This window comes from Carettochelys insculpta, chromosome 19, assembly GCF_033958435.1.
Source record: "Carettochelys insculpta isolate YL-2023 chromosome 19, ASM3395843v1, whole genome shotgun sequence".
Classification (NCBI taxonomy): domain Eukaryota; kingdom Metazoa; phylum Chordata; order Testudines; family Carettochelyidae; genus Carettochelys; species Carettochelys insculpta.
In genome coordinates this window covers 11,410,176-11,554,354 of record NC_134155.1, presented here as the reverse complement: position 1 = coordinate 11,554,354, position 144,179 = coordinate 11,410,176, and the positions used below count along the sequence as shown (strand labels likewise).

Sequence of the window (144,179 nt, the reverse complement as noted above, 5' to 3'; positions counted from 1 at the left end):
CAGGAGTGGATAAAATGAAGGACAGTAAAGAGCTAGTACCACAAAGGGGGCTGTGTAAGGTCAATTGTTTCTCTGGGCTCTTTAGTTTTTAAATACATTTATGTTAACTCATAGGGTGTCTGATTTTTAGACACATGAACCATATAGTGCTGGGCAATGCAATAGCTGATTTTACAAGACATGTAGTGTTGCACCATGTGTGAAACTTGAATGTCTCCACTTTATAGGTAGTACCAATTGATATACTTCCCTGGTACGCTGTTACGGGTGGAGTTAAATGTCCCTGTAGCTGGTGGGTGTTGTAACTGCATCTCTTCACTTAAGACAGCTGAAGCAGTTAAGTTCCTTTATGATTTAATAGCAGTTTTCATTCAAAACAAAAGCACATCCAAGGCCACTCAGGAATTTGAATTATGTGAGTGGAGGGCTTTGTGGCATATTACTTGAGTAGCAGTGTAGGGAGAGAGAAATAGACACATGGAAGCTTGAGAGAAGGGAGCACCAGACACAGACTAGGTAACATACCTCTGATGAAGTGGGTCTTTTCCCACAAAAGCTTATGCTCTAAATAAATCTTAGTACATAAGGTGCCACAGAACTCCTTGTATTTTTAGGCAAACATAGTGTGTGGCCTTCAGAGAAGCCTAGTAAAAGGACTTTTGGCTCTGGGGCAGTGTTCTGTCTAATTTTTTCCATCAATGGGTGGAATATATTTTGTTATATGCACAAAGGCATGGGCAGATGTGCGTCACCCTCAGAAAAACATGCTGCCTACTCTGGGTGGCTGTGGACACTCTGCTAATCAGCTGAGAGGCACCTGAATCTCTCTTGAGCGGCTGCCCAAGTGCTCATCTTACAGGAAACACAGGTCTGGGGCTGGCTAAAAGAGATGAGCAAGGAACCTCTTATATGTTGTTTGGTTCTTCCTGTTGCATGCCATCTATGTATGTGACACGGGGAATTAGTAACCTCTCACAACCCGCTACAGGCCGCCCGGTCAGCACGAACTGGTTAGCGAGGCCCCTCACACCAATTGTCCGAATCCTCAGGGACCTAAGCTTTCAAGGAGGGGCAGTCGGCGTAACACGCCCCGCCCTCCTGCAAGCCACCCCACCCCCTTCCGGCGAGAGAAACAGGGGTTGTGCAAATACCCTCCGCTCAAAGAATCTTAGCTCCCTGGCAGGCAGTGGCTGGGTCGGAGAACGAAGGTGAGCCAGAGGTTTAAGGTAAAATAGATGATATATTTATTAACACAGCCAACAGCAAGTGGATAAACAGCAACAAGTGTAAAACATACACATAAAACAGTTCATAATACTAGGATAAGCTCTAAACTCTAATGAACACTTCCTATAATTAGTAACTTCATGGTAACAACCTGTACAGTGAACTTTATTAATCCGGAAGGCAAAAATTTAATGGTGAGTAGGGATTTAAGGGAAGAGGTAAAGGGTTTTGTTGATATCTTTTACTGCTTCGAGCGGGGCAAGGGCGCTACTCCTTGTCCTTCAGCCTCAGGCTGGGTCACTACGCCAACCTAATTGGTAGACCTTGGGATCCTGCCTCAAGGCCCACCTACCAACCGGGAGCTTCGAGGTGGCCCCACAGCTAGTGTTCGAAGGTTGAGGGATAGGTAGGGTGCAAGGTGAACTCGGGTGATGGGAGGCAGTGCCTTCACTGTAGCATCCCACTTATACAGTAACAAATATAAATTATCGCAATAATTACCTATCTAATTACTCAACTATATTAACTGAATTAAGTTATCAACTATAAACTATTAATTAAGTGTACAACTGTATATTCTACTGATCTGGGTATTTAGGCCCGGCCGTTAAGTCAGGCCCCCAGGCACTGCCCTCCCCTTGGCCCTGAAGAGGGCACGACAAAGGGAATGACCCTTTGTCCCCCTGTAAGGGGTCCCAGTACCCAAAACCAGTGAATGTGTCCTTTTAAATAGAGTGTCGTGTGGCTCCGGGCTGCACCTCGGGCCTGGTGAATGGTTTACATGTCCTGTAGTTGAAGGTCAAATCCAGCAGGCTGTGTCTTGTCCGGTGAAGTCGTCAGTGTGGGCGGAGCAGGCACGGATGCTTGGGAGCGCTGGTGGTCAAGATGGCGGGCCCCTGGTTGCGCCACCAGGTACGCAGTACCACCACCGGAGTGGGGGCCAGTTCGCCACCTGGCGGCCTGGCCAAGAGACCCACTTGCTGCTCCACGAAGCAATGCGCTGCTAGCGTTCGGTGTGGCGTGCTTGGGTGCTGGCGCCGCTTCTGCGCCGGTGGTGCCACTCAGGCAGGGGCAGGCGCGGTGGTGATTTGTCAGCTCTGGCAAGCGCCACCAAAAAGTGGCAAGCGCCACTGTGATTTCAGCTCTGCTTCCGCCGAGTCTTCACAAAGGCTACGCCACTTCTAGGCTGGCCTAAGGGACTCGGCGGACGCTGCAGATGCAGCCACGCTTTCCCTTTATGAAGTAACGGAATCAAGTCCGTGTCCTTCAGGGCCACCAAATGGGCTGCGAGCCCTGAATTTAGAGCTCGATCTAATGAATATTCATGACATGATTAGCATACTGAAAGTTCCACGCAGGTGTTTTCAACTAGGTCCTCTATAGGCCTGAAAGTGCTGGAAGGATTCACTTTGGGCCAATCAGAAGCCTTCATTTTAAATCCACAGTCATGAGTAATTCATGAGTTCAGGTTACCAGGGAAACCAACTGACTCAGAGTGACCATTGCAGGGGCTTCTAAATAGCAGCCTATGTGACTTTAAATTTTTCATGTGCCTGCTTGATGTTTAATAGTCAAAGGCTTGTTTCCCCTAGCCAACGGGGACGATAATGCCCTGGGATAAAATCCCTGACAGTATGCAACTCAAGCATTACATGGCCTAGGACCACCTGAGACCCTAATATGATTCCATTTGCACCCAATCCCCAGATATTTTTGGCACAGCAGGTCATGCCTTGCTGCATGTGTAATATGCCTTCCTGAAAAAGTCACACCACACTACCGGGTTCCTCCTGTGTTATGAGGAATAGGACTTTGTACATTTTTTATAAGTGAACAGCAGTGCATCAAAGATATCTGACTCCATCACCAATTTTTTCTTAACTTTAACAACCTCCAGGACTCTAAAATTTTGGCTAGCTGCTCAGCTTGGAAGAAGTAACACTACTAAGGGATGGGTGGAATAGCTGAAAAAAAGGTGCAGTGATTTACCCTGAATTCCTGAGATAACTAAATAAGCATTATAACACATTTTAAATTTTAAAAATTTCTAGAGATAATCTTTCTCAAGATTTTCTTTTGAATATGCTGCCTTCTGTAGTTGTCCAGTATCTTGACCTGCACCTCAAAATAGCGACCCTTATTTATGAACCGATATCATATTAGATGGGTGAAAGCTTCACTCACTATTTTACTTTAAAGTGCTCTATATTCAAAATAGATAGAAACACTGACTTTTGCATATTTCTAACTGAATTTGTTTTAATGGGTATTTTATTAAGATCAGTGGCATTTGTTAGCTAGCTAAAGACTGAGAAATATGTTATCTGAACAAATATTTATGCTAGAGTTCCTTTCTTACAATGGAAACAAACGTGAACCCAGGTAGAAATTAGTTTTTAAAAAAATATGATTTCTTCTTTTGTTGCCTTGTTTTCACTTAGGATTCAGTAAAAGCAAAAGAGCCTACTAAATATTTAGTAGGTTCTGCTTTTGCTCAGCCCTTAACTGAAGCAGTAGCAAAGGAATTAGATTGTCCTGTCCACATGATTAAAAGGAAGATGTAACAATAACATGCTTCTTAGATGCAAAAATAAATAACAGTTCAGCGATCATCATTTACATTAAACTCTTAAACGCAAATTTTTTTCCAGGCAATCTTCAACCACTGTAAAGGGATAAATCTGTGCCTGTTTTCAACCACATATTGCACAGGCTCTTAGAATTACAGATTTGATCCAAAGCCCATTGAAGTTGCAGAGTACATAGCAGGGTTTGTAATTACTAGTTCTAGTATTACCTACTGCAGCTCCTTGAATAGAAAACATATGCGGATTAGTGAGGACTAAAGGTTCAGGCCTTCGGTATGTATTTATATACTTTGTATAGTCCTTTCCATCTCAGCATCTCAAAGGATTTTTTTTTAACACTTCACACCGTCTCAGTGATGGAACTAAGTACTGTCTTCATTTTTCAGTGAGAAAACTGAGGTGAACTGAGAAAAGGAAGTTTATTTTAAATAAACTGACTGCAGTATTGCAGTGGAAATGTTACATTGGAAATCCAAAACTCTTGCTGATTTTTCGGTCTTTTTGCCTTCTTCATTGTGAATAATATGAAAGAGTGCTGTTTGCTGAAGGCTTAAAAATGCTGCTGTGCTGGAGTACTCATCACCCTACTGTTAATAATACATTCCCAAGCGTTCCATTAGATGCACTTAACCTGCTGCAGGAAACAATGTTGATTCCTGATTCGTAGTAACCCAGCAACAGTTTCTTAGCACTGGCTCAGCTGATGTGTGTGCAAAGCAGCAGCAGTTTTCCTGGGGTGGTGGAGGCTAGGGCATTTCTGTGTTGGAAAAAAATAGATGCACCTCATGTAGCTCCAGAATCCAGGCAAGCTGAAGAGCCAGCCAAGAATGGGAGCCAGCAAAGCAGAAATATTGGCCTACATTTTTTCCTTCTCTTTTGTGTAAGGCAAGCAAGTTTCTATGGCAACTTCTGTTTTTTGTTTTCTGTTCTGTAAGGCCTACTGACTCATTTTGTGTAAGAGCTGCACACTGGAAAAAAATGTTTTCTTTCCCAGCCATGTCAAGTGGCTCCTTTTCTGTGGCCCATTGCTCTTGTCTGAGTTTGTTGGAGTGACAAAATGTCTGGTGTTTGGTGCTGGCACAATTCTTGCCGTGTACAACAAAAAACAGCTGCACACAAAAACACCCTCGTCTTCTTTGAAGAATTGCTTTACTGTCCCTTATTTTAAAATAGCACATCTGCCTTGTTAAAACATTGGAGTGCATTAGGTCAATGCACCTTGAGCTAATGCAGTGTTATGCCAAGAAGGTAGCATGTCCCTAGTGAAAAAACATGTGCAAATGGGGCAGTAGCTATCAGACCATTTATGACCTACCCATTTTATGAGACCCAAGTTGTGATGTTTCTAACAAAGGCTAAATCAAACTATGCATCTAGGATGTGTTTGATAATGGTGACTGGAACGCTGCACACAGGCTCACTTATTGCCTTCTGGGATTTGTATGCACACTGTCCTCTATTAGGTCTTGAAAATGTAACCCTGTATGCCTTAGCTATTAGCACATGTCTGTGACTTGTAGAGAAGCCAGCTGAGTCTTCCTTTAGTCCACTAGAGCATCTGCAAAGATGACGGTCTTGGGTGAAGAAGTTTAAAGTGTGAAACAATCCTTTTGGAGCATCTCTCAGATCCAGGGAGGAGTATCCAAAGCTTTTGAAATAGAGGTGATACTTTGGGATTACTCTGGAGGTAATGATAGTTTAGAACAGGGGTCAGCAATGCCCAGCACGGGTTCCAAGAGTGGCACGTGAGCCAGTTTTCATCGGCATCCAACGCAGGAGCTTAGCCCCGCCACTTCTCCCCCAGGCAGCTGGGAGCTTGCTCAAAGCCATGCTGCCTGTGGGTTAACGAAAGATCAGCTAGTGGTACCAACCACCACCTAAATGGTAAAGCTCTGCATCTTAATTTATTACTGAAGCTATTGTAAGTAGGACTATTAGTGACTTTAAAAAGTATCACCAGCACTTAGACAGTACAGAGGTCAAAAGGTCAAATTTTGGCACTCCACCTCCAAAAGTTTGTTGATCGCTGGTTCAGTATGAAGGAACTGGTATAAGACCAGGACCTTGCTCAAAGACTGCATAATCACTGCCTTAAGGGGTTTGGGGTGCTTTTTGACCTAGTGGGTAGAAGGAATCAGTACAATTTCAAAGCCTCTCATCAGGTAATGCAAGATTGATTTGTAATTATGCATACCTGTAGCTGTATACTAATTTTAATAATCCACTTGTCTTATGTTGCCTTGGAATGCTAGTTAGAACACTGATCTTGATCAATGGCTGTGTTCAAAATTATTTTCCCAAAACATGCCAGTCTTCATTTCTAAAATGGTTTAACTCCTGCTTATGTGACAAAGTCAGTCCAATTCCTGGGCCTCTGTCTTCTGCTCAGTCCATTAGGACCCCTTAAGGGCCCTGTTGCCCTTGCTGGGGTGAGGGGTGGAACCCAGCCCACACCCACTTGTGCCAGGTTCCAGCCCAGGGACCCTGTGCAGCTGCCAGTGGTAGGAGCTGACTCCCTTAGTCCTTGGCATGGCAACTCTCCTGGTACCTTCTCCAGGCTGTAGCAGCCACAGGTCTTCCCTCTTGATCTTGTAGAAGCTCCCGCTCCCTTCTGTGATCTCCAGTGTTCCAGCTGGTCTCTCCCTGATCCTGTCTCCTTTTGTGTTTGTGTCTGTGTCTGTCTGTCTCTCTCTCTGCCCCCCCTGCTGTGGAGGGTTTTAAAGGCCTCTCATTGGCCCAGTCATTGGGGCCAGCTGGCTTTAATTAGGCTGAGCCATCTCCCACCCAACTGCCTCTGATTTCCCTGCAGGCCCTTCTGCTTGGTTGGGCTTCCTTCCCCCTGGCCCTGCCACACTTAATAGTTGCAGTGTGTCCCTCCAGATATGAACTCTAGAGGCCAGATCATCAAATGGTGTGAATAAGTCTGGCACCAAAGACCTGACTGTACGATTCCAGCTTTTTATTGGAAAACCAGCATAGACACTTGGGCATGGATTTTCAAAGAAGCCTTGGGAAGGTTGGAACCCATCTGCCATTGAAATTGTACAAGTGTGTCTAACTCCCTTAGGTTCCATTGAAAATCTCAGTCTTAATGTACCAAAGAACATTGTGAAGATTAGTGCTACAGTGGATTCCTCTGGAGCATTCATCCTCCTAATCACAAACATATGGCATGCTTTAAGGGAGATAATATTGTTAGTGTTAACATTATGCTACTTAGCTTTACTAAGCAGGCATACAGTCAATTGTTAAAACAGAAGTTAGGGGAATAAAACCCAGGACTAGATTCTGCGAGTCAAGACAGTCAGTTAACTTCTCTGTAGATCAGTGGCCCCACCTGTGCAATGGGAATACATACCATTACTCTACAAAGTGCTTGGAAATCCTGGGATGAAAGGCATGGTATAAATGCAAAGTATAACTTATTTACGCAGTGATAGGATGCTCAGTATTATAAAGAATGCAGGTGCATTTGTGATCAGTTATTGCCTATTTATTACTAGTTTTTACATTGGTTGCAGTTAGGCACAGGGATTCAACTCTCAGTAAACTATATAGTTTGAGGTTAGAAGATGACGCACAGTAGCCTCCCTGCATTTGCTGTTCATGCCACTAACACTTAGAAATAATGGCTAGATGCATGGGGATTCAAGTAATCCTGGTCCTATCAGTTCAGTGAGTGGGAATATTTTAAAGGATTTATGTCAGCATTTTATGGTAAGATCCTCAATAATTATACTGTGTGAGGGTGGGGTTAAGTTGTAGCCAGCCGTCCAAACCACACTGTAATGTCCTAAACCAAACATGTTTTCTAAAATGTATATAAATGTGTGTACAGTACATGGAAAAGGCAAAGGCTCGTTCTTGTTCCACATAGTAATTTCAGTTATGTGGTTTTTGTGGGGAAACTTAATCCAAAATCACTCATAAATTGGCCTTCTGGTTGTTGCATTAAGCTGGATTATGAAGCATAAAGCATTGATTTTCAGATTTTAAAATGTTGAATAATTTATGTGCACGTTGCCTGCTAACCTAGATTGTGGCAGTTTGACTGGTGTGTTCCTTTCTGAAATAGGTCCAGATAATGACTGGTTTAGGTATTGGCAAACTTACAGTTCTTTTATATGGTTAACACCCTCATTAAAAAAGCGAACACATCTTTTCCAAGGCTGTCCTATTTTATTGTGGGTTAATTTTGTGATTTCCAATTGCACAGTCCTACTGGGAGATTTGTGGATGATTTTGAAGTGGTTAAAACCTTCTCTTACTATTAATTTCATTTTGATACAAGCATACACTGCAATCAGGAGTGTTCAGTACAAATTGAAATCCACAGAGCTGGGGAACAATTTCATTTTTATTAACCACTTTGAGGTTAATCATAAACAAAAATAAATCCTGTCAGAACTACTATGAAATGCATTTGACCTATCCAGACTTTACTATATTCATGGATAATGGTGCACGCTGATGCTTAGAAATAAAACAGCATTTTGAGCAATAATTTATTTTGATAACCTGAAGAGATTTATGTGCCTTTGACTAAGACCCACATATTGGGGGACTGGTGCTGGGAAAGGTATTCTCCTTAAGGATTTTATTTTTTTTAAACACAGTGCATTTTTATAAACCATTGGAAAAGTGGCCAGAGCGTGTTGATGATTCTCTTATGCTGGGTCAGCTTTGCTTAAGATTCATCAAAAGTGAGAGACATCTATTAAATGTCCTTTTGCTCAGTCCTCATTATAAATGAACTTGCAAGAAGCAGCAATTTTTCACCATTCCCTTTTTTCCTGGACTAGCTTCTGCTATCCCTTAGAGGTTAAAGCCTCCTCAGTGGCTGGGAAACACTGGTCTAAACAAGCCCACATGCACCTATTCAGTGACAATACAATAATCTCACTCAACTACACTAACTTCCATCCATCAAAGCGACTGACCCTATATATAGTAGGATGGGGGAGAAGAATAGGTAATTGTAATAACACAATGCCTGATGGCAATCTATTCTTTATAGTAGCCTTTACCTAAGACAGTGCATTATCCTCGCACAAAAGGCTATTGACACCATGTCAGATGGTGACATTTATAGGAGACTTATTGACAGTGATTGTCCCATGTTGTAAATAGATTGGCTGCTTATAGCTTTTGACCAGTATCTTAGCTGTTTATCACTAGCTTTATAAACACATAGGCTTAGGAATCATTCCTGCTCCCCAGTTCAGGGCATGCATTATACAGACACTTATCACAGCTCCAATGGTAAAGACTTAAATCAGGGATTCAGACTCTTTGTTGTGTAAGAAAAATACAGTATATCCTCTCCAATTTCATAGCATCGTGCTCTTTAGAGTATTACCCCCTCACTTGGAAAATTAGTTACTGCTTTCCGCCATCCCTACCTAAATCTGACTATTGGCTAGATAGTACTAAATGGAGATTTCTTCTTGGTATATCCTCCCGGAACACTTTCTGAGGTTTGATTTTTTTTTAAACTAGCTGCTATTGTTTTGTGGGCTTTTTAATTTTCACGATAGCTTGAGTCTACTGTAATGTTTGTATTTTCCCCACAAAGTCAAAGGCTATTATTATTTAAACATTTCAGCCATATTCAGAAAACCAAATTTTGATTTACAGTCTCAGAGGGAAACCATTGTTCCCCTTTGTTATAATAAACAGATTTCTGATTGGTTAGTCATTCTAGTTATAAGTGAAATCCATTTTGAGCAGTGGAAATAATGCTGCTCTACAGGAACAATGACATTACAATAGCTTGGCCTCTCTAGTGACTACCACAACACGAGTTAGCTTAATATCAATTTCGTTCCATATAGCTTAGACCTAACGCCTGCAAAAAAACTATAACCTTTTTTAATTAATGATGTGTATTTACAATATTTGGTTCTTTGAAAAGATTCTTTTATAAAGCACCTTGGAATGCTTTTCCTGCTGTGACAGGTGAGAAATTTTTTTTCTCTAGTGGCTGCGTGTGCTGTTATTACACATCAGTCCTGGTCTACAGAAACTGTAATTGTTTCAGTAAGCTCCTGAATGTTTTTGAAGTCTTAGTTGCCAAGTCTCTATCAAAGCACAAAACTCCTCTCTCATGAGAAACCATCTAGAAATATTGCTCTTCACTAAGCAAACCTGAAGACCTGAACCTGTAAGGTAAAAAGACATAGTCTGAAGTCATCAGTTTGTAGCAGAGTTTGGGTCCATCTAGTGGTGGTAGTAAAGAATATAATCATAAGTATATTTGATAAAGAAAATAAATATTTAGTGTAACTCATGCAGTCCACTAAATGCCCAAATAACAACTATATGGATGAAATGAGACAATCACTATGCCCTCAAGTGAACTTGCACAGAAAAATTGTAAAAGACAAAAAGATCATCACACCTGTGCAGGAATGCTTTTCACAGAGCTACCACTCTGTATCTGATGTCTTAGTCCAGTGTTTCTCAACCTTTTTTTTCATAAGGTAGCCCTTTTTAAAAAAGATTATAAGTACCCCCAGACTTCTCTTGCATGCCCTTATGGGTACACATACCCCCAGTTGAGAAACATGGTCCTAAGGTAATCTGAGGTCTTGAAACAAGTGCCAGTAAACCTTTCCAGATTACTGTAATCTTTTCAGGAGTTAGATTTGCTTTGCATACCATCAAGTTACACCTCGCTTAAAAACTACTTACTTACAAAAACATGCAAAAATGTCACAAAAGACTACTACTGAAACCTTGCTGACTTTCTACCATCTTATTATCAAATAATGTTGGAATGGAAATATTGTACATACATTTCAGTGTAAGGCACATGAGGCCATCGAAACAAGTAATTTCTGAATGAACTTTTAGATTGTACTGACTTTACTAGTGTTTTATGCAGCCTATTGTAAATCTAGCCAAATATCTAGATGAATTGATGTATCCCCTGGAAGACCTTGGCGTACCCCCTAGGGTACATGTACCCCTGGTTGAGAAACACTGTCTTAGTCCTCATCCTCAAAGAAAAGCTACATCTTTAAAAGATGATCCTGGGAGCTTAAGTATATAACTTGGCTAGATGCTAAAAATTGTGGACTGAACAGACACACCGGATTTATGGTTTATACAAAAATCTGCAGCTCACTAACTCCTCTCCCCAAAACTTTTTTTCTTTCCCCTGTACCCGCTGTGATTGGAGGGATAGCTCAGTGGTTTGAGCAGTAGCCTGCTAAACGCAGTGTTGTGAGCTCAGTCCTTGAGGAGGGCATTTTTGGGCCTGGGGCAAATAGATTAAAAACAAGGGGAAAAAATCTGTCAGGGATGGTGCTTGGCTCTGCCAAGAGAGTAGAGGACTGGACTCAATGATCTCCCAAGGTCCCTTCCAGCTCTATGAGATGTGTAACAGCATCTGTATGAGAGATATGGCCCCTCAGATTATGTGTTGACTACCTGCACTAAACAATCTGGTCAACCTTTTGTTTATCGGTGACACTCTGAGTGCATTTCTCAGACATGGAGAAAGAAAAGCTCTGTGTAAACTTGAAAGCTATGTTTGCACTAGGGCAATCTGTCAACAGAAGTTACCGGCCAAAGGTATCTTCTGACAAAACTTCTGTTGACAGATCGCAGCCACACACAAAAGTATATCTGTCGATTTGTTCTGTTGACAGAGAGTGGCTGGACCTGCGCAGCTGCTCTCTTGACAGAACAGCCAGCCAGAAGCACAGCAGACAGGACTCCCAGGTGATCTGGAAGCCCTGTCTGTCAACAGAGCTCCCTCTCCCCCGAGTGTCCACATGGCTTTTTTGTCAACACAGTCTGTTGAGAAAATAGTTCTGCCTGGTGGGGGAGAGGCAGAAGGCTGTTTACAAAAGTGCCATGTTCTGTCGATTTACTGTCTACAGAATGCATTTTTAGTGTGGACGCTCTGCGAGTTTTGTCAACAAAACCAGTGTCTTGTTGACAAAACTCTCTAGTGTAGACATAGCTGAAAGCTTCTCTCTGTCACCCACTGAAGTGTGTCCCCTAAAAGATATTACCTCAGCCACCTTCTCTTCATAGTAAAGAATTGCTAGTTATCTTACTTGATAAGGAAAGGAAAAAAGGGCTGGGGGCCGTGTGCATGAGAGAGAAATTTATTATAAGGGCACCAAAAGTGTTGCCCCTTTTTATTGTTGTATACTCATCTAAATGATAAATAATAAAGGGAGACATCAGAGATCATCCACACTGTACAGCAGGGACCAGTTTTCAATGTATATTTTAGGAGCAGTGCTATTTTCTTCTTTTCCCGCCCTTGTCTTGTATATCTCCACAGTGAAAGCAAATTAAGTGTCTGTGAGGACATGTCTGCACAATAATTGATCACCGTGATTGGCACAGGGCAGGCTGACCCTCTGAAATGCCAATTGAATGCCATGGTTGGTTGACTCAGACTCCTGGGACCTGGGCTGTAGGCCTGTGAAATTGCTGTTTAGATATTTGGGCTCAGCGTGGAATCTCAGCTCAGGTCCTGTGAAGGGGAGGATCCCAGAGATCAGGCTTCAGCCTACGCCCAAATGTTTATCCTACATTTATCTTTGCAGGCCAAATCCTGCAAGCCCACACAAGCTGAGCTGGGGCAACCACGGTGGTGCTGTGAGTCTTTTATTCCAGCCTAGGCTTACACTAAGGGGGAAAGAGAGCTACCAATGAACCAACAAGCAAAAAAGCTCTAAAGCTGAAATATTTTTCTCTTGCACTAAACTTTTAAATTAAATAAACATAAAAAACCACTAGATTTCTGGTATCTGAGAGTGAGGAAGAGAACAACTTCATACAGATATACAGTAATTCCTTAGAAATACTGACTAGGCAGAAGCAAGGGTAGATGACAGCCTCAGCTAGACATTTAGGCTGTGTCTACACAGCAGTGTTATTTCGGAATAAACTATTGGGTAAGAGATTTTCCCTGGGTGGGGCTGGAGACCCCTATTTCTAACTAGCTCCTATTCCCTGTCAATACAGGCCCTATTCTGAAATATCTATTTTGGAATAGGCGCAGTTCCTCATAGAATGAAGTTTGCAGAATTTAAAATAAGCCATCCACTATTTTGAAATAGCGATTTTGCTGTGTAGACGCTCACAAAGTTATTTTGGAATAGTGGCTGTTATTCACAAATAACTTCGCTGTTTAGACTCACCCTTGGAAACCCACCCATTTGGGCAGGCGTGTTTATCTGTCTTAAGTGCTTCTGTGGCCCCATTACCATGGGACAGGAGTTGGCCAGACTGTGGCCCACAAGACAGTGATTGGAGGGGGCAGCTCAGGGCTTCTGCCCTGCAGCAAGGTAGTGGGGTGAGGGGCTTCTGAGAGAAATAACTGGAGGCTGCTGAGAGTGGGGGGCAGGGGACTCCATTTAAATGTCCTCCCCCCGCTAGTGCCCGCAGCAGTGGTGGTATGGGCCAGTGCCCCCCATGTCCTTCCTCACCAATCACCCCGTTCCTGGAGCTTGGAGTGGACAGGCAGCTGCAAACACCCGGGAGCTGCAGGGAGGGGCTGCTCCTTTAGTTCTGTGAGGAGAGGCAGGAGCCAAAGCAGTGGCTGGGCCTACAGCTCTTAGCTGTTTGCTGCTGCCTCTCTCTACAGCTCCAGCAGCTGCCATCTAGGGAGAGGCCCTGGTGGCACAATGTGACTCAATGAGGCCGACAAACCCTAGAAAAAATCTGGGGAAGCACATGACCCTCTGCCTTCTGCCCAGTGGGGAAAGGGAGTCTTGGGGCTTCAGCCCGGTGTGGTGCACCTGCCAGGGACTGGGGCTGCAGCTCGTGTGGGCTTGCGGGTGCGTCCAGCTCTCAAAGATCTGAAGAGTTTTGTTTGTGGCTTGGAGGTTCATCAAGTTTGGCCACCCCACCCTAGAACCTGAGCAGCTCTTTTGAACAGCACTTTTGTGAGACAGAGCAGCCCAACGACCCCCTCTCTACAGACAGGGAATTGAAGCACAGGCAGACTAAGAGAATTGACCGAGGTCACACAGGTCATGTGGCAGAACAAGTAATTTCACTTAAGTCTCTCCTGGTCCAAGCTAGCATCCAAATCCCTGGACCATCCCTCCTCCCTAACCATGTTTTCCCCGTCTTCAGGCCTCTAGCCCAGTGGTGTCCAAAAGAAACTTAACAATCACCACAGCTGCCCCCTGAGGCAGGCACCCTACATCCCCCACCCCCCTGCAAACTGCCAGTGACTCACCAGAGCCGCGCTGCGTAAGCTGTCCACCACCCCAAGCTGCACTGCTGGTTCACCACACCATGCTGTCCAGTTTGTCACATGTGAGCCGTGTCTACACGTGCACGCTACTTCGAAGTAGCGGCACTAACTTCAAAATAGTGCCCGTCGCGGCTACACGCGTCGGGCGCTATTTCGAAGTTAACTTCGATGTTAGGCGGCGAGACGTCGAAGTCGCTAACCTCATGAGGGGATCGGAATAGCGCCCTACTTCGACGTTCAACGTCGAAGTAGGGACCGTGTAGATGATCCGCATCCCGCAACGTCGAAATTGCCGGGTCCTCCATGGCGGCCATCAGCTGGGGGGTTGAGAGATGCTCTCTCTCCAGCCCCTGCGGGGCTCTATGGTCACCGTGGGCAGCAGCCCTTAGCCCAGGGCTTCTGGCTGCTGCTGCGGCAGCTGGGGATCCATGCTGCAGGCACAGGGTCTGCAACCAGTTGTCGGCTCTGTGTATCTTGTGTTGTTTAGTGCAACTGTGTCTGGGAGGGGCCCTTTAAGGGAGCGGCTTGCTGTTGAGTCCGCCCTGTGACCCTGTCTGCAGCTGTGCCTGGCACCCTTATTTCGATGTGTGCTACTTTGGGGTGTAGACGTACCCTCACAGCGCCTATTTCGATGTGGTGCCGCGCAACGTCGAAGTTGAACATCGACGTTGCCAGCCCTGGAGGACGTGTAGACATTATTCATCGAAATAGCCTATTTCGATGTTGGCTTCACGTGTAGACGTAGCCGTGGAGAACAAGACAGCGTATTGGGCACCGCAGCTCTAGCATGTCGGTCCTTGGCATCAGTGAAGTGAACTTTGACTTTACATAGAAGGTCACCTGACTGCAGCTGTGGATAGAATGAGCTGAAAAGAGGGGCAGTGATTAGCAAGGATCTGCAGTACCTGGTATTTGCCATAGGTCTCCACAGCAAAGGTGCAATTCTATATCCTTCAGGATAGGGATGTAAAATCCCATTTAATTAGTCAACCTATTAAATATTAAGTTTAAACAATTAACTGATTAAACATGAGAGAGGTCCTGGGGCTACCACAAAGCAGAGCTGCTCAAGCTGGGCTGGATCACACCTTCCCACAGTGCTCCTGGGATGGGCTTGTTGCAGACAAGGCTGCTCTGGGCATGCCAAAGTGCCCCCCCCCCCCCGCGCCTGTGGCACAGTCTGTGGGGCTGGAACAGCACTCCTCCAGCTTCCACAGTTAACTGTAACCGGCAAGCCTCATCTGTTTAGGTGAGGCTAACGGATTAACCATTAACACCCCTAACATCTCCTTCTAGTGCTACAGGAAATAATTTATAGATTAGGAGCTCACTTATCCAAGTTTTTATCTTTTCTGTGTGGAAAAATTCCCTCTCCTATCTAATACATTTAACACCCTTGTTCAAATAAAGATAAATAGGGTTAATTAGAAACAGGTTAATTAACAATGTATTGGAGCAAATGCTAAGCTAGTCCATGAGGAACATGAGAAATATTTTCTTGCTTTATTCATGAAGGAATCCAAGAAATGTAGTAGAACTCGCATATCTGACTTTTGCACTGGGGAAACCAAACACATTAGCCATCAAATCTGTTGCTTAGTCTCTGAACTTTAGCTCACCAGAGACATGGTGTTGGCTTTGGTGTGTCAAAACTGTTCCGCCGCTTTATCAGAATGATTTTATTTGGCTCAGACTTTAACATAATTCATAGGTGATTCAAAGGAAAGTAGAGGTGAGTCGTCACCATTTTTTCTAAGATAAATGGTCTAATTTTGTGGCAGACTGCCTAATAATTTGAAAATAGATTCATTGGAAGGGGCATGCACATCACATCATCATCATCGTCAACAACCATGGGCTCAGCGCCCTTTGTTGTCCCATGCCTCCCTTGTTATTTCTTTCCATCTTTCCCTGTCCAGTGCGGACTGGCTTACTTTCTGTAGACTAGCTCCACACCAATCTACTGTATCATCTACCCATTCTCTGTGGGGTCTGCCTCTCCTAATTGAACTGTCCATTATGCTGAACACCAGGGTCTTCACTTTTTGCTTGTTGTTCATTCTGCAGCTATGCTCAAATAGCTGTAACTTCCGTTCTTTAATCTTCTGCATTCTGTTCTTTTTTGGCTGTATCTTCCTATATAATTCTTCATTGGTGACTTTCTCCATCCATCATATTCTCAGGATCTTTCTGTAACATCTCTTCTTGAATGCTAATATCCTTCTCTTCAAATTTTTCATTATCACCCTTGTCTCACATCGTACAACATGCTGCTGAATACACACATCTTCAAAATTCTCAGCTTCTTTCCTAAGCTAATCACTTTGCTTTTCCAGATCTTATCCATCGCCTTCAAACTTGCTCTTGCTTTTGCTACTCTAGTCACTATTTTTTTCTTACAGTCTAGATCGTATGTCATGCTGCTCCCCACATACATGAACTTCTCCACATCATACACATCACATATTAGCTTAATGGGAAATAAAAAAGTGAAACCGAGGAATGTGACATAAAATCCCCCTGTACAGATTCTGCTCCTGGTTGTTGAAAAGGCCTCCTTTTGAAAGACCATCATGTTTTTTCTTTTGAGAGAGAAGACATAAGAGAGTCCAATTTGGAGAAGATTTAGATTTCTTTTCATACGCGATACATGAAATTGTATGACTTCAGCTAGGTATTTTGTTACCAATAACAGACACTGGTTTTTGTTTGATTGGGAAGATGTGCACAGTACTGAATTTTAAGAGGTTGCTGATTTTTTAGCCAAGTGGTTCAGAAACTGTAGGACATGGAGAAATGCTGATCCCCAGAGGTCTCCCAGGGAACCATGGAGCTGATTGTGTCTCACTCGTGTGTATACCATTTCAGAAGCACTGCTAGGGCCAGTGCTGGTTTATTCTTGGTTTGTCATATTCTTGGGGGTGGGACAGGGCTAAGCTTGCCAACTTTCTAATCACACAAAACTTAACACCCATTCCCCTGAGGCTCTGCCCCCACTTCTTCCATCTCCTCTCCCTCTGTCACTCACTCTCCATCACCCCCACTCAGTTCCCCAAGCCAGGGCAGGGGGCAGATTGCTAGAGGGGTGTGAGGGCTCTGAGGTGGGGCCAGGGATGAGTTGTTTGGGGATTAGGAGGGAGCATCATGCTGGCGCAGGAGGCTGTGCTGTGTATGTGGGGGGCCAGTGGTTCCAACTGGGGGTGTGGGCTGTGGTGGGGGCTAGAAATTAGGAGTTTAGGTTGTGGGAGAGGGCTCTGGGATGGGGCAAGTGATTGGGGTGGGATGAAGGCACTGCCTGGGGATGCAGTCTCTGGCGTGATGCCAGAAGCGATAAGGGTTGGGAGTGCACAGGGGTCTGACCCAGCTCTGAAGATTGTTGAATGTGGTGGTTGGGATGCGGTGGGGGAGGGGTGAAGGCTACAGGAAGAAGTCTGGGTGAGGACTCTGGGCTGGGGCAGAGGGTTGGGGTGTGGGAAGTGGTTTGGGTGCAGAGTCCTGGCAGCCCTTATTGTAGCTCCCAGAAAGTGGCTACCAAGTCCCTGCACCACCTTGGCACAAGGGGGCTCTGCACACTGTCCATACACTCACAGGTGCCACCCCTGCAGCTCCCATTGACCATGGTTACCTTAGCCCCAGGTCCCTGCTTTGTGGCCAACTGACTTCTAACAGTTTGGTCAGCAGTGCTGATAGGAGCCACCAGGGTGTGCTTTCAATGGGTGTTCCAGTTGACAACCAGGTGCCTGACAACCCTGAACAAGAGCTTTGCCTCTGTGGAACTCTCTAAGGCTTCCATTGAATTCAGTGAGCTTTCGATAAGGCCTTCTGTGGAACTCATGTTCAGGCTTGGGAAGTATAGCTAGCAGGAGGAAAGGTGGCACAGCCCAGCCCAGCCCTAAAGAACAGCACCACATGTAAAGTACTGCGGAGACAATCGCTCTTTCTGAAAATAAGTCACCTTGTGGTTCAGTTACTGAACTGAACCAACATCTCTTGTGTATGTAGAACCAGGTATGATCCATTCTGTAAGAAGATTATTAATGATGCAAAGGGAATTTAGCCATGTCCAGAAACAAAATGCATAATCATGTTTCCAGTACAGAGCTGTGGCAAAAGGGCTAACGCAACCCTTGGATATAAAAGCAGGACAGTCGCGAGTAGGAGGCAGGAGATGATTTTACCTCTATAGATGGCATTGGTGAGACTCATATGGGAATTCTGAGTGTACTTCTGGTACCCACTTTTAAAAGGATGTTTAAAAATCGGAGGGGGGACAGAAAAGTCCCACAAAATTGATTTGAAGGATGGAGAAAATGTCTGACAGTGAGACTCAAAGAGCTCAATCAGTTTCCCTGGTCAGAAAGAAGATTGAAAGGTGACTCGATGGCAGAGTATGACTATCGTCATGCAGAGAAAATACCAGGTTGCAAAGGGCTCTATAATTTTGTTGAGAAAGGCAAAACAAGAACTGGTGGCTGGACAGTGAAGCCAGACATAATCAAACTAGAACCAGGCCCATGACTATAGTTAACGACTGGAATAAATTACCAAGGATAGTGGTAGAGTCTCCTTTTAGAATATCTTCAGACCAAGACTGTCTGCGTTTCTGGAAGATCTGCTTTATCCAAATACAATTTATCCTTTAATTTTTATGCTAAGTTATTGGGCTTCATGCAAGGATAACTGGGTAAAATGTGGTGGCCAGTGATCTATAGGAGCTCAGAATGTATGATTTAGTGGTACCTGCTGGCCTTAAACTCTATGAATTGACAAGGTCTTCTGACAAACTACAAAATCTGATTTAGCCTTCCCCCTGATACCTACCCCTGCGTCACACAGAAACCCCAAATCCCCTGTGCAATTAAGAGAGACACTAGGATTTGGTCTGTAGACATTACAGATAAAATCACAGCACTTCCCTCAATTGCCAGAAGGTGGTATGTTTGTCATTTACATTCTATAGTACATTTTCATTGCGGCGGGAGAGGAGGGGAGGAGGAAGGACTTCGTTGCTGCACAGAAGGCCCAGAAGTGACTTGTACATCACTTAAGTCTCAGTTAAGCCCCACAGCATTCAGTGGTGCTCAGGCCTTGAGCTGGCTCACCGCCCATCCTGTCAGACTGAATAGCCTTGTCTTGTATTGAATAAAAATCAGCAATAAATATTGAATCTCTTCCTAGGAAAAAGATCCCACAGGAATCTGGTAAGGCAGGACTAATGGTTATTTTCACCATTGTATTGTCCACATGCAGCAGCTGCATTCAAAGGCCAGAATACTAAGCTGAAGTCCAGTTCTTAAATAAGGGCAATTGGAATAGTTTCTTAGACCTAATCTACATGTCTTAACTCAAATCTTAACTCTTTAAGCCCCCAGTTTGGCAAAGAATTTAAGCACGTGCTTAACTTTAGCAGTTGAGTAATCTTCTTGACTTCAGTGGAAATATTTACCGGCCATATATCTTGCTGGGTCAATGCCTGCTAGAGGAGCAAGTTTAAAGGACAGTGGTCACCAGTGCCGTATTGTGTTAGTATGTGTGGCTGGAACATTGAAGTGGGAGTCAGAGACCCCGGGCTGTATTGTTAGAGAATCAATGTGCTCCTTTAGGACATAAAACTGCGACCTGGGAGACCTGAGGTCAGTTCCCTGCTCTGCTGCAGACTTCCTATGTAACCTGGGGTACATCATGTCTGTGTGCCTCACACCCCCATCTGGAAATAGGGACAGTAGTATACCCCACCTTGCAGGCATGTTGTGAGGCACTCCCATACTCTGTTGATAGAAGTTGTATAAAGACCTTAGATAAATGAGAACCTGAAAGTGAAACTGACTCAAAACAGGAGTGCAAACAGGTCTGATTTTGGTGTCCATACTGAAGACTGTACAAATAGCATAAGCAGTGGAACTAATGCATTTCATCAAACAGAGTGCTGTACCCAACGTCCATAGTAAGTGATTTGTTTTGTAAAATGGGGGAAAAAAGAGTTCTTCTTCGAGTGTCCCCGTGGGTGCTCCACGTTAGGTGTCGGGCTCGCCCCGGTGCCGCAGGTCGGATCTTCCAAGCAGTTTCTGCCGGACCGCGCATGCGCCGGTGCGCGCCGCTCCCTTGCGCGCTCCCGGCCACTTGCGCGACCCGGTCCCCGCCAGTTCCTCTTTAACCGCCATCGGCTGCAGATGGAATCCGCTCAGGCTACGGCCAGAGTTAGCGTATTTAACATTTTTAATTGTTTTAAAGTTTCTTCAGTCTTAGATTAAGTTAGTTGGCTGTTGTTTTCAAAAAAAAAAAACAAACAAAGAAAGGAAAGGAATTCAAAGCTTCCAATCCTAGTAACAAGCGGAGCACCTGAGGCCAGGAGCCTAGGGCCATTAGCCCTCCTGCGGCGGCAGGCTTTATCTGAGAGGGGAACAAGCACATAGAAGGTGCTAAGTACCCTATTAACAACTCAAAGACTCACCACAATGTCCTCTTCAGGATTCAAGTGTGAGTCATGCCGCGAGGCAATGCCAGCGTCTGATGGGCACAGTCAGTGCATAAGGTGCTTGGGGGAATCCCATGTCACTCAGAAATGTTCCTTCTGCGCCAAGTTAACAGCCAGAGCAAGGAAGGACAGGGAAATGCGGCTGAAAATCCTGCTGTTCGACAAGGCCCTCCAGCCAGACGTGCCGGAGTGGCCGCAGCAGGAGGGACCCTCCGGGGCCCATAAAAGGAAAGCTGCATCCCTAACTCCATCAGCGCAAAAACGGAGGAAAATCTCCCCAACCCGATCCCTGCTGGCAGCAACAGCGAGCGGGACAGGTGGAGCACACAGCCCCCAGCCGCAGCTACAGCTGATCGGCGGCGGCGCGGAGACGCACGTGGCGGAGGTTCAGCCTCCGATGATCAAACAGCCGCCCCGCACCGTGGGCAGGGCAGCAGCCAAGCAAGCGCCGGAACCAGCGGCACCACAAACAGCAGCACTGACCCCTGGGGAACCGGCGGCGCAGAGCGCACAGGCACACGGCCTGCAGGCACCGGGGGAGACTGCCCGCGTGGCACCGCTGAGGAGCGTGCCGAGTGCGGTGCAGACTACGGGGCCGAGATCCCCGACGCGTCAGGGGGCGGAGCCACCCCCACAGGGGAGGGGAAAGGCAGCACAGAAAACACAGCACCGCAGTCCCTCTCCATAGAGGGCTGCAGAGCTGCTTTCTCTGAGCCCTCCGCTCGTGCTGCGGACTCCAACGAGAAGGCAGGGGTCACCCCTAGCCTATCCGGAGCCCCCACCTCCATTTCTACAGCCAGCCTCCCCATGGCTTGGACCACCTTTGCCCTTCTTGGGCTTTGAGCCACTTGAGTACTATCACAAATCGGTCTCTCCAGCGTCCCAGGTCTCCAGAAGATCTCGCTCCCCCAGACGTAGGGGGTATGCACCAAGGGAGTGGTCCAGGTCACCATCCCAGGAGCAGTGCCTGTGTTGCCATGGTCGCCCCTATCATGCGGGGCATAGACACCATCGGCATACTACCAGGGACAGATCCCCACAGACGGTTCCGTATCCCCGAGGCAATCGCGAACGGGGACAGAGACTCAGATATCTCAGGGGGAGCTGGTTCTGGAACCCCGGGATTTTTCCTCGCAAGCTTCTAGCGAGCGGATGTACCACCGTCAACAGGACCTGGCGGGGTCCAGAGAGGCGTACCCTAGCGGTTCTTCATTGTCCTCCCCGGATGAGGCTACGGCCCCGGGGGACGTCCATCCTCCGGACGATCTCAAACAGTTCCAAGAGCTGTTTAAAAGGGTGGCCTTCACGCAAGGCATCCAGACAGCAGAGGTGCAACAGAAGCACCTTAAGCTCCTTAAAAATCTGAGACCTCCGGCCTCCTCTAAAATAGCCATACCGCTTGACGAAGCAATCTTGGAGTCCGCCACCACGATATGGCAGACCCCTGCGACTATTCCGCCTGTCCACAAGAGAGCGGACAAGAAATACTTCGTGCCAGCGAAGGGCATGGAGTTCCTATTCAGCCACCCGCAACCAAATTCTCTGGTGGTAGAATCGTCTCAACAGAGATCAAAAACGTCTCAGTTCAAAACAGGGGGAACGGACAAAGATGCCAAGAAACTAGAGCTGTTCGGCAGAAAGGTCTACTCCTCCTCCACCCTACTGTTGAGAATGGCGAATTACGCAGCGCATCTAGTGAACCACAATTTCGACAACTACTCTAGCTTAACCTCCCTCATGGACTCGCTTCCAGAGGACAAGAAGCTGGTGCTCAAGGCTATCGTGCAAGAAGGCTATGCGGCCTCGAGGACGGGAGTTCAGATCGCCGTAGTCGTAGCGGATACGGCAGCACGCTCAACAGCTATGGCAGTGGTCATGAGCAGGGAGTCCTGGCTCCAGACATCGGGTATCCCGAGGGATATGCAGGCGAAGATCGTTGATCTCCCCTTTGACACGCAGAAGCTGTTTGCTGTATCAACCACAGCGTCCCCAGTACCACAGGGGCTACAAGCAAGGGCGACATCAACAGCACCAACAGTACAGAACTCCCAGGCGACGTTCTAAACAGAGCTGTGCGTCCTCGGGGCAGGGCCAAAGGCCACAAGTTTGACACACAGATCGAGGCCTGCACTATCGCTACCATCGCGCAATGTCATCCGAAGCTACTGTTCCACCATCGCCTCCGACCATTCTACGACCAGTGGCAAAAGATCACCACAGACAAATGCATACTGGAGATCATGGCCACGGGTTACGCGATTCCCTTCCAGTCGCTCCCACCGCCACGACCTCCACCCAGACCCCACCTAAAGGACGCCTCCCACGAAGCGAGACTCAAGCAGGAGGTAAGCCATCTTATGCTTATAGGGGCAGTGGAAAGAGTGCTGGAGCAACTCCGAGGGAAGGGGTTCTACTCAAGATACTTCCTCACACAGAAAAAGACAGGAGGCTGGAGGCCCAGCCTAGATCTTCGAGGCCTCAACCGGTACTTGCGCAAGCAATGCTTTCGGATGATCGCAGTCACCTCTATACTTACGGCACTGGACGATGGAGATTGGTTCGCAGCCCTCGACTTACAAGACGCGTATTTCCACATAACTATTCACCCGGCTCACAGGCGTTTTCTCCGGGTTATGGTAGGCAAAGAACATTTTCAGTACAAGGTTCTGCCGTTCGGCCTCTCCTCGGCCCCCAGAGTCTTCACCAAGACCTTGGCAGTGGTGTCAGCCTGCCTGCACAGAGAGGGGGTGTTTATATTCCCATATCTGAAAAAAAAAAAAAAAAGACTGCCTACTGAAAGGGGCCTCGAAGGAGGAGGTACTTCGCATGATACGCGTCACAGCAGACACGTTCTCTTCGCTGGGCCTGGTCATCAATCTGGCAAAATCAAAGATAGACCCCGCACAGGACATAGAGTTCATAGGGACACGTATAAATTCCATCACAGCAAGGGTTTATCTACCAGATGCCCGCTTTCGTGCCATTGGTTCCCTCGTGCAAGTCATCACATTCAGCCCTACGGTGCCGGTTCTGACATGCTTACAGCTGCTGGGCCACATGGCAGCAGCAACGTTTGTGGTACAGAATGCCCGATTGCATAGGCGCAGCATGCAGCACTGGCTGGCGAGCGTCTACAAACCAGCAGCACACACTGTCCACGGGGTGGTGTTGCCCACGACAGAGGTGCGCAGATCCCTGCAATGGTGGGTAAACCCCAAGAACATGCTAACAGGGGTGCCCTTTCACCAACCACAAATATCTGTTTTTCTCACTACCGACGCCTCCCACATAGGGTGGGGAGCACACATGGGCGAAAAGGTGACGCAAAGACTGTGGTCCTCCACGGAACAGTCACTGCATATAAATATACTGGAGCTCAGAGCAGTGTTCAACGCCTGCAAACACTTTCGAGACCATATACAAGGTAAGTAGTTGGGATCAGTACAGACAATGCCTCCACCATGTTTTATATAAATCGACAAGGAGGAGCTCGGTCCCATGCCTTATGTGCGGAAGCAGTCCGCCTGTGGAACTGGTGCATTGCCAACAATATAACCTTGAAAGCCTCGTATTTACCAGGCGCTCACAATGTGAAGGCAGACCAGCTGAGCAGGCGCTTCACACTCACACACGAGTGGCAGATCCGTTCCGATCTGCTACGACCGATTTTTCACGCATGGGGCTTTTCCCCAGGTAGACCTGTTTGCCACTCAACACAACAAGAAGTGCCCACAATACTGCTCCAGGGCAGGACTGGGACGGGGGTCCCTGGGAGATGCATTCGCGATCTCGTGGAGGGGCCCCCTGCTCTACGCCTTTACTCCCACAGTGCTTATCCACAAAGTCTTGCAGAAAGCCAGGAGAGAGAAAGCCCAAATGATCCTAGTAGTCCCAACGTGGGATCGACAGCAATGGTTCCCCTTACTCCTGCGCATGTCGGACCGTCCACCGATGCCCCTCCCGGTGGCGCCGGATCTGCTCACGCAGCCCAGGGGTCCATAGTGCATCCACACCCCCGAGGCCTGCGACTGCTAATCCATGGCTCAGCTCCCTAGAGAGCACGCGTACGGAGGGAGTGCAACAAGTCCTAGAAAGTAGCAGGAGGACTTCCACCAGGAAGCCCTATAAGCAAAAATGGACTCGATTCACTGCATGGTGTTCTACGAAGCAATTAGCCCCCCTTGCTGCGCATATACCTATAATACTAGAGTATTTACTGGACCTCAAGAGAGGCGGACTCTCCCTATCCTCGTTGAAGGGTCCACCTTGCCGCTATATCGGCTTTCAGACATGAAGAGGAAGGGCACATGGTGTTTGCCCATCCCATGGTTACCAGGTTCCTCAAAGGGCTGGTAAACCTATACCCCCCTCGGAAACCACTTCCACCTTCGTGGGGCTTGGACCTGGTGCTTAATGCGCTAACGGGACCACCATTTGAACCCTTAGCCATGGTTTCCCTCCGTCTCCTTACGATAAAGACGACCTTCCTTCTTGCAATCACGTCAGCTCGCAGGGTGAGCGAGCTTGCGGCAGTCATGGCAACGCCACCCTGCACAGTAATTTCCAAGGAGGCGGTAACCTTACGGCTGCATCCAGCCTTTGTTCCCAAAGTTTCTTCAGAGTTTCATATTAACGAACCTATAGTTTTACCCTCGTTATCCAAAGCCTCATAACTCTAACAAAGAGGCGCACCTACACCTCCTGGACGTGAGGAGGGTGCTGGCTTTCTATACAGACAGGACTAAGTCCTTCCGGAACATGGATAGACTCCTAGTCTCTCTCGCTCCCAAATCAAAAGGAGAAGGTCTCTCTTTGCAGAGAATCTCGAAGCACATCATATCCTGCATAAAAATGTGCTACGAACTCAAAAAGACTCCTTTACTGGCCATGCCCAGGGCTCACTCCACTAGGGCGGTGGCGGCATCAACAGCCTTTTTCAAGGGCGTTGCGCTAAAAGACATTTGCAGAGCGGCGACCTGGTCATCCTATGACACCTTCGCCAAGCACTACGCCCTTCACAGGGTATTCCAAGAGGATACCCAGCTCTCGACAGCGGTCCTCTCGGGGACAAGCTGCACATGATCCGATTATCCACCTCCTATTTTGGGTTACTGCTGGGTAGTCACCTAACGTGGAGCACCCATGGGGACACTCGAAGAAGAAAGAGAAGTTACTCACCGTAGTAATGGTGGTTCTTCGAGATGTGTCCCTGTGGGTGCTCCACTACCCGCCCATCCTCCCCGCTTCGGATCTCTGTTAGTGTTTTGCAGGAGCATCCGAGGCGGTTGGTCAAGGAACTGGCGGGGACCGGATCGCGCACGTGGCCGGGAGCACGCAAGGGAGCGGCGCGCACCAGCGCATGCATGGTCCGGCAGAAACTGCTTGGAAGATCCAACCTGCGGCGCTGGGGCGAGCCCGACACCTAACGTGGAGCACCCACGGGGACACATCTCGAAGAACCACCGTTACTATGGTGAGTAACTTCTCTTTTTGTTTCGCACCTGATTTTTATCCTTGGTGGTAAAATGTGACACAACAGCAGGTCTCTCTGCCACAGTTTGGTCACAGCAGTGATTCAGAACTGTTCACACTCATCCAGGCCTGTATGTTTTGAGGATCTCATACTATAGGTACTCAGACATCAGTACAATTGGCTGGGCATCCTTCCATCAATGCTGCTTTCCAAATGAGAAAAACAAACATGCGAACAGCCTTGAAGCAAGCACACTAGACTCCTGCAGTCCATGTCGAAGTGGGAAGCAGCAGTGTCTGTAGGTGACAGTTTCCACTTGAACTCTAGCGATGTAACTGTATGCGGAGACTGGGAGACTTGGTACAATCAAACTAACTGCCTTAAATTTGAATTTGTCTCGTAGTGGAGATGTAGCCTGAGAAAAAGGAAAACTATCAAATCGTTATCCACATTAGAGTAATTCTCCCATGTTCAGACTAGCAAGGTTTAGAACATCTAAGTTATTGCTAGATGATCTTCATTATGTTGTTTAGATTTTTATGTAATACTTATCCCATTATGAGTGTATGACGCTGGACAATAAGAACTTCTCTGAAGTGCCTCATTTTATTTTCTGCTGTGATTTATTTTCCTTCCGTGTTAGTCATTAGTCCGAGGAAACACAATGAGCCCAATAACCACTGCTCACTTGTGTCTCTTTCCGCATGCAACTATCCTGATCTTAATTCCAGCTATTTAAATCCAAATATGCGCACGCAGCAGGAGTGTAGTTCTGGTTGTCCTGATTGGGCTGCTGCCCACCCACTTTGCATCCAGGCCTACCTAAATTAGGGCTGGAGTCCTCCAGTCCATGGGCCGGGACTCCTGACCCCCAACTAGGTATCTGTCAGCCTGGCCACATCGCTTTCCTGCTGGTGCTGCAGGGCTGCACATTAATGCCCCAGTCTCCTGCCCCAGTGCTAGCCCCGTGGGGGGGGGCATGTCTCATAGGGAGAGGTCTGGGCAGGGCTAGGCATGCGACCCGAAATCAGGGCAGGAGACTGGGGCACTAACGTGCAGCACTGCAGGACTAGCTGGTGCCAGGAGGAAAACGGTGCCCCAGGACTGCCTGCTGAGCACTCGGTGAGGTGGGGGAGACAGGGTCCCCCATTCCTCCTGACCCCTCTTGTCAGGACCTTGGATCTCTTCTGCGTCCTCTCCCCTGTCTGCCCCTCTCCCCAGCACATCAGATCCCTCCTGCTCCCCTTCTCCTGCACTCCCCTCTCCCCCACTGTACCTGTTCCCTCTCGCCACAGGGGTGTGCTTCATGGGGGAAGGTCTGAGTGGGGCTAGCGCTTGGGCAGGAAATGGGGGCAGCAGTGCATGGTGCCAGCAGGAGAGTGGACACCTGTCTGCAGTTGGGAGGGGTGGGTGGAGTTCAAGCCCGACCGAGGTCCTGCTCTGCCCCATGGATGCGCCCTGCAGCCTGTGTGCCCCAGTCCTGCTGAGCAGTAAGAGGAAGGTTGAGGGGGCACGTCCCCTATCCTGCTCCCTTTTCCCAGAAGCTTTCCATCTACTCCCCATGGCACTGCATCCTTCCTGCCTACCCCTCTCCCCCACGCCCAACATCCCTCTCCCCTACCCTCTGTCATTGCCCATGCACCTGAGAACTGTCCCTACCACTTTACTTGTCATAACTGCAACACTGGTACAGTACGGCCCTCACACAAACTGAAGAACACATTTTACAAAGTACAATGGGGCATTATAGTTGTGGTTTTTTGAACTTCTTTAGGGCACTTAACTACGTTCTGGCAACCAACCTTCATGCTTAATTGTGGCAGCTAAAATCATCACTCATATCATGCAAGAAATTGAGTCGGCTTATTCGTGGTGCAGCTCCACTGATTCCAAGTTTATTTCACCATTAGTGAAACTGAATATTTACAAAAGGCAACATGTACCAAACAAACCACAGAGTGGGACAAGTAGAAAAAGCAAAACCTCAACAGCCTTCACTGCCTGCAATAGAATACAGACCCTACCAGACCACATTCACTTGAAAAGGAAAGCCAGGTTTGAGATTCTGCACTCTGGATGCCACATCTGATCTTGGGAATAGATCAAAGAGAAGCAAATTTCACTTATATCAGGCCTTGCCACCCAAAAGTTCAGGATTTTATCTTGGGGGAAATAAAGAAAGAGGTGGTCCAATAAGGCCACAGGAGTGATATTTAAAGCTTTGAATACGACAAATGAAACCTTCAAGCAGGATGGCTAAAGAATAAGCAGGTCATGCAGCACATTTTTCACTGACTCTCCTGGGAGAGGGCCCTTGCATAGCTATGCATCCCACAATTATTTGCAAACCACGTGTAGTTTCCAAGAGTAGCCCAGATAAAGTGCACTAGAGTATCCACAGTACAGAGCCCACAAAAGAGTGGATCAGTGTGGTGAGAGCTGTTCCTACAAAAAAAGGCTCTAATTTTAATAAAATGTGAGTGATAAACAAAAATACATCTGAGTACCATCAAAACCTGAACTTCCACCTTCAGCTACACAGCACAGATAAAGCTCTGCTCCCTACAAGCTACACGGCATAATGGAGGAAAGAGCTTGACCTATGGTGTTCTTACAGTATACCTGCAGATTTTAAAAGCTCTCTATGAGGGTTGAAGAAATCAGCTCAAACATTGGACTCTTTTGTTCCTTTACTGTGTGTTGCAAAAGGATCAAATGATTCAGCAAAAAAAACTTTCTTTAGCTAATTCTCAAGCTGTAAATGACTACAAGTGATAAATGATGGGTTTTGGATGATTTCCCAAAATACTGTATTAGTTGGGTCCGAAAGCCTTCGATAATTGATTTTAATCAAGTGCTGAGTAAGAGCATTACTATGCCTGATATGAACAGCAGGAATTTTTACATCCAGCTGCCAGGCCCCAGTGGACTAAAGGTTTTAGAACAAACAGTTCTCCTTGGAGATTAGCATTGCAAAGAGGTTACTAGATAGTGAGAGGGAGAATTTTGCCTCCTTTTAATCAGTTAACATGACACATGCCTCAGCTATCCCAATGAACTGAAATAATTTCCTTACCAAACCATGGTTTAACACATGCTCTACTACAATTGTTTGTTTTATTTTTAATGAACATCAGATCCAATTCATTTTTTGAAAGTTTCTCTTTTTTAACCAATCTGCTAAAAACCGATAGTCTGACATTTCTACATGTAAATAATATGGCTACGTCTACACTAGCACACTACGTTGAAGTAGCCTATTTCGAAGTAAGAACATCGAAATAGTCTACTTCGACACGGATTGTCTACACGTCCTCCAGGGCTGGTGCCGTCGACGTTCAACGTCGAAGTAGCAACAGGGAACGTCGAAAGGAGCCACCCCGGAAGGAAATGCGGAGCATCCACACACACACAAGCACCCTCTTTCGAAATAAGCGGCCAAGAAAGCCCACGGATGGGGTCACAGAGCAGACTAGCCCTTCCGGGACAGCTGCAAGCCGCTCCCTTAAAGGGCCCCTCCCAGACACATCCAGCAGCAGCTGGAAGCCCTTCAAGCCACCTCCCATGGAGCAGGTGCCCTGTTAGACGCTGCACGGGCAGCTACCCAGCAGCTTCTGGAATGGGAGCCCTCCCCAGGGGCACAAGGAGACGCCCCGGACCATCGGGCCCTCCTGCCCCCTCCCCCGGTGCCCCGCTGACTCTGGAGCTACCCCTCCAGCACTGAGTGGTGGGAGCACCTGGTTATGGGGGAATGGAATGATGACCAGTGGCTGCGGAACTTCTGCATGAGCCGGCAGACCTTCACAGAGCTCTGCCAGTGGCTCACCCCCACCCTGAGGCACCAGGACACCCGCATACAGCATGCCCTCACCATTGAGAAGAGGGTCGCAATAGCTGTCTGGAAGCTGGCCACTCCAGACAGCTACCACTCCGTGGGCCAGCAGTTTGGGGTTGGCAAGGCCACAGTCAGGGCTGTTGTGATGGAGGTAAGGAGGCCTGGGTCTGAACCCACTGGGGAGGGGGGCCTGGGTGAGGGGCCTGGGGAGGGGGGCCCAGGTGAGGGGCCTGGGTGAGGGGGGCTTGGGGAGGGGGCCCAGGTGGGGGGTCACACTCTGCATACACTCACAGGCACCCATGTCCCCTCCCCACAGGTGGTGCGTGAACTCAATACCCTGCTGCTGAAGAGGGTCATGTGAGATGGGGACCTGGACATGGCCGTCGCGGGATTCACCGCCATGGGATTCCCCAGCTGCTTTGGAACCCTCGATGGGACCCACATCCCCATCTGCGCCCCAGACCACAGTGGTGCGCGCTATATCAACAGGAAGGGCTATCACTCCGTGGTCCTGCAGGCCATGGTGGACAGCCATGGCCGCTTCGAGGACGTATACATGGGCTGGCCCGGCTGTACCCATGACGCTCGCGTTTTCCGGAATTTGGGACTATGCCGCTGACTGGTGGTGGGGACCTACATCCCCCAGAGGGATACCACTTTACTCCTCTGCATCGTGGCAGATGCAGCATACCCCCTCCAGCCCTGGCTTATGCGGCCCTATACAGGCCACCTCAATGCTAGCCAGGAGCGCTACAACGCCCGACTCAACCATGCCCGCCAAGTGGTCGAGCAGGCCTTGGGGCGCCTGAAGGGCCGGTGGTGTTGCCTCCTGGCATGCCTAGACCTGGGCCTCCCAAACATCCCCCAGGTTGTGGGTGCCTGCTGCACGCTCCACAACCTGGTGAAAAGCAAGGGGGAGGCCTTCGTGCCGGGCTGGGCACTAGAGGCTGGAACAGGCTTCACCCAGCCAGCCGCTGCCCCCAGCTGCCAGGCCCACCGGGACGGGGTCCAGGTCCGGGAGGCCCTGCGGGAGTACTTCGAGCAGGGGGCCTAGTGAGCACCACCCAGGCCATCCCTGCACCCCGCCCCAGCACCCACACACCCCGCCCTCACCAAAAGCACACGGGATATGGGTTTTTTTAAAAATAAAACTGTCATTATTTAAATAACCAAAAATTTCACCTCAGTTGTGTATATAAAACAAATACAAACAGCATCATTGAAAATAACTATATGCAGGTGGGGACATCTATAACAAACTATATACAGAGGGGTCAACTATAAATAACTATATACAGGGCGGGGACAACTATATACACGGGGGAGACGTGGGCAGGCCAGACATTGGCCCATCATTCTGGGGCGGGGGTGGAAGGGCGCAACCCCTGCCGTGTTCAGGTGGCCAGTCCCCCCTCAGCCAGGGTCCCCGGCGAGGTTGGCTGGGGGCCAGGAGGACGGGGAGGTATGGCCGAGGTGGGTCCTCGGCCCAGTCATCCGCCCCAGTGGGCTCCTGCCATGCAGAGCTGGTGGGTGGGACAGCAGGCGGGGTGGCAGGGAGGGCAGCACGGAGGACATTGGGGGGGGCAGTCGGGCCACCAGCTCCTCAAATGTGTCGGCCACCCAGTTAAAGATGGCTGTAAAATCCCGCCGGGCCTCCCGGCGCCAGGCGGCCTCCCGCTCCTCCAACTGGAGTCTCCGCTCCATGATGTCCGCCTGGCGCTGGAGGACAGCAGCCACCTCTGGGTCATGCGTGGTGCGCCTCTCGCCCCAGCGGGGGTGGGCCCATCCTGATGCAGGCGGTGACCCTGGGCGTTGGTTGTCCAGGGGTCTCGGGGGGCTGTTGGGGACCACGGATGGGGTGGCTGCAGAAATAGGGAGAAAGGGGGGAGGGAGGCCGTGAGTACCCAGCCCTGACCCGTGGCCCCCCCATACCCCCAAGGGCCTCTGGTCCGCACCCCCATCCCCCATTGGTGCGTGCAGTGATCCTGTGGGTGGCCCCTTCCAGTGGTCTGCCCCTCCCACCTCCCACTGGGGTGGGGCACGGCACTGTCCAGGGGTGGAGGTTCTGATGGGCACTGGTGGCTGTGGCACCGTTCCTGGGCCATGGTCTGCCCGGGGCATGGCAGCCTGGGGTCTTCTGGGGATGTGGGGGGCCCCCGGTCAAGTGGTGCCCCCACCCCATACCCTGGGGGTCTGTGCCCTGTGGAGTACATACCTGATGGTCCACTGCCAGGGTCAGGGGAGGCCCGTCTGGCGGATGCCCAGCTGGAACTGCAGGATGGGATGTCCAGCACGAGCTCCCCCTTCTCACTGGACCACTCGGTGGCTGGGATGGAGGGTCCCGGCTCTAGCCCTGGGGGTGCAGGGCTGGCCTCCGGACCCGACCCTGGCTCCGAGGCCGGCTGCAGCTCGTTGGCCGTGGTGTCAAGGGTGGCTGTGTGGGAGGAGGTGCCCCAGGGGCCCAGGATAGCCCTGAGCTCCCAGTAGTAGGGGCAAGCGGCGGGGGCAGCCCCAGACCAGCTGGCCAAGTCCCGGGCCCGGGCGTAACCCTGCCGCAACTCCTTGACCTTACTCCTAACATGGTCAGGAGTGCGGGCAGGGTGACCCCTGGCAGCCAGGCCCTTGGCCAGCCAGGCGAACGCCTCTGTGTTCCGCCGCTTGCTCCCCATTATGTGCAGCACCTCCTCCTCACCCTAGAGCCCCAGCAGGTCACGGATCTCAGAGTCAGTCCAGGAGGGGCCCTGCTTCCTACCCCACCAGCTGGAGGCCTGGGAACCCTGGGATGGCCCGGGGCGGGAGCTCTGGGGGCGCTCGGGGGGCTGGCTTGCTGCCAAGGTCTCCCTCTGGGCTGTGCAGGGGCACCTTGTGGCATGGCTGCTGCCTGCACGGTGTCAGCTTCCTGCTACGGGCTTTCCGGATCCATGCAGCTTTAAGAACTGTTGGGCGCAGAGATCATAGGGCCCCGCAGGGGCTGGACAGCATATCTCCGCCTAACAGCTGATTGCTGCCATGGCGGACCCCGCTATTTCGAAGTAGCGGGACGCAGATTGTCTACACACACCCTATTTTGACGTTCAGCGTCGAAGTAGGGCGCTATTCCATCTTCAGATAGGAAAAGCGATTTCGACATCTCACTGCCTAATGTCAATTTCAACATTGAAATAGTTCACAGCACGTGTAGATGCAACGCCTACTATTTCAACGTTGTGCCAGCTACTTCAAAGTGGCCTGCTAGTGTAGACGCACCCTATGTGTACAGCAACTTTGACAATTTGACAGCTGTTTTAACAACTGACTGTAGAGCAATATTAGAAGTTGTGATAAACAAAAGCACAACTTGTGTATTTACAAAGAGACTAAATTATGCCTTTTGCAGTGTAACCTGGTATTATTTGTAAATTGCAACATTTGATATCAAATTAACTGTCCTTTCCTGAAAAAGGCAATATATAGGATCTTTTGGGTGCGCATTACACTGGATTAGAAATAGTACATAAAAAAGAGATGAGAGAGGGAGTTTGAGGAAGAACTTTCAGATTACTAATGTTGCATGCATAGCTCTGTTGTCACTAGGTTACGGCCCCATTGCAGCAACTCCAGGTATAACACATGATTTTGTCCTAGACTGGCAAATTCTATTCATTGCTTCTCTCAGCTAGTCAGTACTGGCAGCAGGAGTTGCACATTCTCCCTCATAATACCTTGCTAATGTGCTCCAAGTCTGGCTCTCTGGAACCCTTCACTTTCTGGTATAGCTGCTAGCAGTCACCAAATACAATTGTGTTGGATGTAATGGTACACACAAAAAACTATTTTCAAAGAACAAGTTAAGAAATGCAAGAATTAACATTCCAAGTTTAACCTTTAGTCAGCTCCATTGTGCAGTATGATCCAGTCCTGAATTAAAAGAGCACATTATTTCTTCCATAGGAGCAGTGTTCCTTCTATTTTTTTTCCATCCATGGGCAGACTAAATTTTGTTATGTGCACCAAAGCATATGCTGATGTGCACCACAATGAAAACACAGGCTCCCTGCTGCCTGTGGCTGTGGGTGCTCTGCTAATCGGCTGGGCAGCACCTGACTCTTTCCTGGATGGCCACCCAAGCATTCAGCTTATAGGGAACACTGCATAGCACCCTGGCCTTACTCAATGTGCACAATGGGCTTGTTTAGGTATGACTCAGGATTGTATAGAAGGATTCTTGTCTGTGAGATCTATGCTTCCTTTGTTGGAAATTTGGACGATGTTCAATGAACAAGGCAGGGGATTACAGAAAGAGAAAAGATGCCTCTGTAGTTGAGGCAGTTGAATGTTGGATTCTACTCCTGTCTCTGCCACAGAGTCCCAGTGTGATGCGAGGTAATTCACTGCAACAAACTTTTCACAGGTGGTGACTAATTGTGTGTTCCTCAGTCTGCGGTGCCTGACTGAGACCGTGGCCTCTGATTTGCAGAAATGTTGAAAACTCACAACTGCCGTGGAAGTCAATGGGAGCTGCACTGTAGTATGTAAAGTGCCAAGTTCCCTGAAAAATCATCCCACGGGCATCTGAATTTGGGCACCCAAAATTAATCTACACTTTTGACATAATGGCTCTTCGCAGTTTCTCATGTGGCGTTTCCTAACTTCTGCGTGTTTGACTTTGCAACCTTCATAATGTTAATGTAGTTTTGCGTGTAATTTTCTAGGTGTCGTAGAAAGTAAACTGAAAATTCCATCCTGTGCAATCATTTTGACAGCCTCATCAGGTTGAAACTCTTAGATCCATAGCACAGACAGGTGCCACTTAAGGAAGCTGGGTAGCTGGCAGTAGTAATAGTGGGTTATCATCCTTTGTATGGACTAGTCACTAGAGGAGAATGACGCACACATTTTGCCAGTAGGTTTCACAGACATTTGGTGACAACAGGGGAAAGGTGAGCTTCAGGATTCTCAGGCTCCATTCCAGGAGGGGAATGTTCTCCAGTGCTCACAGATTCTTCTGCTTCTGTTCCCACCAAGCCTGTGTTACCACCAGCTTGTGCCTGACCCAAGCCCTCTCCCGACCAGCTCCTTGTCCAGGAGTCCATCCTATATCCCACCAGCCTCCTTCTCACCCTAGTCCCAGTCTCCTTTCTCCGTCAGTCCAAGTCTTCCCAACACTCCTCTTAGCCCCAGTCCTAGGCCAGTGGTTCCCAGTCTTTTCAGTAACAGCACATTTCAGTGAGACAATTCTACAGCACGCCCAGTTTTTTCAGCAGAATAGATTGCTCTTAAATGTCACAGTTACCTCCATTTACTATGGTTACAGTCTTACTAGAGAGGTTTGCAACTAAATAGTTCATACAAGCTAAACAAGGATCAAATGCATTAATGTTTCAAATCCACCATAGAATACAGCATCTCAGACAGCGAGCACAGACACATTTTGAAAATCTGCTCAATGCCATGTGAGGGATAGTGAGTAAATGAGTAAACACTGAAAGCAGGTGTCCCTCCCTCCCAGCCCATTAGAGCTAGGACACAACATTTAAATTGCACCTCAGCTCCAACAGGCACCTGCCCTCCCTCTTTCCCCCTCCCCACAGCAGGGAGTGGAGATGGGCTTTCTGCCAGCTCATTCAGGCCAGGAAGCAGCATTTCAGTTGCCTCTTGGTGCAACTTGGTCCTGTGGGATTGGCATATCCCTTCGTGGTGGCTCTGCAAAGAGCCACCAAGTGTGTGTGTGTGTGGTGGGGGAGTCGGAGGGGCAGGCACTGATGAACTCCACGCCATCTGGGACTCAGGCAGCCTTGTTGGCATGGGGTTGCCTATCCCCTCCCCCCCAAACACACATACACACTGTGGCTCAGCAAAGAGCCACAGCAAGGGGGAATTGATTAAATTTCACAGCACACTTGGACAGTTCTCATGGCGCTCCAGTGTGCCATGGCACATGGGTTGAAAACCACTGTCCTAGTTCATCCAAATTTTTGCCCCAATCTGCTGCTTCCACCCTACCCCATTTTGATGCGTGTGCCTGTACATCTGAGCCAGATGCTTCCTCCTCTTCATTCCTTGAAGAAGTGGGTCCATCCCACAAAAGCTCATCACCTAATAAATTATTTTGTTAGTCTTCAAAGTGCTACTGGACTGCTTTTTTGTTTTGATAGTATATAGGCTAGCACGGCTGTCTCTGTTACTTCTCATTCCTTGGGTGCCAGAAGAGGGAGCATGCTGAACACAATGAAAACATTCCCCTCCTGGCCAGTTCCCTCAGTACCTCCTAGCAGCAAAAGAGAACAATTGCAAGGAAAGTCCCACTCAGCCCCTGCAGCCCTGGAACAAAACATTCTTGCAGTGGCTTTGGACAAGACACTTGATCCATCTGCATGTTGGTTTTTCTCTCTCTAAAATCACACTTACCTTAGTAATTGTGAAGACTGATTCACTAGTACTTATAGCACTCTGTAGTAGATTACAGATGGTGTGTGAGAGTCCAGAGTGGGCCAGTATATTGGTGATAAGGAAGGTAGGCCAGGTGTCGGAATTTGCTGTGATGGAGAGGAGATTCCTCCCTGTAAAAACTAAACAAGAACTTCTTGAGAGTCCCAGGACTTGGCTGCTATCATCTGGGGATGCCCCTGATGTAGATGTTTCCTTACAAGAGGATGAAACTCCCACTGTTGTCTGATGGATGATTTGGGTTATCCTGTTTTTAAGGGAAAATCTAGAGCACTGGACCTTTAGCCCTTGTCTATGCTGTGAAAAGGCATCTTGTTGGAAAACTAGCTAACTAACATGATCTTAAACACAATTTCATCCTTCACGTGGGCAAGGACAATCATGTTTAAGAATATGTTAGTTGAGGATGTCTCAGAAGGGTAGCTGTGTTAGTCTGTTTCTGCAAAAATGAGGAGTCCCCTGGGACCTTAGAGACTAAGAGATTTATTAGGGCATAGGTTTTTGTGGATAAAGCTGACTTCTTCAGATGAGTTGGAGTGGACATTGCAGAGGCAGAAATACATATAACAACAAAAGAAATGCTTGTCAAGTGTAGGACCAGTGTAAATGAATCTAATCAAGTCAGTATGGATTTGTCTCATTCACAACATTTGTTGCTGAAATGTGAATATCCAGAGAGGGGAAATTGCATTTGTAGTGTGTTAACCCTAATGTGGATTTATAATACACTAGTGTGAAGCAGGCTCACTAATGGGGGTGGGGGAACAGGGAACTATTGCCCCCGGACCCCTTTGAAATGCCAAAGCAGCGCTGCTCCAGCTGCCCGCGTCTGTAAAGGACTCAGGTGCGGGGGATGCAGCTGACGCCCTTGGCCCCACCCTTCTTCCATTGGTCCTGCCCCTTCCAGAGCGCAAAGCCATGCTCCCCCCACCAGTCTAGCCTGGGGACCAGGGCAGCAATAAGTGTCACTGGTCCGAACTGTGTGATCATAGCTCCTAGGCGTGGCCTCCAAGCCCCTTTCATTATCTCACCGCTAAAGTTGCTCAGACATTCAGTTTGAGAGGTATATGTAATAAAGTTGAGCTAGTAAGAAACTGGTCTGTATTTCTGGGCTCTGTCAGAGGGTCAGGGCTACAAAAAGTTATCCATTGAATCTACTGCTTGCTGTTAAAATGGAGGCCTGTGGTGCTAAAGCTTCTGGGCCCAAGCCTTCCTGATAGCCATGGTGTCTGTATGCCATATGGCCATTGGTTAGTACAGACTCCAGGAAGCACTTCCTGCCCAGCTGTAAAAAGTTGCATCTTCAGTACAGAGCTGGGCCTTGTCACACGTTCAGCATAATTGCATTCTCATGGCACCTATTTGTTAGTCACCGTGCAGTGGGGCGGGAGAGGTTGGCATTGGAAGTGGCAAATTGTGCTGGTGGAGAAAACAGAATGAAAGAAAATAGATGGGAGGAACTGTCTTCTCTTTTCAGATAATTCTTGCATTTCCTCTAAAGACACGTAAAATCAGCCCTGCTCCATTGAGGTCAGCAGAATTACAAAAGAGTTGATAATTACCCAGAGTTTCTCTGGTTGCCACATCATCCCTGTACATGACAGTCTTTGTCTCGCTTTTAAATATGAGATCATGTGTTGTTTTACTTTTGTGCTGCTGCAGCCTTGAAGCAACAAGGAAAGAACTGTAAATCTTGGCCCTGGGTCACTGAATCAAATCCCAACTTTCTCATCAAGCTTTACTTTTGGAAAATCATTATTTTGACCAAGCTGAACTGTATAGTGTTGCACACTGTAATGTTTCACATGCTAAACTTTCCCCTTTCTAGTCTTTCGAAGTCTGAGGTGAAGCTCTGTGTTGTGAATTCAATGGAAGTCAATCTGTTGTCTTCCCTGGGCTTTGGATTCTGCAAGAATTAAATGCTTCTGCCCAAATGCTTCCTATAAATAACAGAATGAGGAAGGATTGTGTGTGCGTAGAGCACAGCACTGGGACTGATTCCGCAGAAGGGGGCTGTGTTCCTAGCTCTGCCATAGGTTCACTGTGAGACCTTATCCAAGTCACTTAATTGCACTCTCAGATCACCCATCTATAAAATAAGGATACTCCTTAACAGACCTACCTCAAGGGGGTGCTGTGAGACTTACAACATTAACATTTGCAAAGGGCTTTCAAAACTTCAGCTGGAGGATATCAGAAAATACAAATTAGTGGAACTATTATTTGGCTCTGATAGTTGCTTATACCATAACTCTATTTTGATCATTGAGGAGTTCTCAGCACAATGAAAGGAAGACTTCTAATAGGCCATAGGCAACGTTTTGTTGGACTTATAACATTTTTGTCGTTATCAAAGGCTGATTCTGAAACTGCCTTTCTCAACAATCCATGGTACCAGTCCGTGGGCATGGTTCTGTAGGCAGTTCTGTGATTACCCAAACTCTATTTATTGCAAAGAAGCCAACTGATCAAACAGCTTATTTATAGATCAGAAATGGCTCTTACAAAAGGAAATGGATGTCACGGCTTTGGAGCATTTCCTCAAAGGTATGTAGGCAGCTAGTGGTTCCCACTGACTTCAACAGAAGGCTTTGTGCCTGTCATCCTTCCTTCAGAACTGGGCTTTCTGTTACACAGTTCAAACAGTCACGTAGGACACCAAATATGTGCAGGAGCACGTTTTTTTTTAGTTGTGATATTTATGACGTGCCCACATCCATGACCCAGTGCATAAAAGGTAGGGCAAATACACATATGATTGGACTCATTACATAACATAAAATTTAAGGGTGGGTAGTGAAGTACAGCAACGCAAAACAACCTGGGGTGCTGTGCTGGTCACTTTCCTGGCTCCCTCGAGTTACACAAAATTTGACCTAGGTGTGGTTCCGCAAGAACACAACGTCTGCGTAAGCTGGGGGTCTACTGTATTAGAGAGGCCAGGCAGGCCAGGAAATATTTTTGTTGGACCTTATGCGGGTGGAGTGTAGACAGTGCTCTTCAGGCCAGGCGGTGAGGGGGCACTTGGTTTGGCAGGATCCGGTGCTTAGGGCCTGATTTTTCAGCGGTGTTTAGCAGCACGCTTTCTGAAGACCAATGGAAGCCAGTGACTGGTGTTGTGGCAGATCAGTCCCTTATTAGTTACTCTTTTCCCTTTGGTGCGGAGACTTCTCCTGCGCCACGTGCGGTTGCAACCTCTTCCCGCCGTGCAGCGCTGAGCAACAGCAGGGAACTCCCTGCACGCAGACCCTGGGCCGAGCCAGCTCCATTTTCCTGCGTGCGCCGCACACTCCCCTGCCTTGCCTGTCAAGCAGTGTGTGCCTGGCTCACGTGTTTCCCCGGCGGGGCCCTCCCAGAAACGGTGCGCCGGCCCTTTAAGGAGCAGGCTCGTCCAGAGCAAGCCATGACTAGACAGATTATCCTGGCCGAGGTGACTGAGCTCCGCCTCCCGCGCCGCCCCCCGCAAGATCAGGCGGTTTGTGTAATCCCCGCAGCTCCGCCTCCCTCCACGTTGTTTTTCCTGGTGTATTGTGAAAGACCCGACGCTGCAGGAGTCGCTGCCCGGTCTCCTCTTTGCTGCCCACGCCCTCCGCTCCCTCCCGCGCCGACGTGCCTTTTCCCTCCTCCAGCCTCAAAATGCAGCGCAGGGACCTGCACGCAGCAGGAATGAGGAGGCTGGGCGATTGCATCAGTTTTTCCGCAGCTCGCAGCCCCCGGGGGCGGGATTCCGCCCGGCGCAGGGGCTGGGGTACAGGAGTTCGGTGGGGGGCGCTGCTCCGGCCCCAGGCATCCCGTGCGCCCTGCGTCGGTATTTGAGGCTCTCTCGTCACATGCGTCCTCCCCCGCCCGCCGCCGAGGCTAAATCTGCAGTGTCGCGTGTGAGACCAGCCTGTGTAGTCGGGTTGCCGGTCGCCGCAGGGAGCCGTCCCCAAGGGGGACCCATCTTGGCCCGGACGCCCCGCGTAATGTGCCAGGCCTGGGATAAGCGAACCAAAGCGAATACGGCCGAGCCCCTTCCCGAGCCCGCCTTGCCCAGTGTAGAGGAAAATACAACGATTTGTGATCCACTGGAATCAAACGCCCACGCGCCCGGGTAGGGTGAGCGCCCCCTTAACCCGGCGCTCTGGGCAGACCCCCCCCCAGACCACGGTGTCTGAAGCCCCCGGATTTTAGGGGCTCAGTATCGCATCAGCTTCCGAGCACCTGTGTCGGGTGCATCTGGCAGCTCTTGAGGCTGCCCCGCGCTCGGTCTGCTGGCGATGCCCTTGACTGGAGCTAGTTCCTTTTGCTCACAAATGAATGCGACGCGCCGGTTGGAGGCGGAGACCCCCGTCCCCCTACCCCGCTGCAAGCACGCAGGGCTTGGCTGCACCCTGCGGTTTCCTGACCCGTAATAAAGCATTTCACTGGTTCACGGTCTTCGTAGCTGCTGGGGTTGTTTTATTTACCCAGCCCCTCGTCCCCCTCCTTTCTTTTATGCCCCATAATTTTGCGCATCTCTGTCCCAGGAGCGTGGGAAGGAAAAACCCTTTCCCCGTGGCACGCTAGTGGAGGAGCAGCCATCAGGGTTCACGGGGGGTAACGTGCCCTCCTCCTCCTCCCGTGCGCTGTTCATGGCTGCTGGGGAAACTCCGCGGGTGCTGGCCCTTTAAAGGAGACGCCGTCGGAGGCAGACAGAGCAGGGTGCCCATGTGGAGTTGCTCCATGCCTTGTTGTTTTCCAAGCGGATTGGCTAGGGGCTGGATGACATATTTTAATCGGATGCAAAGACGCCGCGGGGGGAGGACCCGGTGGAAAACCCGGCTATAGGATCGCTCAGCCTTCTGCATCCCTCAGAAAACTAGCCTCCTTTCATCCTCTTGCAAGCAGGCCGTAGAGGTCATTTAATACAAAGTAATAGTAAATTAGGATCATGGTGCTGTCTCTGTCAAACTAATCGCAAAGCAAGACGCAGCTTTGCTCCCCAGGAATGAACTGTGTTAAAGAAACTGACCCTTTGCAACTGAAAACTAGTCTGATGGCCTTGTAAAAATAAATGCGTCAGCTTTTATTTTTCTGTTCCTAAACACCTGAAGTAGCCAGCCTTAATCCCTATTTGTACACAGTGTGTACATTCACCTCCCCTTGCCAGCAAGGAGCAATTCTGTGTTGGCAGCAGGGATGGAAATAGTGTCCTAACAAACCTTCATCATCTATGGATTTTAGTTATCTTGTCCGGAATGACACATGGAACACCATTTGTATTCAGTAATATATACAGGCATATCTGTAAGTGTGACAACATTTTCACTTCCTTGTACAATCCCATTGAAAGAGTACATTCCCATGCCATGATCCAATAACGCTTTCCCTTTCCATGGTGCTGCAAACTGAGCAACGGTCATCTTGCAAAATCAGTAATTGCAACACGGTCAGGCTTATCTATTTATTTTTATTAAAGATTTATCATTTATATCAAATTTGATGTGCAGGTAAAGGTATTTCTTATGATATGTAAGGAAAAATCAGCTGAGTTAGGAGCTCCAAGATCTCTGCCAGTTTGTGTTAAGAAAATATCAGGTGACTATTTAATTTCTGCAAGCTATTTAGGGCCTGGTTTTCAGCCACCTGAAAGTCCAGATGAAATTCAGAGGAACTGGAGTTACTGAAAATCTCTGAAAAATCAGGTCCCAATAAATAATAATAATAGCAACAGTCTAGGTCGATTACTGGAAATCTCCTGTGAGCAACAATATTGCAAGAATAGTGGGTTGGGAAAGAGAACAGAGATGAATTATCTGATTTTTCCCCCTCTATAATTATTATATAACTCATGAAATAGGCTCCAAAATCAGACCAAACAAGTCTAATTTGTGGGACAGATTCCTTTTGGGATTAAACTGTAGATAGTTTTAAGCTATCTACCACTAATAAACAAGTCTAAATTACAATAAAGTTCGATGAAGATGATTGACTGTGACAGATTGAATAAGTGAAATTTTAAATGTCTGCCTGAAATACACATTTGCAAAAATAAATCTGTCAAGAAAGGAGAAATTAAAAAAAAATCCAAAACATTTAAAAACTGACCCCAAAGAAGAGCTTTGGCAGATCTGCTCACTCTGTGGAAAGAGGATTCACTCAAAACAGCAGTAGTTAAACCCCGCCCCTGAAAAAAAAACCCATTGCATTGACGACTTCCAGTCCAGTGACCTACAGAGATCCAGGCTGGGTTTTGTCTGCAGCTGTCTGTATAGTAGCTGAGGGCAGTGTTAGTCCTTTTTTCTTGTTGTGTTTCTGTTACATACTCATCGCCATCTTGTTGCAAACCCTTTTCTTGTCTGGAAGATTCGCAGGGGATCGGGGGTGGGGGGTGGTTGGATCAGGCATTTTTACTTGGGAGAAGAAAAGGAGAAGGAAACCCCCGTTTTTCAAAAGGTCTCCAGGATTTTGGATCCTCCACTGAAAGGCAACCCAAGAGATGAGCATTGAGACGCTTTTGGAAGCGGCCAGATTTCTGGAATGGCAAGCCCAGCAACAACAGAAAACACGTGGTAAGGGGGGGACAGCATGTAAAATCGGAATTAGAGATGTTTAAAGACACAGGACACCATTTTCCAAAAGCTGGGGAAAAGATAAGTCTTCATTTTTACCGGAGTGCAGCCTCATTTTCAGGCACCCGTCGCTGCACTGGGTGTGAGGCGGGTGGAGGGTACACCTTCCTTTCAAAGCTGATTTTGTAAGAAAAAAGCGTGCTCTCCGGGACAGTGAAAATCAACTGGAGAAATGATTGCAAAGGGGCTTGGAGTTAAACCAGTCTCTCTTTAGCTTTTGGAATCAGCTTCGAACCAGGCATGCCTTTTAATTGAGGTTGGACTTGAGCAGTTAGTAGCGATGTGCTGACACATGCTTGTGGGCGATCGGAGAGCCTTGGCGTCAGGGAGATTAGTTCTCCCTCGCCTTTTTTCCTCTCCCACTTATCCTGATGTACGTACAATGCAGAGACTCTTATTCTTTGAAGGCGAGTCTGCAAAAGGCACTTTTTTCTTTTGCCGAAATGAGGAAAACGATGGCGTTAAAAACAAGAGCAGGGAAAGTCTTGGTGGTGGTGGTCAAAACAAAGCGTTTTTAACACTTATGGTGTGTGTGCGCTAGTGGGTTGTGAGGGGGCAGTTACACACCAGCGTTACCCCAGACGGCCTTCACAGAACCTGCCGGCGATTTGCCTTGCAGTTGAATTCTTACAAGGGTCATCGATGCATTTACCGTGTACATTTTTGTTGGAGGAGGGGGTGTGGGGGATCTCCTGCATTTCAGCTCTTAGGGCGGTGGCAGTACTCCAGCAGAGCTGAGTGAGGGGAGGCTGCTTTTTGCATAATTAAATGACATAGAGTGTCATATGATACACGCCACGCCGCTCCTCCTCCCTCCTTTTTTGTGGGCTCTGCCTTCCTGGGAATTTGCAGAAGGGAACCTGGGCTGTTTTCTCCGCCTTTGTCCCCCACCCAGTGGGGCGGGGAGGTCCGGGCTCTCGTGGTTCCGTCTGCGGGGGAAGGATCCGGGCCAAGGCAAAGGCTGGGCTGTGTCTTTCCTGTCTCATTTGCAATGTAGCATGTTGCTGCCTCGCCGCGTTCCAAACTAGTGAGTTCCACTGGGGGAGGATGACGTGTCACGCTCCGCCCTCTACCACGTGCGCCGCGGACACTCTTTCGGGGGCTCTGCTGGGTTGTTCCGTAGCTGCACTTTCGTTCTCACGACAGTGCGTGCTCGGTTGGGGGAGGGGATCAGAAGCGCAGGGGGGTTAAAGAACAGTTCCAACCCCTTGCACAGTGTTTACTGCCTATCTGCTGGTTCATGTTAAAAGTGCAGTGCTTTCTCAGCGCATTTCTGGAGGCAGGAAAAATCACCCCAAGGAGTTTATAGTTTAAATTGGATTACACATAGGGCAGCAAGGACTATACTTTGGTCTTTTCCCTCCAGCTCATCTCCCTCACAGGCACACGAACGTCTCCATGTGATCTTCATTTTGCTGATAATAACGTGTGCTTATGGTGTGATGATTAATTTCTTATGCTGTGTCATGCATTGTGTTACACAAAGGCAGACTTGACTCCTAAGTGCATCAATCTGATCTATCTATTCCCACTGGCTTGCAGGGAGATGCCTTCAGCGTTTTGATCAATATTAATGGCCGTTTTAAAATCATCTTCTTGTGGCTGATTTTGTGATTTTGTGTGGTATATGTGTACTCTTTGATGGGGATATTTTTGGCAAGGCGGGTGAGGAAATCTCATTCTAGCTGAGCTTTAGACATGGGCCTGCATCCTGACAATTCAGGTTAAAAATGAATTTAGGGTATTCATGATAGTGCGTGCGTGAGGATATGGGTGAGATTATATCACCTGTTTACACTAGTATAGGGTAGGGCATACCCATTTCCAATCTGTCATCCTTTCATCACTTGGTAGCATAGTTGTAGGTCCAGATGGTATTTGTCTGGTAAGAATGCCATATTTCCTATAACAATGAGTGTAACCTTTTCAAAACAAGAAGATCAAGTGTGTGTTAGGTTATCAGTGCATTAGTACAGTGAGTGGGGCTTTCAGTTAATTATATTCAAGCTAATATTGTTGAAAATACTGCAGTCAGATTTTGGGATTCCCCTTTTTATTTATTCATTTTATGTGCGGGTTGTCAAGGTGGCTGCAGCTCTAATGCAGCATTAGCTCAGTGACACTACCTGCTGCAAAAGCAAGAAGGAACCCTTCTTTGTGTGTCATTGCTGTGGGATGCAGTTGAAAATCTATTGTTTCACTGATGAGTCATGCAGGAGATAGTGGATGTGGTGAAGAAAGGCAGCTTGGAGACATGAAAGGGCAGACAGCTTTTGGGTTAACTAAGAAGGAAAAATAGTCAGTGTGGGCTAACATATCTTCTCCCCCTGAGCCAGTGCTAACGTCATTGCTGAGGCTGGGAGTCATACCTGCATCCTGCGTATATTTAAGATGATGGTTTTACAGTCTGCATATTCTACCTTGCTCGATGGTTAGTGTTAATATTCTTTTGCTCATTGGCAAATGCACTCTAGAAATAGAAGAGATTAAATACGTGAGCTGTAGTGGCAGGCTGTGCCGTTCACTGTGCAGACTGCTCCTTGAGAGGATGGTGGTCATTTTTCAGGTGCCAAAAATACATGAGACGGATCTCAGAACAAGCAGCAGTATGTTCCCAGCTGTGGCTGGCAAGGTGAGCTCAACCTGACACATCAAGTGAGGGTCACAAACACACAGGAGCAGGTAGAGGCTGCAGAGAGAGAAGGAACATCAATGACCCAGGTCAGCGAAGCTTGCGTGCAGCTTGTTAACTGCAGGGGATGTTTGTTAAAAACAGGTTTCTTGGCTGAATAGCGCTTGAGGGGAGGCTTGAGCAAGGCGATTTGGCAAATAGTACCCTATTTGAAGGCCTTCCAGGCACAAAGAGTGGCATGGAAATGGCACAAGTTGTCTTCTTGAGTCTGTAAACCCTTCAGGACAGGGAGGGCCTCTGCTTATACAGCCCTTACTGGGTCCTGATCCTGAGTAGGCTCTTCGGGTAGAAATATTTACTACTATTGCTGCAGGGGAGGTATCAACGCTGGCAGAAGGGAGAGGGCATGTGGCCAGGGAGAGTCAATGTGAAAAGATACCACATCAGGGAAATAGGCAGTAACTGTCCAGTGTGCAGCCCTAAAAGAGACCGCGAGTTGCCTGGACTTGGTATGTGGGGCAAGGAGGAAACTGCTGAATGGCTCAGAGGTGGGGGTAGTGACAAAGCTGAAGCGATGGGCAAGACAAAATATTTTGGGCAACTTTGCAATGTTGTGGGGCTGCGAGTGGACGCAGGAAGAGTACTGGCCGGTGCTGCTGGGGTTTGATCCTGTTCTAGCAGAAGCACACGGCCTTGTGGGAAAGCAAAGCTGTGGTGCTGCTGCGGAGGTCCTGCTGCCCACCCCAGACTCACGGCCCATCTCCCTCTCCCTTCGGTTGTGGGAGAGGAAAAGAACTTTCTGCCCTGGCTCCTTGTGCATCCCCCAGCTGTGAAACTGGATGGGAAGAAGCTATTGCTCTCAGAGCCCCTTCTGTCAGAGTTTCCTCTTTTTCGTTTCAGTGAGACTATCATGTGTATAACATGGAGCTGTTCACGTGACAGGCCTAGCAGAGTGGAGATCTGTGTGCTGTTTGCTGCACTGCTCTGGGGAAAGATCCAGAAAGCAGTGAGTGTTTTGCAGCATGAACTGTTGGCTCCTTCTCTAGGCCAGGGGTGAGAGAACTTTTTACATCAGGCCCCACTTTTTCTCCTGTCAGTTAGTCCCTCCGCAGCCCATCTCATGGAATCCAAAGTGGCAGAAAGTACAGACATAGACTGTAAAAACTCAATTGATACGTGTCTTGTACACATGCACAAGAGCGGTAGCGTTTCAGTATTTTTGATGAGACTGATGAGCTTGTAGCTAAGAAGCGGATTGTGCTGCAATTCTCTTCTATGAAATTTCATGCCCCCCCGAGGGGGCCCACCCCCATTTTGCACGCCCCTGCTCGAGGCTCTTGCACAATAGGTCGTTCAATGTAAAGGGGAGGAGGAATTATTTTGGGAAAGGAGAGGGGACGATTGAAGTAAGGCTGGTCCTGTTTTTCAGGATTCCTGTAAAGGTGAAGTGTGGCAGTGGAACTTTTCACATCAGTATTTGTTATCCAGGGTTTCTTACTCTTTGGGACTACATACAGTGTGGGCTATATCTGCTGATACAGAAGTTTGCACAAGTCTTGTATTGAGCCCAGAGGAGCAATGGAGAAACAATGCAGAATGTTGATGCGCTGGTGAGGATACAGTGGCTAGGACACAGTGTATGTTGTCTCAGGAAATCTACAGTTAAAAGACAGGGTGGGGACCCAGGAGACCTGAGTTTGGTACCTGGCTGTGTGACCTGTGCAATATAAGCTTGGCCAATTTACTTTACCTCTGTGTGCTTTGTGTGTGAAATGGGGCTAGCAGTGCTGATACATCTCCCAAGGGTGCTGTGAGGCTTAATTCACTAATATCTTTCAACCGCTTTGAGGTCCCTGGGCAGAGGATTACGAAGTAATATTAAAGCACTTGATCCTTCTTTGACATAAATAAATAACACCAACCCAAGACCAGAGATATCAAGGGGTTTGGGGGACAAATATTAATACAGTGTAAAGCATGTAGCTATCTTTTGGACACAAAATTACAAAGGTACCACCATCACCCCAGCAGTGAGAGGGGAAGAGGCCAGTGGACATCCTACTAGGAGAGGCCCTCAGTTCAAGCACAGTGTGCTGATGATTTCAGCCAGTCCAGAAATCTGGTTTGGCTGAGCACAGTTTGGCTGAGCACTCTAGAGTTCTTTGTATCAGGAAAGGTGTCAGCATGGCCAGTTTTCATTCCATCTAGTGCAGTGCACCCACCTGCCCTGACCTCCACCCACCTGGGCAGGCAGGATGGATTGTTCTTGGCAGCGAGCCAGGACTGAGATGATCTACTTGAAAATAGAGGAAGCTGTAAGATCCACTGAAGGGAGGGTTGGGTTATCTCTGTTGTTTGACTGGTTGGGAGATCAGGCTAGCAGCTTCTGTCACCAGATGTTTTGTTTTTGGGTTTTTTCAGCTTGACTCTGTGGATTGCAACTAGAAGAGTCTCAAACTTTGGGGATTAAAGCAAGGAAGAGCCACTGGGAAAGTTTTATTTGCTAAATAGTAATAAAAATCACATTCTTCAGCAACTCAGAGATGTAGCCATGTTAGACTGTAACTTCACAAACAACAAGCAGTCCTACGGCACCTTAAAGACTAAAAAACTAATTAGATCATGGACATTCATGGGTAAAGCCCACTTCATCAGATGGATTTAGAGTAGACAGACACACTCCATGCTATAGAAAGCCTGGATACTGTATTTCTACTCTAAATCCATCTGCTGAAGTGAGTTTTGCCCATGAAAGCTCATGACCTAAGAAATTTGTTAGTCTCTGAGATTACATTTAAACTGCAGTTGTATCTCGAAATCTAAACATAGACTGAGGTGCCACTGGACTGCTTGTTACTCTTTAGGAAGTCAGATGATCTCTGCAGAGGTGTGAAGGGGACCTCTATCCCCTGTATTCATTGAACAATCACTTACAAAAGCTCTAAAGATTGAAGGAAATGCCAGTAGAATACCAGGCTTGATTAAATGAACTCTGTAGTCTGTGCTGAGATGCCAAATACTATGTTTGTAGGACTGTCATGTCATCAGTTTCACAGCAGAAACAGCTCAAGCTCCTTAGTATCACATCTCTTTTGTTTAACTGTGTGCCTCAGAAGGCTAGTTCATCCTGATCACACATGTGGCTTCCAAATGTTTTGTAAAGCTTCACACAAGTATTTCCAAATAGTTTGTTTCCGTCGAAGTTACGCTCATGCCTTTGGTATTGGCCAGTCTGCCTTTCCTATCAGAGACGCATGGCTTTTTGTTGCTCTTCCAATCTTTCTGATGTGAATTAACAACTAAACCAGGTATGGGGTTGCTTATGTTAACTGGTAACCACTGTGTTCACATCTTTTAGTTCTGTAAGAATCCCTGTAAATCAGGTTATTTACCATGTTGGGTAATTATGTTTATAACACAGTTTGGTCTTGCCTTTGTGGATGAGATAAAATCATGCCATTAGCCACCTTAACATCCCTCAGCAAAGCCAAGCGGTTTCTAACCCAGATGGGAAACTGCTTTGTTGTAAGCTGGTGCCTCCAAATGGTAAACCCTTTGTATATATGGCTTCCTACACTGGAGTTCAAACTTGTTTAAAAATGGTTTTTATTAGAAAAGTGCTTGGGTGCTATGATATTTAAATATGCCTAAAATACATGCTAACAGGGTTTCAAGTAGCAACTTACACAGGACTTAAATGTGTTTGTTAAATGGTATACAACCACAGTATGGCATAGGTAAGGTAGGAACCTCTGGAGTGAATGCCAGTGTGTACAGGATCTAAAAGTTGCATGATGATTGAAATATGTGCCAGGTTTTCAGCCTTTGCTAAGAGATGCACCAGGGTCTGCAAAAGATGGCACAAGTGAGAAACTACCATCCCTATTCAGCGTTGGAGCACAGACTCTCTAAGACACAAGAATAAAATAAGCAGTTTCTGTTTTAGTGGAGGCAACTGTGCATGTATTTGCTCTGTAAATGGACACTTTCCAGAAGTCCCTTGTAAGTTGCGTGGACACATATTCTTCAAGTAACTGCTTCTTTACTAACACTTATTTTTTCTCTTCATCTTTGTTATAGCTGTGTTGCCCTCGGTTATCAGTTGCATGGGCTGGTTTGTTACTGTAGGTTTGCTTGAGATTACTGCATGCCTGTTTTGGGGAAACTGAAGTACAAAGAGGTGGTTGGGCTAATTTTAGAAGTGCTGAGCTCCCACATTCCCCATTGCAGCCATCCGCTGAAAACCAGGCTGTAAGCGACATTGCACGTTGCTGGTAGGCTCAGCATAGAGCTCAAAGGTCTTGGCTGATGGTCTCTCACTCTAACCACTAGCTTTATCACCTTCTTTGTCAGGAAAGTCATGCTGCATGCAACAGCTTGATTCTTTCAAGAGGTTAAACGCTGCTTCTCCAAAGAATATGGTAGGGATTTCATTTTTTAATTCCTTCAGAGGCTTCCAGTTTAGTTGCTTTGGAGCTCAACTGCAGTCAGAGAGGAGGCACGTGTCATAAGGGGCGCCTGACAGGTGGACCTAGCTTGGTTGATGTGAACGCTTTCTTGACTTTTATAAGTTTGCACAGGCCTGCTGAAACCACAGAACAAATTGACAGCAAGCTGGTAACATGGAAGGAATTGTCTCTCACATTGCCAGCCTATTCTGTTCCTTTAGTGCTTGGCTAAAATAGCTGTTGTGTTCACCTTATGTTAAAACTTTGTGATGAATGCAAATCTAATACAGTCTGTGTACAGGTGATCAGGATAGGTGGTATGATGAGAAAAAGAGTATTTCTTGCATAGCTGGTATCTAAATTTTCTCTCAATCTGCTGCTGTCTTCACAAGTCCTTTGTATGCGATATACTAAAAAGAAAGTATTCTGTATGGTTGTCTAAGGGGATGGGATTGTTTAGTGAGCTGAGCAGAAAAGAAACCAGGAACTTCTGGCTGCTTCTCCTAGTTGTGCTGTTGTCTGCTTGTGTGGCCTTGGGAAAGTCATTTAAGTTCCATGGGTAAAGCCCTGACCCCCTGTTGAAGCAAATGGCTTAATTCCCAGCTGACTTCAGTGATGCCAGCTTTTCACCCAATGGGTGCGTCTACACTAGCCGGCTACTTCAAAGTAGCTGGCACAACGTCAAAATAGCACACGTTGCATCTACACGCGCTGTGCACTATTTCGACGTTAGGTGGTAAAATGTCGAAATCGCTATTCCTATCTGAAGATGGGAATAGCGCCCTACTTAGACGTTCAACGTCGAAGTAGGGCGTGTGTCGATGATCTGCGTCCCGCTACATCGAAATAGCAGGGTCCTCCATGACAGCCATCAGCTGAGGGCTTGAGAGACGCTCTGTCCAGTTCCTGCGGGGCTCCGTGGTCTCCGCATGCAGCAGCCCTTAGCCCAGGGCTTCTGGCTGCTGCTGCTGCTGCAGCTGGGCGTCCATGCCGTGTGCACAGGGTCTGCAACCAGTTGTCGGCTCTGTGGACCTCGTGCAGTGCCGGCCAAGTGTGTTTCTGGGAGGGGACCTTAAAGGGAGCGGCTTACTGTTGGAAGGGCTAGTCCAGCCTGTGACCCCGTCCTCAGGCTTTGCTGGCCCCTTATTTCGACGGGGAGCGTTTGTGTGTGTGGACGCTTGGCATTTCCTTCTGGGCAGCTCCTTTTGACATTCCCTCTCGCTACTTCGATGTTGAATGGCGACGGCACCAGCCCTGGAGGATGTGTAGATGATAGGCGTCAAAGTAGCCTATTTCGATGTTCTTACTTTGTAGTGTGCTAGTGTAGACGTAGCCAGTGTGTTTGCTTCTTTATCTGTAAAACATAGGAAACAGTATTTGTCTACTTCACAGGGAGAGCTGTGGCCTTACACTACCTACATTTTGGATGGCCCCTCAAATACATGGAAAGTTATGTACATACTTAGAGAGAGACTTTCAGCTGGCATGAATCTGCATAGCTTTGTTGGGGTCAACAGATCTGATCCTTGGTATTTTATTCATGAGTGTTTGATGGATGCTTATCCTGGGTGGCTATGAAAGACTCAAGGAGGATAAGATACCAGCTGCCTCCAACTTTCCCTCACATATGCATGGCATTTTCATTACACTTCATTGGTGGAGATCTTTTCTGCAAAGTTTGAATCTTGCTGTTCAAGATCTGGGATGCCTCAGAATAAAGTGCGTGTAAGTGCCTGCATAATTCCAGCAGGAACATAGGAATTGTCTTATTAGCAGAGACAAGGAGTCCCTCTAACCCAATATCCTGTGTATTAAACAGTGGTTTGCACTAGCTGTTTCAGAGGAAAGTGTAAGAAATCTTGTTGTGGACAGTTACGCCCATGGGAGAATTTTTCATCTTAACCTTTGACAGAAGGTGGGTTGGTTTGTGCCTTGAGCTATAAAGGTTTCAAGCTCTTCTTTTTGTATGGTGTGTTCATCTATATACTGTCTAATCTCTATTATTTTTAATCTCACAGAACTCTTGGTCTCGGTAATACTTTGTTTCAGTAAATTGCACAAGTTAAGTATGTGTGAATGCAAATGCTGAAGGACTCCCAGACAGTGTCTGTTTAAATAGCAGAAAAGTTTCCTTTCATCAGTTTTCAATTTCTTGCTATCCAGTTCTGTCAGCTGTCCTCCTGCATAGATGTTCCCAGTTTTATGTCTCTAGTCCATTTGTTAGTTTATTTACCTCGGACATGTCCCCTCTGACTTGTCTCTGTCTAAAATAAACAGTCACAATCCCTCTTTGTAGGGACATCTTTCCATGGTTTTCATATTCCTCACCCATTTCTGCACTGTCTCTACTTTCTATGCTCTCCTCTTGGGTTTAAGGGCAAGGAGCAGGGTATTATGTGGTATCCCAGGCCAGGGAGGCTATGGGTCCATATAATGGCATGAAACCTTTGCAGAACATGGGAGATGGGTGATTAATGAGGATTTTTAAGTGAATTAAAAAATCTGTGAGTGTCCAAGTGAAAGTGGGGCAGCTGTCTCTTCTAGTTCTTACTTATCCAGAAAGAGAGAGAGTCTCATCTGGGTGTGACCACAGCTGGCCACTGTATGCTTCCGCTTGTTAGGAAAGATGCCATATTTCTTCTAAAGTTCTAGTTTTATTTTCCCTAGTACCATTTACATGTCCCTGCAAAAACAGCAATAGACTCCCTGTTTCAACATTTGTATCAATCCCAGCAGAGTCCTCAAATCTTTTGGTCTCCCCACCCCTTTTCTGCTTCTCAACTCTGTTTCATCAGACTCCAGAATCCGATTTTAAAAAGCAAAATGTCTATCTGTTGGCACCCCATGAAATCCAAGTAGTGGTGAGAACCTCTTGGAAGGAGTATTTGCTGTGCTTTAGCCTAGCCGTGAGGCGCTCTGTACGGCACAGTTGAAATCATGCTATTAGCATCTGTGTATAAATGCTGTGACTGCTCTTGGCATTCCTGGTTTCCATGGACTCTATGGGGAAGAATTTTCTATGAGTCTGAGAGTTCTCTTATACCAAGGTTATGGACTAACTAGTGGAGGCAGTTTACTGGATTTTGTCCGTGTTATGAAACTGTGCGGTTTAGAGGATAGGAAACCCAAATTCCCTTTGCTAGGCCCAGCACCCTTCAAAAAGGGTTGGAAATGGATGGCTGACTGCCATAGAAAGGGCCATTTGAGTTCACCATCTGTTACAGGATATCTAGGTTTTATCTCTTGGTTCATTCTTACACTAGATATCCATCTGGTTTGTTAAAATTGCCTCTCTGGAACTCTAGGTAGCTTCAGTAGTCTTTACATATACGTGTAAGAATTCATAAGGCTCAAAATTTGGAAGTCTGTCCCATCACTAAACAGCTGAAATCCTCTCTTATCAATGGATTGCCCTCCCCTCGCCCCAGTCTCATTGTGAAAAGCCTAGGAATATATAGGCCTTGCAGTTTTCCCCCAAAGTCAGTAGCTTCAGGCTCTTGCAGCTCATCTGAGGAAGGTATTCTAAAGACCAGGACCCCTTCCTGAAAATATGCTGTTGTTAGCCAGACAGCTTGAAGCGTTCAAACAGATCTGGGCTCTGTTTTGGTTGAGCGTTTTCTCTGAAACTTAACACTGGCCTCGTTGGCCATGGAATCAGGGCTAGTAGTCTGCTTGCAACAATGGGCCAGAAGTTGAACTGTGACCTGGAGTGAGCTCTTGTCTCCTCCCCATGGAACTCACTTAATATAATCCTAGTATATAAGGCTGACAAGTGTTGAGCTTGCCTGGACCACTGATGCAATACACTATGGAGGTAAAGAGTTGCAGTGAAGCTACTTATTGTGCCACAAGAGGATATGGCCTTGTTTTGGTAAGCAAATGCCTTGACAGGCCACCCTGTGTCACACCAGTTTCTTAGGAACAACAGCAGAAAAAAAAAACCCTTGCAAGACAGCGAGTGCTGAAGTTCTTGTGAACTCAGTGGCAATGTGGATGCTCGTTGCACTACAGGAGTCCTTGATTTCTATAGCTGTGAAGGCTGATGACTCCAATGCCTTGTGTGTCATCCTTTGATAAGCAAGTGTCTTTACAGCCTTAGCTACTTCTCATTTATGAATATTAGAGTGGGCTTTTGAAAAGGACTTCGTATGTAACCACTGACTTCAGTAGAAGTAGAAATATCCTAGTGCTAACTGCTTTTGAAAATCCCACTCTGACAGCCTTTGGCCAGTAAGTTGAGGTGTACAGCACATCTGTTATTGGAATCTAAGAAAATTTTTATTGCATACTTTGTATTTAGTGTTGCATAAACTAATGCCAAACAAATAGACCATTTAAAGAGAATGAATAGACACAACAGTGCCATGACACAGTGTGACTCTGAGTATGTCACTTCGCCTGTCTGTGGCTTACCTTCCTTCTAGTATATCTGGAATGAAAATAGTAATTCACTCCCGACAGGAGCATTACATTTTCTTTTGAAGTATGTTTTATGAAAGTAAGCACCAATTTACATTTACATGTATCTGACCTGCATATTTAAATAGTTCCTAGTTCTACTCGGTTCCTCCGGACTTTCTGATAGATCTCAACACATCCCGGTGTGCAGTCTACAGTCCTCATGTAAGTGTTTGCTTAGAAAGCCTGGGACTGGATTCCGGTAATCATGCAAAGTTCCTTCTTTCTGTGGGGTCTTGCGTGCAAAACATTCAGATGGTAGGTAGGTACTTAAAAGAAGAAATTGTTCGGATATTCTTCCAAAAAAAGCAGCTGTTGCCCAAAGAAAAAAAAATAAAACATCCTATTGAGAAACAACTCTTGGGACTGTACTCATCAGGGCCCATCATGTGATGCAGTGCGGCAGTAGTGGTTGTTCTGTCTGCTGAAGCTGTTCTGCATTTTCACATCTGGAGTCTGGGTAAGCTTTGTACTTTCCTGCTGATTTCAGACAGCCAAAGCCTTGGTGCGCTCCAGGGAATAATAAACCTGGTCTTTCCTTTGCTTTGTTTTCCTTGAGTGTTTTTCTCTGGCAGGTAGGCACCAACATGTAAATAGGACAAAACAAAACAAAACAAAATAAACAAAGCCAAAACAGAACATCTCACCCCAAAACGGGAGAATAATGTACAAACCTCTACATTTGCTGTGATGAAACTGCCAGTATCAGAGATCTGATGGAACAAGGGTCCTAAAGCTTTCTGAGTCCAGATGGAGATCACCAGAAAGCCATTTCGAGAGACAAAGATGCACAAGTACAAATGTTCTTAGGGATGAGTTCTCTCTGTCTTCCGGAAGCCAGGTGTGATGCTGTATCTTGAGTTCTTTCCAGCAGTGCCTGGCCAGTAACCCCATATGTTACCCGGGAGAACCAGCCTAAATGAGTGTGCTCTCTTCCCTGGGGCCATCCTGTGTACTGTTAAATTCAGGTCCTGTCCACTAACAGGAAATTCAGAAACTGACAATCTATACCTGGGGTTGGCAAATGCCTGTTAAATGGCTTAATTACCACTTGAATGGTTCTTTCACAGGTTCAGTGTTCTGCTAACACCTCTGACGGGCTTTTTCACTTTCAAGTTAACTAGAACCTGTCCAAAGGAAGCAGGCCTCAGAACAGGGATAGGACGAGGCTAGCGGGTGGACATAATACCCAGTGGTGCCCCAAATTTTCAGGTGCCTGACGCATATTCTGCAGAGTCCGTGGGAGAATAAGGTTAGACTATTTTCCCTTGTACCTAGGCTTAATCTGTGTTGTCATCTGAGCCACCCACCATCCTTGATTTTTAATTTGAAGGCCCTACATGCCACCAGGAATGAGATTACATCAGCTGGCTGTGTGCATCTTAAACCCCTAAAAAATGGAAAGTCTGTGCCCCTTTCTCTCAGCTAGTACCTTGCGGGATTGTGCAGGCATTTCCTTCTCTTCGTTTAGGTTGGGTTATGACTATTGCTTGCTTTTTCGATAATTTCAAATAAGCATGTCCTAGTGAACCCGCCAATAGCCTGCATTAGTTAATGCTGCAGAAGGCCTATCTATGCAGTCTGATTTGACTTGCTTCCACAGATGTGCCTGTATTTCTTCTGACTGAGGGAAAAGTCTCAAACTTTTTGGCGCTAATAGTGCCTGGTGATCAATCTTCTGCCCCTGAATTGCTGATAGCAGCCAGTACCTCAGTGTGGGAAAGGATGGCTCTGGGGGTGGGCCTGAGTTAGACATACCTGCCCTTCCTACATCCACAAATCCAAGCCCCAGCAGGTTTTGATATCATCCTTTAGGGCAGGTCTATACTTACTTGGAGATCATTGTTGCAGTAATTGATCTCCTGGAGGTTGATTTAGCAAGTCTAGTAAAGACCCCTTAAATCAACTGCTGATCATGCTCTTGTCAACTCTGGCACTCTACCAGAACAAGAAGCGTAAGGGGAGACCCTGCAATAACTTGATGAAAGGATGACAGTCCTGAAACAAAGAAATTTCAAAAATCAAATGGAGAGAGAAATCTCTGAGCTGCAATTTATTTGCAAATTTGACTCCATTAACCAAGGATTAAACAGAGACTAGAAGTGGCTCGCAGCTTACAAAGGCAGTTTCTCTGCCCTGGGTGTTAAGATCTCCCCATTAGACTCTGACAAAGGCTCACATCCCCCTGTCTGATCTGACTTGTTTTTTCCTCTTTTGATAAGTGCTATTGATACTGGGACATTTCCCCCTTGCTGAATAGACCTTGTCAGCTCTGGCCCTCCCTTTTACTGGGACCCCACTCTTTAAATAACCCTCTGAACCCCCCCGCATTCATGCATCTGAAGAAGCGGATCTTTGCCCACGAAAGCTTATGCTCCAAAATATCTGTTAGTCTATAAGGTGCCACAAGACTTCTTGTTCTCGAAGCTACAGACAAACACGGCTCCCTCTCTGATACTTGATCAAAGGCACATTGACTCATATAGCTGGAGTTGCATACTTAGGTGGACGCTGCCCTGTAGAGTAGATCTGCCCTTAGAGATTGGTGTGTCTGAGTACAGGGCTAGGAGCCAAAATCTCTTGACTTCAAGTCACTGCTCTGCTGCTGACTCCTTCTATGGCTTTGGGAAGGGGCTAATTTTTGGCTGCCTTTCTCATAGGTCAGGCAGCCTTGACTCCCACCTGAAAATTCTCTGGGGTTGAGTTACTGTGGTGGCAAACAGCAGTGACCTGATCCTGCCTCTACCTATTCCCTAGAAACAAACCACAATGCTTCAACAAAAGGCTTTCTGCTAGTGTCCCGGGTGGGAGATGTTATCATGGATGGGTAGTAAACCAAAGCTCTGTCCCTTTGGCACTGACATCAAAGACACCAGGTTACATTCATAAGAATAGTAATTTGTCTGAGTCCTTTTTCCAGTATTTCAGCTTTCCCCCACTTTAGAGGGGGATGCCTGTCGGTGACACTGACAGGGAAATAGCCGTGTTAGTCTGTATTCTGTCAACGCAAAACAGCAGTCATGCAGCACTTTAAAGACTAATAAAATAATTTGTTTGGTGATGAGCTTTCATGGGACAGACCCACATTGAGAGTAAGAAGTGGGTCTATCCCATGAAAGCTTGTCACCTAATAAATTATTTTGTTAGTCTTTAAAGTGCTACAGGACTGCTTTTTGTTTTGTCAGTGACCGGTGAAACATTTTACTATCCTTTTTGATGAAAAACCATCTTAGAAATACAGAGCTATTGGCCATGGAATTTATTGTAACTTAAATAATACAGTATTAGTAGCTACATCTCGATGTGGGAAGAGAACAGAGCTTCTTGATAGCTGCCTGGAATTTGAATGAAGTCCTTGGATCAGCAACAACTTGGGAAACGATGGAGAAGCAGCAGCTGGAACTTATCCTGTGGGCACATTTTTGTCATGTTAATCAGGACCCAGCCCAACACTGTGGATATCCATCAAACCACATCAAACTAGGAAAGGGTTGATATGTTGGAGAGGGTTCAGAGAAGAGCCATGAGAGAGATTAAAGGATTAGAAAGCTGGCTTTAGAGAGAGACTCAGAAGGCTTAATCTATTTAACTGCAAAGAGGAGGTTCCAGGGTGACTTGATCAAGATCTCAAAGTATCTTTATGGGGAACAAGTATTTGATAATGGACTTCTCAGTTTAGCAGAAGAAGATACCTAAATGTTTGGAATTCAATCTGGGAATAGGAAATAAGGTGTACATTTTTAACAGTGAGGGTAATTAACCCTTGGAACAATTTATCAGGATCATGGTGTATTCTCCATCACTAACAATTCTTGAATCAAGAGTGGGTATTTTTCTAAAATGTATGCTGTAGGAATTATTGTGAGGAAGTTTATGGTTGTATTGTACCAGAGGTGTGTCTAGATCACAGTGTTTCCTTTTGGTCTTGGAATCTGTGAACCTCTGACTACAGAGACAAATAATGGATGCTATGGAGCAGATGAGGGGAAGATGCTTGCATCTCTTATAGAGAAAGGAATGAGCTGTGTAAGCCCCAGAGCCAGGAGAGTATTATAAATAAACCAGAACCCCATGTATTCAAGGTGTGCCTTGAGTGTGGCAGGTGCTGAGTGCGCTCACCTCATGCTATGTATGTTGTGTATGGAGAATGTAGTTTGTGAGGATTGTGCCTTTATGCATTCTGCATAAAAATGATCGTAGGTGAAAGGTCTGTAGGAACATTTAAAGGGAAATTGAACCATGAGGCATGTAGTTCTATCCCAGTGTGTCTTGCCCCTGCACCTGGCTTCTTGGACGTTCCTTTCCATTAGAACCAATGCCTCCAGCCAGGACCAGATTTAGTATTTTGCTCTGATACAATGAAAGATTTTTTTTTGAGGTGGCATTCTCCTCATTGCTCACAAATTTCTCCATTTGCTTTCCAAAAAGTATCCCACTTTCAGCTTGTCACCTAGAGAGGATCTGTCTTAGGTTAGATTTGGTGCTCTCCTGAAACTGGGATATTTTTCCTCCCACATGAATTAGGCTCTTCAGTGCCTGGGATTGAGGGTTTGAGAATCCTAAGAGCTGCCTCTGTATAATCAGGTGAGGGTATCCTGCCTTTCCTAGGGTGGTGGACTTGACTATCTAATAGTACTTAGCTCACATTTCATCCATCAGTTTTAAAGTGTTGTCAAAGAGGAAGATAAATATTGTCTAGAGAGGTTGTGGAATCTCCATCACTGGAGATATTTAAGAGCTGGTTAGACAGACACCTACCATGGTGGGCTAGGGACTCTAGATGGTGCTTGGTCCTGCCCTGAGGGCAGGGGACTGGACTTGATGACCTCTTAAGGTTCCTGCCAGTTCTGGTGTTTTATGAGTATTGACCCCATGTCACTGATGGGAAACTGAGGCTGGGAGAGGTGGAGTGGTTTTGGCAAGGTCACATAACAGGTCAAAGGGTCAGAATCTAGGTTTCTTGATTCTCACTTCTGTGGAAAACAAAGGGGTTGGGATCAAGTCGGGTTGGAAAAGGACAGCTCTCTTGGGTGTGGTTTGAGTCAGGTGGACCTGAGTCCAGGATAGGTTTAAAGACTAGGTCCAAGCAGAGCTCTAGTCCAATTCACTGTAGTAGATGCTGACTTAATAGTCTCATTACTGTGATCCATCTGCATTTGGGAGATGGGTGGGGCAGCAGGTGAGCTTACAGCTAAGCAGAAGTGTACTTGGTGGGAATGGGACGGAGGAGTTGGTCACTTTTATCTGAACTACTAAAACAGGAATTCATACTTCATTCCATCTTGTATTTACATCTGACTCCAGGCCCACACCTGTGCCACTGTTCACTTCCTAGCTACTTTTGGGTCAAGATCACTTCTTGAGGGCAGGGTTGGCTTTCACCATCATTGTGCATGTTTTTGTCATCCGTTTGTCATCGTCTCAGTCCCTCTCCCCATAATCCAGGGTCTGCAAAAGCAGAAAAGAGGCTTCACACTGCCAAGAGTAGTTTATTTGTAATGGCCTAGTCCTGCCATTTTTCAAATGCAACCTAGCGTGGTTTTGGTGGATTACAAGAATGAGGACATGAGAAGCTCCATGAGTATTATTTATTTTGCAATAGTAATATTGTGCTGCTTTTGAAGTCTAAGACTGTACTAGGGGTGGGAAAAAAAAAAGAACAGCTTCCTCCTCATCCCATTTTTGTCAAAGCCTGTCCTCTTTTCCTATTCCTAACTGGGGGACTCCCACCAGGGCTACATCTACACGAGCCCCAAACTTCGAAATGGCCACGCAAATGGCCATTTCGAAGTTTACTAATGAAGCGCTGAAATGCATATTCAGCGCTTCATTAGCATGCGGGCGGCCACGGCACTTCGAAATTGACGCGGCTCGCCGCCGCGCGTCTCGTCCAGACGGGGCTCCTTTTCAAAAGGAGCTCATGGGAATAAGGGGACTACGAAGTAGGCGGGGTCCTTTCGAAAAGGAGCCCCGTCTGGATGAGATGCGCGGCGGCAAGCTGCGTCAACTTCGAAGTGCTGCTGCTGCCCGCATGCTAATGAAGCGTTGAATATGCATTTCAGCGCTTCATTAGTAAACTTCGAAATGGCCATTTGCATGGCCATTTCAAAGTTTGGGGCTCGTGTAGACACGGCCCAGAAGATCAAATCAAAGCATGTGTTTGTTTTAGAACTCCATTGTTTGTAGCTATAATGTCCCACCCCAATTTTGTAAGCAAACTTCAGCAGCATGGTCTTGTCCTTCAGACAGCTGGTTAGTGCTTCAGCCGACTTGGAATGCTGGGTGAGGTGAGGTATGCTGTGACATTTAGTTCGCACTGCACTGAAATATGAATGACAAAATGCACCAGCATTGCTGCTCTTCAAAAGCTAAAATCCATTTCTAGTACAGCTCAAAGGGCTTCATCTGTTGTTTTCCACACTCCTACCTCATGAAGCAACCACACTGAAGGGAAAGGAATCCCGTGTTTAACAAAGTTATTTCACTGGTAATTCAAGATACACTGCTTGCCTTTCTAGGGAGGGGCCTGTTTGCATACAAAAACACAAAACAGAGCAGGATCTCCAGTTAACTGTAAAAGGATGCAAGTATAATAGAAGTAGCCGTGTTAGTCTGTATCCACAAAAACAACAAGAAGTCCTGTGGCACCTTATAGACTAACAGACTTTTTGGAGCAGAGGCTTTCGTGGCCAAAGATCACTTAGTCAGTAAAAGGAGAGATTTTCTAAGGCATGCAGGGAAGTTAGTACCCAATCCCCATTAAAATCCAATGGGCTTTCATGTTTAGAAAAGCCCAGCTCTAATTCCCTTAAATTCTTTTGGAAATTCTAGCCAATAGGCACATAAGTGGATATGAACGACAAGATTAACAGCATGGAATAAATATCCCAATGAAGATTTATTCAGAGGTTAAGAAAAAAAGAGTTAACACTAGGTACTGATTCCCCCACTAATTTAAACTCGTGTTAATCAGGAGTAATTACATTGATGACCCTGATGTAAAATTGGTGTGCGATCAGCGAGAACTTCTGTGTGGCATGTACAAGTTACTACAGTAACTTTCAAATGTTCCCAGTTACTTGAAGTATTAAATGGTTCAAATATACACTGAAATGTGCTAGTATGTTGGACCTAGTTCTCCTCACATTGACTCCAGGGGAGTTCTGATTTACACTAAGAAAATTAGGTCCCATTCATGACTGCATGTAGAGTTATGGAATGTTATCTCTCAGTATTGCAGCACAAGCATAAAGCATACATATAGCAGGGATGGCTGATTTAGCTATTTGCATGTGAATTGTGAATGCTGATGGTCTTTCCAGTTGGGAACACTAACTATTATTCTCTAGCAAATGTGTTTTTTTGGAAGGCCGCAGCCTGCTCCTTCAATGAACTGCATTCTTGACAAGGGCAGCTCTTGGCAAGTGGTAGCAGGAGGCATATGTAACTCTGTCCACTGAACTAGTACTTGTAATCACAGCTTGAGAAAATTTCCAGGCCAGCTGAAGGGCAGGCGTTAGACTTAAACCCAGCAGATTATTAGATAACAGAGTTATCACTGTGACACTGTGTACTTCTGAACCAATGAGGCCTTAAAATAGCACCAGTTCACTGGTCAGAGAATGTTAACCCTGCCTCCTATATCCTCCTCATGTGACATGATTTGCTGTCTCTTCTGTTTCTGTTGCCGCTCGGCTTCTGTCCTCCTCCTTTATTATGTGTAGCCACTCCAATTGGGTTGGCAGCTGGGCTAAAATCTTCAGCCCAAGGGACTGAAATCTTTCCACAGAACATAGGCAGATTGAGCAGTGGCAGTGAAAATTTTGCAGTTCCACCATGCCTCCTTAGTGGCCTAGAGAGACCCCTAGGGATCTGAGGGGAGTTCAGTGGTCATGGTCCACTCAGACCTTGCCATCTGTTCTGGGTACTTGACAACAGGGTGACAGTTCTGAGGATGAATTTTGGGATGTTGACCCCTATTCAGCAGTCTGTGTGGACCAGAAATACCAGTGACTTGCAGGTGTCATAACCATTGTGTGTGATCTGTGTATTGGATTATTAGACCTTGCAGATGAACAAAACCTTTGTAAGTAAGTGTGGACTGTAATATATTCAGTATAGTGTGTCATTTGTTTCTGTACTAGTGCATATGATGGAGATGGGAAAAACTTGCCAGAGATCACCCAAGTTATTTCCTACAGACTGCTAAAGAGCTGTCAAGGACTTCTTAAAAGCATAGAATCTTTGAAGTATAGAATGGGAAGGAACTTCAAGAGGTCTCCTCCAGTGATCTGCAACCAGTGTGCCATGGCACACTGGTGTGCCGCAAAACGACACAGTGGGTCTTGGAGCCATGTGCCAGGAGTGTCATCCGCCCCTCTGCGCACACGCCCCACCACTTGGTGGGAGAAGCAGGTGGTGGCAGCAATGGCTCTGGGATGGCAACAGCGGTGGCAGCAGCTCTGGTGAGTTGCTGACATCGAGTTAGAGTAGGGTGGCGCAGGAGGGTTGGGTTATTGTGGGGAGTTGGGTGTGCTTGGTTCTGGAGGAGGATTGGGTGAGAGTGGGGGGCTGGGGCTGGGTTATATATATTGAGTGTGTTGTGAAATTATAACGAGTACTGAAATATGACACAAGGTGTTGCTGAGGCCTGATCTAGTCCATCCTCTTACAATAAGGTATTTGACCTGGCATTATAACCTCTAGTGATGGGTCTTCCACATCCTCCCTAGGCAAACGTTTGCAGTGCTTAGAAATCCTCCAAGTTCATTCTTCCTAATACCTCACCTGAATCTCCCTTGCTGCAAACCATGCTGATTTCTTCTTATCCTACCTCCAGTGGCTGTGGAGAATGATTGATCACCAATGTCATCACAACAGCGTTTTACATATTTGAAGACTGTTATCTCTAAAGTAAACATGATCATTTCTTTCAGCCTTTCCTCACAGAGCATGTTTTCTAACTCTCATCACCTTTGTTGCTCTCTTCTGGACTCTGTCCAGTTTACTCACCGCTTCCTCAGAGTGCAGTGCCTAGAACTGGACATAATACGCCAGCTGATGCCTCGGCAGTTGGGCACAAGGATAAAACTGAGGAGGAGGTCTCAGTGGAGAGTTCCCTATGGTATGATGGATCTTACAGAATCTGCTTCCCAGAGCTATATCCGGTGTAAGTGAGAGGTATCTTGGACGCACTTTTGTCCTTTGCATTTTCTGGAGCAAATGCCAGTTCAATTTCAGGTCATTGGTCTCTTGAGCCGTGTCTACACGTGCACGCTACTTCGAAGTAGCGGCACTAACTTCGAAATAGCGCCCGTCACAGCTACACGTGTTGGGCGCTATTTCGATGTTAACATCGATGTTAGGCGGCGAGACGTCGAAGCCGCTAACCCCATGAGGGGATGGGAATAGCGCCCTACTTCGATGTTCAACGTCGAAGTAGGGACCGTGTAGTCGTTGCACGTCCCTCAACATCGAAATTGTGGGGTCCTCCATGGCGCCATCAGCTGGGGGGTTGAGAGACGCTGTCTCTCCAGCCCGTGCGGGGCTCTATGGTCACCGTGTACAGCAGCCCCTAGCCCAGGGCTTCTGGCTGCTGCTGCTGCAGCGGGGGATTCATGCTGCATGCACAGGGTCTGCAACTCGTTGTCGGCTCTGTGTATCTTGTGCTGTTTAGTGCAAGTGTGTCTGGGAGGGGCCCTTTAAGGGAGCGGCTGGCTGTTGAGTCCGCCCTGTGACCCTGTCTGCAGCTGTGCCTGGCACCCTTATTTCGATGTGTGCTACTTTGGCATGTAGACGTTCCCTCGCTGCGCCTATTTCGATGTGGTGCTGCTTAACGTCGATGTTGAACATCGACGTTGCCAGCCCTGGAGGACATGTAGACGTTATTCATCGAAATAGCCTATTTTGATGTCTCCACATCAAAATAGGCTACTTCGAAGTAGGCTTCACGTGTAGACGTAGCCTTGGAGTCAGATCGGGTCTAAATCATCCTTGAAATGAATCTTGTAGCACAAGGGATCCCAGCATTTGTGATGCCAAAGGCCCAATCAGCAGCCTGATGGCTGTACCTGCTTGCGGCTGCATTTGCATACACATTTCTAAGCTTGAGTACATGCCTGCAAGGTTACTGTCTATACTCTTATCTTCCTGGGTGAATTAAAATTGTTCACTGCATTATTTTCACTTAACAGCACTGATATGTAAATTGATTAGCAGTTGTCTTCACTTTGAGGCCGAAGGGGCCATACTCTGGGATCTTGCACATCTGGGATCTTCTCTTGACTTAAATACCAGGAGTCAGGACAGACATTCATTCATCACTGACATCATTTGAATTGACACAGGGAGAAATTTGGTTTCAGGGTTTACCAGGCTTAACCAACAGGAGTTTCTGCTTTCACACCCCTGTAAGACCAGAATTTAACTTCTTCTATTCATCACAGGCAGTAAAAACTGGCACCAGTGTCAGACAGTGGTGACATACTCCTTGCCTCTGTGAGCACAACTGCCCAGCAGCTTGGACGCTGGAGAGCCTGCTCAAACATTCAGAGAGAACACAGTTAGTCATCGGGTCACCCGGATCAAATTTCTTCTTGTTTTCTGTGCCAGGGCCAACCTGTTGGTTCTGGCAGCAAACCAGGCAGCAAATTGGAGCAAAAGAATCCCAGACAAAGGGCTTTTATTTATTAGTTCTTAATGTTGTTCGGTTTAAGTGAATCAGTCTGAAATGGGTAGAAATTCAGGTTTAAGATCATTTCCACCTGTGGATTGATTCCTGCTGCGGGGCTTTTGTCCTTGCATCTTGCTTTAAAAAATACAGTAATAATATCCTTTTCCCACTACGGCTTATAGTAGAGGCCAGAATCAAACCAGACACTCCATTCCAAACCCCGCTTCCCCAGGTTTTGAGGATGTCCACATCCCAGTTTTACCACCAGCCTTGATCTCTGTAACATGCTGGATCCAATGCTGTACACGAATGTGCTTGGAGCTTGGGAATGTCCAGATTCAAGCTGTGGGGTGTCACATGCTTCCCTTCCACAGTGCCTGTGTCTCAGGGAGAGTTTGAAACCTAGTCCTTGTCTGAACCTGATCCAGATCTTACCGTCAGCTTTCCTACATGTGGGAGTGCTTTGAACCAAGTCCCTAACCCAGTGTGGTTGGGTTTATGCTTTGCTTGCTACTGCAGCTGAGAAATGAACCAGGATTTTCAAGGTTTATAGGAAGCAGCTATAATGGAGGAGTAAGAAGAAAGCTTCTCTCCCTTCTCTGCCTCAGTAGCAGGAACCCCACTGAGCTGCCCTCAGTTGGAATTTGCTCTTTGCATATTTTACACTGTCTGCTGCAGTTCCTCTTCCTTCTGAGTTGTGTGTCCCCTCCCTGATGTGCCCTGGGCCAAAGTCTGCTTTCAGTGATGCTACTGCAAGCCGAGTTGATTCCATTCAGGTCTGTGCCAGTTTATCTGAGCACAGAATTGGGCCTGAATAGTTTTCTGTGAGTAGCTTGGTAGTAGGAGGAATACCCTGTATTGTATCAGACAGTGAGCAGGCATGTTGGAATGGGACAGAAGTTATTGAAGAACATGAAAGAACATTTTATTCCCTGGCCCCCACCCCCAAGTGATTTAACTAATGCAAAAAGCTTTAGTTTTCGATGGAGAAAAACAGCTATAAGGTGGAACTGGGTATTCAGCTGTGTACACATGAAAAGGATTGTGTAGCTGTGTGTGGTGGAAGATTGCTTGTTTTTTTGTGTTTGTGGGAGGGTGAGGTTTGATTTTGTTTAACTTTTACTTAGCTATTATTTCCCTAGGGGAATAACTTAATCAGTGGTGTTTGTGTTTCTCCTGCAAAAGGAAAACCCCAGTTAAATGTAGGTTGTTGTGGGTTTCTGTTTATTTGTTTAATTTGATTACTCTGGCAGTGTGCATGAGTCCTTCCCCTCCCACGCACCTGCAGTGCACCCTGCTCTGGTCAAGCCCTGTGGGGCCAGGAGCAGACCCCTACCTGCAATCAACTGTTAACCTCCCTAGGCAGTAGGAGTCATCAAAGAACTAAGTGGACAACAAAGGAGCTGCATTACATTTTCAGTAAAGTTAGTGAGGTAGTGTAGGTATTTTTCTAGTGGATGAAAACCAGTATTGGGTATCTTAGGTTCTTTTACTAGCTCAAGACCACATTTTGCTCTGTTTTACAATCTGCAGTAGGTAGTGTTTCAGTGGAGTTACTCTGGATTTACCTCAGCGGTACAATTTTATTTACATTGGGGTAGCCTAGAGCTACCTAACCTAGAGTGGAGAGCAGGGACCATTGTGGTAGGCTCTCTACACGCAGATAGTGAGAGATGGTGCCTATCTAAGCAGGGATCCAGACATCTTGCTCAAGCTCATACAGCTGATCACTGCTGGAGCCAGGAACAGAACCCAGATTTCTGACTCCTACTCCAGGGTCTTTGCTGTTGGACCACACTGCTTGTGTTGTACAGATGTTATCACCTCTAGCTTCAGGAGGTGAAGAGGCCAACCCTACTAGAATGAGCAAGTGCTGAAATTCCACTTGCTCAAAATCCTGGCTTTCTGGTATTGTGAGTCTCCTTTATTTCTGTCCTGTTTTGATGCTGCTGTTTAGGGGAACGAGGTGAAAAAATGGAGGTACTGGTGTGCAGTGTAAATATCGTCATTGGGTCAGACACCTGACGTTCACACAAGGCCTCATGCTTCGGAGTACAAGATAACCAGTAGTTTCTCCTGTGGATGTTTGTGTTTGACAATAGTGGATGATTCATGTATCTTCATCTGAATTATTTGGCACAGGTCGCTGTCAAGCGACAGAATGCAACATTAGACGTACCACTGCTTTGACAGACCCTGGTAATTTCTTTGTTCTGAATATTTGTAGAGAGGTCATTCAGATACTGTAAATGGTCCAGATTCATGGTGTAACTCCTGCCAGTTAGAACTTGAGAGTAGTGGGTAATCTGCCCATTTCAAAGGACTGAGTTTGCTTTCTTGATATTTGATGTCAGGTTGGGATGTGTGGAGATGCTAAATCCGTCTGAGTTGTAGAAATTGCATAAATAAATTGCAGTTGTGTTTTATTGGCACCGTTAAAGCCAGAGACCTGAAACGTAGTTAAATGAAATTTATTTTGCTAGCTGGACACACAGATTTTGTCTGATATTAAAAAAATACACCCAGGCATGTCAAATTCAAGTTAAATGGCCTGACTATAATGCACAAAGGCAAAAAAAAATGTAATTTATGAGCCTTGCTCTTCTCACAGCGTGGTTTCACATCAGAGTAAGTCTGTAGGTTTCCTTACTAAGGACTTTATGCAGTTTTCCATTGAAGTTGGTGGCCAGCCTGCCACTGACTTCAGTGTTGCTGGGTCACACCCTCACACAGCTGTAAATCTGAATGTTAGCAGGCCCAAGAAATCGATTGTGTCCTGAACTTATTCAGGGAGATCAGTCTGAACCACATGCATGTTGCTATTCCACAGCCTTTGGATGGTCTGGATCATATCAGTGCAAATTCAAAAAGAGGGATGCCTGAGTCAGCAGTTTTTGCCTGACTCTTATACAGAGGACCACCTTATAGGCATGAGACTGGAATTTTTTTTTTCAGACTGGACACGGTCTTTGTCTCTTCTCTCTTTGGGGCTCTTCCCATTGAAACCCATAGGAGTTTTGTCACTGCAGCTTCAAATATTGGAGGATTGGGCCTTTGAAAGACATTCAGCAGCCTTTGGCCTGTTTATAAATGAAAAAAGCAAGAACTGGACAGATTTGCTGTGGATTGAATTTTGCTGCTGTAAACTAAGCTACAGCAGGGTCTTTCTATAGAAGCATATAGGCGTACAGCACTGGGAGATAAGCATACAAAGGAAGCAGTTCACTACAAGGCTACGTCTACACGTGCACCCAACTTCGAAATAGCTTATTTCGATGTTGCGACATCGAAATAGGCTATTTCGATGAATAACGTCTACACGTCCTCCAGGGCTGGCAACGTCGATGTTCAACTTCGACGTTGCTCAGCCCAACATCGAAATAGGCACAACGAGGGAATGTCTACACGGCAAAGTAGCACACATCGAAATAAGGGAGCCAGGCACAGCTGCAGACAGGGTCACGGGGCGGACTCAACAGCAAGCCGCTCCCTTAAAGGGCCCCTCCCAGACACACTTTCATTAAACAGTGAAAGATACACAGAGCCAACAACTAGTTGCAGACCCTGTATATGCAGCACGGACCCCCAGCTGCAGCAGCAGCAGCCAGAAGCCCTGGGCTAAGGGCTGCTGCCCACGGTGACCACAGAGCCCCGCAAGGGCTGGAGAGAGAGTATCTCTCAACCCCCCAGCTGATGGCCGCCATGGAGGACCCCGCTATTTCGATGTTGCGGGACGCGGATCGTCTATACGTCCCTACTTCGATGTTGAACGTCGAAGTAGGGCGCTATTCCCATCCGCTCATGGGGTTAGCGACTTCGACGTCTCGCCGCCTAACGTCGATTTCAACTTCGAAATAGCGCCCAACACGTGTAGACGTGACGGGCGCTATTTCGAAGTTACTGCCGCTACTTCGAAGTAGCGTGCACGTGTAGACGCAGCCCAAATGTACTGTTTGTGAGTGCTCAATGCTAAGGCCATACTTAAAAATTTGTAACGGCACATGGAGATCAGGATCAGCGCTTCCTTTTTCTTAAGATTATTTTTTATTTTCATTATGAAATGTTAAGAACAAATTACTGGGAGGGAAGGGGTTAAAAATAAATACATGTCATGTTTCTTAATGCCAAGCCACCAGATTTGTCCATAGTTTAGAGGTTGTTCCACCTGAGGTTTTGCTTTGGACCTGTCTGTTTCAGGATTTAAGCTAAGAGCTATGAAGCCCGAAAGGTAGTCCCTGTCCCACCCATTTATACATTGTTGCACAACTAGCTAGGCCTGTTGTGAAAGTGTTTGTATCATCCTCTGAATAGCCAGGGGATAAGGTCACTACCCAGAGGCAAGAGGCAGATCTTCATACTGTTGGTCTTGCCTGGTACAGGAAGTTTTGTTAACAATAAAGGCAGTGAGGCCCAGCCTTACTGTTTGGGGTTGGGTGTCAAATTTTGGGAGGGGTAATTGGGTCAGGACATTTGCAGCCCCATTACTTGAGACAGTAGGAAGATGGTCTAGTGGTACATTTAAAAAAACAAATAAGCTGTCCTGTAGCACCTTAAAAACTAACAATTTTATTTATCAGGGAATGAGCTTTCATGGGTAAAACCCACTTCATCAGATTCTTACTTACAAAAGCTCATTCCCTGATAAATAAAATTGTCACTCTTTAAGGTGCTTCAGGACTGCTTGTTTTGTACGTATGTGAGAAGCTACAGACTAACACAGATATCCCTCTGAGTCTAGTGGTATATGTCTTTCCTGCCAGACTGCCCAGTCTCACTCCTGCAGGATAGAGTAGGCTGGTCGGTTTGTTGTTGAATGCATGCAAGCCCCTAAAAACTGAGGGTTAACAAGCCATTCTTTGGTTTCTTGTGCTGAAGGTCTGGTTCTGAACTCAGCGCACTGTATTTTATATCTTAATAATTTGTTCTTGGATAAAAGGAAGGTGTAGGGAGAAAGCAGCCTGAACAAAAACTGGATTGCAGGACTGGAAATCAAGAGACCTCACCTCTGTTCCCAGCTCTGCACTGCCTTTCTGCATGGACTACAGCAAGGCATTTCATTTCTCTAGGTCTTAGTTTCTCCATCAGAAAAAGAGGGGACATTGATACTTACAGCTTTGTAAAGAGACCGAAAGGTGGAAAATACTGTATCTGGGCAAAGTGCTTCACAGTTGGTGCTTTTTGTTTTCTTTTACAGAAGAAAATGAAAAGCATGAAAAGCTCCGCCTAGAGAGAGAACAGGCGCAGAAGAAGGCCAGTGTACAAAGGGTTAACAATGCCATTCACTTGGAGGAGCCAAGGAATGAAATCCCAGCAGTGCCCATCTCTCCTCCTGCACCAGCTCCTCCTCCTCCTCCGCCTCCACCCCTAGCAGCCCCCATATCAGTCATTCCCATCCCCGTGGTCACTAGCCCCCCTCAGCAAGCATCCCAAACTGCACTGTCCCCTCCGCTCATACAACGCCACCAGCCTCTCATAAGCACTCCCAGCATCAGCAAGGAAGTGTCATCCGTTGCACCTCTTATACAGAGACCATCCGGCCCTCCTCTTCCAGACGCCAAGGCTGCTACACCCCCTTCTGGTAGCCCCAAGCAATTACAGCAGTATGCTGCTCCAGTGCTGGCCCTTTCTCAGCATCATGTGGTTCAGCAGTCAGTACAGCCCCAACCTCATCAACCCCTGCAGCAGCACCCGGCACCACCTCAGCAGCTCAACGCTCTTAAGCTGGCTCCGGCTGACGATGCCAAACCAAATGAGCAGAAGAAGAGACCTGGAGGGTGAGTCCCTAGAAACTCTTCCAACATTTTACACATACGTTATGTTGCAGGGGGCGTATGATCTTTGGAGCACTTGTGAGAGAAAGAAAACGGAGAAGTGGGGGAATGGGATTTTTGATGGCTGTGTCAAATCTGAGTCATTGCTACTTTGTGAAGGGGTCTCCAACTGGGTCGACAGTCAAATCACAACTATGCAGATGCCATAAGTGTTGGAACACATTTGTTGGTGGCAAGATGTTAGCTTAGTTTGCTCTACCCAGAACACGGTTTTATGTCCAACCCCACACTACATTATAAAACAGTTCTCTAGAGGAGTGGCTCTTAACCAGGGTTCCATTTATCCCTGGATTATCCAGAGGTCATTTGGGGGAACATCCACTCATCTAGATATTTGCCTAGTTTTACAATTAGCCATGTAGAAAGCCCAAACAAAGTCAGTACATACTGGTATTTCGTACAGACAATGACATGCTTCTACAGCTCTATACTAGACACTGAAATGTAGGTATAGTGTTTATATTTCAGTTGTGTTATTTCGTAATTATACAGTAAAAATGAGAAAGTGACAATTTTTTCAGTAATAGTGTGCTGTTACACTTTGTATTTTTAGGGCTGATTTTTTAAGAAAGTCATTTTTAAGTGAGGTGAAACCTGGATGGTACACGAGACAAGTCTGACTGCTGCAAGGCCTTCTGGAAAGGATGGCCTGGTCTAGACTACCTCTCTGGTCCCAGGAGGTTTGTGATGGTGCTCAGGGAAGGGAAAAAAAAAAAAAAAGCTCTGTCCCTGATGGCTTGGGAAACCATGCATGGACGCTGTTAGCTACAGCTCTGTTAAAATCTCATTGTGATTAGTAGAGTGTCCCACTGCAGAATGCATCTTAATTATTTTTTGAGCAACAATAATTTAAAATATTAAATTAAATGGAAGGTGAGCACACGAGCGTCATGTTTCAAAGAGAAGGACTGCTCTGGCTGTGGTGTGCAGAAAGTAACAGAGTAAACATGCCCATGTTCGGCTGTGGTGGACAAGTTCTTTGTAGTTGGTGTCTCAGTTCAAGAATTAAAGGGGAACCTTGTGGAGACAGAATTATACGTGAGCTGCAACTAAAGTCCTCTCTCTAGGCAGATAACAGGTATAGCAGAGGTGAAGGCTCTGCAGTCTGCTCCTGTGCTGTTCTTCCAATTTGACTCAACCCTGGCCTGGAGTGACTACCTTTGCGGGTGTGACGACATTACGTTTCTATTGTTCATTCAGCCTTCTGTGTCTCTGCTCAAATTGCGATAAAGGATGCTAGACGTGAGGCTGTTCTTTTTGGTGTGCAAGGCAAGAGCTCAGTTTGGTCTCAGGCAACAAAAACTGGCATTGTTTTTCGCTTGTTACCAAACTGCGCTGGATTTGCCCTGCTAGTCAAGAGGTTCAGAGCTCCGCAGTCCATCGTGTGTGGTCTGTGCTCTCCAGTTCCCTCTGCATTAGTTCTCAGCATTGCTCTAATGCGACGGTAAAACAAGAATGGAGGGCTGTGAATTCTGCTTATTTGTGGAGAGCAAGTGCCTGGCATTGCTGCACAGCATCTGCCACCCCTTGGCTGACTGAGTGATATTGACCCGCTGCCAAGGGGAAATGTCATCTTGTTCACCTCTGCCAAAGGAGAATGACCGCAGTATCGTGCCTTGACATCAGGGGAAAGAGCTGGAAAGTGCAGAGAAGATTAAAGGATCTTATGTCTTTTGGGGATGCAAAGATTCTGTCCTTCACCTTGCTTTCCTGGGAAGAGGGAATGGAAAAGAGTCTAAACCAGGAAGCTATGAAGAGGATAGTGATTTGTCTCCTCAAAATAGACTCATAATTCTAACTGGAAAGGTTACAGTCTTTAGCACTTGATTTTCAAAAAGAGAGTTGCTACCAGGACCAATGTTCCCTGTAAGCTGTGCGCTTGGGCAGCCGCCCAGCAGTGATTCAGGTGCTGCCCAGCTGGTTAGCATTACACCTGCAGTCACCCACAGTGGGCAGCATGTTTATTGGTGGTGCACATCTGCACGTGCCTCAGGGCACATAGCAAAAATTATTCTGCTCATGAACATTAAAAATTAGAGGGAACACTGACCAGGATTGCTTGGGAAAAAGAGATCGCTCATACACATTGCTAGATAGCTGCATAACTGGCCATTTGTGTTCATGCAAGTCCAGTATCTGTGCAGTGCCGGTGATTACAATTGCAGTTCCTTAATAAGCAAGCAATTGTGTCCCCGCGTTTTGGGAACAGGCCCTAAATGCTTCTTTCTGTATTGTAGAACCAGCTCTTTTTTACGGGATGGGAAAAGTGCTGCTGCTGCTGGACTACCAAAGCTGAGTCAGTCTGTAGGACTGGTTACAGGCAGCCAATTCCAGACTTGCACCCATTATTCCTGGCAGGTTCTAATGACGCGGAGTGCACTTGACAATTTGGCTCCAATTACGATTTGCTTGTTTCCAGGACAACTGGACTGTTAAATTTTGCACTCCATACAAGGCTTACCTGGATGTAGGAGCATGTACCATATGTTGAGCAACCCACCTTGTAAATGCTACCTTGTTTAATGCATGTGGATGAAACACCTTGTGCTGTTGTCTCTCTGGAGCTGCTTGTCCAGACACATGTATGCAGAGAGATGTTTTAATCAGCTCATAACTATTTTCATGGGGAAAGGCCGAGGGCTATTTAGTTTTACCTGAATAATTTAGCCCTTGCAATGACCTCTCTTTCAGGGTATTTTAATCAATGGTACATAATTGTGATGACTATATGGAAGATACACTCTCTCTGTCTAATAATATATCATAGATTCTGAACACCTGAGCTAAGTTGTAGCAAGGTGGCGGTGACATATGTACATTGATTCTGAAAGAAGTTTTTCTGTTTTTATAAAATCTGGAGCATTGGTGCTTTACTGTGTTAATAGAACAGTGACTGGAGAATTCTGGTGTCCTTGATTACATTATTTCATATTTATATTTGATTCCGTTATTTCAGTTACAGTAGAAAATGAAAAGCTTTAACGCATGCCTGCCAAGAAGCATACGTTTTAGTGTATAAGTGCAGAACTCCCACTCCAACTGGTGGGTGGGCCTGGGTTAGAAATGGGTCTGAAGTCTGGCTCCAAATACTCCATCAGAGCTTGGATAATACAGTAATTATTGCTGTGAACATATGTTAAATTCACACTAATGTAAATACCTTTGCATCTTGTCCCCACTCTAATATATATACCTAGTATGCTAACTGGAACCATGTGTACCTGGTATACTGTGTATATGAATGAGATGCGTGTGTTTATAATATATTATTTATATATAGTATATATCATATATAGTAGGTCTATACTATACTTATAAATGGTATGTTATAAAAACTTATTTCTGAACAGTTTTCTAACATGCTCTAAAAACGTCTCTCTATATCTCAGATAAAGTTTGAAGACTCAGGTTAAATGGACATAGTTCTAAACCTGACACTGAGTTTATCTTTGCTCTGTTTGGGTTGCAGGGTTGGGACCAGGGAAGTACATAATAAATTGGAGAAGAACAGGTACGTAGAAAGCCAGATTTTTTATTGTAACACCCTTTCTTATGCTTGTAGTCTATAACCACTCATTTTTATAGAAAGACCTGAACAAAATGTATAGTTCCTTTAATTGATCTTATATTACCCAACTTCTTTTTAGCTGACTCGTGTCTTTGCTGCTTTCTAATATATTTTGCTTACTACCCAATTGCATTACAATAACCCTGCAAAGCCCTGATCCAGCAAAGTACATCAGCCCATGCATATTAATATTGTTGCTTATTGTATTAAAGTAGTACGTAGAGGCCTCACCTGCAATCAGGGCCCCACTATATTGCAAATAAATAGTAAGAAACAGTACCTGTCATAAAGATCTACAATCTATAAATAAAGAAATGGTGAAAGGGAAAACAGGTACAAAGAGTTTAGAGGATTTACCTAAGGTCGCACAACACTTCATTGGCAAAATTGGGAATAGCATCTAGGTCTTATAGGCTACGTCTACACGTGCACGCTACATCGAAATAGCAGACCCTGTGCATGCAGCATGGATCCCCAGCTGCAGCAGCAGCAGCCAGAAGCCCTGGGCTAGGGGCTGCTGTACACGGTGACCATAGAGCCCTGCAGGGGCTGGAAAGAGAGCATCTCTCAACCCCTCAGCTGATGGCCACCATGGTGGACCCCGCTATTTCAATGTTGCAGGACGTGGATAATCTACACGTGGCCTAGTTCGACGTTCAACTTCGAAGTAGGGCGCTATTCCCATCCCCTCATGGGGTTAGCGACTTCGATGTCTCGCCGCCTAACGTCGATTTCAACTTCGAAATAGTGCCCAACACGTGTAGCCGTGACGGGCGCTATTTCGAAGTTGACGCCGCTACTTCGAAGTAGCGTGCACATGTAGACGCGGCCATACACTCTAGTCACCTATCCACTGGACCACACTAGCCCAGTTTTAAGAGTGCAGGCAATCACACTGACTGTGACTCATGTTTAAACACTTTGCTGGATTCAGCCCCAAATATATTTCTGATCATCAGTCACATGACCTTTGGGTTTATGCTCCCTTATACTGACACACAATTTGCGCTGTTTTTTTCAGACGTGCACATTTGAAAGAATGCTTTGAGACGTTAAAACGCAACATCCCCAATGTAGATGATAAGAAGACCTCAAACCTCAGCGTTCTAAGGAGTGCCTTGCGATACATCCAGGTATGTCCTTCTTGCAACCGATTGTTACTCCTGGCTGCTGATTTAGAGTGGGTTTTTTTGATGCTGCAAAAATCTACAATTATTGGCTTTTATTTTTAAAGTTTCATTATTTTTGTCTTTGGTTGAGTTATTTTGCTTACAAAGGTAAAAGGAACAAGAAAATCCTCATTAATTTATAGCTGTCATTTGTAACATGCAAAATCTTCAGCATCTTTCGACCTGCTGGGACTACCCCCTGTAATCCAAACTCCTGTTGTCAGAAATGCCTAAGTAACCAAAAGTCATTCATGCCCATGAGAGCAATTCACTTGGGGTCAAATTTCACTCTGCTGCAGGGGGCCAATCCAAGGATCATGCAACACTTCAACATGAATTTAGGGGGCTTAAAATGGAGCATAGAGAAGTCTGGTGTTGGTCCTCTGCACAGATGTGAATTGCCCCCCTCATGCATATTTGGGTATCCAAAACGCAAATACTTTTTGTGACTGTTTTGAATGCCTCTAAAATGTTTGGAGGAACACAAGGATGCGCTGCATATCTGACATGCTCTGTGGCATTAAACTTGAGCTACAGGCCTGGAAGCTGTGAATGGCTGTGATGCAGGAGAACATCAGTGAGAGAATTAAGGATTAAATTCAGCCCTGGTGTATAGAGGCCCAACTCTTGGTGAAATCAGTGAGCAAGTGTTCATGGCTGTCTAGAGCTGTGTTTAACCTAAGTGTGGCACTGTTAGCAGCTGAGGGCTGGAAGCCATCGTTTGTATGCATTGCTCTGTACAAGTTGAACCCTAATCCGGCATCCTTGGGACCTCACCAGTGCTGGACGAGAGAATTTGCCGGATTATGGGAGGTCGGTATTGTCTAGCAACATTACCAACACTTCCTCCGCTTACTGGGTTCTTAGAAGACATTTAGGGGTAAATTAGAGCTGAATAACAGCACAGAACACCCGAGAGCCGGGAAGGGTGGCTGTAAACAAACTTTATGGGACTGTGAGAAATTTGGTTACACCCATGATAAATAGTCATCCAGCTAACAATAATCATACCAGATTGTGGCTGTTGACAGATCAGAGAGTGCCAGATTAGAGAGGTTCAACCTTTAAGTACCAAACACCTTTTAGTTATTTAACAATTTTCAGAGTATTCAACAGTGGCACAGTATTTAACTTGCCAACATTGCACCTTGTAATTTTAAAGTTAACTGTAAGCATGAGTTACAACTATCTTTGTTATTTAAGATGAGTGTCTGCTAAATATCTGTGCATGTAGGTATTCTTTCTGTAGACTTTCCGAGGTGCTGAGCATCCATCTCTCCCCATGACTTCACCTGGCACTCCAGGTGCCCAGCAATTGCTCTCCAGTTTCAAGGATGACACTATTACTCATCCCTTGGCTTTCTTAATAGCCTTGATTAATTCTATTTGTGTCCAGAGGGATGCCTTTGGTGTGGGTGGGTGGGACCCAATCAGATGCCAGTGGTACCCAGTGTGTAACCAAAAGGAGTGGAGCTGTTTTCCTGAGAAAGGTCATTGCAGCTAATGGGCACTGGGAAAGTCGTGAACCTTTCCTTTGATTTCCAAAGCAGGCTGCTGTCACAGAGGGCTGAGCTTCCATTAGCACTAGCAGAGACAGAGTGAGCTGATCGCCTACTCTCACATCTGGGAGTCGAGTCCAAAGTCACGATGCCGCAAACAGAGACGTCTCTGGCGTTGTTAGCTGACGTGCTATGAATATTGATACAAGTGCAGATCTGTCCCTGGGCAGACACTGTTCTTGAGCAGAATTTTTATTCTGTGCCTCTGGAATGCAAGTTAGAATTCACTTGAGGATGTCATTGGGAATGACTGGTTCTCCCTGTCTCTGTTGCCTAGCTCCATCGTAAGATACCTCAGGAGTTAGGAGTAGCGCAGGCAGCAGCACCACACTGTAATCAAATGTGCAATCAGATCTTTATATTGCTAAGAATTAAGCTCTTGAACTAATTATAGCAGTGGATTTTCCTGACGATGGAGCTGTTTGTAAGAGGAGGATAAATGTTTCCATTCAGACAGTTTATGAAATATGTGGTCATGTCCTTAAGTACTTAGGAAGCATAATCTGCAGTTAGGACAGTCCAAAACATGGTCATTGACTCAAAAGAGCAGCCCACCTCCCTTGAGCTTTCCCCATGTGGCATCTGCATCAGTTTTCTCTCTGAATTGTGTTCCCGTTGGTCATCCATTCATCACTTAGGAAGCCAGTCATCATTTGTGCAGACCTGAGTGGGAAATGAAATGTGATGCTGGGTTCGCCTTTGACAGATGTCTTGGGAGCTGTGTACTGTTTTGGGTGGGGGGAGGGGGTTCGGGAAGAACACACGACTGTGCACTCATCTGTACACATACCCATTGGAACTGAAAGACATGTCAATGTAGACTGTAGTTGCAGCCTACCTAGCCACTCTGTCAAGTGACAACTGCAAAAATCCAGGCCATGCTGTTGTTTTGCTGTCAGGTTATTACCAAAAGGCTCTGAACTAAAGTAAATCTTTGTATAATTATTCGCATTCATCCTTCCATTAAGTGCACAATGACCACATTGTGGTGTCGAGCTTTCAGCTGCCTTCTGTTCATTTCTTCCTATTGTAAAAGCCACTTTTTGTCTGGGAAGTTATCAGCAAAGAAAACAGAGAATGTGAACGGGTAAGACAACAATACAGCACCTTCTTCTGCTGCTCCAAAAGCAATCACATCCGCTGTCCTCTAGTGAAGTCCTGACGTTCTTATTGTCTGGGATCTTGGGATGAATGGGGTGGGGGTGGCAGTATTTGGGCTGAGTAGGGCTTTATGCTGGTAGGAGTAGGCCAGACTGTGCGGACTTTGCTGCCTGGGAAATGAAAATATACCTGGCAAGCTGACCGAGATGGTTGTTGAGGTATAAAATAGGGTGCCAGCCATATTTGAGACCTCTGTTTGTCTTGTTTCTGAAATATATCCAGTGTTTCAACCAGCTTGAAGTACCTTTGATAGCCTCGTGGCATATTGCAACATCCTTCGCGAACCCTTCTGTAGGAGATAGCTTGGGCTGCTGTCTACATAAATCCAAGCTCAGTGGGTAAGCTGAGGCAAGTTTCTGCCCCCTTAAATCTCATTGTTCACAGTAAGAGAAAGCACTATGGAAATGAAAGTGGAGTGATACCCTCTCAAAAGTATAATGCACTGGTGATTACATGAAGATCTTCACAAACCCATCTGCACAGCAGGCTTTGTCTAGCCCAGAGGAGGAGGGGATCTTTACTTTTCCCATTAAACCATTAACTTCTGTGCGTGGATTGTTCAGATGCTCTCTCACCTACACTTTTTTCACGTGGCCCTTCAGTTAGCTGTTTATGTTTCACTGTGGAAGGTTGAGAAGGTTATGGTGTGTGTGGATGTCTACCTCCTGTCTACTGTGGAGCTTTGTATGGTGGGGAGTGTAGTGGTGGTAACACAGGCTGGGGAATAGGGCAGAGGCAGGGTGTGGCTGGGTGCACTGAAGGTGGATCCGCAAATAGCAGGCACAGAAAGGTTATAGGTGCTCTTTGTACATTGCTGTAGCACTGTGACAGGGAGGTGCAGGAGGCGAACTCCTACAGGCTTCATGCACTTTGTTTGTGCAAAGGGATAGGATTGGAGCCTGGCTGAGGTCAAGCATGATCACCATTGCAATTCTGTTAATGCAGCTGTGTTGCCAACTGCGCTGGTTAGATGTTCTTTTTGTCTGACCAGTAATTTCTATCACACTGCATTTTTGTGGTTAGAAGTGGAAGATGGGCAATTCTCTACTTTTCTTTTGAAAAACACTTCAACAGCCAGACTCATGTCACTGAGGCTATGTCTACATAGTGATTGCTATTTTGGGATACAAATCTATCCCGAAACAGCGTTGCCACGTCTTTTCCCCACGCTCAAAATAGTGCTGGCTTTTTGAGTTTTTCCAATTCTGAGGTTTTCCAGTTCTGAGGTTTTCCAGTTCCAGTACCCTTCATCATACGAGGGGTAACAGGAGTTTCAGAATAGCCGCTTATTCCAAACTTCAGTGCCGTTTGGACAGCACCACATTCGGAATAAGAGTTTGCAAAATAATTTATGCAATTTGAGTAGCAGAAATTGTGTAAATTATTTTGAAGCCAACTCGCCATGTAGACATAGCATAAGCATTACTATTTTACTGTTCTGATTATAAGAAATGTTTTACAGTGGATGGGTTGAGCGGAGCTAGTTGGAAGCTGACTATCTTTATAGAGAAAATTTAATGTCACATTTGGACACCAAGGGAAATGTGTTATTTCCCTTCCAAAAATACTTCTGTCTTTGCTAGCTCTTGCCTCTTTCCCCTGCTTTCGACCCTCAAAGACAAGACCAAGAGAGTAGAAAATTACCCCACCAATCTTAAGTCTGAAACAGGGTGGTAGTTAGCACTGAACTTCTGTAGGATTACCTCTTAGCCCTACCCAGGGTGATGAGGAACTGAAGCTAATTAATTGGTGTTTGCACTAAGCAGACAAGAGCGTGGACCTGATTTTAAATATAGGGGATAGAATTCAAAGTAGTCATTAAGTGTGAGTCTATTGGCAAGTAGTGGAGTTACACATTCTGATGCCATTCAGGAATTTGCCTCAGAGGCATGAGAGATTCCCCCACACTTTGATCACTACTTCTGAACACCAACACGATGACCTATTCCTCCTAGTACAGGCAGCACCCAGTAGTTTATAAACAGCTGCATCTGAGTCTTATGCTGTGCTTAGAGGGTGAGACAGGTATATTATCACTAATGTGTCTTGCATGACTCTCGCCACACAATGACCTCATGCTCTGATCCTGGCAGATCTCACAAGCCAAACCAGGTCAGTCCGGATTAGGATTTGGACAGGCAACCCCAGGAGCAAGATTGGGCAGGTGACACTTTTCTCACACTGAGTCAGTAGTGACCCCAACTCGAGCATGATTTCAGGGTGCACCCTCCTGCTGGGCTGGCCTTCTGTAGAATGAGACAGGAAACTGTGGCTCCACCTGCTTGTAGTCATTGCAGATCCCAAGGCCTTTTTCATGAAAAGCACAAAGAAGTGCAGTCAGGGCGCCTTCCTCTCCCACAATCCCCAGGACTGTCCTATTGTACAGTTCATCCTGGTCACCTGAATTTCAGCTCTGTGATTCCAGCAGCATGCAACTGGTGCCTACCAGGGTGGTGCAGCTGCAGGGCATCCTTCAGTCTGCATAGACTATGGATCGCGCCCTTTATAGTTTCAATTGAGGGCTTCATTTACAGCATCTACTGTGACTATGAAGACCCACACGAGAGTGACAGTCCTTGCTGCATCTCTTGCAGATGTGGGAGGTAGATACACAACTTCTTCCCTTTTGGCAGGATACAGTCCTGATTTCCTCCCCTAAATCACTGTGGAGTGTTTCTGTGCCTGTTACCTAACTCGGGTGGGCCACACTGTTTAATTCTCTCTGTAAGTCTTTTTGGGGTCCTTCAAGCTTATGCTGTGACACCTGCAGCTACAGCAGGCCCCTTCTCCATGGGACACCCCTTATTTCTCTCCCTGTGCTGCTTCTTGCTGAGTATGTGCCTCTGCACCGTCCTGGTGAACCAGGAGGTGCCCCTTCTAAGTGGCCACATTACATCCTCCTGCTTGACAGGAGACCTCTTATGCACACTCCCAGTCTTACATCCACCTCCCTGTGTCCCTTCCTTCCCTCCCGGGGCTACGGCAGACCAGCTGGATTAGACAAAAAAGAGATCTCCCGCTGAATTTGGGGGTTGGTGGATGGTTCATTTGAATGAGGGAGAAGTGCCCGGCGCAGAGTTGCTCTCCAAGCCCAGTGCCTGAGTCAGCCGCTGGGCACATGAGCAGACAGGCCAGAGGGGGGAAGCGCCCTAGGGACAGAATTTCTCAGACGTCTCTCCGAGGCCCGCCCCTGCAGCGTGACCGCGATGGGCAGAGCTCGCGCCGCGCATACCCCAGGGCACAGCCCGTCGGGCCGCGGCGCCGAAGGTCGCGCTGACCGCGCAGTGCCGGCGTCTTGCTGCCCCTCCCGCCGCGCTCTCTCGCCAGCCTCCACGTGTGCAGCGAGCACATGGCGGGCGCCCGCTCGCCCGCCCGCCGCTGACGTCACCGGGGCCCCCGCCCTGGCCGGGAGCAGAGCTGGGGCGGGCGCAGCTGCGCCGCGGCCGCTTGTGTAACTGCCTGGCTGACGTGCGCGGCGCCGGGGACGTTCCTGCTGCAGAGAACCGCGCTCGCTGCGGCGCTGCAGGCCGGGGGTGCGCAGGTCCGTGCAGAGCCTCGCGTTTACGCACAACGCAGGGGCTGGTCGCAGATCCCGCAAACCCCAGCGGGTTACAAATCCAGGGGCGGTTTCGCTTTGCACGGGGGGAGAGGGGACTGGTCCCATTCACCTTGTCGGTTTCCTTTGCTCCTACCACCGGCCGGCTCTGGGCTTTCAAAGGTTCCCACGGGGCTGGTCCCTCACCAATGAAATGTCAGTTGTGTTTAAACCCCCCCGCCCAACCGGGATGTAGGGCCACGGACGGTGTCCCACGAGCTCCCTTTGCTGGAGCTTGTCAGCCTTTTTACTGGAGACTGAGGAAATAATCTGCCCTGCAAGCTACCTTCTTGGTTTTTTGCCAGATATTCATGCATCATCCTTTAAAGTTTAACTCTTCCACTCCCCCTAAAAAATACAACATGGGATGGGAGGGGCATTCACATCTGCTGAGAGATGTGCGAAACTGGCTGGCTGATGCACACAGGCTGTGCCTCATTGCAGAAAAAGAGATGGGTCTTTATATCACCATGGCTTTCACTGTAAAACAGCTCTGCAATTTTTACCTCAGCTAGCTACATTAAGGGGAAAATTAGAGTTCAGTGGAGGGTTGAGCTTAACTATAAAAATTTCTTTGTTTCAACTAGGCTTTTACATTGAAAATAGTTAAACTAACCAAAAAACCCAACTCACCCCAAACACTCCTTTTTTTGCAGTAACAGTATAGCTGCAACAAACACCTATTCATCAGTTAGTGATTTTACGTAATGCTGTCTGAATCTCTCTCAGCAATTCCTTTCCTCTATTCCCCTTCCAGCTCTCCAGTTCCCATATCCCACAAATATCAGGGATCCCATTCCCTGTCCCTTAACAGATTTGACACCTACCTTTTACTCTCCCGTGTGATATGGGATGTCTGCAATGAAGTTTTAATTCACACCAGCAAAAAAGTTCAGCACAAGAGTGAAAGATACTATCGTCCAAAAAAAATTATAAAATTCAAAATAAAATTAATCACTCAATACAAGTGAGCTTTGCCAGCTCTGAAACTGCAGCTATAGTTGGTGTGCGCCCTCAAGGAGCATAATGGACAAGTTTTGAAAAATCTTTACTGGCAAAAGACTTTCCCCACTTCATTCCAGCTGGAACTCTTGGAAGTGAGCCTTTTTGTTTCCTTGGTTGGGATTAAATATTTGTGTCTGCATCACATCAGATAAATCCAACAGTGAAATTCTGAACACTCCATGTAGCTGTCATTTTAATTTATCCTCCAAGTGGGGATTGTGATCTGCAACAACAAATGAGGCTTTCTACAATTAAACAAATGACTGCACAAAGGAAGTTAGGCTGAACGCAGTTGGAAGTTACTTTTAAAATAAATCTACAGGCCACTAGCTGTTGTGCTGCAAACTACCTTGCTTCGGTGGGAGGGACAGGCCTTATCAGTTAGGACATCTGACTGGGCCTGATGATTCTCATCTTATAACCCTGGTTTTGCCTCATTTTTTGAGGAAGTCATGTCATTTCCCTTTCTGTACTACAGTTTATGCAGACGTAAAATATGGATAACACTGCTTAGCTTATCACAGGTGCTGTGAGGTTTAATATACATTAAGTGCTTTGAGGGGCTGTGATAAAAGGCAGCTTGGAGGAAATATGATTGTTGTTCATGTAATACATTATTTTGCTTGAAACTGTGGACCAGCTCCTCAGCATACTTGCAGTGAAGCCCACTGAACTCATGGAAGCAAGTTCCCTTTTTTCAAATACTGGGAGGGTAACCATATTAAAAAAAAACAAACACACACACACGCCTTCTCATGGGTGACTTCTATCGGTATCTACCAACTCAGCTTGTATTAATGTGTTACAGTTTATATAGCACATTAATACGAGTTGTTAGATACTGATACAGACACTCCTCAGGGATGTCCTCTTTTTTCAGAAGTCAGATATGGTAACTAAATATTAGGGATCTCACCGATGTGGAATTGCTCTATTCAGCACAGCTAGGTTCACCATCTCAAAAGCTGATAGGCACAAATTGTAAGTGGAGGCTAGAGAGGCAGCAGAGCACAGCCAAGAGTCTTACTCAGGTGGGAGTTTTGTTTCTGATCATCTTTAGAGTTGGAAGGATTTCACTCTTGCTCCCATCCCTGTGGGAAACACTGTGAGCACCTTAGCTGGGATATATTTAAGGCCCTTCTAAGCAAGGTCATGTTTCTCTTCTACTTGTATTCTAAAATCATGCTCACCGCCAGCATGTAGGGACACTTTCCGGTTTCATAGGTTATTTTTTACGACATGCTAGTTTAAAGTGATTAGCTCACCGGGTAATGTCAGGGCATCAGGACAGTCAGAGTCAAACAGAGCAGGGGCTACAGATTGATCCACAAAGCCAGACAGATTTCAGAGCCCATTGCAAGCCCTGTTTATTTGCCAAAGCTTTCCCATTCCAGCCAAAGTCCAATGCTAACTAAATGGACTGCTTACAAAAAAACAAGACCAAGCTGAGCAACCCAGAATCTGCAGAGGCAGAGGGCAGAATTCCACTGTGAAGCCTGTAATGGACAAAGACATGCAGATCTAAGTTACCAAGTGCAGTGCTCAAATACTACAATGGTGGGTGCTATAAAAATGCCTTTTGACAGACAAAAATATTAAAGCTTAAGCAAACCATTGGAACATTTCTGTTTAGAGGGAGTTGGCTTAGTTTATTATTCACAAAAGATAAGTGCGAGAGTTCTGCTTCCTGTTCCCGATTTGGTATGGAGTAGTCAAACTGATGGAAAATTACAAAACCCACTGGCAATACCAAACTGATCTCTCTCTAGACTTGCTTTGAGAAGGGGCAATGGGGGAAGAAGGCTGGCAGTTATTTGTGCATTGGCACAGCTGGAAATTCAGGAGTTAAATTCTGTCCTGAGGTATACCCATTGAAGCCAACAGACTTGTGCAAAGACTAAGCTACTACAGAATTTGCCTACTGCTCCTTGGCATCCATAGGATTTTTGTTGCAGAAGTTGCCTTTCAGTATAATTTCAGTTGTAGCCATGTATGTTTGGAGAGTTAAATGAATGATTTACTAAGGAAACACTTCACAGGAAGGGCCACCTGATTCAACAGAACTGCTATAAACCAGCTGACTAGAGTCTAATTTAAAAACATTATTTGGATGAAATGTTCTCAGTCTGGGTCCCCAGGGCAAGGGGTCACATTAAATCACACCCCTCCAGCTGGAAACACTCTCAGAGAAGCTAAGGATTACATGGATCCAGACCAGAGATGGGCCACCAGCACTAGTGGGTGGTCCAGTGGCATTGTGTCTATGGCCCCATGTGCCTCTTGCATACTGGGGAACCAGAGCTCTGCATTTACCTACTCCATCCCCTCCCTCACAGCACTTTCAGAGTGTGCAAGTCACCTGATTCACACACTATCCTAGCTTCTTCCCCCCCCCCCCCCCCCCCGCCCCGCCCCACCCCGCCCCCGGGCTGGAATGCTGAGAGCAGGTGCAAACGTGATTCTTGGCTCTTCCAAAAGTGCCAGGCGGGGGGCATAGGAAATGCAGTGCTCTAATGCCCCGGTTCATGAGAGGGGCACTTGGGGGAAGGGAGCAAGCAGGGGGTCAGTAGGCTGTCCACCACTGCTATAGACCCTGAAATACTTTATCACCCTAGCAGTGCTGCCAAATGCAGGTTGAGATCCATTGACAGAGCACTGGGAGCAGATAGCACTGCCTCTAACAAGCTGATCTTCAGTACTAAGGCTAAAATAGCAGAACAAGACATGGCAACTCAGCTTTTTGGCTTGGGTTGGCAGCCTGAGGTCATATTACCAGACTAGGTGAAATACTGTCTTAACCCTAAGGTGAGAGGTGACCACTGTGGTATTCATAAACTGACTACAACGTATCTTAGGGAATGTGATTGAAAAGTGAGAAGAGGCCAGAGGACATTTCCATAGACTGTGCAGCTCTTTTTGGCTCTGATCCTCAGTCAGCGCTCTGGTTCCTGCTGTGGTCAGGTCCCCCAGGCAGTGGGGTGGCCCAGTAGTTAGGGGCTAGTATTAACAGAGCCCAGGGCTGTAGGACTTCTGGTCACCTACCAAAGTGTGCTCCTTCAGTTCAGGGCATGGCCCACAGAGTCCATTTTCCCTCTTGTCAGTGAGGTTGTTCTTTCAGGTTTTCCCATTTCACCTGGGGGAGGAGTTGGAGGCTGCAGTTACCTACAGCTCACCCAGCAGGTAGTTCTAGCTGAAGTCCAGCACACAATAAAACCTCTTCTTACTTCTTCAGTGGTCAGCCAGGAACTGAGCCAGGCTCCCTCCTTTTATTCGCTCTCCAGCTCTGGCATTGGCTGCAGGTGAACTGGGGCACAGCTAATTGGGCAAAAAGGCCTTGTTTAGCCCCTGCACTGCCAGGCCTGCCTCTCACTCCCTCACAGGTGCTTAAGGATAGTGCTAATGACCATGCTGCTCATAAGAAGGTGAACACTTCTGTCTGTCTGGGTTACTGATAGCAGGGGATTAAATAACCATAGAAGAAAATGACTGCAATCATGGTGGTTGTGTCCAGGAGAAGAGTGTAGCATTCTAGAGAAAGTTTCGGATCTGAGATCAGTGGAAGTAGAGTACAAGGTCAGCCACAAACGAGGTGGGAAGATGCAATTTTGAAGGATTTAAGAAGCCTGTGTCCTCACATACTGATTATCCATGAAGGGAGACAGCTTGTAAGGGGCTGCTTGAGGTGGAAATCCATTGTCCACAATGCCATGGCCATATTATAGCTCTATGAATCTGCTGCTAGGTGGTTGAGTTCAACCCCAGATCCCCAGAGGTGTAGATTCTGGCTAAAAGCTTAGTTTCTTTATCTTCACTGATATTTTAAGCCTAGCTAAGATCATGCCTTTTTTTCCCCAGTGTAGACAAATACAGGTGTATCTGAATGAACTGCAGTTTCCAAGGCTGTCAACCTGACTCCATTTGCAGGAGCTGAAGTCACACAAAAAGTGGAAGTGTGATTTGAATTGAGCTAGCTAGAATCTTTTTGGAGTCCCAAATTAATCTAGTATATTGTCCATATATAGGGAAGAGTGTCTTATCCAATTACTAGTACAAGCTTCCTCTTGGAGGGACTGCAATAAGATTCAAATCACAAAGGCTGGGTCTACACGTGCCCCTTCCTTTTGAAAGGGGCATGTTAATGAGCGGGTTCGAAAGATGCTAATGAGGTGCTGCAATGAATGTGCATCACCTCATTAGCATAATGGCGGCTGCGGCAATTCAAAAGTACGGCTTTTCAAATCACAGACAGGAAGAAGGGCTTTCAGAACCTGGGGGGGTCCCTTTCAGAAGGTCCCGTCTCCATGAGTGACGCGCGATTCAAAAAGCCGCACTTTCAAATCACTGCAGCTGCCATTATGCTAATGAGGTGATGCATATTCATTGCAGCACCTCATTAGCATCTTTCAAAGCCGCTTATTAACATGCCCCTTTCGAAAGGAAGGGGCACGTGTAGACCCAGGCAGAGGGTGCACCTACACCTGCATTCCTCTTTTGAAAGAGGTATGCAAATGAGGTAAATTGAAAATACAAATGATATACAAATTTGCATATTTGGCACATCATTTGCATATTCTAATTTCAGAAGAGCTTCTTTCGAAAGAAGAAAGCCAGTGTAGACGCTGCTCTTGCGAAAGTAAACCCCATCTTCGAAAGAATCCTTCTTCCCATTAAATAAAGGGAAGAAGGATTCTTTCGAAGATGGGGTTTACTTTCAAAAGAGCAGTGTCTACACTGGCTTTCTGCTTTCGAAAGAAGCTCTTTCGAAATTAGAAAGTGCAAATGAGTGTCAAATACGCAAAGGCATACCTAATTTGTATTTTTTATTTACCTCATTTGCATACCTCTTTCAACAGAGAAATGCAAGTGTAGACGCACCCAGAATGTTGACCTCAGCTCATCTTGTGGCTAGGTCATGGCTGTCCAAAGCAGTATTATTACCCTTCATCATATGCAAACCACTTTGAAGCAAGGAAGAAAGTTCCAAGGTTTATATTCATTTTCAAAATGAAGTATCTGTTACTTGATCCATTAGATGATTAACTTTATCCTTTTATGTAGAAGGATAAATTCCTTCAGTTGAGGCCGTGTATTCTTCAAATTCTGGTCCCTGCACTGTGTCTCAGGAGGTGTTGGTTATGTTCCCGGCAACACCACTCATGGATTTTTGATGTAAGGCAAGTTACTTCATTCCCCTGTGTGCTGGATTTTCCATTGTGTTTTCTATTTAGATTGCAGATAGAATCTACCATCTACTACCATTTGTTTGTGTGGTGCCCTGATCTTAGCAGTGCAATGCTCCTGTATTACAAATAACAGATCAAAAATAGGATTCCTTCCAATCAGAGGTAGAAGATTGCTCCAGAATTACTTTGTCCATGTTAATTAGTGATGATTAGAATGCTGCTTCTAGTCAATGACTTTCAGCGTTTAACATTTGTAAAGCGATCTCAGTTAATCCCCACCTACACTCTCTCGTAAATTTAAAGAGGGAAAAAGGACTTGTATCGCTTTAGATGAACAAATGATTACTTCCAGTTACCCATCCACATTAGTGAGGTGCAGCATAACTCATTACCTCAGGGCAACTCATACAAATATAATGCAAACAAAGTCAGATGAGTGCAGCTACCAAGTGTTAGGCCTCAGTCTTTTCACTGATCCTGTAGATGAGAGGGTTGGGGAGACACCATTGGTATGAGATGACATGGGGGATCTCTGCTTTGTGGCAAAATGAATTTTCTGAACACCCCCAGCTTAGTGCTGCCTAGACACTAGTGTTTTCTCTCATTTTTTCCTGTCCATGAGTGGGATAAGTTTTGTTGTGTGCCCCAAGGTATGTGTGGATGTGCGCCAGCAGTAGAAACACATGCTGATAGCTGTGGGTGCTGTGCTAATCAGCTGAGTAGCACCCAAATTTCTCCTGGGCAGCTGCTCAAGTGCTCAGCTAACAGGGAACACCCCCACACACCTGAGTTTTAATACTGCAACACCTTATGTTGGTTTTAAATTTCAGTTAGTACCCCTTGATCAGAGCCTGGATACCGTGGTGCAGTATAAGGCATTCATCCCTGTACAGTCTAGAGCAGTGTTCCCTGTAAGCTGAGCACTTGGTTGGCCACCCAGGTGAGAGTCAGGGGCTGCCCAGCAGATTAGCAGAGCGCCAACATCTGGCAGCATGTGTTTCTACCAGCGGTGCACATCTGCACATGCCTTGGTGCACAGAACAATATGTATTCTGTACGTGGATGAAAAAATTAGAGGGAATGTTGGTCTGGAGGACCAGAAAAAAGCCTGTACGCCACTTAATATCCTGCTGAAATGCTCAAACGAGTGCTTGAATGGTGCGTGGAGGTTCAAGGGGGTGAAATTCGCACTGTATGCCTATGGGCCTGATCCTGCATCATTGAAGCAAACACAGGTTTTGTGACTCACTGCAGTGAGAACTGGATCAGGCCCTAAGGCAGATAATCTGCCCACGTTTGACTAAGGCTGTGAGCCATGTTCATGTCTGCAGTAGTGTACTCACTGCTGCACCAGGTCCAAATTTGACCCTCCCTATATTGTTTGTCTATCATGAACTAAGCTCATTAAGCTCAAGTGCCACAACAGCTGAGTTACTAATCAAACTGCTCAAAACCTAGCTACGGTGTCAAATCCAGGAACTACTTTTTTCTCTTTCCCAGCCTTTTGAAAGCACAAACATGACCCTGTTACTCCTCATTGTAGGGTGACTCATACAATTTATCGGAGTGCAGCCTGCTCCTGTTTGTAAGATTCCTCCTCCATGTGGCCAGCATTCACGTGCCAAGCGCAGCCCCTTCACGTTGTTTACATGACCTGATCCATTGATTCCATCTCATCTAATTAGCCTGGATTTCACTACACAGAATAAAGGCTTCCAGCAGCAACAGTGTGTGCTCATGCACTGGGGTATTTTGTTATCTCCAGGCGTCAGGAAGAGAGGAGAATCTGGCATTTTTATCAAAATCCCTGATACAGTCATATGGGGAAGCAGTTTGTCAGCCTGCGTTAAAAGCGTGATGTCGTTGGAAGGTGAAAGTTAGCAGCTGATCCTATACTGGAGTCAATGGGAGTTTTGGGTGCACAAGAGATGCAGGCTCTAGGTCCTGTGATCAGTAGCTCACCTCATGTAAATCAGCGTGGCCGCATTGACTTCAGTGGTGCTAGCTCATTTTACATCAGTGGAGCACCTCGGACCCAGAGTTTAAAGGGCCAGTCCTGTGAGACTTTTCAATCCATTGGTGTGGGGCATCTTTCGTGACTAGGCCCGAAGGTGTTCAGAGCTGTTCTGTCATCGTGTTGTCCCGAGAGGTTCTGCTCTTGTGCCATTGGCTTCAGTTGAAGCAAGAGAAACTCTGCATTGTGGGTTTGTTACACTTCCAGAGCCTGTAACTTTCACTGACATTTATGAAGTAGTTTCATTAAAAGTTATGGGCAGTAGGTTTTATTCATTTTTGACATGTTTGTGGTATAAGATTATATTTACCGTACTGTTTCATAGATCCTCAGTCCAGAAAGGGCTGTTGGGATAATCGGGTCTGTAGAACACAGGCCATAAAAATAGTACAAACAGCTCTTTTGAAAAAATCCGATCTTGGTTTAAAAATAGTCAGTTTTGCAGAATCTACTGTCCTCCTTGGTAAAGTTTCCGTGGTTAATTACTCTCACCCTCAGACACGTGTGCCTTATTTCTAGTCTGAAGTTGGCTACCTTTGACTTCCTGCTATTGTTATATTTGACAATAGTTGCCTTCCTTTTGTGTAGCTCACCTATTCACTGACCTGGAGAAACTTCGGGTTTCCATGTTGCATCAGGCAGCTGATACATTAGATCTTGCAACTGCATTTGAGCAGTGGCCAGCCCATGTCTGGGTCCAGAAGCAGCCACAACACAGGGTAAAGTTCCAGCCTACACATACAGCCCTTGCCAGCTGTAGAGTTCTTCAAATGGCGTGAAATTCCTCCCGGAGGGCTGGAGCAGCCAACAGATGGCTTTTCTGTGAGCATGTATGTCTTCAAAAGATAGTACGGTCTGTAGCATAACATGACCCTGCTATTTGAAAAAATCTGGCCTGCTGTTTGTCTCCCCATGGATGATTCATGTGCACGTTATCGTAACGTTGGGAAATTGTCGTATTCCGACACACAGAAGCTCACAAACTGGAAACAGGTTTTTAAACATTGGTTTTCATTTATCTGTTTTAAATGTTAAAAATTCTGTACCTGTCAAATCATTACCGCATAAGAAGTAATTGTGAGAGCCATTGCTGAGCTTATGCCCAAATCAAGCTGTTAGTATATTAGGTCCCACAGGACTCCTTATAATTTTTGCAGATACAGACTAACCCCTCAGCAACTGCTGAGCTTGTGAACTGCCGGTGTCCCATGCTGTAGGTTTCTATTATTGCTGTTTATTTCTAGCTTGTTTCAGATGGCACATACAATGTGTTTGGGGCTGTACACGCATGAAGAAAGGTGCCAGCCGTGTTCCAAAGTGCTTACACTCCCTATACTTTCTCTACAGCTTTCAAGGGTGCAGGTGATCAAGACAGTAACTGGCCAGGCCTTGATCACAAACAGGCTTTATTTTCTATTCGATATGCAGAGGCTGCCCCCACTTGCCAACTTTGTCATTATTAGGTTGTGAGTTTTTTGCAGGCATCACATTAGAAGTGGGTCTTCAGGAGGGATTGGACTGCAGAGGGTGGAAATGGCCATACTGACTCTTAAAGGGATCCAACAAAGTAATTGTTTGTTTTATTTTTTCTTGGGGGATGAGGGGGTTTCCTTCTGTTTCCGGGAGAGAGTGGTTGTATAAAGGGACTGGCTTTCACTCCAGGGTGAACAGTTTTGAACCTGGCTCAGTTCTGCCTTGACATTGGGTGACTTTGTTTTGGTGGCCATGGGGAAATGATGCTGCTGGTGTCACACCAAGGGCCTGGCAAGGCTACCGGTGTGGATCTAAGTGAGCCCTTGCTGGCAGTGTTAGTGGGCAGAACAAAGATTGGCTGGACCTTGGAGACTGAGCCTCTTTCTCTGGGTGTATTGTCAGCTTTTGGGGGACAAGGAATAGGTTTTTGTTCTGTGTTCGCACAGCATCTCACACGGTTCTGTCAGTGTGCATGATTGCTGCCCCAAGGCGCTGGGGTGATGCTACGGATAGAAGTGGTCTCTTCAGCTCAGGGTGGAGGCTCAGTGGCAGAGCCGAGTAGAGGAAGCTGGCCCTGCTTGCGCTAACCCTCTTCTGTGGATAGAGAAAGGACTTTGGTACCCATGGCTGTGAGTCTGGCGTCCTCCCTCCGGCAGCCCCTCCCTCAGTTGAGAGCGCAGCTGCCCATGACTGCCCACCACCCCAGGGCTTACATAGGCCAGCACCTTTCCTTAGGACCTATGCTCCCTAAGATATCTCTCCCCAGGCCCTGAAGCTTCTGGGGCCAGTAGGGTGGGGGGCACCTCTCCTTGCTGGAGCTAGCATAGAGCTGCTGCAGCCAGCAGATGGAAGCCCTTCTCCCGCCCCCCGCCCCCCCCCCCCGCTGGCCCCAGCACAGGGCTGCCATGACTTGGGAAAAGGGGACCAGGTAAGCTCAAGCCCCAACCTCCTGTCCCATCTTGAAACCTCCCCCCAGCCCTGAGGACCCTCCTGCACCTCATCCTTCATCCTAGGCTCCACCCAAATCCCACACTTCAACCTCAGAGCCTGTACCCTCTCCTGCACCCCAGCCCTGAGCCCTCCCCTGGAGCTCTCCCTGCACTCCTGAACCTCTCATCCCCAGCACCATCCCAGGGTCTGCACCCCCAGCCAGATCCCTTGCACCCCTACCCTCTGCCACAGTCGTAAGCCCCCTCCCAAACTCAGAACCATGTGGCCTTGCTCCCACCACATAAATATTGTTATGTGCACGAACACATCACTTCTGTGTTGCACATCACCTCCACAGTGGTGCATATAAGAAAATTCATTCCACTTGGGGTGGCGAAAATTAAAGGGAACACTACAAATAAAACACACTTACAGCTAAAATAATGATCGTTAGCCTTTGCTTTTGAGTTTTAGATTTTCCATTACAACTCCCTGACATGAGACTAACCCTGGCCATAGGGAGACTATTCTGGAGTCACAGAAGCATCATGAGAAGGTGGAGAACCACAGGCTTACAATGTTCTCCCGTGTGGCAGTTTGTTGAAACAACATATGCTGTGCTATGTGATATAATTACCCTCTGGAATAGGCTCTGGCACATGCAGCTCTTCAACCCCGTCTCCTTATTTACGTACACAACTGGCGTTCAGACCTGACACGTTTCACTAATCCAGTCAGTAGATTGGAGTCACTGCCAAACCAGATCTCTGGTGTCCTTAAATAGCTTGGTACAGATCACAACTCATCATGGATGGTTGCCACGAACAGATGTTTGCATGGAAGTGGGGGAAGGAATAATTACTCTGGTGAGCGCAGCTGCCAAACAAGGGTCCAAATCAAATACTTGTCTGCCAGAGCCTTTTTGTCACTGGACCACATGCACACTGTGATGTGAATAGGAAGTACAACTTTGCACCTAGGATCTGTTCTTTAGCTGGGCTATCAGTAAAGGACTTTGGTGGCATTTTTACACTTCATGGGTGCGTCTACACTAGCCGGCTACTTCGAAATAGCTGGCACATCTAAATAGCACGCGTCACGTCTACAGGCGCCATGTGCTATTTCAACGTTGAAATCGACATTAGGCGGCTAGACATCGAAATTGCTATTCCCATCCAAAGATAGTAGGTCTGTCCCACGAAAGCTCACCTAATAAACTATTTTGCTAAAGTGCTACTTGACTGCTTTTTGTTTTGATAGTGTATAGACTAGCATGGCTTCCTCTCTGTTACTATTCAACCTTTCCCAGATACATTGTTCCCATTCCTTCTAATGTTTTCTTCCAGAGAAACAAATGCTTGTGTAAAAGATTTCAGTGACATTTTTCAGTGGCTTTTTGTTTTCACCCTATTTGATATTTAAAACAAATAAACAACTCAGTAAGTTTACACCTCTTCTAGGGCTGCTCAACCAGTGCCTTTGGGCTTTCCAGGAATTCACAGCTAGCACAATCACTTTCCCTCTTAATTCCTGTCCTGGAGGAGGGGAAACACATGCCCCAATCGTTAGAAAAGGAAACAGTGGGGGTTATATCTTGTTTTGGCCAAATCATGTGATTGTGTCACCGTTTCTGTGTCTTTAACATGGGACTAGTAATACTTAGCGTGCTACATCAACAGCTTTGTGATCCTCTGATGAAAGGTTCTACAAAAATGTAAAAATATTTTTGATTTTCCTAGTATTATCCAAAAAGATTCTTGTGTCTTTTCCACCTGTGGAACTGTCAAAAGTCTGTACCAGCCATTAAAAAAAAGTGGGAGAAGAAAAAATACATGAGAAGGATTGCAGAGGAGAAATGTATGGGAACAGCTTATCATTCTCCCGCTTTTCAGTTACATTTCTTAACAAGACCTTGTTGGCACCAATTTATGGCATGAAACTGCAGTATCCCTTGTGATAAAGCCAGTCCCTCCTGAGGCCAGTGGTTCCTCCAGTCCTTCTGCCCCCCTCAAACCACCACAGTCATAGGGGGCAGTAGGAAGCTCCGGGTTGGTGCCATCAGAGGGGATTTTCTGAGATAGATGGCAAATGTTCAGTCAATATCCAAAGTCACAGGGCATAACGCTGCAGGGCATTAGGTCCATTTTTCATATATGTAGAGTGTGTGTGTGTGTATTGCAAGGAGAGCATGAGATGATGTGGCTCGGAAGATGTACTCATGCAACTATAATGTATACACACAAACAAATATATATGTATAACTTGTCATTGTGTGTAGATGTATATAATTTATATAATTTTGTTGAATAAATTCTCTACATTACTCTATTTGTGTCACCAGAAAGTCTCAAGGCATTTATACCCTTGTAAATTGCAGTTAATTAGTTATTAATCTATTAAATTACTAACAGACAGTTACAGGAAAAAAACAGTTATTGCCTGTTGCATTGCACCAGAGTGTTACAGAGTTTCATCGTTGTTATTCAATGGGCTATACTTACAGATGTGAATTAAATCTTTGCTGAACATGACTAATAAATTATGACATAATAAACGAGAGGGATTCTGCAGCTTTTTCGTGACTACCAGCAGAAAGCGCTATGTGTGTGTGACCACCCAGTGTCATACTAACTGCTGATGCTGATATAAGTTACTCTGGAAAAAATGGAAATATGGGTAGGATTTCCAGAGAACCCATTAACTTGAAATCTTGTTGTTTTCCAGAGATGAGTGAGTTCCTGGTTCTACAGCTGCCCCTGATTCCTTGTGCTAGCTTTTGAGGCCTTTACCAGCATCCTTGGCTGTTTTGTAGAAATATCTTTTTTTCTCCCCTGTTGCTGTGGGAAAGACCCACACAAATAGATCTTTCCTTTGGAAGGACCAAAATGAAACTACACAAAGTGAACAGATTAGAGAAATTGTTACTTCCCCAATCTTTACAGTTACAATGAGTCACTTGTAAACTGAAAAAAAAATTGGACAGAAGTTGGATTAAGTTAGGAGCATCCCTTTATTTTTGTATTATTCTTTTTCCTAGTAACCATAATGGGTCTAGAGACAGCCCCTGGTACAGATCTGGCCTAAAGGGTTTTAAGTGCAGCTCACAGATGCTAATAGTGAGGCCATCTTAATGGGACTACAGGTCCCATCATTCCATATGTCATCTTGGTCTATATAAGGCTGCTTAGCTCACAATAAAGTGCAGCGTGTTGCACCTCTGCTTGAAAGAGGAAAGCAGATGCCATGTGACCTATTATTTGACATAAGTTAGATGCCTCTTTTGAGCAACATTTCGATTCCCTTGATGAAGTTCTGTCTTGGAGATGTCATCCCCAACATGCTCTGCTGTCCGTATGGTGTCACTTAACTCTTTCCTTGGCCTTAGCAGCATTCGCTTTTACTTGGCTCATTTTCTCAAAGCCAGAAGTGTTTTTCTTTAAATGACAAGTGCCTTTTTTTTAAGGCATTAATTAAATTTTCCAGACAGAACTCTTAACCAGCAAAGATGCATCATTTATTTGTGTCTAACTTATGTGTTTCTAGGTAACAGACATATTGTTGTTGTATCCTGGCGCATTCTCCTGAATCAGGTGACCCAGCACCATCAGGTCTGGCTGTCAGTTGCTGTTAAGACATCACTCACTAGGATACTCTAGAATTGAGCATTATGTTGTGTGGCTGGGTTGTCCTCTGCAGTTTGCTACACTGGGGGAGTAGGGGCAAAGGAATCTGCTGGGTTTTATTCTGTGTTTTTGACCTGGTGCTGCAGAGGCACAAGAATGATCTGGGATCTGGAGGAATTTATGGGATCTTTCAGTCAAGCTGCACTTTTGATTTTATGTGCGGTTTTTCAAGTGCACCCGAGTGATTTAGAAGCTGATACTCTGTTGAGTTGCAGTGAGACTTAAGTTTTGGAGGTAATGTCTACACCACAGATGGTGGCCAGCACAGTTACAACAGTGAACAGCGGCTAAAGTTCGTATGTTACTTGCGCACATACCTGGTTGGCTGTGCCTGTCACTAGGAATGCTTGAGTCATTTTAAAGTCATTGTATTTTTGAAAATGGAACCTTGGCTCCTAAGTCATTTAGTGCTTGGTAAAGTTTCACTCTTTGTTCAAACCATCCCCCTACAGCATTCTACCATCTAAAAAGACTGTTAGTTTGCATTGTGGGAGTTACAGGAAGACATTTTAGGTATACAAAAGCCAGTGAAAAAAATAGTAAAGCAAAATAACTAGCCTGGGATGCTACTGTGTACATAAAACATAGTTCCATTATTCTTTAGCACTGGCATTACATTTATCCTCAGAAAAAATGTGATTTTTTTCATCTTCACTTGAGCTAATGCTTTAATATATAGTCAGAAAATCTGCAGAATGTTGATCAGCTAAGAATGAAAAACTTAAGTACATTATAAAAACTATAAAATGCAGAGTCAGGATTCATTCTCATCAGTAGTTTTGCACCTGTGTTGCTGTCCATTTGAAAATCGAAGTGCTTTACATACTGCGGATTAAGTCTCCCTTCATTTTCCTCAGTTGATGAATAGGGAAATTGAGACACAGAGAAAGATCGCTTAACTTGTTCCATCAACTACTGAGTCATTGACTGAGCTGGAAATAAAACCCAGGTTTCCTGATGCCCATTCTCATGCTTTACACATGGTAGTATTTAAACTTAAGCAATGCAAGTGACTGTTTGGGCAGTGCCTCTGTTCACAACACCCAAGACAGCCTTGTCTCTCCATTCTAGGAGAGCCAGATGACTCAGAGCCCAACTTCCTGCATCTCCCATAACTTGCAAACACTAAGGTAGGCCCATAGCCTCTAGGGCAGGGGTCTCAAATCCAGTGCCAGTCCTCAGATCCTCCTAGGGCAGTGCTCTGCAAAACTGTGTGCCATGGCACATTAGTGTGCCACAAAGTGGCATTTGGTGTGCCTCAGAGTCTAGTCTAGTAGTTAGGGGGCTGGGAGCCAGGACTCTTGGGTTCCAGTCTAGTGGTTAGAGCAGGCAGCTGGCAGCCAGGAAGCTGGGTTCAAACCCAGCACCAGGAAGGGAGTGGGGTCTACTGGTTAGAGTCAAGGGAGGCTAGGAGCCAGGGCTCTTGAGTTCTGTCACACCCCAGAGAGGGGTGGGAGTCTATCTTAGTAGTTAGAGCAGGGCTTCTGGCCTCTATTTCCTCCACCCCGCCAGTGCTCAGTTCATCTCAGAGCAGCACACTGGGAATGCCTCTGCTGCTCTGCGCACACACCCCGCCACTTGGTGGGAGAAGTGCGTGGTGGCAGCAGCGGCTCTGGTGAGTCACAGGCATTGAGTTAGAGTGGAGGGGGCGATGGTTAGGGGTGCCTGGCTCTGGAGGAGGGGACAGGGATCTGGTCAGAGCTGGGGGCTGGGGGTGGGTTATACACATTGGGTGTGCCATGAAATTATAACAAGTACTGAAGTGTGCCACAAGGTGAGAAAAGTTGCTGAGCACTGTCCTAGTGGGACAACGGGCACCTCTCTATGGCAGGGCCCGGGGGTAGGGGGGCAGGGGTCTCTGCATGCCCTCTCCACCCATGTACACATCCCCCAGCCCCACCCACCAACCCTGGGTGATTTGAAGGCCCCCAAGGATCCCCACCGCTACCACCAGCTTCCCAGTGGGTGTAGAGCAACTTCCAGATGCTAGTTCCACAGCACTGCTGACATGACCCCGTGGCCAGGGGAGGTGTGTGCGGAGCTGTCCCATCCCTAGGATGGTTCAGGGCATCCCCTTGGGGCCCTGCTCTTTGAAGGGCCCCATGGCGGCCACTGCAACCATCCTGTGGATGGGCTGATCCCCCATGCTCAGGTTAGCCTGTGGGGCCCTTGGAGGGCTGGTGCCAGCAGCAGGGGTTGCCCTTCCGCCCGTCCATGCATTCACTACCGCAGCAGGAGCCACAGGGAAGTGGAGCGATACAGCAGCTTCAGCCTCTCCACCACCATCTCCCAGGGCCAGGCAATCATTGCGCTTGCCACCACTACGGTAAACTGGAGCAACCAGGCTGGCCTAGAAGATGGCAGCAGAGCGGCGCAGGGGCTGCTGCATTGCTCTGTTTCCTTGCCGCAGCAGGGTGGGCACGATCTCTGAGGTCACCCTGCCCCAGGCTCTCCCCTAATCCCCGAGGCCATGTCCCTTGGTGGAAGGGATGCAATCAGGGGAAGCAAAGCAGAGGCGGGGCAGGGCTGGAGCGGGGCTGTGCTTGGGGGAAGCATGTAGACCTGCCTTCTCCCAGGGCCACAGAGATTCATGGACCACCAGCCGCACGTGGGCCAGATTGTGGAAGTGCGCAGGCCACAGATGAGTTAGAGACCTCTGCTCTAAGGTATCTTTGCTCTGTTTTTTTTGCCATTGGTGTGCTAATTGGAATCTGGGGGGGCAGGTGCCTCTTTCTACTTTTTTTTTCCCCCATGAAGTGTACTAGCATCAGCTGTGAGCTCTTATTTTGGCATCTTCTTCACTTCATTTCCTTGTGCTATGGTTTTCTTTCATCCATCCAGTTTTATTCTGTCTCAAGATAGTTCAGTTGCTTCAATCCTGCACAGATTCCCTGGGACGGGACCAGATTGCTCAGAGCTTCAGCATAGAGAACATGCACTGTGAGCTTTTTGACTGTATTGTGTTGGCAGCAGTGGCGATTAGTTCCGTGTTGCTACTTAAGGTAGGGCTGGCCCTGTTGTGAGTTCCACTGTTTGCTTTCTATTCTGGGAAGCTGATTATGAGCTATCAAATCTGTGCATGCGCTACCAGTGTCTCCCATTGCAATTACATTACGCAGTTAGAGATAGGACTGACCAGATAAAGTGTGTGCTCTTCCCACCTCGCACTTTGGAGACATTTGGTTCTCCTTCAGAACCTCATTGCTGGTGTTTATAAGTGGGCTGAGCCACCAGCAGATGCAGGAAGATAGGAATGGCCAGGTTGAAAGTCCTGCCAGTAGATAGATGTAGGCTAGTCTCTCCCCATGTAATGTCATATCTGTAAGAGATTAGCTTAAGCACTGAAGTGTGAGGTTTGATATCCCATCCAGAATCTTCATTCCTTGAGCATCAGTTCGGTGCTGGGTTTTGCAGGATCCAGCTCTGAGGGTGATAAGAAAGACTGTGTTTAGTTGCTTCTTTGCTCTTCATCCTCCTCTTCTGATTAAAGTGACTTCATTCACTTTGCTGCAAAAGACACTCATCTAGGTATTGCGGCAGCAACTAATTTTTTTTGTTATGTCCGTGCTCGGTGAGGTTCTGGGCATGAAGACAATGTAAATAATGCAAGTTTCCCTTCCCCACTACTTCTCTCAGCCCTTGTCCCATCTAGTTTGGGATGCATTCTGTTTAGCAAGATCTGTCTGTCTGCTCTGTCAAGCTAGAAAGAATAGAAGTGGCTGGGCCAAAAATCTATTTAATCACTAGCATTCGTCTCCTTCCTGAAGTGGTCCTCTGGCCAGTTTGGCAAGAGCAGGGCTGTTCCTGTAGCAGGGGAGTTGCTCACTTCCTGAAAACAATCAGCTGCCTACGTGCAAATGTGAAATCACACCCAAGTAGACTGTAGCGACCTCCGTGGTTACCGTCTCTCTACAGATGGGAAAAGTAGATAATGAGGCTACTAATGTGGCAAATACCTCTGTGATCAATATATAGACCCGTGGTCCTCTCAACCATAGTCACATGATGGATCTTGCAGCCTTCCTGAGATAACGTGAAAGGTAGCTGGTGATAGCTGGTCAATCTGTGGGTAATACAGTAACCCTGGTTAATGTAAGGATTGCTGATAAGAGCAAGGGGGTAGGGTGTGGCATCGAGCTTGTGTATTTCCCTGATCACTGAAGTCTGCAACAGCAAAGTGATTACTGCTACGATTCTTTTTCATTGCAAAGACATGTATTTTCCCTTCTGCGGCAGGAGGCTAAAGAAGCAGGAACTTCCACTGCTGCCACAGCAAGATTTCATCTGTACAAGGCAGGCGAATGAAACAGTTGCTATAGAAACCCCATTTTTTGTTCCCTTGGAAACCAGCTGGGGGTTTCACACATGCAGAGTACTAAATACAACTCTTACCTCTGCTGCTGGGCCTGATCCTGCTGAGGGCTGAGCACTGTATCTTTCAGTCTTCTTTGACCATCGAACCTGACTCTGTTCCTTTTGACATCAGTGGAAATTAGGCCATTGACTTCAGTAATAACAGCCATAGGCCCTTTGTGTAAGGGCCAAGGACTTGATATTACAACCCTGTACTCAGCTAAGTAGTCTTAATTAGTCCCAGTAGGTAAGGGCAGCAACTAGAGTTGCTGGGGATTTAGAGACCAAGCCCTTTGTTTTGGTGCTCTTCTTACTCAGGGAAAATCCCACCTCCGTGGAGAAGTCCTGTAGAATGCAGGAGTGATTTTTACAGAACTCCAATCGGTTCTGTAGAAATGATTGTAAGCAGCTATAGTGAATAGAGAATTTACCAAGATTCAGAGCAAAAGTAGGCATGTGTCTGGATAACAAGAATGTCAAGGGGTGTTACGTTAATTCTGAAATATTGCAAATGTATAAAACCTCATGCTCTTAATCTTGGGCATTAGGTTAGTGGGAGGCATATTATCTCACTGCTCCCTGCTAGGTAGTTTTTTTGCACCTTCAGACAGGGATTTCTTCCAGGTCTTATGAAAATGCAATTTCTTTCTTCTGACTTCTGGTTATTTTCAGTCATCCTATCAAATTCTGTAGCAGGGATCAACGTCTCTATGAAATGCTGTGTGTTAGTTCCAAAGAAACCGATAGAACTGATCGTGTTCTGTTAAACTCAGTGGGGATTTTCCTTATAGGGTTCATTTCACGGGGGAGTTTCCCTGTCTGAGTAAGGAAGTCACGTTTTGGCATGGTGGCTCAACTCTCGTTAGTAGGGACTGCAAAATCGGACTCTAAGGTACAAGTCTTTTCACGATTCCTTCGCTGAGGAGGCATTCTGAATCATCTGATGCCTAATAACGTAGCACAGCATCCCAAAACTTGTGATTGGAAACGTTTTTCAATTGCTAATGTAATGTAAATAGGGGAAAAATTTTATGGGGACTTTTTAAACGTCCTGGATGCCAAGTACGCGGCTAGTGTTATTCTGGAGATGAAACACAGAGAAAGATTCAGAGTCTTACTTGCCCCCAGACGTAAGAAAGTTAATCACTGGCTATAAAATGGAAATACCGTACAGTGACAAAAGCCTGTTGCAGTGCACTGACAACAGCAGTTGGTTTGCCAAGTGATGGCAGGTGAGATGCACACTTGGAGCATGTTAGCGGCTTGGAAACCCAGAGAAGAAGGAGTGCAAAGAGGTGAAATCAGCAGCTCCAATAGCTGTTGCGCGCCTGGGGGCAGGGAGGGAAGGGGGCCTGGCCCCCATCCCTAGAAGGGGCTGGGCCAAGGGGGAAGAGGCATGGCATAGGGCAGTCAGACCTCCCCCACTCCCTTAGAGCCACACACAGAACAGTGGCCCAGTGCTCTGCTGCGTTTCAAAGTGGCCTGGCCCTCTGCCTGCCACTGCTGTTCCTTTGGTAGCGGTGGCGGCCGGAGCTCCAGGGCCCTTTGAAATGCCAGGCCTGGGGATAGCTGCCCCCTTGGCATGACCCCTTCCTACTCCTCTTTCTCCACCCCTGTCGGCAGGGCTGGGTGAAATGTTACAGCTGTGTATTTGCTGTTGTTAACGTACTTCTTTAGTCTAATAACGCTTATGGTGGCAGGCTGCCCTGAAACTGCCTGTCAGGGAAGAAACTCTGATTCTTGTGGGATGTGAAAACCCACATACATATTCCATTCTCATTTGGTGAATGTCCCATTTAAATAAAATACGAAAGGGCCTAATTCTCCCAGGGTTTGTGCCTGATGTTGTCATTTACAGCTGTGCATAGCAGCAATAACAGTTGTAAACAAACCTTCAGCCCATCTAGGTTCTGCTTGTGGCCTGCAAGACATTTTATTTACCAGTGCTCACGTTCAGGGTTGCCAGATTCCACTGGTTTTCTATCTGTGTAGTAGTTTTTTCCTACTGGTATCACTAAAATGACACACACATAAAGCGAGGGCACATGAGGCGAGGTGCACGCCGATTGCACACAACATTGACTGTGAGAGCTGTGCAGTCCCTCTGCAGCCAAAGCACTGCTACAGTACAGTCGGCACACCCTGCAAGTTCTAGGGCTGCAAGCGCAGTTATCAAAACTGCCCCATCTGTTTCGAGTATGACCATCTTGCAGCCCACCAAGATGGAGAGCCACTCACGCAGCCCACTCACTAGCAGTGTCCCTTTAATCTTTCGTCCATGTGCAGGATTTTTCCACCTATGGTCAGAATAAGTTTTTAATGTGCACCCAGGCATGTGCAGATGTGCACCACCAGGAGAAGCACAAAACCTAGCTGTGGGTTCTCTGCTAATCAACTGGGCAGCATTGAAATCTCTCCTCTTGCTCAGCTCAGGGGAAACCCTAGGCTTGCCCATTGCTGAGCTGTTAGGTGCTGCTAAATCAGGATTCTTGGCTACTGCCAGGCGTAGCATTTTTACACCTATCCACAGATGTAAATGACATCACAAAGCAATAGAGAATTAAATCCAAAGAGTTAGGAGGTAGTCCCACCTGCCCTTTGTCACACAGATTTAGCAAAACACCGTATTCGCTGAGCAAGGATATAAGTGTCCCAGTAAGACCACTCATCCACAACGCTTAAATGCATTACTGGAGCAGGGCCTGTGTATGTATTTCTCAACCTTGCTCTCCAAAAAGAAAGATTATGCCTTGGGAGGGGTGGGAAAAGCTTCTGACCCTCGAGGAATTCAGGCTTTTATTGCCCTGTTAATGTGTGTTGTTGCTCAGCTTCTTCTTTTGGTTAACTTCTCATGCAGCTTAGGGTTTAACTGACCACCTGTGAAGGTTCTTCATAAAAATTGGCTCCACTGTTCCTCGTCAGAGCCACCAGCCCACTTGCAAACATCCCCATGTGTCAAAAGGCACAGACACATCTTGATAGACATGGCAGTCCTGAAATTGGTGTCTCCCACCGCAGCAGTGCTGGGGGTCACTGTATTATTGCCATCGCTGTGTGTGGCCTTACGACTGAGATTTTTATATGCACAAAAGTCAAGAAATTCCAAGTTATGGTTGTCACAGCAACCCGTTAACACTGTAGAGTAACAGTTGCCTAGGTAACCAGACCTTTAAATTTCCTGACATGTTGAGGAGGAAAAAACCGTTAGTTACAATTTCACATGAACGTAAGGATCGAGGATTTCATGGAACTTCTTTGCTTAGAAAACAGCAGTGTCCAGAGGTGGTGCCTTTGTCGAGCTGGCTAAAATCAGCTTACACCCTGCGTTACTGTCCGGTTGTATCTTCCCATCAAATCTCGCATGCTGCTAGCCTCTCACTGCCCTACTGAGTATGCAAATGTAGAACTGGTAAAATGGGTGTCCATCAATGTACCCTCTAAAATTTTCCATCCATGTGTGGAATAAATATGATGTACACCAAAGCATGTGCAGATGTGCACCACAAGTAGAAACCTAGGCTGCTGACTGTGGGAAGCTGTGGGTCCTCTGCTAATTGTCTGGAAAGCATTTAAACCTCTCCTGGGCGGCTGCCCAAGTGCTCAGCTTACAGAGTATGCTGATGTCCATGATTAGGGAAGAAAAGCACACCAACCTTATGGGTCCCATTAGGTGCCTGCTTCTAAGTAGCATGGTCAGGTCTCAGCTTTCCTTTGAACACAAATTTGAAATTGAACGTGAGCTCTGAGGCATGTCTGTTTGAATACATTCCTGGTAACTATCACCCCCAAACTAGTATCACTCTCCCAAACAGCCAATGAAATCACAGCTTGCTTGCACAATCATGTGGCCAGCTCTTCAAATGGCCAGAATAACAGTAGCCTCTTCCATTGCTAAGAAGAGATTTTGCTGTATGATGGTAAAATATGTATCACCTGTTTAATAATTCACTCTTCCAGCATAAATTGAAACTCTAAGGTACGGAAATATTATCCATTTTTCAGATAGAGAAACAGATTAACAAATAATTTAGGGGATTTGCCTAAGGCCAAGAGAAGGAATCAGTGACTGAACCGGGATTAAGTTTAGGATCTTTTGGCTGTGAATTGAATGCTTAGGCCACTAGTTCTCTGACAAATATAAATGCAGTAAGTGGCATTTCAGGATAGCTGTCAACATGCACAAGGAATAAGGAGAAGTCAGTATAAAGCTGAGATTGTCTGTCTTCACTGGCTTACATGATTTCAATATATAGTTCTCCGGGTGCATATATCTGAAGTATGTCAGTGTATGAATAGTGAATAAATTAGTCAGATGTTGGATGCTGCATGTGTTCGGTGGTGCAAGTTTTGAACACTTACAACTTTTCTTGCATGAGTGTAAGGTTTACATCCTCATCAAAGACTAAGAGTGCTGCAACTTGAAGGTAGTCTGAGCATGAAAACCATGTGTGGGCATTTGGATATCTGGTGGAACACTTTCAGGTTTTGGGTTTTGTTTTTTTTTTTCATGCTTGAGTAGCGCCAAGCCAGTCCAGTTGATTTAAGTGGAAATCTGCCACCTCTCTCCCAATATTCACCAGGAGACATTCCAGCCGAATGGGGCTTTTTGGGTGGAATATAATAAACCTGACAGAGCAGGATATTCTAATGGAAAATGTCTATGTGTAGTGTCAGTTCTCCAATGGTATAATACAAGCTTTTGGGTTTTTTTTTACACTGACAGAGTGATCACTAACCTCATACTCCTGCAATATCATCACAATTGTCCTTGATCATGTATTATATCTGTAAGTGCTTGTTCCATCACTCTGCAGTAGGGAAGTGCTATAGATGAAATATAACAAGAAGCCATGTGGCGCCTTATAGGCTAACAGCTATGTTGGAATATAAGCTTTTGTGGGCAAAGACCTACTTTGTCAGATGCATCTGATGAAGCAGGTCTTTGCCCATGAAAGCTTATGCTCCAATATATCTGTTAGTCTATAAGGTGCAATGGACTTCTCACTGTTTTTGCGGATACAGGCTAACACAGAGACCCTTCTGATACTTGTCACAGGTGAAAAATGAACGTCCTGATGATTTAGTGCCTTTGGGTTCTTTTTGAGCATCTTAGTGGGTGAGAAGAATTCTTGGCTAACCAAGTGTAGATGGGAGTTTGGTGTATGGGTTTTAAATATTCTGTATTTAACCTGCTCTGAGAGGTTTCTGCCCTGTGCAGGGTCGTTTTAAAACACTGGACTCCAGTTTCCCACACTACTGTGTAAGCTGCTTCCCCCTGATTTCCTTTCTTGGGTTCTCACTCCTTCTGTGAGTGTTCAGCAGTGGATTATCAGAGATGTAGATGAATTTGCCAGTCTTCTGCTGGAATGGTGGTGCAGAACAACAGGGAGATGCTCAGAGCACACTGTGAAGGAAAAAGCAACTGTAAACCATGGGCTGGATCATCCCTTGCTCAGTGAAAGGGCCCAAGGTGGATACCACTATATGGTTCATCTTTTTCTTGGAGAATCAGCAGGAGTCCTCCTGTCTGTTACATTTAAGGATTGATCTGCAGTTTTAATCTCCCTTCCCCCTGTACACTTTCTCTCTCACACACAGTGATATAAGACCCAAACACACCCCTAAAAACTTTTGTTTATGGAACTTCTGTTTCCCAGGTTTCCTTTAAATTATAAGCCATCTACAAGGGGAGAAGGAGGTTGATAGAGGTGTGGTCTGAGCACAAGACTGGGAGTCTGGACTCAAATTCTTAATCCCAGCTTTGGCACAGTCACTTAGGTTTCTTCCTTCAGTTTCCCTGTCTCCAAAATGAGAATAATAATACTAATAATTACCTCCCAAGGGCTTTCATTGGTTCCTACTTGTAGAGCACATGGAGGCTGCAGAATACGTTGCTCGATATTACTGTTAGGTGTACTTGTGAATTCACTCACTGGGTAGTACAAAATGTCCTTTGTTAGTCTCTTTCAGTCCTTACACAAACTGAAATCCTACATGTTTTGCTGAGGGGAGAGAAGAGCTCCAGAGAACAAGCCATCCCCTGTGAACGCAGTCAGGCAATATGATTGTCTGGTGAGAGGGGATCGGATGAGATTGTGCAAAGTGTTCCACGTAAAGCACGTCTCCACTTCAGAACAGGAAGCGCCTAATGGGACCATATCCTGGTGGAAACAGCAAGGCAGCCTGGAAGGAGGATGTGTTCCTTTCTAACAGCCATCGGTCTGAGCAAAGGATGTGAAAATTCAGGCTCTGAGGCCTGGGCCAGACAGGGGGAATACGCATCTCTCCACATCTTGGCAGACATCTTAATCTTCATCTCGGCCATGAGCCCCTGAAAACTCCTTCCCAGAATCTTAGCTTTGTCTTCCCTGAGCATTTCCATTAGGAGTGATAGCTCAGGAGAGTGGGTCAGACTGCAGCTAAAAACCTACCACTGGGCCAGAGACACATGAAGCCACATTAACAAAATGTCGGATGGAGAAAAAGAAGTATTTCGGTGGTTGTATTAATTTCTTCATTGAAACGTCAAGCCTTGCAGTTTAATTGTTGGTCTTTATCAGTGGGGTGGGTTCTGCCTAGCCTAGCCTGGTTGTCTAATTCAGTTGTGGATCTGGCAGACAAGACATGGGGAGATGAAGGGGCAGAGGTAATTGGATCCTGTTTTTTAAAATAAGCCATTGCTAGAGGTGATGATTATTATTTATGTTGCAGTAGCACCTGGGGCTGGGTCCCACTGTGAGAGGCGTGGTAGTAAGAATTCTTCCTTTGTTCGTGTTGTGCTGGGGGACTGGGAGGTTTGTTGGAAGATGCTTTGCGAGGTGGAGGGTGGATAAGCAAGAGGATCTAGAAGAGATTTGAATATCACTGTGGTGAACTAGCTAGCAACCCAGTGTGTGATGTTGGTGAGTGTTGAGAATGCTCAGCTATGGAAACGCGTGTGCTTAGTCTGAAAGGATCTCTGGATGCTAAAGGAATCCGGGCGAAATTCATCCCTGACCTACTTAAGCCTTCCTGTGTGGGAGATGCAAGCACAGCAGGACCTTTGCAACCCAAGCAGGACTCTGCATTGGCCCCAGTGCCTGGAGTGTGAAGGGGCGGCTCTGAGTCAGCGTTTCGCCTAAGGGCTCATGTTACAAATTAAAGCCCATTCCCTGCCCTGGGAGCAGAAGTTCCCAAGGAGGTTGATTGTCTGCAGTGACCACGCTTCCTGGTGATGCACACAGATCAGCAGGCAAAGGGAGGTGTCGTTTCCATCCCCGGCTCTGTCCCTGGTGAATGCAACTCCTTGTGCAATTCAAAGCAAAACAAAACTGAAGGAGCTGTAGCACTATCTCCAAAGGGGCCAGGTTTGGTAAGGATGGTTGAGTTAGTGTTTGTAAGGGGCGAGAAGAGGCTTGGATGGGTGGGACTAAAGCAGGTATGGGGAACCTGCAGCTCACACTCTGGATCTGGCCCTTAGCTTGCCTGGATCCAGCCCATGAGGCTCAGGACTTCCCCCCCCCCAACAGCATCAGGCCGGCTGCGGAGTGGAGGTGTGAAGCACCAAGCCTTGCAGCCCAGGATCAGGCATGCTGGAGTCATATCCTGTCCACAGGCTCTTCCTGGGGGGGAGGGAAGGGGTGTATCCATGCGTTGATGCTCCTTCTCCCCCGAGTTGGAGGAATGGCAGTGCCAAGCAGCACTTCCTGGAGGCTTTTCCTCTGCTGCTGTGGCTGTTCAGAATTGCGGCCAGTAGGAGGAGCAGGCGTGGTGCCTGGGACATGGAGCCACATATGCCCTGAGGGAGCTGTGCCAGGTAAGTGCCACTCCCATTCCCCAGGTCGTGAGCCCCAGACCTCTCCTACACCCCCCTTCCACTCCCAGCCCTCTTCTGTACCCCTCTCCCACTCAGATTGTCTACCACAGGCCCTGATGCAGCCTCCCACCCTCCCAGGCCCTTCAGCCCACTTCTGTACCTTTCCTCCTGCCCACACCCTATGCATGCGTCCTAGCAGTGCCCTCCTACACTAAACCCCTCATTTGTGACCCTATCTCACAGCATAGGGGGGTCCCACAAAATCTACTAGCTCTTGCCGCCCTAGGCTTTGAGATAGGTATGTGAGAGAAATAAGGGAAGTGTCTTTTTCTTCTCTTTTCAGTCAGGGTACGTCTATACAATAGCCTACATTCAATATAAGCTACACAATTTCCTCTAGGTTACTTCGAGTGTGGTTCAAAATAGGCAATTTCAGCATTTGGCACTGTCTGAACAGCGCCAAACGTCGAAATAAAGTGCACTTTCGAAACATCCCTTACTCATCCTGCACTGAGGACTACAGGGCTGCCGAGATAGCGCACCTCTTATTTCAGAAAAATATTTCAAAATGACAGGCGCATGTCGAAGACACGGAGTAGCTATTTTGGTATACCGAAATAGCTCTCCCATGTGGATGTAGCCTCGGAGACCACATCAGTGAGAGTGTTGGGTTGTGGCTTGTTTTTTTTTGGGGGACGGGGGGGATTGTTTTTTATTTATTTGTTTGTGGGGTTGTTCGTTTCTCGCTTATGTGGCCCCTGAATGACTTTTTTCTCTGGCCCAAAAAGGGTTCCCCAACCCTGGTTTAAATTAATGGGAAGTACACTGATCATACTGATTTATGAATAAGAATGACTTGTATGGCGTTAGATTACAGGGCTACAGTTACTGAACCTTTACAGGCATTTATGGTGTTAGACACAGCTCCAGTGGCAGTGGCCGGGCCCTTATCTCGGTGCACTCCAAGAGATCTGCTCTTGGAGAACACCGCCATGTACGTACGTGCGTGCACGAGTGTCAGGAGAGCTGTTTGCACAAGCCCTAAAAGGAATGTGTAGCTACAGTGAGTGGCTGTTGTCAGCTGGCACCCAGTCAAGTCATTTCCCAGCAGAGGGAGGGACTCGGGCTGCTGACATGTGTAGCTCTGCTTGGGGGCGGTGGATAGCAGGAGGAAGGGATGGGCTTGGCGCGCTGCCATGCAGACAGCCTGTTTTCCAAGAGGCGGTCCCAGAGCCATGTGAGCTACGGGGGAGTGGATTACTGAGAGCGCATCAGCATGAGATCTCTGACCCCAGCCACTCGGAGAGCGTCTGGCAACTGTTCTTTGGGCGACATTCCTTCTGGTGATTAAATCTTGGTAGCTAATTAGTCCCAAGTAACTGCACTAACTCACCTGGCGTCACAGTCTTCTCTTGCCTGGATTTTTCGCTCACAGGGGGGAAGGGAACAGAGTCTGAGCCGGGACCCTTGTGACGTACAAGACATGGGTTTAGAGACCAGGGAACGGTTTTCCAAAGGTACATGGCTCTGTGTTCTTCTTGCACCCACCGAGCCACGTGGAGAATCCCGTGGAGATGTCTTTGGAGGGAGCTCCTCTGCGGAGGGTGGGTAGCGGGTCTTGTGTGTGCACGGAGGTCTACGAGGATTCTGTTGGCAGGATTTTTCCTTTTCATTTCTCCCTCACTGACACTGCCAAGCGACAGCTCCTACTCGGCTCACGTGGGGGCTGTGCCAGTCTAGATTTTTTTTTGCGGCTGAGAATAAGAACATGCGTCTCCCCCAGTCTCCTCCGCCTGCTCAGAAGCCAGAACATAGCTATCGCGTGTGAAACGTTACATTGTTTTGTAATGAACCTGCCAGAACCCGATGAGAATCGGCAGAATAGTGGGCTTCAAAATAAACAAATGGCTTTTAAGCCACAGCAGCCTTACAGGATTTCAACTAGATTGCCTGAGTTTAGAGATCGGAGCTATAATACAGTCAAGAGATCTGTCCCCTTTGATCCCCATCTATAGTAGTCATAGAACTCGTGATTTATCTGTGTTTTATTATCTTAGTGCCTGCCATGTGATTTCCATTATACGCCTCCGGGTTTAAGGGGGTTTTGGTATAATTTGCCCATTTTAAAAAAAATAAAAAACTTCTCTTGGCGTGAAAGTATGAACTCGTAAAAGATTGATTACCTTGGACAAAATCCAACCATGGCCTAAGGCTGAATCTGGCTAATTAGTATAAATTAAGTTGGGTTCAGTTTTAGGGTAGTTGCTTTGTTTGCATAAGGGGAAGAAAGGTCCCAGTAATGGCTGTGCCTTGCTTAATATAGTTTTGACTCTTCTTTGGTGTAAGAAGGAGGCAGGAGCCACCTCACTGTAATGCTTTGGTGTTTAACTAGTTAAGAGCCCCATCTTGGTCCCACCAGACTAGTTAAGCAAGTGTGAAAGCTTTCCCAAGCAAGTCTTAAATCACTTTACCTTTGCAACTGCTATGGGGGGAGGGGGGTCAAACCAGGTCTGGAGACATCCCGCTGGTAAAATTGAGTTCTAGGTGCATGTATTCTGATGATCATGGGGCTGATCCTGCGTGAGGCAGAGCAGTGGAAGCTTTGTCTTGCACTTTGCAGAGTGCTGAATGTGTGTGGGAAGAAACTCCCAGCAGGGGCCATGTGACAATTTCAATTTTCAAAAGCACGTGTGGGGACTTAGAGATCAGAGTTCCTGTCACTTTTGAAAATGGGATACCTGCTCCTGCAGCCTTGAAAATGGGGCACTCTTGCAGATTTTAGTCATTACTACTTAATAGGGCTATAATTGAAGCCTAGGGATTAAAGCAGGGGTGGGGAACCTTTTTTGGGTTGGGGGACCACAGACTCATAGAAACATCAGTTGGGGGCCACACAAATTAGATGCACACAAAAAAGAAAATAACCAAAACCCTCACACTATGGGGGCCAGAGCTGTGGGGTGAGGGTGGGAAGGAGGGTGGAGGAGCAGGCTAGGAATTGGGGGTTCTGGGAGAGAGGGTGCAGAGTGGGCTGGGGAGGGGTGATCTGGGACAGAGTAGGGTGCAGGAGCAGGCTGGGAGTGTGGGTCTAGGCGAGAGGATGGGTGCAGGAGGCTTTGGAGTGTGGGGTGTGGAAGGGAGGGCACAGGGTGGGGATGAGGGGTCTGGGAGGGAGGGGGCAGGTGGGGAGTCTGGGTGGGAGGGAAGTAGAGGGCTTGGGATACAAGGTCTGGGATGCAGGTGTCAGGGTAGGGCTGGGGGTCTGGGAGGGAGGGGGCAAAGTGGGGAATGAGGGGTCTGGGAGGGAGAGGGCAGGAGCTGGGTGCACATGGGAAGTCTGGGTGCGAGGGGGTGTTGGAGAGGGCGTGGGGTCTGGTCAGGGTAGAGGTGCAGGGTTTGGGGTGCAGGTTTTGCAGGAAGCAGTCAGAGTAGGAGTGGGAGGATGGGTGCAGGAAGGGCTGGGAGTGGGGGGGTCTGAGTGGGAGGGGGTGCAGGAGCAATCAGGGGCATGGGATCTGGGTGTGGACATGCCCTTAACTTCTCATGCCCACGCGAACATGGCTCTGCTCCCCTCCCTCTGCTGCGAGGCACCTCCCTCTGCGGCTCTGAATTCCGGCCAGGCCGAACCTCCCAACAGTGCAGCCAAGGCTGCTGCTTCTGCCCCTGGCCTTCCCCTGGCTGGGGGAACAGCAGCAAGCGGCGGTGGAGCCCAGAGCTGATTCCTGCCCCCCAAAGCCCACTGCCCTGGCTTGCCTGATCCAGTTCGCAAGGCTCGGGGCTCCAAACCCTGCACCCCACTGAGGGCCGGATGCCAACCAGCTGCAGCCCAGATGCAGCCCGTGGGCTGGGGGTTCCCATCCCTGGGTTAAAGGCCTCTCTTTATTCACAGCCAGCACAGAGCTGGAAGGCACCTGTAATTAGCCATCTAGAGCTGAAAGATTCTGCACTCCGTTAGCAGCATCCTCTGCCTCCCTCTGCCTTAAGGCTCCAGAAACTGGCAGTATCTGTGAAGATCTTCCTGTGTGTCTGTCTTTCTGTCCGTCTCTCCCTCCCCTCTTCCCCAACTATCTGGTGCGTTGACTTCAAATTTACAGTCCACTAGGTTCTGTAGTGGTGCTTTGTTTGCTGTGCCTTTGTGTATTGGGAAGACTGCAGTGACACGGCACCTTGTCCCTTCTCTGGTGATCCATGTATTTAAGGGTTCCAGTCCTCTCTTAGCAGGTGCTAGCAGAAAAGGACAGCATATGTTTTCTTTTTGACTTGACTACAGCGTTTCCCTGTGGCACGTAGTTCTGCTGGCCCTTATCCATCCCTCCTCCGTTAGTGGCTCTCTTTCAGGGTTGTGCTGCTGAGACATACTGGTTGATACTGGTGTCTGTGTTTCTTTCTTCTTTGAGTCAGGTGGAGGTTTTCTCTAACCCTAGTGATTTCTCTTCTCTTCACTTCACTTCAGAGTGCCCAGGTCACCCTCAGAATAGGGAAAGCAGTCTGCCATCCCAAGTGAAGATATGTTGATACGTTAATGTCTTAAGGCTTGGTGTAAAGGCAGAGCAGATGACCTTGTCAGTGGACTTGTGCCAGCTGTTAGGGTGGGGAGGGTTTACTTGCCTTTCCCAACCCACGGTGCTGTTTTACTGTGTCAGCCCAGCCCATGGCCACCAGGCTTCCCTTCTCCAGATTATGGGCAGCAGATCACTGTAATTACAGCTTTATTGGCCACCCCCCTCCAATGGCCAACACAGAGATCTCAGACCTCCCCTGACCCCATGCTGCAAAGAGAGTTGTACCCATTCCACCCCCTCTGCGCCCTTTCTATGGCCTTGCTTTTGGATTTGATGATTGATCTCTTTAGGAATGTAGAAGAGAGGTGACCTGAGGCTGAAGTCTGGAGCTGAGAGTGACTTCTATTGCTCTCAAGGCACTTTAGAGCACAGAAGCAAGGGACACAGGTTGGGCTAGAGGAAGGAAGTGGAAGGGGTATTCAAGTTTATGCGGCTGCTTTGGCGGCGTGCCCCTACTAGGACTCTGAACTGGCAGCTTTGCTGCTTCCATCCGCTTATGTTTCATAAATTTTGTATGTGCACTGCATCCGTGATTCATTTGCCGATGTCCTTAAGAGAGCCTCTTTCCATGTTAGCATTTGCCACGCACGTACGGTCAGAGTGCTCTGGCATGGAGCTTAGGAAGTCAGCAGGGTGGAAGCACTGTGCTGGGAAGGGGCTGACTTTCACATTCCACACGAATCAGCTTCATTTCTTGGGTCTTAATTTCTGAGCTTTCTTGGGGGCGGAGGGAGGAGGAGAGAAGCGTCTGGTTGTTTGGAAAAAAATAACCCTTAATGGACATTATAGTAACTTAGACTCATTCAGGTTTAGGAATCTGGGTTATATTTGCAGGGAGCTAAAGGGGTTTTGTGCAAGAAATATACGTATATATATACACACACACACACACACACACACACAGAGTTATTTTTCTTCCCGTTGCCATTTACAATCCTCCCTCCTCCCTTCTTTTCTACATGCTTCGACCCTCCCAGATCAGATCTGAGGTTTAGATAATGGAGAATGCAAGCAGCTAGTTTTCAGCAGTGATTGTGCCTTGCATTCTAATGGGTCCCAAACTGTGCCCATACAGAATTCGCTTCAGTGCAGCCATGGTTGGGAGACAGAGCCGGACTCAGAGGAGTAAACAAGTCAGATAGCACTTTGAGGAGGGGAAAACCAGGGGGCTGACACTTTCTCTTATGAAAACTAGAGTAGGATCTTTAGTATTCGTTGAGAGGAGAGGCGATCCTGGGTTGAGAAGGCCTCACCTGAAAGATCCTGTGTGCAGTAAACTCCTTGGATTTTGAAATACCTGCCTTGGAAGGTCTGTGTTTGTCCTGCTGGGATTTGAATCTATTGTTTTCAGGAGTCTAGGTAATTGAAAACTGAGAGCCAGATTTGCTGATTGACCCAGAAGTGAGCAAAGTTTTTATGTTGGACCTCACTTTTCATCCCTTTAATTAGAAGCCCCACCCTCAACCTATTTAATGTAATCCAAACTGATGGAAATTTCAGTTAGTTTCGTATGAGTAAAAACCCTTTTGGGCACATGTAAGAAAATAAGTTTGTAGAATGTAAAAACTTCATTAATCAGTATATAAAAGTGACTACAGAACATAAAATCAGTTACAGGACATAGAAACAGTTACAGAGTTCAACGTTTTTAATGAGATGGATGAGCTTGAGACCCAGCAACTGAGCGTGCTAGGCCCCCTTGTGAAATTTCATGCCCCCACCTCCCTCTTTGCAGACCCCTGGACTGACCAGTGTCTTCCATAATCTCCTCTCTCACCTTGCTGCTCTGATCTCTCCTGCTGGCCTATCCGAAGTGGCCCAGAGAAAGGTGGTGTTCCAGATGGTATGACTTGCACAGCAGAATCGAATTACTTGGCACGTTAGAGATCTGGCTGGAAGTCATTTCACTGCAGAAAGTGTAAGACCTGATCCCAAGAGGGGCTGAGTGCTCCAAACTCTCATGGGGGTTAAAGGGAGTTGTAGGTGGCCATCACTTCACTGCATCCAGCCAGCAGAGAAAGAGCCCATTTCCTTACTGTCGTCTTAAGCAGCTTATTCTATCTCCTAGTTCATTTGGATCACCTGCTACTAGGATCAGCCCGTAACAGGGTTTTCCTTATTGCTCACACGTAGCATTGCAGAGTTTGCCACGTGGCTTATGGGAGGTTTTCACATTGCCCTGAAGCATTCAGCTGGAACCACTGCCAAAGAGATGTGGTGCTGATCCTGTCAGACCAGAAGTTCACTCTAATGTTGCAAATCGTACATTTCTCAGAGCACAGCTTCATGAGTTTTGCAGCAAACTGCTACTGTTTTGTCAAGAAAGGGGAGGAGGCAGTTTCTTGCACAATAAATTGTTGTGTTGTGGGCTTCTCTTTATTACATCAGCTGTCCCAGTGCCACCTATTCCAGATTGTAATGAACACAGTTCCTGCAAGTTTTGGTTGACAGATCCAGTAGTTTGTAGCCTAAACTATATGCAGAAACAACAGTATTAGCAAGCAAATGCTAGGTGAGACTATTCTAATGTGGGCCACAATTTGTCTTGGCTATTGCCCCGTGGATTGTGCGGCTCTGTTAATTGATGAGTAAGGGCCCACACTTGCGACGTCATAGGCGGTCAGTGCATTGCACAGCTTGGACTTACATTTTGAGTAGGTTCTTGTACTTTCAGGGAGAATAGTGAAGAATGTGGTTTTTGGTAATGACTTGAACAGTCCCTGGCTGTGTATGTAAAGGGTAGGCCATAGCACCATTACATCGCTAGGGTGACCGTAGTCCCTGTGCTGAATACGGGATACCTGGTAAAATTGCTCATGTTCAGGTGATTTCAACAGCAATCGTACAAACATTGAAGTTAACATCAAGTTGACTGAGCCCCCGTTAAAAAGAAATACTGCGTAGTTGGATTCCTTTTATTTACCTTCTGATCCTTAAGACATTCAGGTTCAAGTAAGGAGAGAGACATGCACACACTCCCATATCTCTCTCTCACATGGGAGGGGTGACAGACCCAACCCTTCCTGCCTGGCAGTCTCTGCCCTCCTTGCCTGGCTGCGCTCCCAGAATGGAGCTGCCTCTGCTGGTATCTGGCATACAGCATCTTCCTGAAGTAACATGTGGACAGAGGGAGTACAAGGTCACGTGTCCCTCGCCTCCAAGATTTCAGCCAGGGTTCTCACCAGAATGTGGCCAGCAGCAGCCTTTCTGCAAAGGGAATGGACGGGAGCTGCTCCCAGCTTCAGGGAAGATTGGGGGACGGGAGGAGGGGATGATCTGGCAGAGGTCATCTCTTCCCCCTGCCACCATTCTGATGTGGCTGGGAGCACCTTGTCCCTTCCTGCCTGCACATTGTCAAAAGAAAGCTCACGCCTCCAGGCGTCTGCTGGCCTTCAAGATAACCTAGCTGCCTCCTGTCCCATGGCTACAGCATGTGCAGGAAGGGGTTGTGCCCTAAGACTGCACTGAGCTCCAGGGAGCCTGACTGCAGAGGCTTCAGGCAAGCCCCCTGAGTGGTGGCTCAGCAGAGAGGTCCCTCAGGGAGGGAGCAGGATCCAGGGATGGTGATGGGTTGAATGGGATGCTAAGCCTCAGCCACAGGATCAGCTGTGGAGCCTGCAAATTCAGGGTGTGAACAGGCTGGAAATTGCTGCCCAGCTCCTGCTGCTCCAGAACTTAGCTGAGGGGCAGAGAAGCTTTCCTGTGCCAGCGCTCTGTGGGGCTTCAGGACGTGCAGGGCTTGGCTCTTCCTGGCCAGCGTCCTGGGCCAGAGGCTTTCCCAGGATATTAGCCCAGCCAGAAGCAGTGGAGGAGGGAAGGCACCTGCCAGGCAGGCTCTTGGTGAGCTCAGTGCTCCAATCAGGGTCTGGTTTCCCATGCAGCGCTGGGAGCAGGACGTGCTATGCTGGGGGATATGGAGCAGTAGTGGGGCTGGACTGGGCAGTGAGAGGGGACACGCATAAGGGGCTGATGGGTGGACAGCAGAGGTGACATGTAACTGGTCAATACCTGGCACCTGCCTGCACTCACTAACCACGGCAGCCAGTGCCAGCCAGAAATGAGAGGGGAGCAGAGCCCTGCTGGCCAGACCAGCAAGGGGAGCAGCTGGCCCCATGCACTACATTTTCACCCCATCCCCCAGCCTTGCACTCCCACCCCCATTGTCAGCCACCCTCACTCTCCACTGGTGGGCAGGAGGTTGGTGAGTGGCGATCCAGCGAGCAGCAGGGCATCCAGTGCTGATGGGGAGGGGGACAGAAAATACGGGACAATTTGCCAGTTTGTAAGGAAAAAACAGGACATTTGCAGAAGGCTTTAAATAGAGGACTGTCCCTTTAAAAATGGGACATCTGGGCAGCTTTGGGTTCAGATTTTCAACACTGATTACAGTAAACTCTTTCATATCCAGCTTTCTGTCATTGGAAACTCTCAAATACCTGGCATTTTAACCGTAAGTAAGTTTCAGTTAAGTTTTCCTTAAGTACAGTATAGTGAAAATAAATACAAATAAATACAGCAAATACTGTATAAATTCGCAGGGCATATTACTGCTGTTGTGAGTAAATAAAATACTCCACATACATTTTTGTTTGTTTCTTACTGTCTAATCTTGGTTTTCGTTAGTGTTATACATTGCTAGGTCTACCGCTCCATTATCCAGAATACTTGAATATCTGGCAACCTCCCAGTCCCGGAGCTGCTGGAAATGAAAGATTTTACTGTAGTTGTGTTTCAGTTTTTTGGTTTTTGTGTTTGCTTTTTGTGCCCAAAATCCGACAACATAAAAGGTCCTGAATTTTAGACGGGAATGCTCGGCACTTTCTGGGTATTAGGACCCTTGAAGGCATCTCAAATTGGACACCTGAAAATAGAAGGATGTGAGGTCACAAGACACTTTTGAAATTCTTTGCCTTCGGCGTACAATTAAGTACAGAAGATTTCAGTGATGATAAGAAATACACCCTACTTAAATGTGGGGTGGGCAATAGTTTTGGATGGGGGCCACTCCAAGATTTTGGTAGGTAGCCAAGGGCCGAGCTTTTCTGTGGAGAGGGTGCAGAGTCTGGGATAGAGGATGGGTGCAGATGGGAGTTTGGGCTAGGGCACTGGGGTGCAGGAGGGGTGTGGGGTCTGAGAGAGAGTTTGGATGAAGGAGGGGGTTGTGACCTGGGGGGTATTGGGGTGCAAGGTCTGTATGGAGGTGTGGGGGAAGGAGATGATTCTGGCCGGGGGAGGGGTGTTGTAGGGGGTGTAGGATGTGGAGGGGGTTGTGCCCTGGGGGCGGGGAGGGAGGGATTTTGGTGGTGACCTGGGGCAGGGAGGTGGGGAGTGGGAGAGGCTGGAGTGTTAGAGGCAGGGTCCAGGAGGCACTAATCTAGGCAGTTCCCGGCCAGCAGACCAGTGGGACCCTGGAGCAGGCTCCCTTCCTCCTGCAGCCCCAGGCTACTCAAACAGCTGGAGGCGTGTGCTTCTCTGAACTGCGCGCTGCTTGCGGGTTGGGAGGGGGAGACTTCGAGTGCAGGTCCCATCGGCCACAGTGCTTGGGTCAGGGTGGGGGCAGTGCTCAAAGCCCCCCCACCCCACAAGGGGCACACAGTGTGTAGAGGGAGCTGCCAACTGGTCTGAGCCTCCTCCGGTTGCGACAAGTGGAGAGTCTGCGTCGGGGTCCCAGTGGGGCAGGCCGCAGGCCAAATCAAGAAGTTTAGTGGAGCAGATCTTGCTTACTTAAACCAGCAGAAAGAAAGTGGCAGGATCTCTCTACAGTATTTAAGAAAATCCCTCTGGTTGGTGTATGTTTGTTTGTTCTTGGAGGTTTTATTTTGTTTTGTTTTTTCCCTGCCTGGGTCATTGATAAACTTGCCTGTTATAAGTCTTGGGGTGAGGAAAGGCAGGAGCTTTGGTTTTGGCTTGGCTTTTATGGAGGTGGCACGTTAGTAGATGGAGATGATAATGACAGGGCTTTAACCCTGCTGTGAAGGAAAAGCTTTTTTGAAGAGGAAAGTTTTGTTACTTTTCCAAAGACAATCAGACTCTGGAGTCTCCTGTGTCCTTGGGAAGTTCGTTCCCTGGCTGGCTCCCTTCAACAGAGACTGCTTTGTCCCCGTGTCTCAGACACTACGTCATGGGTTTGGTGATCTGTATTGTCCCAGCGAGGCACAACTGTCTTGACAATTCACATATGAAAATTTAGGCCTTTGATGTAGCTGGGGCTGGTTCCTAAGTGGGAGTTCTATAATCTGAGGGGATGTAGGCTACATTTGCAGCAGTTTATTTTGATGTAAGGCTATTAAAAATTTCCAAAGGAGAAATATTTATTAGAATGATTAAACCTAAGTTTAAACACAGACCCCTTACTTACTCAGACCTCCGGCTAGCTTGAGCTAAATTAAGACCTCATGCAAGCAGGTGCCATTCTGTTGACAGCTACAGAGTTGCATTTACTTATGTATTGTTTGATTTTTGACTCATTAATCACTTTGTCTTTGGTGCTGTGTTCAGATGTTGGCATCAGTACTCTTTTGTGGGGAGATGGCATAGCATTGACCAAGCAGAGCTGCATTTTTTTTTTATGGTTATCACCAGCCCTCTCCCTTACTCTGAGAATGGAAAATGGGTAGCATGACTGGAAACTAATAATAAAGTGAAGACAACTGGCAGAAGCCAGGTGGGGATCATTTGATGATCAGTTGTTCTGTTTGTTCTCTCTGAAGCACCTGGCATTGGCCACTGTTGGAAGACAGGAAACTGGGCGAGATGGACCTTTGGTCTGACCCAGTATGGCCGTTCTTATGGCAAAGGCAATGACCTCGTCTAGTTGCAATGGATCACGTTTTTTATTTGTATTTCTGCCAATGCTTTCTTCATCCTGTCCTTAGACTTTAAAGAGAAAGGAGAAGGAATATGAACATGAGATGGAGCGGCTGGCAAGGGAGAAGATCGCCACCCAGCAGCGACTGGCTGAACTGAAGAATGAGTTGAGTCAGTGGATGGACATCCTGGAAATTGACAGAATTATTCGGCAGACAGTTCAGCCGGAGGACGACCAGGCATCTACCTCGACTGCATCAGGTACTGTTAGCTTCTCGGTTATTGCTCGTATGGCATTGCCTGGTGCTAGTTGGACATTGAAACCATATAAAACAACAAGAGTTTCCTCTTGGCTTTACCACAGACTTACAAATATGGTGGTTAGCAACGGAACCTCCTCCTTTCAGGGTCATTAGCACATTTAACTAACCCAGCCCATGTTCTGGTTTTGTATCAGAACTTGGAAGTGGACAAGTTTCCCCCAGTGAAAAGCTCCATTTTAGCCTGCACGGTTTAATGCTATCAGCAAAATTGCTTCCACAGCCAGGTACCTGCCTCCCCGTTGCCCTTCTGTGAACCATTGGTGCATCCAGCATGTGAACTGTGTTTTCCACGTGATACTTCAGGATTCAGATACGACCATGCAACATGCTTACTCATTAAAAAGTTCCAAAATAGTATGGGCTTGCAGAGCCCCTTTTAAATTGTGCTAAATGTACTAAGTATTTCAGGCTCTCTTGGAGGAGGCTGGAGATGAAATTAAATGGCACTTTTCCGATGCCCAGTAACAGGTGAGTAGTCATAAAAAATTGAGTCATAATATTTAAACCAATCCTCAAATCAAGCTTAAAGTAGACTGGCCTGGCGATGAGAGACAGAATTGGAACCAGATGACTGGAGTGCTAGTCCTTTGGGAACATTGTTTGGGTCTGGATTTTTGTCAGATTCACAGCCTACTGCTTGAGTGCAAAGCTCTGGAAACTCACTGGGACTTCCAGTGGCGTTGTGGGTGCTTGTCAGATCTGTAAGTCAGTCACAAAACTTCGTGGATTCAGCATTCTCGACCAAAGGGCACTTTTATAAAAGTTGTCCTTGGCCACTCACCTGGGAGTGATCATTCTTGCTCAAGAGTTCTCTGGCTGGACCACTCTCCCTTTTCCATAACTGGAGGGTAAGGAAACTAGCTGCCGTATTTCCCCATCTTGGCTTCTTGCCTGATCTGTGAGAAGGACAAGAGGTGCCAGTTGATTAAGTAGCTCGTTGGAAATAAAATAAGAAGAGTCCCAGTTAGTTAGGGTTTGACCTAGTCCTGTAACCTTTAAATGTTCAAACTTGCATCTGTTCTCCATGTGTCTATTCTTTATCACTGTCCCTGGGCATCTGTGAAGCTAGGACGGCATTCACCTCTTGTAAGGAGAGTACTGAGTACTGTCTCTGCCCCCGTCACAAGAGGCAACTCTCACTGTCTGATTTCTTACCCCCTGCCGGGCATCTTCAGGGCCCCACTCTTAACTGGGACATCTCACTTTGCGAAGCTGCCTTTGACCTGCTGTGAAATTCCCTGTCTTAGCAATCTAGTGGGAGTGGGGAAACATTGGTTGCAAGGATTGATCAAACCTGTGTTCAAAGGCAGATAATTGAATCTTAGGGAGCAGAATTTGATAGGAATCAGGTTTGAAACAAACAGAAAGAAGTATTTCTTCACACAGCGCAAAGTCAGCCTGTGGCACTCCTTGCCAGAGATCGTTGTGAGGGCCAGGACTTTAAAAGGGTTCAAAAAAGAGCTAGATACATTCATGGAAGTTAGGTCCATCAGTGGCTATTAGCCAGGATGGGTAGGAATGGTGTCCCTAGGCTTTGTTTGTGAGGCTGGAAATGGATGACAGCAGAGGGATCACTTAATGACTACTTGTTCTGTTCACGTCCTCTGGGGCAGTTGGTATTGGCCCTTATGGGAAGCCAGGATTCTGGGCTAGATGGACCTTTGATCTGACCCATTGTGGCCGTTCTCATGTTCTTAAACTGAGTGTGGCTGTGCTACTTTCATGTTTTAGAGTGATAACTCAGTCCTGCAGGTGGAATCTGTTCCTCCCTTTGGGTAGGCTGGACAGTCACGGTCATCCTCTGCAATCTGTTTACGCCCCATTTCTTCCTTTCATTTTTTCCAGAGGGTGAAGACAACATTGATGAAGACATGGAAGATGACCGGCCTGTGAACTCGTTACCAAAACTCACCCAGCGCCCGCACTCCGAGCTACTGAAAGCTGTCCCTCCGAATGCTGCTTCCCACCACCCGGCGGTCTTGCCTCAGCACCTGTCTCTCCATCAGAAACAAACCCCACCTCACGCGCAGCCTCCCCTCCAAACCCAGGCACTGGTCCAGCCGCAGGGGATTGTTCCCTCACAGACTCACATTGTGGCGGCTTCAACGGTGCAATCGACTGTTATTGCCCACACCGCCACCACCCACGCGTCGGTCATCCAGACTGTCAACCACGTGATTCAGGGTCCGCAGACCAAACACATCGCTCACATCGCACCTTCCACGTCCAGCCCCGTTCAGCTAACCACTGCTGCTCAGCCTATCGGCCACATCACTGTGCACCCGGCAACCATAAATCACATGACCCACCTTGGCCAGCAATTACCCATTTATCCTCAGCCTGTGGCTGTCAGCCAACCGGTTGTGAGTCACATCACTCACACAATTTCTCACCAGCAAGTGAATGGAACCACAAACCTAGGCCAGCAAGCGGTGATGGCCAAACCTGCTGTAGGAACCCAAGTTGTCCACCATCAACAGTTAGTTGGGCAAACAGTGCTAAACCCGGTAACTATGGTCACCATGCCTCCGTTCCCTGTGAGCACACTGAAGCTGGCCTAGAACAGGAAGCCAGCTGGCAGTCATGGCAGGTCACCTTTCCTGAAACTCCATACATTCCAGCCTCGTCCGATTCCAAGGCAGAGAAGTGCAGGAACTCTGAACAGGGAAGAATAACACACCCAAAGGTTGGGACTGCTCAGTCCATAATGTTTTAACTACCAACCTGACAGTGGTAATGAGAAATGGGGTTTCTCTGCACTTGAATTTCTCTAATCAGAGAAAACTTTAATGATGGTTGTTCATGGTGATTTTTTTTCCTTTTACGTGTAATCAGTGAAATATGAATATGACGTTCTTAAGACTTTAATTTTCCCCTTTCATGTGTTGCTTCTTTGTAGAATAAAAAAGGCTGATCTCGCTATTGAGACATGGAATAGAATGGGAAAAAAATCATAGAAGTCTATATTTATATGTATATGTATCTGCCCAAAGCTACATATATATAAATAAATATAATGGTGCAGAAGGCCTTCGGCGAGTTTGATTGTTTGCAGGAGTATTAGATAACTTAAATGTTAATTTTTGGAGGAAGAAAGCAGTGTGTCCTCTTTTTAAAAGAAACCTTAAAGGCAGATGGCTTAGTGGACCAGGGTACAAATATTTGATGACAAATTAGAAGAAAAACACAAAGTTAAAGGTATTTCCCTTCACTATATTACATTTCAGTAAACCATCTAAAATCACTGTGACTTGTTATGGCATTTAAAGGAAATTCTCTGTCCTGTTTAATAAAAGGAAAAAGAATGCACAACTGGACTTCATTTGTTGGAATTTCATAAATGGATCAATTTTTACAGCTTTGTCAACAGAAAATTTCCTGTTTGTTATTTTCTTGGTTTAAAAATCTGTTTTATTTTAGGTTGTTTAGGATATTTTTGCTAATGCACACATTGATTTCACAGAACCCTCTGTGCTCAGCTCTATTTCAAGATTCCTCACACCCGTCCCATTCCCTAAAAGGACTTTGACAGAGGCAGTCGTTTTTTTCGAGTCGCTTTGCGATATATTTCCCCCATCAGGTGAAATGGAACGTGGGACAAGAAAGCTGCCCAAGATGTTGCGGTTGTGTTTTCCTGAATGTGACCCCATTTTAGTGCTGGATAGTGACTGGATGAGAAAATGGGTAAATACACATGTGAAATGCTCTGATTGGCAAGAGCATTTGAAAAAGTGAAATGGAATTTAGTTTTGTATAAGATACCAATATATTCCAGTAAATCAATTATAGAACCTGATGTTGTGTCTTCAAAATACAGTGAAATCTCATTAAATAGCAACTCCCTTTTTATTTGAAGTGACTTCTTTAAAACATCCCCACATTTCTGGTATAATTTTGTTTCACCTTTTTGAGGTGGCTGAACAAGACCCCACTGAAGTCAATAGCAAAATTCCTGCAGACTTCAGTGAGATATCAGTTTGCTGCAAGTACTTGCCAGTCTCTTTGATGGCTGCTTAAGATGTGTTTAATTATCTGTTGTTTGAATCTTCTGTTTCTTGTCCCACTTCCCATGCCGTACTGATGCTACTATTCTCCTTTCCCCTCTTTCTCGATTTGTAATCCTGATGCAGACAGAACTCCCACTGCAGCGAGAGGAGGTTTCTTGTGTGTCAAAACAAGTGGATGGTGGTCCGTATGTGAGCATCTGTCCTTTCTCTCATGTTACTGTCTGGAAATGGCTGGTAGTGGGATTGAAGGGGCAATTAACTCAACCTCCTTTGCCAGGGACACCAACCTAGATTGGGATGTGAGGAGCATGTTGTCTAGTGACTGGACCCTGTCACCATCCTTGCCACTGAGCGTGCACATCAGTCGAGAAACAGATCCTTTGGACCATATTGGTCCAAAATGCCCATTCAGTGGGACTTTCATCTGAGCAAGGACTGCAGGATATACAGGTGTTTACATTTAATCTGAAAATCTACCCCTAATTAGACCCAGCCTGGCGCTACCATTGGAACTCTTAGAAGCAGCGGTGCCACAGGCTGAACCTCTCTAATCAGGAACTCTCTCACTGGCAAACTCCATAATGCGGCATGATTTAGTTAGCTGGATGACCACTTGTCTGGCAAATGCTCTCAGCAAGCACCAGTCGGGTCCCCAGGGTGCCAGGTTAGAGAGGTTCAACTTGTAGCAGAGACCTAACAGTTTCCCTTGGCTGTGTAGACAAGGCTATCTCTCCTAAGAAATGGAACAGGCCTGTGTTTCTAAAACCTTGCATGAGGTGAGGAGGACAATTGTCAGGGGAAATAACCCCTCTTTGCACTAGTCTGGGGAATGGTGTTAACAGTTAGCTTGGCTTGCCAGCGCGCTGTCCGTGATGGAGCAGTCAGCTTGTCAAGTGTGTTAGGCCCTGTCCCGGAACCATCTTTATGTTAAGATTGTGGAGATCAGAGTCGCTCCAGGGTTATTTGCTCCTTTATACATTTGGGTGCTTTTTCAGGAAGGTTGTATTTCTTGTGCGAGTTGGAGCCTTTGATGGCCCACAGTGGAGATGAGAGTTAGCAGGACAGTGATTTCTCATCAGAGAACTTCAAAAGTGCAGACCAGGTGTGTCAGGGATTCCTGTGTGTTTAGGAATAACTGTGGGGCTTTGTTTCCTGTATCCTTGGAGAGATGAAGAGGGTATTGAGCTCCCTCCTGCCTGCTGGCCAGGTCCACGTGAGACCCTCTAAAGGATGATAAAAGAAAAACAGGAAGTCCTGGTTTTTGGTGACAAAGGCGACATTTTTCAAAAGCCAAGAGGCTCCCATCCAGGGGCGGGAGCGCCTTTGTATAGAGTTACTGTGATTACACATACGGAAATACTGCTAGTGAGTCCTTTGAGCTATGTGGAAGGCATCCAGGACCTTGCAGGACTGGACCCACAATTGTCAATATTTGCAGGAAATGACAATAACAGCACGTGCGTCTTTGGGTGCTGTTGCGTGAACACATTTTTCGCATGCATCTGCTCTCTCTCTCTTGGAAAATATGGCCCGGGAGGGGCGCATGAGAGCCTTTGGTAAAACACCCTGGCTAACGTACAGTGAAACAGACCACACAGTTACTCCTAAAAACCCAGGCCCTCCTGCCACAGTGTCTTCTCTAGTGAAAAATTGTGAGGCACAAAGGAAGTGCTGCTTTCAGTTTACACAGGGCAGCACGTTTTCTTGTGGGTTCCTTAAAGGCTTTTATTGCATGGGAGGGTCCTCTTGCCAGCCCCCGAATCTCCTACACCTGTCAGGAAATTAACATGTAATGGCGACAGTAGGTGTGAAGACACCTGTCAGTTCCTGTAATTTGTTCCTGCCTGTTGTTCCCTTCAGTGATGTGAACGCGCAAGGCTCCCCCGTCTGGCCAGCCCCGAGCCAGTCAGTGAGGTGAGGGCTTTGACTTCACTAGCACTTTTGTTGACAAAACTTCTGTGTGTGAAAAAACCTCCCCCTCACCAGTGTTCCCTGTAAGCTGAGCAGAGCCCCCACAGCTGGCAGCTTGTGTTTCCATTGGTAGTGCACATCCACACATATCTTGGTGCAGGTAATGACATTTATTCTGCCTGTGGACTGAAAAAAAGTAGAGGGACCAGTGCCCATGACCAACATTAACTTCCACTAACAAAAACAGTGGTGTGGCCCAGGCTGTCTTGGCAGGAGATGCTCTCTTGCCCAGGTACCAAGTGCTGCTCGCTGGGGGAGGTTTACTGATGCCTATGGGAGAACTTTCCCACAGGCATAGCGCGGTGGGAGATCATACAGACAGTAGATCATACAGCTTTGCTGCTGTAAGATATATAGTGTAACTATAGCCTAGACATCCCAGACCAACTCCTTCCTCCACGACAGTCTGAAATGCCTTTTTGCTTTTGTTTTCCTTTCTGTCCTATGGCGGGAATCCCAACCTCCCCTCTTCTGTCATTATTTCTGCCACTCCCATCGAAATCTTTCTCATTTGCTCTAACGCATCTTAGAAATCATTTTCAGTACTGTATTACAAGGGGCACTTTAGAAATTCTCTCCTCCTCTGAGATGTGTGTTTTCCCTATGGAGAAAGTTATATATAAATATATCTATATCTATATATCTGTACACTTCGGGCTTCGGAAGATCAGTGTGTCCCAAAAATAATAAATAAATATGAAGTTTACAAGAAATCTCTTCTGTTGTCGAATAATATTAGTGACTGGTAATCCTACCACAGAGAAGGCAGTAAAAATGGCTTTCTGGGACCAGCTGCTGCTGCTGTCGTTTAGGACCTGATTCAAAGCCCATGGAAGTCTGTGGAACGGTTTTCATTGACTTCAGTGGTCTTTGGATCAAGCACCTGGAGCTGCAGTGAGTCCTGACGTTGAAGCCTTTGTACAAGCCGTGGTGCACGTTTAACGTGACAACGGCGTGCAGCTTAGGGTGTACTCTGAGTCAGGGTACTGAGAACAAGCCGTGAGGCTTGTTGGAAGCTCATCTCTGACATTAACCTGCTGTAGAGGCTACATCTAGATGCAGTTTAGTAGGAATAAATCAAACTAACTTTTAAAAAAATCATGTACTCAAAAAAAAAAAAAAATTAAACCCAAAACCCTAGATTGGGGCGTCAACAACCTTTATGGGGCGAAGTGCCGAAATTTGACCTTTTGTCCTCCATGTGCGGTACAGGTGCCAGTGATACTTTTTGAAGTCACTAATAGCCCTACTTACAACAGCTTCAGTAATGAATGCAGTTGCAGAGTTTTACCGCGTAGGTGGTGGTTGGTAGCATTAGCTAGTCTTTTGTTAACCCACAAGCGGTCTGGCTTTGAGCAAGCTTCCAGCAGCATGGGGGAGCAGGGGTGGGGCTGAGCTCCCGCCTCATGTACCGATGAAAATTGGCTCATGTGCCACTTTTGGCACCCATACTGGGAATTGTTGACCCCTGCCCTAGAGCTTGTAGCTAATGCATTAAATATGACACATAAATATTCTGACCTCATGTAGCTGTAAATCCAGAGTGGATTTTAAGAGATTAGAATCTGGTCCCATTTTTCGGCTTTGAACACCTTTGTGGAATCCCTTCCACTTGTGCCAGGTGGATGTCAGGTGTTCCCATTCTGGTTCGGGAGTCTTCTACACCCACTGCATTCCCACTGGGCAAGGCTGAATGATGACAGACCAAGCAATGATCACACACAGAGTACCCTGTTCTTAAAGGCGTTGCTATTGTCCCACCTGGTATTGGACAGGCTCTGATTTCTCCCTTTCGTAAACTGCAAATTGCTAGTGTTTTATAAAATAGATCAAAGCAGCCTCTATAGCTCTGGAATAATAAATAATAATAATCACTTGATGTAAAAAATATAGTGTCTGGAATTTTTAAAAGACTAAGTTACTTAGAAGCACAAGTCCTAATGATGTTCAGTAGGACTTCAGCTCCTAAGTCACTTAGGCCATTCTAAAGATAGCTCCCAGGATGCACACAGAATGTAGCATGTGCTCGAAGATTGTGCTGGCTGCAGAAAATACCTTTAATTGACCCAGATTGGAGTGAGGGGTTCAAGTTTGCAACCTGTATTTAATTCGCATGTTCTCATGTATAGCTCCACGGTTATCAATGGCTGTTTTCATGTAAGTACTGCTCAGTTTGACCAGGGCTGGGGGTGGGTGAAGAATCAGCTTTCCTCATCAGTTCATGAATGCAGAGCTCATGAACTTGGGTCAGTAAGCTCAGATGGCCCTTGTAAATTTACAGCCTGATCCTGAAGTCTCGACTCAGCCTTTCTCAGATAAAACTTGCGTTGATTTCAGTAAAGGCTCAGAAGAGACATTAAGGGCAGGTCTACACTCGACCTTAAAGTCGATTGTAGATACTCAATTTCAGCTACAGCAATTATGTAACTGAAATTGACATCTTCAATTTATTTAGCTGGCCGTCCTCACTGAGAAAGTCGCCCATCAGCCTCCCTTACTCCTCCTGATATTGAGGAGTACAGGCATGAACTGTTGAACCCTAATAGTTTGATTTCGCACTCCTTACTAGGCATGCAAAATTGAACTCCGGAAGAGCAGCCCAGTCAGAGTTGATCTTGTAGGTAGTGAAGAAATACCCTTAGATGTAAGACCTGATCGTGCAGTCACATACTACCAGTTGTAGTACTTAATACTGCTAAAGCTCCCATTCATCATGGCCATGCCTGGTAACGCAGCAGCCTTCGGCTCCACTCCCACACCGGCTGGAGTGCAGATAGATTGCTCCATATGGGGACCAGCAGCCTCCCTGCACGATCAGGCTGTCAGTTGCTTGTGTGATGAGTGCAACTAGTACACTGAAGTTTCCAAAGTGAAAACCTCTTGCGGCCCGCAGTGCTGCATGAAACAAAAAGAACTCGTTTGAGATGAGGCTAAGTCAGACCCTTGGCTTTAACTTGCCTGTCTTAAACAGGCCTTCTTTCTTCTGGTGTTGAATTTGTAATCAGGTAGAGAAAGAGCAGGAATTTTAATCACTAGCGATTGGCAGGACAAGGGGGTCTGTTTTTCTGAGCTGGCTACTAAACATTTTAGGTACACTTGAAAGCTAGTTTTGACCAAAAAGTTTCGTGTAGATGTTACTATAATGTAAACAAAAATGATTGTTACTTACCAAGGCTTTTCTGAAGACCACCTATCTAGAAGGAGTCAAGTACAGCCTTTGTGCTTTCCAACAGAAGGTGAGGTTTTGATTTGGTGGTTGGAAATGATCCCTGGCCTTCAGCCTGCAGTTAAATCCTCCCTTTGCTCGATCATCGGTGTTCTCATGTCTCAATGAAAGCAGTGGTGCACATCCAAAGCAATAAACCCACGGCTGGGGATGGGGCTTGGACTGTGGGCAGGGTTTTCCTAAGGTCTCAGTAAGTTGCGTTGCTTGTTACTGTCCTAGGTGAGCCACCTCTGGCCATGCTCATGTCAGGATACAGCTGTTGTTCACTGTCCATCGCTGGTGAGAGGTTTGAAATGCTCAAGGAGTACCAGATTGGGGCCCTTTAACAGGACACCTTCAGTGATGCTAATTAGAATATAAATGTATTTCAGTTAAATTCCATTGTAGAATGGAAGATGGACAACCTCGCTACCTAATCGCATGCGTATTGCTCTCTACATGGGCAGCGACAGGTTGTATTGACTGCATCATGTGCAGGCATGTCTGTATAAAACAATAGGACCCAAACAAAACCTCAGACCCAAACACTCTCGATCTTTGAGGAAGATCAGAGCAGGACCCAAAGGTTTGTGTCCAGGCCTCAGTTTGATTGTGTGTGTGTTGCCACATTCTAGTTAAAAGTACAGTTTGGTACTAAATTCTCTGTGGTAAGACTTTAGCTCTAACAACAGCAAAGACTAAGTAAAACCACATACCACTGTTGGCATCTGAAGGCCTCCAGATTCTACTAGTCCATCACTGAAATCCAAATGTTTGCAGAGCCTTAAATCCTCCTTAGAGGGAAATGTAAGTTGGGAAGAAAACAGAGCTCGTTGGGGGCTGTTCTTTGCTTGTTTGTGTACAAGTGTCCTGTTGGGTGGGAGGGGGAAGACCAGTAGCAAAGCGTTCTAGTTATTCAAAGCTTGCTCCTGCATAGTTCCAGGCGATGGGTGTTTTGCCATTGTCCTCAATAGATGCAGGATCAACCTTGCATAATGCGGGAACAAAGGAAAGTTAATTCTTATTTTTCTTTCTTTTTTTTTTCTCTTTCCCCCACTGTAGACTATGATGGACATGAAGTTCCATCTGCAGCTGCTTCTCTAACTGCTTATGTACAGTTCATTCAGGTGGGCTGGTGGGAGACTTGACTACCAATTATGATTTAGTTTATTATTCTGTCCACAAAATAGCAGGTCCAAAGATCAGACTGGGCTGTTGGATTCTAGTGTTAGACAATTTGTCTTTCCATTGTTGTGTTTTGGGTTTTGTTTGGGGTATTTTTGTATTAAAAGTGGCCTTTCGTAACAAAAATAAAAAGAAATAAAATAAAATGCCTTTGAGTGGGTTAGATGGAGGTGAGATTCTGTTGCTGCTTTTGTTAATGTTGGTGTGATTGTCCGTATGCACGCCTGTTTATAAACGTAGAGAAGTTCAAGCAAAGATTTTCTTGTGTCTCTGATTTTTGTATGTAGCCTGTGTCTCTTTTGGACTGATCTGCATCCTGAGTGAATTTTTCTCATTTAAAAAAACAATGTGTGACAATTGTTTTTGGGGGGGAGGGGTGGGCACGGGGATTTGAAGAACATCGCTGCGTGTGTCTGGGGATTTGGAGGTGGGGTTGGGGTGGGTTGGGGAGAAGACTCAATTTGCCTCGTGTGAAAAAGATGCATTTGATGTGTTTGTTTTTTCCCCTCTTGCTTTCTGTGATGTATAATGAGAAGGGTATTAAATAAAGGTAAACATTTCTTAGCTGGGTGCCAAAGGGAGGCAGTCTTGTGAGGGTGTTATCCAAAGCCCGGTGAAGTCATTGGAAGTTTTTCCATCTACTTCAATAAGCTTTGAGTCAGACCCAGAAAAGTCCATTTCAGTACTCCCTTTCTGGTCAGTAAAAGCAGTTTAATGGAAGTTAAGCACATGCTTAGATGCTGTGCTGAGTAGGGATGGATTTGATCACAGATATAAATACTTTGCTCAGCGGTGATGCCTTAACTCTCTTGTAGTCAGTCAATGGGCATTGAAAGTGCTTAGCAGCTGCTCAATCCTGTCACAATCAGGCCCTTACAGCTACGTCTGTACTAGGTAAAGTAAGTCGACCGCAGATACTCAATTCTAGCTACAGCAATTACATAGCTACAACCGACATAGCTGTGCTCAGCTAACTTGGTCGTCCCTATTGTGGGAGGTTGACGGGAGAGTTTCCTCATGTTTCACGAGAAGTACGAAGGTCGAGAGTGACTCCTGAGAGGTTGAAGTTGCACGTCCATACGAGACACAAGAAATCAGCCTCCGGAAGATTGACCCTGAGCGGGTTGATTTTCCAAGCTAGTGTAGATGTGGCCTAAGACTTTGAAGCTCTTTCAGAGTAACCAGTTACCCATCGTAACCTTTGTATTGTTCTTTTTCAAGAACAGTGGAATTATAAAAAGAAATCAATATAAAAGTCCCCCCCTGTGAATGCAGGAGACTGGATTTGACCTTGTGAGGTTTCTTCCAGTTCTATGCTTTTATGAACCTCCCCCAATTTCCTTGATCTGCTTTCAAGCTCTCAGCCTTTGTACAGACAAAAATGGGTTCCAGCACTTTTTATTTTTAGATTTTCTTCTTAGTCAAAGTATCATCTTTTGGAACAGACATAGAGAGTTAAGGGAATGGGCATCTTTTGTAAATGGATTATTTATAAGACTCTTTCCTATTCATGTTATCGGAGGGGTAGCCGTGTTAGTCTGGATCTGTAACAGCAACGAAGGGTCCTGTGGCACCTTATAGACTAACAGAAAAGTTTTGAGCATGAGCTTTCGTGAGCACAGACTCACTTCATCAGCTGCATCTTGATGAAGTGAGTCTGTGCTCACGAAAGCTCATGCTCAAAACTTTTCTGTTAGTCTGTAAGGTACCACAGGACCCTTCGTTGCTGTTTCCTATTCATGGCTTTGTTTCTCATCCGCTTTTATAGTATTTTTTTAAGAAGTCTGAAGCGTGAAAAGCCAACAAGATACCAGGACAGACGCACATCAGTTAAGTGTAATAAGGGGCAGTGTTTCAAGTGGATGTTACTTTTTCTCATTAAAGAGACGTGAAGATGTTGATCCTTTTCTGAACTTGAATTTCACATGTCTACAGATTGCAAAAAAATGTCTGTGGCCTGATTCTCACTTACCATAAGGGCTAATCACATGGTCAGAGCAGTGACAAGGGTCCTTAAAGTCATTGTTAGTGCAGTTTATGCCTTGTTTAAGACCTCCTTTATGCTGCTGCGGTGGTGTTACGAGACCTTAGTGTGAACCAGAATAAGTTCCGTTAATTTGATGCCTTTCCTGGTGCTAATTACATTGTGAAGTGGTATTTTTGGTACTCTGCAGAATGTCCCAACATCTTCCAGAGTGGGATACTGCAGTACACAGTCAACTCAGAGATGCTTTTGCTTTCAGGTAAGCATGCCGAACCTGGTCTACCACCTACCTGTCCGTTCCCATCCTGTACCTTGGTATCTTTCTAGATTCCTGCCCACATTGTGCGTTTCTTTCTCGAAAAGGCTGTGAAACCATTTTTTCAATGAGGCTGCATAATACACACACGCTCAAACCAAAACATGAAGTGTCTCGGGCCCGATCCTGCAAGGTGCTGAGTGCACTTATTGATCGGCCAGCTCACATGAGCAAAGGTTTCAGGATTTGGCCCAGAAGAACAGATAGGGATGCCTTACAGGCACGACACCTCTGGTTCTGATCCAGCTTAAGTATGGGCTGAAACCTTTATGCATGTGAGTGGTTTGTTGACTTCTCCAGGCCTATGCCCAGGCTTAAAATTAAACATGTGCAGCGGTGTTTTCCTAAGTCAGGGTCTCTAATGGGAGTGGAAAATCAAACCATCCCATTCACATACTTAAGTCTTTTAAAGAAACCATCTTACTACATAGATAAAAGTATCCATGTCAAGAAATCTACCGGTATCTCGACAACATAAGCACCTCTGTGGCTAAAAGTATTTACCTTTATCAGCTCTGAAATCTTTCCATTCGGAGCCCTTCTATTAAAGACATTGGTTATCCAGGCAAAGTTACGTCCCCTGCTTGTCCCCAGTTCAGTGGCAGGCAACCCTGTTTTCCTTCTATTGAACATCACAGGAAGACTGAGCAACCGAAACCAATCACACTGGGCAAATGCTGTCTTTGTTTACAGTGCGGACTTGTCACTGTGTTCTCAATTTATTGAACTATTAACTATTGAAAAACCAAGACTGGAAAGATTTTTATGTGTTTGGATACATCTGCTCTGTGAAAAAATAACCCCTAATTTTGTACATATTGTATTTTTACTATTCAGCTGTATTATATTGTCTCTTCATGCTCCAGAATTTAGGTAGCAAACATGAATAATATCCATGGAATAAGCACTTGCCTGAAATAAAATATAAAACTGAAATAAACATGCACTGAAACCTGAAAGAGGTTTTTGCATCTTCATCCTTGTGCTTTATATACAGATGTTCCTATTTATTTATAGTTTCCCGTGAACATGGATGACATTTGATCCCCAACCTGGCAAATATAGCATAGTCATATAGTAGTACTACTCGCCTCGTAGGGCTGTGGAACTCCTCGCCAGAGGATGTTGTGAAGACCAGGACTTTAACAGGGTTCAAAAAAGAACTAGATAAATTCATGGAAGTTAGGTCCATCCATGACTATTAGCCAGGATGGGGAGGAAAGGTGTCCCTGGCCTCTGTTTGTCAGAGGCTGGAAATGGATGACAGAGAGGGACCTGTTTTGTTCATTCCCTCTGGACACCTGGCATTGGCCACTGTCAGAAGACAAGGCACTGGGCTAGATGGACCTTTGGTTTGACCCTGAATGCCCTTTTTTGTGCTCTTAAATATAACCAGGCTTCATGCTTGGGACACTTGATGACGGTAACACTGTACCTAGGGCCCTGCCATGTTTGTGGTCCGTTTAGGTCAACTGCATAATCATATGATTTTAAAAATCATAACACTTCATGATTTCACAGTGGTGTAAATGGGGGGGGGTCCTGACTCAAAAAGGAGTTGTGGGGAAGATCAGAAGGAGGTGGGAGGGGGTTCTGGTACTGCTACTCTTACTTCCCATGCTGCAGTGCTGCCTTCAGAGCAGAGAGCAGTGGCTGCTGGCTGGGATCAGAGGAGCAGCAGTACAGTGGTAAGGATGGCACAGGCTGCTATTCCTGCCCTTCCATCTGTGTTCCTGCTGCAGAACTGGGCTCTCAATCAGCAGCCACCACCCTTCTACCACACAGCTCTCAAAGCAGCACCACAGTGCCCCTAACGTAGCCCCCCGCTGCAACTCCCTCTTGGGTCAGGACCAATGTTCTCTCTCATGTTTGCCATCCCTGGGTGGAATAAATTTTATTCTGTGCACCGAGGCATGTGCGGATGTGCGCCACCAATAGAAACACAGGCTGGTGGCTCTGGGTGCCCTGCTAATCAGCAGTGCAGCAGCCGAATCTCTCCTTGGTGGCCAACCAAGCACTCATCTTACAGGGAATGCTGGTCAGGATCCCCAGTTTGAGTGACACTGGTCTCCCTTGTGAAATCTGCAGGGTACGAGCACACAAAAGAACAGATTCCTGGGGCAGAACTCAGATTTCATGGTCCCTGACATTTTGCATGGCCGTGAATTTGGTAGGGCCTTTACTGTAGCCATTGGGATGCGTTTGCAAGATCAGCTCTTTGCTTTCCCCCCCCGCCCCACGTATTGATATTAAATTTAAAAGCCATTCACGTCCATCTCCGGATTATGGTACGTGCCTCAAAACTAGAAAGAGAGACAGACAGACAAAATCATTAGTGTTATTCTGTCGCCAGCATTCCTCAGAGAAGACCAAATGTTCTCACAGATAGAAAACACAAAGGAGAAGAAGCCAGTGGGAATCACATCCCATCGAATTCCCATCGAAGCCAGTGGGATCACATTCAAGGGGGTCCCCTAACTTGTAAATAAGTATTGAGGTTCATTCAGTCTTGCTTCCGGGACACTGCTGGTGTCAGGTGAAAAGTAGCTGCTTACCTGGCAAAATTCTTTTGGGGTGTTTCTGCACAGCAAAGGTATGTCAGAATAACAGCCGCTATTCCGCAATAACATTTCAAGTGTCTACACAGCAAAATTGCCCTTTCAAAATAATTTAGCAGACAGATTATTTCAAATTCTGTAAACCTCATTCTATGAGGAATAACACCTATTTCAAAATAGGTATTTAAATGTATAGACAGGGACTAGGGGCTGTTTCAAAACAAGCTATTCTGGAATAGCTTATACCAAAATAACACTGCTGTGTAGACATAGACCACTGGTTGCAAGCGCCTGTCTTTTACATGCTTCCAGGGGGTCTAATCCAAAAAAGGCTCTGTTGTGTGTGGACACACTATTTGAAGTACGTTTTGCTTATTTTTGGGCTTCCATGTAGTGCAGACTTGTTATTCCAGAATAGTTTGTTGTGGAATCATAACTCCAGAATAAGCCACTCTGGAATAACTCTGTAGTGTAGATGTGCCCTTGTTCACCAGTAGTTTGCATCACCAGTTCCCCCTCCTGGAATCACCCACCCTGATTGAGACACAAACTGTGATTCCATCATGGAAATGTCTCCGTCCAGGACGAGCTGAAGTGCTAGGACAAGGGTCATGCCGTATTTCAGTGTTTCTTCACCTTCTTGAGACACTGGAACACCAAATAATAATATTTTTTAATACAGAAAAACCTATGAAAATTTTCTGTAAAAATTGTCATATGAAAAAAACCCAGCAACATATCCAGCAAAAACAAAATGAAGTGATTTAATCAGGTACCCTAGCAATGAGGAAGTAACATGCCCAGTTTTAATATCTGAGACTATCTAGCTGCACCATGTCGTTGCTAGTTGCTACGCCGCTGCAGAGCTAGGAGATGCTCAGCGGAGAGGGGAGGCTAGCACACTGTTACTCAGCCTTGCTGTATTGCCGGACTACTTGAGAGAAGTAGAAATAAAATGATGTTTCAGTGTTTTCCATTGCTGTCATCATCCTAAAATGCTGAGTTGTTGTAAAACTTTGCGTGATTTTTCCAGGCGCTCGCAGCACACCTGCAACTTGTTCATGGAGCGCCAGTGTTCCGTGGGACACAGTTTAAGAAACGCTGCTGCAGAGTAAGCTGTTGCTTGCACTGTGCTTCACCTGTAAAAGATTTGATTTCCCCAGCTGCTCAGAAGATATTGAGACACCTCCGTCTCAGGAAATCAATGCAAACTAGGCATCCAGAGGGGGCCGGAATCCATGTGGATTTTGCCATAGACTTCACAGGGGCTAGGAGGTCATCTTTAATCTTTATGGCCCAGTCTCTTGCGCAAATGGTGGAAAGACTTGCCGGCATTAAGAACCGCCACTACCAAGTTTCTAGAATATTTCTTCCACCTGTTTGTTGTACAAAGAATATTTTTTGCCTCCAAGCTGTGTCACCAAACTCTGCCCTGGGCTACGGGTTGTTTGGAGCAGCATGTTGGAACATGAGTATGAGAACCAAAGGCTCTGTCCACACGACAGGCTAGGCCCCTGTTGGAGAACGTAACAGTTTCCAACCAGGTTTCTATGAGTGTTAATGGCCTGACCCGAAGAGGTTCTGAGCAGCTCCAGTGAGGTGCCTGTAGGGAATGATCTGCCCCACTGATGCCAGTGGGATAAGAAAGGGGACAAAACATTGGCAGGGTGAGGCCAAAAATTCATGTCCTGTCCCATGCACACTCCATGGCCAAACGGCAGTCGGTGTCTCTTCGAGAGCGGCTGCAGCCCCTGTCCCATGCACACTCCATGGCCAAACGGCAGTCGGTGTCTCTTCGAGAGCGGCTGCAGCCCCTGTCCCATGCCTGATAGACTGTGGCCACGTCAGAGGGGTGGGAGGTGGAAATTAGAGTCGGGACCTTTTTCAAGTCTGCCCCGAACTGCCATCTGTTGTTGTGTGCCCAAGCTGGCATCTTTGGCACCTTCCCCCCCGTGGGCTGAAGTGCCCCATAGTTAACAGTTCTGGGTTTGCAGTGTGGCCTCTGTGAGAACAGCCACTATTTAAATGCAGGACCTTATTATTTATTAGCGCAAGCTTCCCTGGGGAATGAATTAATCTTACACCTAGGCACTTCACAGCAACAGCAGCCTATTCTGTTGTGTTCAGGATAGCCAGGCTGGCCAAATGCATCCTCAGAATGGAGCCCTAGGGTTTAATTTCTGACCGAGTGGCTCAGCAGGAGAGAGTGAAATTTCAGCAGCGTTGTACCGAGGAAGTAGTGGTTTTCAGAAGGAGTTAAGAGGAAATATACACACCCCTTAGCAAACTCACTAGTGGGGCTGCAGTGAAGGCGTACCTAAGTAAGAGGAATCTCAGCGCCCTCTGCTGGCCAGTGAGGCCATGACAGTGCAAAATCACCACAGAGACCATTTTTGTATGGCCCAAACTTTTGCTGGTGAGAGAGGTGAAGTTTGGAGCTTACACACACCAGAACAGCAGCCCACAACCAAAATAGCGAGACGAGCCCTTTTTTTTTGAAAATTGGTTAAAAACCTCAGCATCAAGAGCTGCAATGCATGTGAATACGAGATGGTCTTTAATAAATAACATCAAACCAGACTTTTTGGTGCCCCATATTTTAAGGCACAATGACTTTTAATGCAATACCTGCTTACTGCAGGATGTTCACAAACTTTTTACGTATTTTGTTGCCTCACACTTTACATGGGTGTGTTTGTACCTCTGTCTTCCCGACTTTCACTCCTGAACTTTCTCTCTCTCTGGAGGCCACTAGATGCTGAATAATTTCATTTTTATTTTAGAAAGCACTGTACAGCTGCTCTGATACTTTGATAAAGCACCTCTTTTATATAGTCCCCATCCATGAACGGCTTTACTCATTTCAGGATCGCTTGAGTTGCCACAAGACTCTCCACAGTTAGGCTACTTGATGATTTTTTTCACCCATTTAACAAACGTGTTCTTACTTTGCTCTGCTTTCTGTCGCAGCTTCTCCATGGCTTTTTTTCTGGCAGCTCCAGCCAGATGCCGTTAGGCAAAAGTAGTGTGAGAGAACGCCTCTTGACACTACCTTTTTTGTTGGTGGTGAATTTCTCATGGCAAATTAGACATAACGGCAACCAGCCAGACTCAACATAAATACGAAGGCTTGGGTCCATTCAGTTTGAAATTCTTTCTTCAGCTTTGACTTTCCTCTTTTCTGAAGCCCTTATTCCATTTAGGTTTAATTTCAGTTTCTGTTCTTAAAATGGGCATTGCCCTTCACAGCAGGAATGCCAAAAGGTGCCACTTCCTTTTCAAAATCAAGACTCTAATAGCAACACGCTCAAGGCACAGGTATGGTATCATGTCCCACAATACAGTGCACATATCAAAGGGGGACTTATCCAGCAGTTTTGAAATCACATATCATTGGCTATTTAGATAAGATTTGTTCCTTGTTGGGCTTTTAGACATCAACCATTTATCAAAAATAATCAGGAGGAGGTTTTTTTTTCTTTGCAATTATAATGTTGGGAGCCACAAAGAAGTTGTTAAAGAGCTGTATGCAGTGCTGAAGCCACAGGTTGCAGACCCCAAACCTGGACCAAAAGCAGAGCGCTGCGTAGCTTAGCAGCTACTCTTGTCCAATATGTTGGCCAATTTTTCTCTGCTACCCCGGGATGCACATGGCTACAACCATGATGCATGCAGAAAGTGACTGTAGTTCAAGGAAACGAAAGACCAGCTCCCATGAGTACGTCCTAAGGCCTGTGAGGCTGACAGCCTGACAGCATAGCCAGTGGGACTGCTTCTGACAGAACACATGTGCAGGCTCAGGCTGTAAAAAATGAGTGCAGCTGGCCTGTGGGTTGGCTGAAATGCCTGGTGATTGAGCGCTCTCCTGGGGAGAGGCAAGTTAGCGAGTCGAAAGGCTGAAGACTGGCGTCTCTGTCCTTTTGGCAGGGAAACTGCCTTGGCTAAGACTGGAGGCAAGAATGGCCCCAAAATAACTCAGTCAGGATGTTGCTGAATCCCCATCAAGCAGCATTGACAACTATACGTTAGAGGTCGTCCACGAGTTCGTTTACCTCGGGTCCACCATCACTGACACCCTGTCGTTGGACACTGAGCTGAATAGGAGGATCGGAAAAGCGGCCACAACTCTGTCCAGACTCAGCAAGAGCGTGTGGAATAACAACAAGCTGTACACTCACACCAAAATGCAAGTCTACAGAGCCTGCATCCTCAACACCCTCCTTTATGGCAGCGAGACTTGGACCCTGTATGCCCGCCAGGAAAAGAGGCTGAACGTCTTCCACTTGCGCTGCCTCAGGCGCACCCTTGGAATATCATGGAAGGACAGAGTGACCAACACCGCCGTCCTCGAGCAAGCTGGAATCCCAACCATGCACACCCTCCTCAGGCAGCGTCAACTCCGCTGGCTTGGCCACGTCCACAGGATGAACGATGGAAGGATTCCAAAAGACATCCTGTATGGTGAGCTAGCCTCTGGCAAAAGACCTCCTGGACGCCCCCAGTTGCGCTACAAAGATGTCTGCAAGAGAGACCTCAGAGAGGTAGACATCGAGCTGGACAACTGGGAAGATCTAGCAGACGACCGCAGCAGATGGAGGCAGGGGTTACACAAGGGCCTTCAGAAGGGCGAGTTGAAGGTCAGACAGCTAGCAGAGGAGAAGCGAGCGCACAGAAAGCGCAATAAGGACTTGCCAGACACCCACTACATCTGCAAGAGATGCAGCAAGGACTGTCACTCTCGTGTGGGTCTTTATAGTTACAATAGACGCTGTAAATGAAGTCCTCAATTGAAACTTTAAAGGGCGCGATCCATAGTCTATGCAGACTGAAGGACGCCTACTACTAAAGTCGCTGTGTAGACCTCCCCTTACAAGCTGCCAGGTTAGGTTGCCTTTCAAACTTCATAACTGTGGGAAGCAGCTGAAGCCGTGGTGCATTGAAGTACAACCAACCGGCCTCCCCACCCCCCATGAGCTGCACCTGAACGGCCTCCAACTTCGGGCAGCCATGTTGGGTGCTTGGGCCTGTGGAGGGGACATGCGGTAGGTGAGGTTTAACTCAGGCTGGGGGGGGGGGGGTCATATCCCCCACCCCCATTTTTGCCCCAGCCTGTGGCACAGGATGTGCTTGTTTGCTTGCCCATGCGTTGAGGTGCTCCGCTGCTTTCTGCAGCCTGTGTGTGGTGGCAATTCCAAGCCCACCCTTGGCTGTGAGCTCACAATACCAGCAGCTCCCCGGCCAGCCCTCCAGGGCCTGTCTCCAGGCCTGGCCAACACACTGCTGAGAGGCTGGCAATGATGCCCCAGTTAATTGCTAAACCCTGAACAAAAGCCTCTCTGCTGAACCATTGTTACCCAATTGTCAACGCGCCTCGTTAGCACCAGGCGAGGCTTGACATGGATTTGGTTAATTAGATGCAAGTTAATAGGCAGGGTGGCCGAAATTCGTTCCCACTGGCATAAGGAGGGATGTTCATCTTCTGCCAATGTTCCTGAAATATAGGGCACAGCCTAAGCCGTTCCCTGGCCTGTCTGGACTCGAGCGGCCCACACGGCCGCCTTTGCCTTGAACCGGGCTGTTTGCAGCAGAAGCGGTTTAACGCCGACATGCGAGACTCCAACGCAACTGGTGTGTGTGTGTGTGTGTGTGTGTGTGAGAGCGAGACGCAACTGGTGTGTGTGTGTGTGTGTGTGTGTGTGTGTGTGAGAGAGAGAGAGAGAGAGACACGCAACAGGTGTGTGTGTGTGTGTGTGTGTGTGTGTGTGTGTTCCAGACCATATGGCAGTTTTCTGCCGAAGCTACATGGTGCTGCTGGGCTCCCCCCGGCAGTCGCCTGAGGGCACCAAGTTCTGTCATTGTCTGGCAGACAGCGCATGTCCCCAGCACAATTTGGTGGCCTGCAACTACTTTTATATAATATGGAGGTAAACCTGGTACCCAGACCTGGAAGGGACCTTGAGAAATCATTGGCCAGGCCCCTGCCCTCACAGCGGGGCCAAGCGTCCTCCTGAATGGCTTTTCTTTATTGTATTTTTAAAACAGCTATTTGCCACAGAGTCCTTAAATGGCCCAGTCAAGGAATGAGCTCACAGCCCTGGGGCTGGCAGGCCAATCCTCAGGCCACTGAGCTGTCCCTCCTCCTGCACACAGATAGTGGCGTGTGGCAATTAATTGCTGAGTTGGATTAAATTTTTTATTGCTCTGTGGTTAGAGAGAGAGAGAGAGAGAGAGAGAGAGAGAGAGAGAGAGAGAGAGAGAGAGAGCGCGAGCGAGCGCATACGCACGCATGCACAGGCAGTGAAACTCCATCTCAGGGTGAGGCAGTTACACACCTCAGACAGGGGCCCTGCCACCTGCCCCCCCGAGAGCAAGGTAAAATGTGACAGGTTATTTGCACCAAAGTTATTGGGTACACTTTTATCATAAGGCTCCATTTTTTTGTAAGGACACCCAACCCATTACGAGCCAAGCCTCCAGGAAGGACCTCGCTGGGAGCACCCCCGTTGCTAGTTATAAGCAACTTAGTCAGCTATTGGCCTCAAACCACTCAGCCAGCCATTTATGAACGCTCTAGTACCCGCTGTATAATATTTTTTCAATTAGCAAGCCTTAGGCAAAGCCTATCACAAGGCACTTAGACTGAGTGGTGAAAGGTGAATGGGCCCATGAAGCAAAAGCAGAACAGCAACCCCCCCCCCCCCCCCCCCCCCCCCCCCCCGCCCCAAAACACTGTGTGTTATGGTGGAGTGAGCAAGTCCATGAGGGTCAGGCTACACAGCTCAGCTAGTTCAAAAGACCTTTGTGTTTGGCTGCATCGGGGGGGCCGTGTGTGTGTGTCCGTCCCAACCTTCTTGGCATCGCCCACCCCTGCCCCCGCCTTGATTTTTTAAGCACCCTCATGCCCCCACCAACCTCTTCTGGCCCATAATCATTTCCCCCCCCACACCCCCCCCCACCCCCCACCCCACCCCCCCGGGCCAACAAGCCATTCAGTTTGTAATTTTAAAATACACAACTCTTGATATAAAAATGTTACTTTAAAAAGCAACACAAACAGTTTTTTCCTTGGCCCAAAAATGTAATACTGCCCCCCCCCCCCCCGGGCATAATTTAACCAAATGCAGTTAATGTGACTAATCCTGCTGCATTTGCTTTATAATGGGAAATCCTAGGAGACAGCCTATGGACCTTTCAAGCGACTAGCACAGCCTTGCCGCCCCCCCCCCCCCCCCCCCCCGGCAAAAAAAAAAATAAAAAAAACCCCCACCCTTGTGGTTGCCTGGTGCAGCCCAAGCTGACCAGCTGCCTCAGCCCTGCACTGCAGGGGCTCCCCACCAGGCCGGGGGGGGGGGGGGGGCTCCCCCAAAGCCAGGCACTGTCCCTCCCCCACCCCATCCCCGGCGCACCACAACACCTCTTCCCATGCACATTCACTCAGCTTTGCAGGAGGCAGCGCGCACCATGTGGGCTTTTGCCAGCAGCCTGAGTGCTATAGAGCTGTACCAGGTCACCCATGTAACAATGGCAGTGGCTGAGAGCCGGAAGCACAGGCAGTTGCTCGCTTGCGGGGGGGGGGGGGGGGGGGGGGGGGTTTGTTTTGTTTTGGTGGCTGGAGGTGGGGAAACTGCCCCGCCCCCGGGGCCTCCAAAAGCACCAGCTGGGAAGCCATGAGCTACATGGGGCAACTGCACTTTAGCACTAGGTGGTGAGACTGTGAACCAGGGCACACGGAACTGCTGCCGCAATCAACCCACATCTAGCACCCTGGCCCACCGTGCCTGTGCCCCTGGGCAGGCTGGGTTTGGTCAGTGGTCTTTGGCCGCGCTGTCCTGCAGCGCAACAGCTCAGTCCCTGCCCATGGCCAGCAAATGGCTATCCCCGCCCCACCGCCCGGTGGAAGGACCAGTAGGGCCTCAACAGCGAGCACCAAGCTACCAGCAAGCGCTGTCCTCTGTAACAGCCAGGATTTATTTGGGGGGGGGGAAAAAACCTGCACATCTATGAGGCTTTCCAATAGGCCATGTATGCATGTGTGTACACACAGAGAGAGAGGGCGCGCGAGCTGCCTTATGCAGGGGCGGCCGGACAGCACAGAGGAGGGGGGGAAAAAAAAAAAAAAAACCCAAGCAGCTAGCTGAGTAGTGCCAGCCCCACAAACCCCGTGGCAGGGCACGTTGCAATGGGCAGATGCCCTCATAGCGCTACTAGCAGAGCACGCCAGCTCGCAACCGCTTCGTCAAACATGCCTCCACAGCCATGGGCTCCCTGGTCCCAAATGTAAACGTACCAGCTTCCTATTGCCGAATTCCTGCACATCTGGCGAGCGCTGGCCAGCGCAGGGCATTGTGGGCTACATACAGGGCACCTCGGGCAGCTAATAAATGCAAGTATTTTTTTTTTTTTTTTAAACACTTTGGCACTTCCACAGCAGCCATTGGGCAAATGTTTTAATTTGACCTTGACACTCTAGCCAGCTGGGTCCAACGATATCATGACACCGATAGTGTATCACCAACAGTGAGCCCTGATCGGGCTAATGGTATTTGCAGCAAACACAGTGCTGTCTGAATATCAAATTTGAATGTAAGGCAGGTCATCTCATTGTGTAGATGCAGCCATAGTGCAGCCAATGGCTGGATGTGGGACTACAGGCTATTGTGTGTAGACAACATAGTCTGAAAAACGCACGTGCTACTTCGAAATGCATTTTCTTTTTTGTGTAGCTGTGTTATTTCGAAACAAGCTATTGCGGTTTAGCTATTCCAGAACTGTGCATTTTGGACTAAGGCTGTGTAGCCATATCCTGAGAGACCGGTGTGGAAAGCAAGTAAAGTGAACAATTGAAGAGGCAAAGGCGCTGTCATGGGCACTGATGAATTAATGT

At 46.9% G+C, this 144,179-nt stretch overlaps 1 protein-coding gene across 2 annotated transcripts; it reads left to right on the top strand.

The window, feature by feature from the left end:
• Positions 1 to 42,553: 42,553 nt before the first annotated feature.
• Positions 42,554 to 130,776, top strand: MNT (MAX network transcriptional repressor). Of its 2 annotated transcripts, XM_075013900.1 has the most exons (6): positions 42,554 to 42,788; positions 70,253 to 70,832; positions 74,359 to 74,400; positions 75,479 to 75,590; positions 119,815 to 120,007; positions 121,915 to 130,776. In XM_075013900.1, exons 1-6 carry the CDS (start codon positions 42,716 to 42,718, stop codon positions 122,628 to 122,630), a joined length of 1,716 nt encoding a protein of 571 aa, XP_074870001.1. In that variant the 5' UTR covers positions 42,554 to 42,715; the 3' UTR covers positions 122,631 to 130,776. The 2 variants fall into 2 exon arrangements, with proteins under 2 accessions (XP_074870001.1, XP_074870002.1); XM_075013901.1 differs by lacking the exon at positions 74,359 to 74,400.
• Positions 130,777 to 144,179: the final 13,403 nt, after the last annotated feature.

Excerpts from the sequence above, each read along its gene's own strand:
- MNT (XM_075013900.1), top strand. The coding sequence starts at position 42,716 with ATGAGCATTGAGACGCTTTTGGAAGCGGCCAGATTTCTGGAATGGCAA. Across the intron at positions 42,789-70,252 it reads GCAACAACAGAAAACACGTG|AAGAAAATGAAAAGCATGAA; the intron begins GTAAGGGGGGGA and ends TTTCTTTTACAG. Across the intron at positions 74,401-75,478 it reads AATAAATTGGAGAAGAACAG|ACGTGCACATTTGAAAGAAT; the intron begins GTACGTAGAAAG and ends TGTTTTTTTCAG.